Source organism: Cottoperca gobio, chromosome 12, assembly GCF_900634415.1.
Source record: "Cottoperca gobio chromosome 12, fCotGob3.1, whole genome shotgun sequence".
Classification (NCBI taxonomy): domain Eukaryota; kingdom Metazoa; phylum Chordata; class Actinopteri; order Perciformes; family Bovichtidae; genus Cottoperca; species Cottoperca gobio.
The window spans coordinates 9,143,525-9,287,703 of NC_041366.1; the positions used below are offsets into that span (position 1 = coordinate 9,143,525).

At 39.5% G+C, this 144,179-nt stretch overlaps 6 protein-coding genes across 23 annotated transcripts; 3 read left to right on the plus strand and 3 right to left on the minus strand.

Annotated features, from left to right (window-relative positions):
• Window positions 1-11,974: 11,974 nt before the first annotated feature.
• Window positions 11,975-26,745, plus strand: LOC115016399 (ras-GEF domain-containing family member 1B-B-like). Its single transcript, XM_029444110.1, is given in 15 exon segments — window positions 11,975-12,184; window positions 18,823-19,335; window positions 19,432-19,554; window positions 20,424-20,561; window positions 20,788-21,003; window positions 21,585-21,659; window positions 23,180-23,272; window positions 23,459-23,561; window positions 24,127-24,206; window positions 24,302-24,376; window positions 24,378-24,398; window positions 24,493-24,588; window positions 24,918-25,041; window positions 25,149-25,221; window positions 25,343-26,745. Coding segments are annotated over 14 exon segments (1,758 nt in total). The 5' UTR covers window positions 11,975-12,184; window positions 18,823-18,828; the 3' UTR covers window positions 25,377-26,745.
• Window positions 26,746-26,811: 66 nt separating this feature from the next.
• Window positions 26,812-45,570, minus strand: antxr2b (ANTXR cell adhesion molecule 2b). Of its 5 annotated transcripts, XM_029444114.1 has the most exons (19): window positions 45,423-45,570; window positions 44,995-45,160; window positions 44,769-44,892; window positions 38,115-38,186; window positions 37,346-37,417; window positions 37,072-37,153; window positions 36,364-36,468; window positions 35,509-35,577; window positions 33,778-33,858; window positions 33,626-33,686; window positions 32,247-32,342; window positions 31,462-31,531; window positions 30,151-30,229; window positions 29,367-29,462; window positions 29,154-29,204; window positions 28,093-28,188; window positions 27,763-27,936; window positions 27,557-27,637; window positions 26,812-26,968 (listed from the first exon to the last, which is right to left on the minus strand). In XM_029444114.1, exons 5-19 carry the CDS (start codon window positions 37,408-37,410, stop codon window positions 26,930-26,932), a joined length of 1,245 nt encoding a protein of 414 aa, XP_029299974.1. In that variant the 5' UTR covers window positions 37,411-37,417; window positions 38,115-38,186; window positions 44,769-44,892; window positions 44,995-45,160; window positions 45,423-45,570; the 3' UTR covers window positions 26,812-26,929. The 5 variants fall into 5 exon arrangements, with proteins under 5 accessions (XP_029299974.1, XP_029299975.1, XP_029299973.1 ...); XM_029444115.1 differs by lacking the exons at window positions 44,769-44,892; window positions 44,995-45,160; window positions 45,423-45,570 and adding an exon at window positions 41,727-41,830; XM_029444113.1 differs by lacking the exons at window positions 44,769-44,892; window positions 44,995-45,160; window positions 45,423-45,570 and adding an exon at window positions 41,151-41,313.
• Window positions 41,204-48,288, plus strand: LOC115016401 (progestin and adipoQ receptor family member 3-like). 4 transcript variants are annotated; one of them, XM_029444116.1, is made up of 7 exons: window positions 41,204-41,341; window positions 41,782-42,027; window positions 42,507-42,669; window positions 44,739-44,894; window positions 44,977-45,174; window positions 45,393-45,483; window positions 46,098-48,288. In XM_029444116.1, exons 2-7 carry the CDS (start codon window positions 41,831-41,833, stop codon window positions 46,238-46,240), a joined length of 948 nt encoding a protein of 315 aa, XP_029299976.1. In that variant the 5' UTR covers window positions 41,204-41,341; window positions 41,782-41,830; the 3' UTR covers window positions 46,241-48,288. The 4 variants fall into 4 exon arrangements, with proteins under 4 accessions (XP_029299976.1, XP_029299979.1, XP_029299978.1 ...); XM_029444119.1 differs by having other exon boundaries at window positions 41,220-41,341; window positions 41,817-42,027; XM_029444118.1 differs by having other exon boundaries at window positions 41,252-41,391.
• Window positions 48,289-51,605: 3,317 nt separating this feature from the next.
• On the minus strand, window positions 51,606-62,319 carry slc26a1 (solute carrier family 26 member 1). The gene is given in 10 exon segments (XM_029444045.1): window positions 51,606-52,747; window positions 52,865-52,981; window positions 52,983-53,153; window positions 53,361-53,544; window positions 53,864-54,095; window positions 54,304-54,550; window positions 54,680-54,886; window positions 55,247-55,677; window positions 55,680-55,706; window positions 62,277-62,319. Coding segments are annotated over 10 exon segments (2,241 nt in total). The 3' UTR covers window positions 51,606-52,165.
• A 6,990-nt stretch (window positions 62,320-69,309) lies between these two features.
• On the minus strand, window positions 69,310-110,816 carry si:dkey-247m21.3 (5-hydroxytryptamine receptor 4). Of its 11 annotated transcripts, none has more exons than XM_029445489.1 (9): window positions 98,837-98,883; window positions 97,973-98,258; window positions 94,957-95,086; window positions 94,542-94,623; window positions 94,213-94,383; window positions 93,232-93,432; window positions 92,569-92,722; window positions 90,323-90,987; window positions 69,310-70,267 (listed from the first exon to the last, which is right to left on the minus strand). In XM_029445489.1, exons 4-9 carry the CDS (start codon window positions 94,562-94,564, stop codon window positions 70,174-70,176), a joined length of 1,308 nt encoding a protein of 435 aa, XP_029301349.1. In that variant the 5' UTR covers window positions 94,565-94,623; window positions 94,957-95,086; window positions 97,973-98,258; window positions 98,837-98,883; the 3' UTR covers window positions 69,310-70,173. The 11 variants fall into 11 exon arrangements, with proteins under 11 accessions (XP_029301349.1, XP_029301348.1, XP_029301346.1 ...); XM_029445488.1 differs by having other exon boundaries at window positions 98,809-98,876; XM_029445486.1 differs by lacking the exon at window positions 97,973-98,258 and having other exon boundaries at window positions 98,837-98,893.
• A 2,420-nt stretch (window positions 110,817-113,236) lies between these two features.
• Window positions 113,237-134,722, plus strand: LOC115016338 (putative cytochrome P450 120). Its single transcript, XM_029444006.1, has 12 exons — window positions 113,237-113,665; window positions 117,002-117,079; window positions 117,424-117,508; window positions 117,875-117,910; window positions 117,977-117,982; window positions 118,522-118,655; window positions 119,003-119,126; window positions 119,556-119,700; window positions 119,971-120,075; window positions 123,864-123,991; window positions 128,645-128,732; window positions 133,402-134,722. Exons 1-12 carry the CDS (start codon window positions 113,476-113,478, stop codon window positions 133,561-133,563), a joined length of 1,281 nt encoding a protein of 426 aa, XP_029299866.1. The 5' UTR covers window positions 113,237-113,475; the 3' UTR covers window positions 133,564-134,722.
• Window positions 134,723-144,179: the final 9,457 nt, after the last annotated feature.

Below are 144,179 nucleotides of genomic sequence, written 5' to 3' on the forward strand. Positions count from 1 at the left end.
TCCTGTCACAATTACTTTGGCCGCTAAAGGGCTTAACGTAAACATATGCCGTTATAGGGAAACCTGCTGACGCACTGATCTGAGGAGGACAATCTCCTCATTTCTTGCATTTTAAACCATCGGATTTAGCTAAATAATAATAATTATTATTAATGTCGTATTAACTGTCAGGGACTACTATAGCTAGTAATATCAAATACTGCTCTTCTGGAAACTACCGTTTATTTAGTTATCCCTGGTTTCATTGCTCTCCCTCTTTCTCTCTCTCTACAGGAATGAATCACTCCCATGAGAGGAGCTGGAGTGGCACTTCACTCTCAAAACAAGCAAACTCTTCCCTCCCTTCTGGCGCTGATGTTTACAGAGGAATTCAGGCCACAAATCGTTGTTGATATATGAAAACCGTATGTCCCTTATTGCTGATATTCATGTGAAAATCATTCAATCCATCTGAAGGATTACATGCTCTAAGAACTGAAGCCATCGTCAATCTTATGAAACAACTTTTGAATGAAGTTGGATAAACCCAAATAAAGGATTGGCAGTCTGAATGGAATTAAGGCTGATTTATTTTGCTTTGTTTTGTTTTTATTCATGCAAACTTGATATTTGCTGCAATGTCTCCCCAAGACATGGACAATAAATAACTATTATAAAATAACCACTTCTTTTTTTTACAGTCAAACTGCATTGTCTCTTCAGAGGATTACACAAATGAAATTCTAAAGGATCCTATTATACCAGGTATCAGCTACAGCAACACAAACAAATGAGTGCGTGAGTCAGTCAGAAAGTCCAAACTGTTTGGAGACAAAATTAGAGCATAACACACAGATGACCCCTCCCAAAACAAATTGTCTGTCCCAAAACACACTTCTCAAGTCTGGGACGAAGTGGCGGGAATTAGTTGACAACACGCAAACGCAGACAGGCAGGAATGTTTGCCGGGACTCGTTAGTGACGCACTATTTGTTGCTGCGCCACGCTGCAGTGCACTTATTGTTGAGGAGGGACACTTCACACTTGTTGGGGGAGGAGGAGGAGGGGGAGAGTGGGGAGGGGACAGTGAGAGGGGTTTTGTAGTAAGAATGAAAAGTCGAGGGTGTTCTCCATTCGTTTCCTTTTTTCCCTGAAAGCCCCCCCTCCACTCCCTCCCTCCCTCGGTCTGTCTCCCTCCCACTCCCCCAACACTCATGTTGTTTCTAATGTCTTTCCTGTACAGGGGTAGGACCTGTTCCCACACTGTGTACATCCCTCAGACACACACACACGCACACACACACACACACACACACGCACACACACACACACACGCGCGCACACACACACACACACACACACACACACACACACACACACACACACACACACACACACACACATACATAAGGAAAACACTTCCAGCTTCCCGTACATGCAGTCCCACATAAATCTAGCAGTCTGGCGAGAGACTTCAGGTACAAAATAAACTTAAATAAAGTATATTGTAAACATTTTAGCACAAGCTCTATCATCATTCATTCATCAATCATTGAAAAATAAATATAGATTATGTTTTGGCAATGACATTAAATAGTTTCTTCAGAGTAGGTTTAACTTTGTGCCGAGCAAAGAAATAAACGGCAGTTTTTGCGTTTCTGATTATTTTGGTAATTTTTTAGGGGACGTTTTGAACTAAGAACTGCTTTTGAAGCTTTGTAGCTCTGAGGATGGTTATAACTTCTTGTTCTTAGCTGGAAAGGTTTTTAGGCTACTGTTATCCACTAGTTTACATTGGCTGGCATTTCCGTACTACTGCCGGCTATGTGGTGCTAACATATTTAATACTTCAGGCTCAGTGTTTGCTTGTTTCACATTAAAAAGAGAGTCTGACAAAGAGGACAGTTGTCCATATATGACCAGAAACAATTGTGAACATGCTAAAAAGGGACTTATTTTGCCATCACTTCTTTGACTTAAAGACGCATTTCCTGAACTTCCAATGGCACATTGCCCAGACCTCCCATTAAAACCGATTCAGATCTGTCTTCAGACGTCTGTGAAGATAAAAATATGATCACTGAGCAATTTAAAAATGTTTCAGAATGATAGAGGTGAATTTAGTAGGTTAATATCTTTCAACAGTGTCTGTTATGTAAGCTCCTGGCAAAGCATATTGTGTTGAATAAGCCGACAAAAGAGATTGCACAAGGCCAGAGTTTGGAATAAACCTTGTGTGCACCACTGAGCAGGAGGGAACACAAAGCTTGTTTCCTGTTTGTGTCACATTCAAACCCCTCCCCTCCATTTCCTTCCCTTGGGTTCGATTGTGCACCTGCGCCCAAAGGCCAGCACAAACACTTCCAGCTGCTCGGCCCTCCACTGGGTGCTGCATTAATCAGCAGCACAACAACACATGTGGAGAAACAATACAGCTCCTGGGTGAAAACAAGTTTGTTTTTCTGTGATCCTTGACTATATGAATAGAAAGTCAAGGATGCCCTCAGATTCCTTTGCATTCTTCTTGTTGGGAGTTGATTGTTTACATTTGGTAATTGGGATGAATATAGATGTTACATCCATCGTATTATGTAGAGGAATGAATGGAATGTGACCAGCTGCTCTCCTCTTTGTTAAAACCAAAGGATTGTGGGTCAGCGACACAACAAAAGGGACGAACAATATCGTTTTCTATGGTCATCATAATGTCAACTTGCAGGATAAACACATCGCAAAAGACTGTGATATTGCACTCAGGGATTTTTTGAGTTAGTTGAAAGAGTATTTCTTTCTTCAATAAGCATATTGTTGTATGTCAGTATACTTAAAGCAGCAGAAGGGCAGAACTGAGTACACTGTAATATCTATTTATTATTGTATTTATCGCAAGGAATGTTGTTATTGTGATTTGCAATGTTATCGCATATCTTCCTCATATCGGGCAGACGTGATATGAGTGCAGCAAGTTTTCCAACTATTTAGGAACTTTATTGTTACAGAGTGGAAAATTGTCTTTGGTTTCACCACACAGCGTGAAAATCATTACATCACATTACATTTAGCGGACGCTTTTGTCCAAAGCGACTTAGCTTAAGCGCAAACAACCATGAGGATACAACTCCGAACAACAAGAATCATGCAAGTACATTAGCTTCAAATAGGTGAAATTATTTTAAGCGCAGTACAATAGCTTCAAATAAGCCAAACCAATTTAAGTGCAATTTACAGGAATAAGAAACTATGTTTGTTTTTTCATTAGTTTTTGTTTTTATTGGCCAGGGTGCTGTCGAAACAGACGGGAAAATCAACAAAAGACAACTCTGCCCACTTCTGAATCCATTACATGAAATAATCCACAACAGGTTATGAGGTTAGAGAAACATAATGCAAGAACAACAAGGAAAACTACACAGGTTTAGAGGTCAAATTCCACTATTTTGGAAAATAATGAGGTCATAGAAGTGTTAATGTTTGCATGAGCTTTATGATACGAGCATTAAACTGTTGACTATGTTTGAAATGTAGTCTGGATTAGCAATGATCATGAACACCGCACGTAAACCAATAATATCTCCCACGGCCCCCGTACAACAAAACATTATTATTATATTATTATACGTTAAGTCACTGCACTTTTACAAATAGACCATCTGTATTGTAAAATGTACTTTGACTGCGCCTGAAATCAAAGTTTACATGACCAGGTATGCTCTTAAAAAACACTGTAACTTGTGGCAAGTTCTTCTGATTAAACAAAAGCTGTTTCACTGACCTACATTTAACCAGTTGGACGTGATGACTTCTTCAGATACTTCTTTCCTAGTATAGAATTTTGATGATTTTTCCCCTCTTGTACTTTAAATCATAGATGAGTGTGAGTTCCTATTTTAGAGCCTTATGCACCGCCACTGCTAATTACTCAAAGATAGAAAACATGTCTTTCTTCTGTTTCCTTGCATCAGGCTTTGTTGCACTCTGAGAATTCTCTAAACCAACAGGATTGATCAGTCATTGTATGTCTGCAGGATGTCTTCAGATTATAGTGTTTACACCACTAATGAGTGCATAGTTTTAGTCATTGTGAAGGATTGAAAGAGGAAAAACAAGTTTTGCTGCATTTTGAATTGTCTCGTATCATCCGGAGTGATTGATCAACCTTTGTAAAGAGTAGAAGTCAGTGTGCTTTGAAAACACCAACAGAATTCCTTAGAAAGAATCCAATTTGGTTTGGACGTGTAGCAAAACATAAATTCCCTCCCACTAAATCCAGTGCCACATCTGCAGACAGTGTAGGAGTGGTTTACAGTAAAAACCACCGGAGCTTCAGTGGAATTACAGAAGTAAATCAAAACACTCACAGACTGCGCTCGCTTCCAGATGTATCTTTACTTTTGTTTTTAGTGCGTGGGCAGCTCACATCCCACCTCAGACATCTCTTGGGTTTAACGCTTTAATGGGCGGATTGGGAAGCAGCAGAGTGGGCACATCATACAGATATAGAGCTGAAAGAAAGACAAGAGTTCCTACACTGTGTCTTTAAAAAACAGTAACATGAATATGAATATGTGTTTCACTGACTCCTTTTAAATATTTACTTTTCATGGGTTGTCAGCTTTAATGAGACAGTAAATAGTGTCATTAGAGGACGGATAAATGAGACCTAGAGAGGCAAGGAGACGGAGGAGTGATACTGGATATGATATGTGGTTATGAATATCTTTAAAAACAAAAAAGCTTTTCCTGATATTACAAAAATTCTGTCCATGCAGGGACTGTTTTGTAAATTTCACCTGCACATGACGGTTCAAGTTTCCAAAGAAGTGCAAGTCAGAGCTGTGAACAAAACAACAAACAGAACAAACAACTGAATTTTCCGTTGAAAGTTTTGAAATTAGTAATTTTAGTGTCACTTACTGGCTGTGATCACCCAACATCCCATAACTAGGAAAGATTCTTTGATCACCACCTTTTAATAATTTCATCCAGTGTTTAAGTCCAAGTGGACGTTTGTGCAAAATCTTCTCAAGACGTTCCTGAGACAAGGACATCGGACAGACAGACGGCCACGGCGCAGAGCCATAATAAGTCACCAAAGATGAACAAATTGTCTTTCTTCAAAAGAGAGACCCGACACAGTATGACTGAGGTGAACTCTGGAATGTTCTGTGTTGTGATTCATATGCTTTTCATGGGTTAGTTGGAAACCAGTGTGTAGTTTTTGGCAGAGGATTTAGCCTTTGGGTGAAATGGTTGACCTGCACCTACATTTCACACGTACTTATCATGTTATATGTTCACTGTACTGTAATATGACTTCAAATATTGCAAATGGATGCACAGAGGTGTCAGGCTCTTAAAAAAGGTGTGTGACATAGAAATTAAAAAGAAAAATACATTTTAAATATTTTTTAAAAAGCGTTGTCTCTTGTCTTTAATGTAAAGCAGATGTAGGTCAGTATAATGTATGTAAGGGTATATATACAAAGGGAATGTAAAGGGTAGTGGGTGTGAATGTGGGTCATGTATGTGCATGTGTGTGTGTGTGTGTGTGTGTGTGTGTGTGTGTGTGTGTGTGTGTGTGTGTGTGTGTGTGTGTGTGTGTGTATACCTCCCATCCTCAGAGGATATCTGTGTGTGTGACATGGAAGTTAAGGGCACATCCAGGAAACAGGCCCTCTGTCCAACGATCATCCATCAACCAGACACTATCACTGCGGTCCCACGAAGAGGTGGAGGGGTCAAAACTGCAGAAGGATGAGGAAGAAGAGGATGAGGAACGGGAGTTTGCGTGTTTACGGTTTCACCCAGAGTGCAGCCAAGACCAATTTTTTTCCTTCAATTTTGCAATCTACTTCGACACATATGTTTTAGTTCAAGTAACTTGAGCCAAGTGGAAAGTTGATTCTCATTAAGTGTGCGATTGCATGAATTGAATTATGTGTCCTCTTTTAGTTTTATGGGAATATATCCAGGAGACAACAATAGTCTTTCCAAAGTACTTTGATTTGATGCCTTTTCTTGTGTTTGCTTCTGTTCTTAACAGCAGGAGAAAAGCACACACAGATGACGGTTGACGTTCAAACCTTAGTCATCAATTACGTAATCAAACACAAGCATTCACCCTGTTAGAATACACAGCAAAAAAGAAAGGAATGTTTTCAAATACTATAAAAGTTGGCATACTCCACACAGATCAGCTGTCTGCCAAACCTGACTCAGTCATAATGGAGCATTTGATAAGCAGTTCCTGTCATTACATGGCTGCTGTTGCCGTGGGTGAAAGTGACAACCTTTCTCTCGTCTTAATGTCGCTATAGCAACACAAATCACAGGGAACGAGGTTTAACAGAAAGATGCATCAAAGAAACTGCCGAGCAGTTTGAGTGACTGAATGAAACAACAAGCACACACATGAATGGGGAATAGTGTGAAAGAAGTGATGAGGAAGGATCAAAGCATCCTTAACTGAAGCCTGTTGCCTCGGCTGAAAGAAGTGTCACATCTGTCTGAGGTTGTCGTCCCCCAGTGACACTGTGCCTTATTCATTATCTATAAAACACATCTTCACCCTTAACCCAAAAAAAGTGAAAGTAGTGACAGCTGTATAGCATACATATTCCCTTGCTTAGTTTCCATATTGAATTACCTATAAAATAAAATGGACTGATTATTAGGCACTTGTTGTCTCCAGGCAGGGTCAGGGGGCTTCCAGTAGCTGAGTCAGACCTCTTACTGGAAGCCTGTGAGTCACCCGTTGCCCCCCCCCCCCCCCCCCCCCTCATCCCTCATCCCCCTCCTGATATCTCATGCATGTCTCTCGCTTCAGGTCCTCCACGCATGTTTAAATGTAAAAGGACACCAAGAGCATTTGATTTGTTGTTATGCAGCTGGATTCTTTTTTCTCTTTAACTTTTACAATATGCAAGTGTATGCATTCCTCAGAGAATAGATTGTCACCACAAAAGCCTCCCACCCCTCTGCCCCAACGCCATTATACCCAAACCCCTCCCCTCCCCCGATTCTTGGGTACTCCCCCCTTCTTATCCCCCCTTTCCCGAACTGTAATGCTGTCACTGTGTAATCCCACCCACACTCACTACAGCACTATACGTCTGTTTCTGCTGCTGCTGGCGGCGGCTGACATCATTTGTTTTTCGTCACCATTTCCTGGAAATCCAAAACACGCTGCCAGTCAGAAGCTTTTGAACAATGTTTTTTGCCATCGTGGTTAACTTTAAGTAACGTACTTATTGTGAATGCTCTGAAGTCACAGCTTTGTGACCTTTTTATTTTATACAGTAGAGTTGGAAGTAAAGAGAATGATATTGTGCAACTGGGGTTCAAAGATTCAACATGCAAACTGAACTACATAAATGCAACAAAATATTAGAAACATTCAATGTACGGCAGTTTAAGACAACGCCACTTATGAATCCTCTTTCACATCATCTCAACTAAACCTGCTCCACTAGCTAGTTGCTAACTTTATATATCTGATCAGGTAGCGTTAGAGCTTAGCATTTATAGGTTTTTCGCTAATAACAGCTGCCTGTTGCGGCCAAAGATTATGCTTTGAGAGCAGTGAGAGTGAACCAAAGCGCTAAAGTTGCAGACCAGAAAACCAAAACAATTAGCTGAAAGAAGCTCTGTATCCTTGGGGGTCTTGAAAGGCGCCTCCAAATAAAATGTATTATTATTATTATTATTATTATTATTATTATATTATTATTATTATTATTATTATTATTATTATTATTATTATTATGTAATTTTGACGTACTCGTACTTTAATTGAGTTTTTCCATTTAATGCTACTGTATACTATACTATATTTATAAAGGAAATAATGTATTTTTTTTCCACTACATTTATTTTACAGTTTTAGTTACTTTTCAGATTAAGATTTTGCATTAAAAAACATGTGATAAAGATTTAAAATAATGCATCTCTACAGATTAAAGCAGTGGAATAACTGTATGACGTACAAAAAAGTACAATTATCCAATATATTACAAAAGGTTAAGAACATTAATAATGTTATTAGCACTTTGCCACAGTAAATTGCTACTTGATACAACAATATTAACAATCTAATAATGTCCAATAGTTAATAATATTATGGAGGCCATTTGTCTTTGAAATGTGTACTTTAAATTGAATGTAGGACTTTTACTTGTAATGGAATATTTTGAGCTTAATGTTTTGGTACTTTTACTCAAGTAAAGGATCTGAATACTTCTTCCACCACTGTAACAGTCTTTCATTGCTCAGTTCCTCCCATGATGACTATTGAGTGTCATACTAAATGTACTACTATCTGCTGAATTTATTGCCAAGCACTTAAATCTGCTTATGAAGACAAGGCAGGGCACCATCACCAATATAATTAAAGTCACAAACATGTCTCATTTAAACTACGCCCGTTCCTTACTTGTTTTCTAATTTTAGGTTATTCACAGTGAATTTACAATTGCATTGCATCAGATTTGACCAGGAAACCTTTGCCTGACAGTGTATGCTGGCATGGCAACTAAAAATCAAGGGCAAGACTCCTACTTTCTTTGTTTCCTGATGATGCTTTCAGTATCTGTTTGAGTAGTTTGAATAAATAGTGTGGAAATCAGAAACATCGGCATTATCTTGTATGTGAGGCGCGTAGGCAAGATGATGAGTCGTTCTCTGGTGCAGTTTCCGTAAGTACAGAAGTCTTAAACAAAGTGACCTTTATACTAAACGCCTGTGCCTCAGCTCTGTCCATTAACACAGCAACACAGATGAGTTATTTGTGAGTTCTTCTAGCTGGACAATGTGGGCAGACAAGAATCAGAAACCTAAACTCAATTAAACCACCTTTTCATTTAACCAATTAAGCCTCTGGAACCAAGCGTCCTATGTTTAAATCCTGCAGGACACTACTTATCTCTTGTTTTAAGACAATTAAGTCATTACAGTCTCTCTTTAGTTATGTTTGGGAACCATTTTAAGCCCGAGAAAATGTGATGTCCCTCTACTATACAATGATAAATGCTTACCAACAGTCTTAAGGGACACTTCTTGAACATGTTGGCTTCATTTAAGAGAAAGAGACATATAGGGCGGTGAACGGCTGCCAACTGTACTGAGGAAGTAACTGTATGTCGAACACATCCATTAAAAGAATATTTTGGTAATGGTGGTGGTGTTAACGTCATGGTGACAGTTGAGGCTAATCTTATTTACACTGACATCCTCGATCTCTGACGGGAAGTCTTCCTCAACAGCGCTCTGGTGGTCGTGGGCGTTAAGCAGCCAATCGAAGAGCCAAATCTCATGGGGGTCCTCACTGAGCCTCGCCACGGTCAAGTATCACCAGAAGGAGATGCGTGTGGTCGGCGTGCGTGTGTGTATCCGTGCATGGGCGTACTACGCAGCCGGAAGCTGTGCGCTTGGGTGCCGGTTGTAGGAGTTGGGTTTTTGAAATGAGAAAACCCTGCAGCCTGTAAGACACAGAGATCAGCTATTCTTGCCTGAACAGTGATGTGTCAGAATGTAAGAGGCGTCAGTGATCAAAAAATGAGTGCCGCCCACAACGTCAGGGCCCAGCCTTGCTGTAAATCAAACGTTGTGATTATGTAAATTGATGATTATGCAATGAAAAGGATTGGACTGTGTTGAGATGGATGGCAGCGGTGCAGTGGCAGCTGAGGGGGTGGGTATGGTGAGCACACACCTCTCTTTAATTACCATATTTTAGAGAAAATTAGACTGTTGGAGGGAGCATAGTTTATATATTTAGAGTATACTCTAAACATTTAGAGAAAGAGATGAAGTATGTTTATATACCCAAACATGGTGAAAATGAATTTTGCTCCTACACCTGTTTTAACCCTGCCGATGCCTAAAAAGACCCAAATAGGACGGAAAGACTGTACGCAAGTCGAACAGGAGTCACTGTACATATTCCTGTTGTTACATGAAAACCTAATTAAGAAAATCTTCTTGTTTTCACTTCAATTTAAGGATAACTTTGTGTTATGGGTGGAGTAATTTATCCAACATTTAGTTAAATCCTTTCTGAACCCCATCGGATATCAAGAAAATCCCTGTCATCAACACTATTTTTCTTTCTTTTTCTTGAAAAAAATTAAGTTAATGGAACAACATGCAATTAATGCAGTTTCTGTAAATAAAAGAACATCCTGTAAATTACCACTTTGTTCTTCTTGCTCCCTGTGTCGAATACAGAAACTACAGCTGATAGTCAATAACTGTGTTTACAGATTTACTCAAGGTACAATTTAATGGTTTACCATTAGATCTAGGTCTTGCGAGAATGGTTATCACCAGGTATAATTACCTGTGAGCAACAGTCTGGTAGGAATGACCAAAATTGAGTTTGAGAGTGTGTTCACTACCTTTACACACAAACATTTGTATGTAAAAGTGGTATGAGTCATAGTATGATATGGGAACTGAAATCTTGGATGTTGGAGCTTCTACCAAAACACACACAACTAACAACACATGGTGTACCCTATAATTACTGTATAACACAGCTTTAACAAAAATAAATAAAGCTGAACTTACCAAAATATTGTATATTAACAATCATCCAAATAACTGCATTATATGAAAGGGGCCGATTTAAGTGTGACACCCACACAAAATGATCACCCAGTTTTTCTCAGTTATATTCTATGGAGCATTGTAGTGACTTTCAGCTCATTATTTTGGTTCTCCAGCCCGCAGACTCTGCTCTCTCACCAATATCCTTTTCTATGGCAACAGATAGTTGTTTTCAGCCATAAAGCTCTGATAAGCCTGAATGCTACTTTACCACAATCAGATAACATAAAGACAAAGTTAGCGACTGGCTGGTGAACACAGCAAAGCATTTAGCAGCTAAAAACTTAGATATTTTTCTTGGAAACCAAAAGAGCTGAAAAACAAATCATATAAAATATTTAAATATAGTCAGGTGACCAGAAATATGACTCAAAATGAACGCACATTTTGCTCCGTGTCTGCTGGATGTGTGAACAGACACTTGTTTGCTAACATGTTCGTCATAACAACTGAGACAATAATTTGTCAGATGCGCTTTTAATTTGTTCAGCTGCCCCCTAGTGGCCAAATAAATACATGAATGAATGCAGCTTCTTTTGTCTTTTAAATGACCTATATCACGGCTGTTTGAAGACGCCAACTGCAATCTGATTTTATTACAGTGCTGAAATGAATAAAGGAAAAAACTAAAATTGTTAGCAGTAATGATTTGTATCAAATTACCTTTTTAATAGCAAATATTTTTACTTGTTATAGGAGAAAAAGCATTGGTGAAACTGATGACACTGCCAATATGCACAACACATTCCCCTAAATGGAATTACGCTATCATTAAAGTTACACCTGTGCTTTTCCTATGACATAAGCCTATCAAAATGTCTGAAAGGTCTATGCAAAACAAGGCTACAATATGCAATGCTATGCTTCCAAGACTACGCTTGAACACTGTTTAATTCACAACTATAATCTTTCTAACAATACAATAGCTAATACATAAACTTGCTAATTCTCTTATTCTAGTAAAAAAAATCTAAAATCTAGTAAATCTCACTGACAGTGTTTAATGACATTATTTGCCAGATAAAACGTTATAAAAAAAAGCTACGAAACTTATACTGTTACAAACTTTTGATCTTTAAGTAACTGAGACCAATTTACAACCACACAGGCTACACACACATTCTTGAGGAAACCTTACACCTTCCATATTTCAGCTCTCCTACAAAAACATTCGCGGCCCCTGGCTGCTGTTGAAAAGAAAGAACTCGACGGACAGGCGAGTCAGCCAATCAGAATCACCGGAGATTTCGATTTTTCGGCTCCTCCTCCTCTATTGGCCCGCGCCGCCCCTAGAGGTACCCGCCCCCGTGCAGCGATTGGTCGATTTTCCCGGCTCTATGCAAGTCATTTGAATACGCCTCGCTTTGAGGCTCATTACGGCGCTGCTGGTTCAAAATTCACTCAAGTATCAAGAGCGGAGACACAATGGAGGAGAGCACGGTGCAGACACACTGCTGAAAGACTTATCTGTGTGTTACACACCGTGCAGGTTTATCCCAAACAGCGGAGTTTACGAACAGTTTGGATAGTCTTCTTCTTCGCTTTTTAACTGTTTCTGCCGGTGAAAGAGATTGCATTCGGACATTGAGCTGCAACAGAGGTAAGTTGTTTGGGATGTGGATGATGGGGTTATTTATACAACCTATACACTTTAGTTTTTGTTGGAATTAAGCTTCATGGTCGAATTTTCTTTTTGCTACTGAATGCAATCGGGTATGTAACTCCTGAAAGCGTTTAATAGGGACATAGCAAGACATTTTACTTTACAAAATAAACGTTTATAGTCACAACATTATTTTTACAAGCTTTTATTTAATTACATTCATGCGTTTAGCATCACTAAATCCCCCCAGATTATGAATATTAACGGTTTATGTCGTGGCTTTAACAAACTTAATTTCCTAAAATAAAACTTTATAGTCAGAAAATCATGTTAACTCAAAAGTGTTTTGTTCAGTCTTGTGATATTTGAAAAACCAATACCAACACCCCCCCACACATACCCTCATTTCTATTTTCCTCCTCCTAGCTACACTTGTTGTTGTTATTGTTTACCACCCATGTGAGTTTATAATTAGGCTGGCTGTCAGACACACACAAACGTTACTCACCAGCACCTGTGATGGGATTGTGGTTACACAGCATGGCTTTTTCACAGTCAGCTTTTACTTTTACTGTGTTATGACTCAGTCAGAAACCCATAATGTAGACCAGGCATGGTTGCCTGGTGTATGTGTGTTTGTGTGTGTGTGTGTGTGTGTGTGTGTGTGTGTGTGTGTGTGTGTAGTAGAGAGAGAGATGAGAGAGAGAGAGAGAGAGAGAGAGAGAGAGAGAGAGAGAGAGAGAGAGAGAGAGAGAGAGAGAGAGAGAATAACAGATTGTGTATGCGTCTGTAGGGAAAAGAATGAGAGAAAGCGTGTGTACTTGTGGCCAAACCGACTTTAAACAGCCTCATTCCCTCTGCACACTTCTATATAAACCAATGGTCCCCTAACCTGCTGAAATGGATGCCTCAATGTTCCCTTACATTGCAAGTTTACTGCTTAAATAAACCTCAAATTAAATAGTTTAACTTATTTAATGAGGAACACAAGCAACATTTTGTGCTTCTGATCTAAAATCAGTTGTTTTACCTCCTTGAAGTTACCCTTTCCAACTTTAATCCTAATGTGAAATGTGTGTGCTGTGAGGCAGTAATGTGTGAGATATGTAGGTTTATAAACAATAGAAAATGTGTGTGTGTGTGTGTGTGTGTGTGTGTGTGTGTGTGTGTGTGTGTGTGTGTGTGAGAGAGAGAGAGAGAAAACCCTTTTCACAAGCTTAGGGTTATTATATCCCAGCAGCAGATGAGATAATGGGTCTTTATCCTTTCTGACACTAGGTTAATACTGTACTAGCCTACCAGATCATACGAGGGACAGGTGTGTGCGTGCTTGTGTGGGACTCGTAACCCTGTGGGTGTGTGTGGAGCCTACACACGAGGAAATGCGTGCTTGAATCCCATGTGTGGGGGAATAAAAGATAAAAACAGGGCCAGCAGTGGGTGAATTGTATTTCATCTATCTCTCCAGCCAATCTGAGATCAGATTTAGTTGCAGCTGCAAGTGGTCAGTGTGCTCACCTGACCCGTACGACTACTCCAGTGTGGGTTGAGCGGTTTGTTTGAGTTCTGCGCAGTTTGGTCTGGTGATGATGATGCTTAAAGTCTCAGACCTCAAAAATGATAACTGTGATACAGATTGTTTATATTACATTCTTAGGTCTTACAGAGTGAAGGACAACAACCCCAAAACACAGGGGATTGTGGGTACACAGAGACGAATGCAGGTTCTATGTTTGGACAGCCAACTAGCACAAAATAACATCTCGGCCGATGCTTTTATTCAGCTGTTTTTGCATGTGTTATTAAATACAGAAGAAGAGATGGACAAGTGCATTTATTGTGTCGACAATTATTTTTATTATTTATTAATCTGGAAATCTCTTTTATATATGGATTGATCGTTTGGTCTAAAAATGTCAGAAAACCAACAGCCCAGAATCCCAAATATTCAATTACTAGTCACATAAGACAAAGAAAAGCTTCATATTTAGTAATGTTGGTATTTTTGCTTGAAAAATGCATTTTCTGTGGATCAATTCATTGTTTCAGATCTAGATTTAAGTCAGAGTTGCTTGTTTCTGCCCCTGTGAGACCCCCAAACTCAAAGTATCCAGTGTTAGAATGCCCTCGTGGTAGAAAGAAAAAGGATTTATAATCATAGATTTATTTTTAGATCCCTGCTTTGCCCCTGATTTTGTATTGCAGCATATTCAGGAGTTTTCCTGCACAGGAAATCACTAAGGTTCCTATGCCACATTCATCCTGAAAATTTGTACAATAATACAAAGAGGGTTACATCAAATTCACCACTGCCAAGTGCCAACTGTACTTTCAACAGCAGAATCTGTGCAATGTGGTGCTAGGTGAAAGGTAACATTGTGGGATACACTAGCTACTTGTATTAGCATGATTCAAAGATACCGACAAGATGTGGCGAATTAGTCAGGTCTGATGCATAGTATTCAAAGGTTTCAGAGGTACTTCTTCACAAAAAGAAGATAAGACTACTAATTGAGGCATCATAGATGTATCTTATTTGTCCTTTTACAGGAAGTAACAAATTAAAGTTTGAGAGTGAAATCCATTAAACGACAGCAGGCGAGCCCTTCTTCCAGAGAAAGACTTTCTTTGCTTTTCTATGGTACTGCTGTTTACAGGGTTAACTCTTGGACATGTGCAGCTTTGACAAAGCCACGAGTAAGTGATACGAGCAATGTCGAGGACTTTAACCTCTTTTATTGTTGCAAATAAGGCTGACTGTGAAGGGTTTCCCCTCAGCGCTTGTCTTGCTCACACACGCCTTACCTGCTGTAACTTATTAGTGTCAAAGTACATAAGGTACAAAGTAGAGCAAAGATAGCGTTGCATTGCTTTGGCCTTTCACCCCTCTCATAAATTGTTTTAAAGGTCCTCTTATCAGGTGCTTTTCTCTCACGCCATGTGTCCACATTGTGTTAGCCTATGTTACGTGCATGCTGAACTCTGTTGAATGTGTTTTCTAGCTCCAAGCTCTGCTTAAAGGTATCACATTTGATTAGAGTCTTTGCAAACAAATCTTCTCTTTCAGCTCCTGTTGTGGTTAAGCATCAGGGGGTTTCAGCACGGGCTGATATTAGGTCAGTGAGTACATACAGTCAGTTAGCTTTGAATAAGGACAATTTAGACTAATTAAGTTAGCTGCAGAGTGCTCACATACTATGATGCATGATTATACTGCTATCTTTACCGCGTGTGTATTCCATGTATTCGGCATTAACCATGGCATGTGGCCACAAAGAGTTTCTCTGTGGTTCCACTAATTATCCCCTGGAGGTGGCCCCAAATTGACACCAACTCCGCATGTCTCAATGAGATTACCCGTCTAAATAAAGGTTGAGTTGGAAAGAAATCCCCATACTGCGATCAATGCAACGTTACAGTTCCACAAACATCCGGATTTATTCGTACTTCTTAGTTCAACATTTTTCAGAGACGTCATTCTACGAAAACATTAATTGTTACCGGCTAGCTACCGATATTTTGGGGCTACTGAAGCATGGGTTTACTAAGCCTACTCAAACTGCTAGCACAATCCTTACACAAGAACCAGAAACTAAAAAAACTAAAACTAAACGGCAGCGAAAATGTTGAGTTTAAGAAGCGGGAGTTTAAGTGGCTAGAATATGACGCATCTAATATCGCGTTCAGTGTTTCAGTGCTATTGTTTAAAAATAAATGTATATTTGTGCCACCAAAAATGTACTTTGGCCACCAAAGTTAGGGGCTTGGTGCTTAAAAATATTAGCATCTATCCCTGTATTCCCCTTTGCTCTAAATGAGAGCTGCTTAAGGTCCTTGAGCCTCGTGCAGTTATATCTGCTTATGTCCATACGTGAGTTTCGATATGCTCCTTTACCAAAGTCACAAAGATAGATAATTGTACCATTATTGCACTTGGCAAATAGAAGCGCGGATATATGGCACATGACCTTACAGCAGATGATGTCTGTCGGGATATAATAATAAAAATAACAGTTCACACCTTACAGAAGAATGAGGAAAGCTGCTTTATAGCGGTTTGACTGATGTGAAAATGATCCCAGCCCAGGCGTCATACGGCCTGACGATGGCAAGCAGAGTGTGTGAAAGCTGCTGTGTGCGTCTGATCTGCTGTGATCTGCTGTGATCTCTTCCTGGGGGTCTTTGTGCGGTTGTTAATGCCATGACAGGAGAGATAATACCTCCATTGTTGAAGACCTCCCCCCCTAGGCTCGTTCTCCCCTTCCTGTTATAACTGGCCTCAGCATAGCTGGGTGTACCTTTCTTTATAAAACCACATTGTGTGTGTCTGAGTTAGGTTGAAATATTTTGGTTGTTTTTTGGAACCCATTGGAGTAAAGTTAGTCTCAAGAGGGAGTCCAGCTGCAAAACAAATGCACTTCCTTCAAATCAATTATTTCAGTGAAGGGTAAAAAAAATAAAATGCTTTCAAACATACATTAAAAACCCGACAAAGGAAGCCTCACATACAGTCCAATATTCACATTCATTCGGCCCCCCAAATGATGTCTTTTTGAAGCGGTTTGGACACATTTCTTTGGTTTAAATCCATTAGCAGATGATATTTGCCTGCAGCTCCATCAAACATTCAATTAGTTTTAACCTTTTGATGAACCAGGTTATGACATTTCAGGCACCAGACACGACAGTCTGTAGTGTGTCAAGACAGGAGATATTCTCTGTTGTGTCACATTACGGAACAGATGCCAGTTAAAGGGAAAATGCACTATAAAGCAAGCAATGCTATATTTTAAAAAGTTCAGTACAGAACTGCGTCTTTGAAGTTTTGTCAGTACAATGTACATGTTCCTGTATTTCTATTACTACATTAAATCTCTTTTGCAAGGCTGCAATTTTTCTGAAGTTTACAAACAACAGAATTTAAACAATGCTTTCAATATGAAATTATGCTCCCAACACCATCATTAAGGAGCCCATACAGAGTCCAACCTATGATTTAGAGAGAGTACAATTTCAGTGCTGCAGCACGGAAGCCACAAACTATCCAAAGGGTCAACTTTTCAGGAAGTCAGTCTGGAAAAACCCAAGATTGGTTTCAAATTTTTAGTTTTCCCAGTTGTGTAAGGTCACCTTTCAGTGCAAACAGAAGCTTGAAAGGAAGAAAAACTGCATCCAGATGGAGTAAAGATTACTCACTAGATGCCTTATCAACTTGACCACCGGAGCTTTTCCAGATAATACTATATTGTAGCTTCAGGAAGGTAAAGCCAGTGTAATCTTTTAACTGAGTTAGAAGGAAAACAGAAGGCAGAGATCACAGAGTTCAGAAGACAGGCTGGCACGGGACTGGCTTACACTGGCATGGTGCCAGGCGCTATGGTACACAAGAGTGTGTGTGTGTGTGTCGCTCAAGCCATCATTTGTTTATGTGTGACATGTGTGTATGTTTGGATTATACCGACGTGGGGCTAGGCGCCACGGTGGACATGGGTGTGTAAGATGTTGGCCCAGGCAGACACTCCTCTGTCGGCGCTGCGATGAACAAACAAAAGTCTGCCGGATTCCTGCAGGGTTTTGTTTTCTGGCACAGTGTACACGCAACTGTGTGGGACATTTGTGTGTGCGTGCGGCTCGATTTACGCTGGCATGTGGTTCCTAGACAGACGACAGTAGCAGGATAAAGATGGCTCCAGAGTTAAAGCACGCCTTGGTGGTGATCTGGGATCAGCTTACCTTCCTCAAATCCAATTATCTACACCATTAAGGCAAAAATCATTGCTGTCTGGAGATCATCCATCTGTTGGCCTATTTTTTTCCCCTTCTGCCGCCCTGATGGTGAAAAGCTCCAAGAATGTGATAACAATAAAGCAGGAGCCAGTGGGGGGAAAGTGTGTTTGAAAGCCTATTTGTAAAATAAAACTTTACCGACCAATAACTTTTGTGGAAAGTGGATTTCACAAGGAGGTATCTTTCAACAGTTCAGCGCCAAAACGGTAAACAGAGGAGGGGTAAAATTATGTGATTTAGTGTAATTACTTTCACAGACAGGCTTCTAAATCTCTGCTTTGTGTGATCGAGTTGCTCAAACATATATTTTCACAACATGTGGAGTGACGCGGCTCAAACATCAACCACATTCCCAGGGAGCGAGGGGGGTTGTTTCATAGTGTAAACCACAGGAGACATATGTAGTCAGGAAAGTAGAGTGTTGACTGAAAGATGGTCACAAACAGCAGTGAATATTAATGTTTGAATACTTAATGTAGAGAAAAAGCCTCATGCTTAACCATAAGACGTGCTAATGGTTTGGTTTTTGCTCTTTTAAAAAAACAATAATGAATTATAAATCAGTCTGAATTCATTCAGGGAACGTTCCTACTACTTTCACGCCTTAGGGGTGAGCGATGTGATGAAAGGTAAATGTGCTACTGTAGGGCTGCTACCCCTTTAATTCCTCTGGTATTAGTGGTTCCCAGAGGTAAATCTGAGGCCTCATGAAATGACCTTTCTATAGAATTTGATATGTTCATGTGAAATACTCGATTGATTGATATCGTGATCGATTTCAATCCTAAAATGAAATACTTTTATCCACATTGTCCCGTTCTAACGTCCTCCTCGTGTCTTTGCTACAGGTCGCCATGCCTCCCACAACCCCGTATGCTGGAAAGTTCAGCTCCTGCGCAGCTTACGGCAACAACAACAACAACCACCCTCAGCCTCACAGCCCGTACCGCAACGGCACCGCCCCGAAGCCCGCGAATGAAAACGTCTACAACGGCGCCTACTCCTCCACAGAGAACCCCTACGACATACCGCAGCCTCACAGTTCCTACCGCAGCTCCTCCGTCTCCTCTGTCACCGCCAAGGAGCAACGTTTCAACAGCAGCTGCGCGGTTTCAGAGAACCCGTACACCTCGCCGCAGCACAGCACTTCCTGTCCAGGACGCGCCTACCGTCACACCAGCAGCAGCAGCGGCAGCGAGCAGTCTTCTCGTAACAACTCGGTCGCGGCAAAAGGCCGACGGTTCGGACACGGCGTCACCGCCAGCTATGGGGAGATGTGTTACCATGACAACAGTTTGGTTTCAGCATCCCTTGATGCGTTGATCCAGCACCTGGTGCCCACAGTTGACTACTACCCTGATGTAAGTGCCAGTAGATTGCTCTGAATACTGTTCTTTGTGAACAGACTATCTGTGTTTCTCGTCCTGAGAGCTGTTTTGTTTCTTCACCATCATCAGAGGTCGTATGTGTTCACCTTCCTGCTGAGTTCACGCCTCTTCCTGCACCCGTACGAGCTCATGACGAGGGTTTGTCACCTGTGTGTGGAGCAGCAGCGGTCCGGAGACGCCCTGCTGGATAAGGTGGGCAGACCTACACACACACACACGCACACACACACACACACACACACACACACACACACACACACACACACACACACACACACACACACACACACACACACACACACACACACAGCTATTATTTCTCTTCATTTCTCTCTTTCTCTCCCACATAAACTCGCACCCACCATATCATCGTCACACTCTCACCCACACACACAAATCTCTGTAATTCTATTTCTGGAGAAATATTTATCTACTATTTCATAAGCAAAGAAATTCCAGACAGATAGAGAGGACTCACAGTGACATAAGGGAAATAAAAATGACAGGGAACACATTTTATGGGAGCAATAGTGTAAACAAACAAATAATAGCAGCACATTGTGTGCGACAGACAAACTACAGTGGCTGCTTTGTGCCGTTTAAAGAGTTTTGCCTCAAGACAGATTATATCCAATTTTATAATGTCTACATCAGCGACACTTAAAGTAACAATAGACAACATTTCAACTTTTCTCCCTTCTAGCGTTTGCAGGTGTTGTTATTGTTGGTGCCACTGTCACAAACAGGATCGCATCATATTCTTCTGCCGGCAGTTTCGGGTCTCTCACACGAGCATATGATGTCATCATGGCAACCTTTGGAGCTAAGCTAGTGTTAGCTACTTTTATCGGAAAATGGTTTCCCATCACAAACTTTGGTTTTCCACGGCTTTGTGCACGTAAACGGAGCCTTTGTGTTCCCAGGAGATCGTACCCAGGATGCAATCTAAATGGCGATTCCACTGCCATCACATTGTGCGAACAACACTTACTTTATAATGATAGTTTAAAGCAAAAAGCGCTCCTATTCCCACTTTAACACGCCATGCGATGTGTTTTTAGATCCGTTTCCGCGAGGTGGCGCCCAAACTGGTGCAGCTGCTGACCGAGTGGACGGAGACGTTTCCCTACGACTTCAGGGACGAGAGGATGATGCGCTGCCTCAAGGACATGACGCAGCACGTGGCCCGAGGGGACGAGGTCAGTGTCTAATCTGCTGTAGTTTTTGGAACAATTTTTAAACAAAGAGCCAATGGGCAGAAACGCAGAGAGGGATCTGTGTAACTCCAGCAGCCTGGTTTCCAGACTTCATGAAGTAATCTGCAAAGATCTTGTCATGTGTCATGTCGTAGTGATTCCCGTGTTTGTCCAAGTTTCCTGTTTTGAGTATTATATCTAATAATATATCATTGTGTCTTACTTCCAGTACTCCTGGCGAGCCATGCAGCAGATGACCCAGCGGCTCATCAAACGCCTCTCTGCCCTCGGCCAGTACGAGGAGGCCGTCGCCGCGCTCAACGCCGTGGCGACGGAGCGGCCCGCTTCCCTGAAAAGCAAACAGGCCTCGGGTCAGCGGAGCGACGTAATGACCGTGTGTGACGACCCCTTCATCATTGCACAGCAGCTCACACACATTGAACTGGTAAGAAGAGGTTTGGAGTAATATGTCTCCGTGTAACCATCTGTTGTGAGCTTCGGAGGCAAATGTGTTTTTGACTTTACAGTAACTCATTTAAATTTAGTGCATTTATTATTTTGGTGGTAAAAACAATGATTAAGAACACATATTTATAGACTTCTTTTCTTTATGTGTCCCGCTCATGTGTTGACTTATTGAATTTTCGTTTTACGATCATTATTTCTTTATTGTTTCCCCATCAGCCCCTTTGTGGGGTCTGTTGCATATAGAGCGTTTAATAATAGTGTCATTTTATACGAAGATAAATTGCTTTCAGTCATGTGTTAAACCACTTTTTAGGGCACATTTTGAAGAAGTAGTTTTTTGTATTGAGCCTTTATTAAAGTTATAGCTGTACTTACAGCACACAAATGTAATATTTTCATCATCATCCCCTGGTTTAGTTGTCAGTGTCTCTTTTTTCTTATTTATATATATAAAAAAAGAAGAATTCTCATTCATCTCCCTTTCTCCTTGATCATGTTCCTCTTATATATTGCTTTTATTATTCTCCTGACAGTTTTCTCCCCGTTTTCTGCCTTCAGGACAGACTGAGTTTTATCGGCCCCGAGGAGTTCATCCAGACATTCGCCATGAAGGATCCTCTGGAGAACCATAAGGTACCATTTTTACTTTCGGTTTTGCATTATCCCGATCACGACGCAGAAAATGAAACATTAAGCATAACACTGACCTCTCCACTCTTTTAACTCTATTATTACTATCTATTTCCATCTAGTATTTAATGTCACTGATTCAAAGGATTTGTGAAATTATTAAAGGTGTCTTTGTACTTGGAGATTCAATGGATGACTTCACAAAAACATGCATTATAAACTAACTCTTTCCAGATAGATGGATCTAACAGCTTCAGCTCTCTGTGTAAAGATATCTTAAGAAAACTGCAACATGACTTTATAATTATCAACATCAAAGAAGTGATATAGAAATCACCAGATTGTAGTCATTTTAGGTCTTCCTGTATTATTTTCATAATGCACATCAAGTGTCTTCGTTTTGGGTGTCTTTGAGTGTATTTTGTGGTCTGTTTCAGTTCAAGTTAATTTGCTTTAGAAGCCACATGAAAGATCCTGCTGGCAGATTTTGGGATTTAATTATAAAAGAAATGACATAGCTCTTGAACATGCATCAAACACAGTATGAAAGAGCCATTCTGCGTACGTCTAAGTGTATCTGAAGGGCTCTTTCTCTGCCGAGTGGTCCTGTGAGTCAGCTGAAGGGTCACTCTCAATCAGTGCTGCAGGGAACAAGCTTTCAGCCGCTGTTTGTGACCAAGCTGCATCTCACTGCTCACCGGCGCTGCGTTAGTTACATAAGACCCACTTTGTATAAAAGAGCCGTTTGAGTCAGCGTAAGGGGTCCTGAAGTATAAAGGGGAAGTTTGGAGTGGAGTGGGCTGCCGGTTGTTGTGTAAGTATTTAATAGAGGCATAAATGTGCGGGATTACATCATCACGATCAAGTCAAGTTTATTTATACGCCGCCTTTCTAATGTTTATTTATATAAAAAGTGCCCCGGGCAAAAATGTTCTCCACCGTGTGTCTCTCAGAAAAGCATAAAGGCCCAAACGCAGATGAAAATGAGATGAAAACAAAAGCAGGAACGTCACAGAGTGCAGGGCGGCTGTCAGCAGTCTGCTCCATAATATTATTTATTGGATAATGTTGAGGAAATTATGATGCAGAATACCATAATCAGAATTTGTTATGGAATTTACAACATGCTCAAAATGCCAAAAAAACATAACCTTAGCTCAAGGTCTACTTACTAGCTTTTGCCAAAGCTTTCATCTGCATCTTCTTGGTCTTCCTCGGCGGATAGAGTTAGCTCAGTAAATGCATTTGTATGTGTATTAAAACCAGAGAGAGGTAAAAGCTCCAGAGTAAGAGTACCATGAGTAATGTTTTTTTCTTCATTTATTACCCAGATGAATTAATTCAAAGTAAAAAACAAGACTTGAGTGGAATTTCATTCATGGCGTTGAATTTGGTCCTAACGAACAGGATCACAGTTCCTTGTCCTTAGAAATAATGAAACCCTGACAGAAGCGTGGTACAAAACAAATGATCCTTTCCATGCTTGTGTTTTCACCATGTCCTCTCCCTCCGTTTCTTTAAAGGGTTTCTTCCGGAAGCGCAAAACAAGCAACCTGGAGGCCTACATCAACTGGTTCAACAGGCTGAGTTTCCTGGTGGCCACGGAGATCTGTATGGTACGTTGTTCTTAAAGGAACCGTTCAGAAATCTCTAGGTCTCTCCCTGTTGTACAAACACTAAAGCTGTTGTCGTTCATTGGCGGGTTTCACTTTTCACGAAACGCGCAGCTCCAGTCGGCCATTTGGGCCGGTGATATGGAGGCGTCTTTGATTCACGTTCTCTTGTGTTCTCTGTCATTACAGCCAGTGAAGAAGAAACACCGAGCACGGATCATAGAGTTCTTCATTGATGTGGCTCAGGAGTGTTTCAACATCGGCAACTTCAACTCTCTCATGGCCATCATAAGTGAGTATATGACAGTAAACGTACAGAAGCTCACTTTTCACCAACAGATAATTAAAAGCAGCCAACATAGCTTAGAAAATATGGAAAAAAGTCCATCCCAGTTTCTCAAAGTCCAAAACCCAAAGATATTCAGTTTAATGTGATATAAAACAGAGAAAAGCAGGAAATCTCCAAATTTGAGACTGAAAACAGCATTTTCTGAAATATTTGCCTGACAAAATGAAATCAACTAATCGATTAGTTGACTAATGGTCGCAGCTCTGCAGGTGCTAGATATTTATGAACGAGCTGTAAATTACTTCTACTTAAATCAGTAATCGGCATTATTCTTGATTTCACAAACCACTTTGTCACAGCTTGTTTTTGAAACTGCAGTTAAATTGTAGTTCCCACCAGTTCCTTGTCGAACAGCGAACTACAAATTCAATAACGTCAACAAATATAGTGCCAGCTGGAGTTTAGGCTAGGCTGAAGTAGAAACTGAGTTAGTGGAGGCCTAAGGCAGTCCAGTCTGCTTATTATCTTTGGTCTGTCTCTGTATACTCATACTTTCTCTGTCTTTCAGCCGGGATGAACATGAGTCCTGTTGCCAGACTGAGGAAAACCTGGAGTAAAGTCAACACCGACAAGTTTGAAATCCTGGAGGTAAGAAAAAAAGAGGATCCACAGCTCTAAGTGTGCAAACGTTGTGCCTGCATGCATGTGTTTGATCAATGTTTTCTCCGTGTGACATCACTCAGCACCAGATGGATCCCTCCAGTAACTTCAGCAACTACCGCACTGCGCTCCGCGGCGCCACCCAGAGGTCCGAGACCTGCAAACAGCAGCCAGGAGAAGGTGAGAGAGCACACAGGAAAACACAACAAAAATTAACTAGTGTCCCAAAGTGTAGAAAGTTCGATATAAACTTGCGGTCGTCTCTTTCCTCCAGATCGTGATTCCTTTCTTCAGTCTCCTCATTAAAGACATCTACTTCCTGAACGAAGGCTGTGCCAGCAGGCTGACCAACGGGCACATCAACTTTGAGGTCAGTCCACAATTTAGGAGATTTGTTTTAAAATGACAGTATTTTATTCAATCTGGTTGATCTGTGCTTCGATTGTTAATATTTAAAACACAGTAAGATTTGATAATTCACTGTGAAATAATGTAACTGCCACACAGTCATAATAAAGGTTTTCACGTGGTGTAATAGCACCCCCTTGTGGCTAAGAATAACAATACATCTTGCCTCTCTGAGATGTTCTTTTTGTTGTGCATTATGATCTCAAGGTTTTGCTTTTTGTATTTTGCAACCGGATGTATTTGGTTGAATTCGGTGTCAGTGTCAATAAAGTTTCTGTTGTGTCTCAACAGAAACTTTGGGAGCTTGCAAAGCAGGTGAGCGAGTTCCTGGTTTGGCGTCAGGTGATCTGTCCGTTCGACAGAGACCGCCGGATCCTCCAGTACCTCGTCACCACGCCTGTCTTCAGCGAAGACGGTCAGTATGCGATCTTGTCCGCATTCATCCAATCGCGTATATAAATCTGTTATGTGCAGTTACACAGTGGGAGAACAAATCTAACTGGTCTCATTTCTTGGCTGCAGAGCTGCACCTGGCCTCGTACGAGAGTGAAGGACCCGAGAACCACATGGAGAAAGACAGTCGTAGGTCTCTCAGGTGGGTGTCCACAAACACAAACACACACACACACACACACACACACACACACACACTTCAACAATAACATATCAAATGAAGGAACATAATAACGGAGCATAATCTGTGTTCTCTTTTACAGATCTTCCCTTCTGCATCGAGAGAATCGCTCCTAAGAGAACGACAATCTGCAGACTGTAAATGAACGAGGTATTTTAAAGCTACAGGTTCCTCCAAATCATCTTACGGACACATTCTTTACATTCCCTTGGACAACAAACGCAGCTGGGCCCACAAGGAGCATAAAGGATTCAGACATCAGATACTGTACTCCTTGATGAATTAGGTGCCAAAGGACCTCAATGCTGCACTTTTGAACCTAGGACAGCTCGGAGGACCGATCTGGATCATCAGCTGTGCCTCTTCTTCGACATCAGCTCTGTCCAAGGCACTTAGACGGATTTGCAGAAGCAGTGAAACGTGTGGATTTTGTTTATCTCCAGTGGACATCCATCCTGGTGACAACACATTGTGGAAGGGCTCATACTATGGACGCTTAAAGGGGCCGTTTCTGTCTCCGAATGAGACGGATGTATGGACCCCAGTTGGTTACATTATTGCAACATGAGCACTGCTTCTCTGCGGACATCCCGGCTGAGTTCAGTCAGAGCGGAGAGAGATGCACTCTGAAAGGAAGATCATCGATTTGTATTATAAGTAAGAGACTAACAACTGCTTTTTAGAAGTGCTGTTGTCTTGTTGAGTGCTCGATTGTAACGGCAACATCACGAGCAGCACCACATCCAATACATTTCCTCTCAGTTTGCACACAGCATCAATTTCCGGGTCATTCAAGCCGTTTGATCTCATTTCAACACATAATGCAGTACATCAGCTACATATTCCCAAACACATTTTACAGACGCTGCATTTATCAATCATGCTATCCGGCTCTGAACATGTTGTGATGTGTGCACTTTGGTGATGCAAAAACCGTGCGAGTGATTGTGCTAATCATGCAAGTTAAATCAAATGCACTTCAATGGGTTCATGTGTATTGTATTACATTATAGGATTTGGTGACTCCTATTTCTATACAGTATTAATTTGTATTTTGTAACAAATGTTATTTTTTCGGTATGTACTTACTCTGAAGTTTCATCGTGAGCTTGTTGCTGGTTGGCTGGCTCTCTGTTGGTAAGCTATTTCAGTTAATACGACACCAGTTCATGTATGACAAAGAAGTGTTTTGGGTCTGAATGAGGCACAAGCTGATGTGTGTATGTGCAGCTTAGATACGGACAGGACGCTCGTCCTCCTTTTTATCTCATCTTGCGATGAAGTGATCCTTAAAGATCTGCGTGAGTGTACGTGATGCTATTGTTACTGGTGTTTTTGTTTTTTTGTAAAAAGCTCATTTTAAGTTTCATTTTATAAGTGTTTTCTCATGTATGATGTTTCTGTGTGTTGTTTGTGTTACCGGTCAGGGTACTGAAGGTGAAAAGAGAATTATATTTTTTCTTTCAAATAAACAGAATAACTGAATAATGTGTCCTTTGGTTTGGTTTTAACTACCGGTAAACAAAAACAAGCAATCAAACTACAGAATATTATATATAATAAAGACATTTATTTACAATACACGTTGAATCCAAGCAATCATCTCTGAGTGTACATCTCAGCCAAAAACTGGGATAAAGTGAAAAGTGTCGATGGTCATGTTTGAACGTCAGTGACTCTGAACTCTGGTGAAGTTAATGCAGCGGCCCTGCAGACAACAGAAGTACACAGAACACACACTACAGTCAGATGACTTTATCACATTAAGTGGCAGATTAAGAGTTTTTAAACAGAATATGATATAAAACAACCTAAGCAAACCAGATACATGTGAAGAAACCTTTTCCATTTTAAACATGCCTGCATCAAAGGGACCAGAGGGACACAATATGAAGATAAATCATCCAAAACAGTAAATGTCAGAAGAAAACAAACAAGTCTGTAGCCTAATCGAGCGGTTCTTGACGCCACGTTGTGGAAGCGTTAACATTTCTGTTATTTCTAAGTTGATGCAGTAAGCTGTTAATCGTCTGTTGGGTGGATAATTATAGGGGGAAGATAGGGCTGTATTATTTTCTGTTATCTAATTTAATCACTGTGCAATACGGCGCATCCATTTTCTAATCAAATTAACGAGTGATACGGCAAAAACAGAATTATTTTGTGGTGTCTGCAGAAAGTCCCGCAGGAAGAAGTGATGATCAAAGTATTCTAAATTGATACGCAGCACTGTTTCCTTTCATCCGACGGGTTTTAATTGTTTTGTTTAATTGGAAATACTGCAGATGTTTGTTACCTTGTCCTGAGTTGTCGGCCTCATGATCGCCACTCTGTCGTACTGTCTCCTTAATAATGCCCGCAATGCATCAAAGCGCCCCTAAAAGTCAAGTTAAATCAATTAAGGTAAAATGCAGATAAAGAATGCCATACAACATGCACATCCCAACGTGTGTGTGTGTGTGTGTGTGTGTGTGTGTGTGGTTAATGAGGTTATTGTCTCACCTTGATGGGAGTGTACCATTTGGACTGTGATGGGGGGTTGTAGATAGGAGGAAGTCGTGGCGGGGGTCGGGACATAATGGGCTCCTCCTCTCCCTCCGGCATAGTGACCACAGCGTTTTTGGTTTTCTCTAGACGTGACCCTTCCTCTGTGGAGCCCATCTGCCCCCAACGCACCTACAGACAGACAGACATCACAGACAATGAACACACACAGACTCCCCAATAAACAATGTGTGTGTTTCGTCAACACTTTGCCAAATTGTTGAAGTTTTTCTAAATGAATGTTGGTAAAAACATAAAAAAAAAAAAAGGTTCAATATTTCTATTCACCTCCATGCGTTTGATTCCTCCAGGACCTCGGCCTCCATAGTATGAAGCGTCCACTGTAGGCCACCTGTGTTTGGGTGAAAGATCTTCTTCTGGCTCCTTGAAAACAACAGAAGTCAATTGAAACAACTTTACAGTGAGTTCCAGAGGGGGAAATGTGCCCAAACCAAGCCTGTGTATTGTGCACTTTAAAATGAGAACACTGAACTTTAGACTGTTCATTTTCAAAATGTAAACGAGGATCAATACTTTAGAGCCAAGTTTAGGGATGCTTTCTTGATTAAACAATTAATCGTTCAAAATAGTGAAACATGTTCATCCCTTTCTCAAAGCCCAAGGTGATGTCTTTAAATGTTTTGTCATTACAAATCCCAAAGTATTCACTTTAATAGGATATAAAACAGAGTAAAGCAGGAAATATCTATATTTTAAAGTATGTTAATTGCATTTTCTGCCCTTTATGTAAGAAAAATGTTTCTGTCTATCAACTAATTGATTAGTTGGCTAATCGTTGCTGCTCCTGCCAAGTCCTTCAGTCCTATCTATCTATACTTAATGTGATTATATAATGCCATGACTAACATCTTCAAATGAGTCAACACCAAACAATCCACCCTGGCTGAAAGCTGAAGCGGATAAGTGATGCAGTATCACTAACAGCCAGTAGAAGCTGCAGTAGAGATCTATTCAGCTTCTTCTATCTTTTAATCAGCATCCTTTCCTCTGCATTATGGTCCAAGTTGCTAATTTCACTCCTTCTTTTAAGTGTGGCAACTAAAAATATCTTGTTTTACTAAAAACAGTAGGTATGTTTAGTTCTGCTGGTTAGATTCTTCTTCTTACGAAGTTGCAATATGTTCCTAATAACCTTATGTATAAGAAAAGGTGGTAAATAGGAAGCGTAGAAAACCCAGATGATGACTCTGACGTGTTGGTCGGACTATAAAGTGTTCAGAGTTTGGACCTCTTCGGATTGTTTTCCTTCTCAATGCATCTCAGAAGTGGGTGAAGTTGTGCCAGACCTACTAAACTGTCAAATAACAGGTGAAAATATGTTTACTCACAATGACAGGAGGTGGCGGAGGAGGGCGTGAGGGGGGTGGGTCTCTGATCACCTGAAAGAATCAATATGAAAAAGTAATACACTTAAAATTGTCAGGAAACACAGGAACCCTCGGCCAAACCTCCATGAATAACAATAGCACTTAACTATGGTTTGTGCGTCCACGCGGCCTGAATTGGAAATATTCATGCACATTCATAGACTGTAAACTCACCACAGTGCAGCACAGAGGCCAGAACCACCAGAATAAAGCCAGAGCCAGTAACAGCAACAGAGCCAGCAGCAACCAGAGCACCCAGATCCCATCTGACTGCATTAAACACACTCATCAGCTCCACTCATTATACCAAGCTCCTGGAGAGGTCTTTATGTATCTTGTATTATCATTACACTGGCACCAATAGCACTGAGGCATGTGTAGGTCCTCACTGACATACTTGTTTACCCATTTTTAAAAAGGCAGGCTAATGATGGGTAAAGCTGGCTGTTTTGCTCTATAAAGTAAACTGCATAATTGTTTTTCTTGAAAGTTTTTCATTGTATTATTTTTGTTTCTCGAAAGGCACTTTCTAAATACAACGTACTTATTTACTTACTTGATACTGTAGTGCTACTATTGGAACTAGAGAAGACAATTTCTGAAGAAATTGCGGTGTGAAGGGTGGATGTTGAAAAGCTAACGCTGAGCTGCATGTACATGTATACAAGTACAAGAAGAAGGTGAAGTGTTATGAATAGTTGGGAAATATTTCTGAAATGATGAAAGCTGTGATAAAAATAGTAGAGCTCGTGTCCTAAGAGAGCTAAACGTTCCAAGGTTTGAATTTAGGTTCTACGTTAAATAATGTGGAACTAGTTAAGTGCCGAGAATAATAACATGAAATTAAATTAAAAATAAAGTTTTGGTGTAGAATAATATGCTTCCAGCATTCACACCCAATTATTGGCAACCTCACAAGAAAGGTGTTTGTTTTTGTTACTAGATGATTGGTACTCACACATCTCGTAGCGTAGATAGTGATGGGACTGGAGATGTAGGATTGTCCATTGTTCAGGCTGACCAGCACTTCGATTGATCTGCAATTATTAGACAGAATGACACCAGAAGAACTATTAACAGCTACATGTGATGTTCAGTAAGCCGTCAGTGTGCGGGGAAATACAGAGGACCATGGTGAGAGGGCGCGTGTGTGTTTATGGCGGTCAAAAATAAGGTTTATTGACAAAGTTGACAAAGTTTCTTGGCAACCGTTTCCCAGTTGACTTCCCAACACCATCAGTGACAAGAACATTGACCCACTGAAAAAGTTGCCATTCATATTCTTATCATTTTTTCACCAGATTTCCTTATTTGTCAATATAGTTTGCAGTTATTGGATATTGTTTCAGCTTTGTCCCTGGGAAATTATAAGACTATGCATGAGTGTTTGTAGTGGGGGAGTGTTAGAGAGTGGGGTGAGACATGATGGAAAGTGAGAGGCGACTGGGGACAGATTGGGGGAGGGGGGGGGGGGGGGGGTATTGTTTGAAGTGGGCCAAGTTAAATCAACTTTGGCTCGCTCTCTAAATGCCACAGAGATATTCTGGTCAGACTGGATTCAGTTCCTCCAGCACTTCGAGCTGCTGATAGTTCTACTGTAAACATGGCTCTTGTTTCTGTCTCCATCACACACACACACAACAGGTTTGATTCTAACCTGCTGCATTAGCACAGGACTAGTGGTGTTTCTGATGGATTGAAGCCGACACATTATTGCAAAGGAGGCTTTTTTATTATCCATCAGCTTTGAGAAGTGTTCCCAAACATTAGTGTTGAGCAAATGAGGAACTTCCTTTAAAAGCCTGGGTCGAGCCTGTATTTGTCAGAAAAATACCACAGTAGTGATGTCATAAAATGAAGTCATGCCAAAAGACTCTCCATAACTGGACTTTTCTTTCTGAACTGCAGCAAAACAAAGTATTCAGAGAAAAACGAGGACAGAAGGACAACAAGCTGACCATGTGACGATGCGTAATGAATGCTTCAGTCACTATTTTCGGTTTTCAAACACAAGCGTGGATTCTCAGCTGTGGATTAGGAAATTCTTGTGGCGGTTTATTTTGTGGGTAACTGCAACGATACACCCTTAACTTTGAATCACAACGACCAGAATTCTATATTGTGACTAAACAATTCCATGATTGTGATTACATTTGTAATTACAGTTTGAGTTGTTTTGCCTTTAAGAAGAAACCATGTGCTTGTATCAAGCTCAGTTGCTTTTAACTTGCAGCTTGTTTACGGTTTCACAGTTTGTGTCTTGACTTACTGTCCGACCTCTTGCAGGACAGGAGCTGGACACAGTAGATAGCCGTCTCTCACTACATTTGGCTTCTGGTCTGAGAAGAGGAAGAGACCGAAAACTGTGAGAAGTTGTACTGCCTATAAAGAAAGGATGTTCTTGCAAAAACATTACAAAACAAATGTAAAATACTCAAAAAAGTACTATGACTTTACTGAAATGAAAACACATCACTCTGGCTTGCAAAACAAAAGAGTCTCTTCGTGCAATCTGACCGGCCAATAGAAATGCTGCTTATGGTGTTTTTTATAAGTAATATGACACAGCCAGAAGAAAGATTCAAAGCAACAGATATTTAAAAAAAGAATGAAAGAAATTCCAGCAGAACAGATACAAACAAAGGAAGACAAGATACAGTCATGTCCTCTCTGTGACATTAAGAGGACATCGATCTGTTAATAGTCTAATGAGACAGAGCATGCTCTCCCTCCCTCGGCTCAGCCTCATAATGTGTCCTCTGTTCTCCGGCTGAAGTCAATAAAAAGCAGCCACTGTTTGTTTCTGGACGTCGTGACTCTGACTTTCCACTGCAGCACAGACATCTGCACGTCGTATCACATTTCCCTTCATACATGATGTTACCACAAAGTGTATTGCAGGATATGGGGATGAGTAGCACACTTGATAAATCGCTTCATACCACCAGGGTTACAATAGGTGCATCTTTAGCATTAGCATCCATATGACAAGTGTGTATCAGCTGACCTCTGAAGCACAGCTGTGTAAATCATGAGTGTGTTGCGTTTACTGACCGTATGTCTTTTGATTGACAGTGAGGGAGCAGAGTATGTTGTCTGTCCTCCTGGATCCGCTGAAGCCACTGCCCCTCAGCACCACACTGAAAGACTCTGAGAAATATTGGACATATAAATAAATAAATAAATAAATAAATAAATATATATATATATATATATATATATATATATATATATATATATATATATATATATATATATATATATATATATATATATATATATATATGGTGATTTAGCAAAGGAAAGTCTACAAGACAAAGAGTCTACAGCCGTGCTTGTGGCTCAGGGTCAGATGCTCCCCAGCTCTGTATATGCTTAATATGGCGTGGGCTATTGTGGAAATTAGTCAAAGAGGTTTTTTGTGTTCCCATGCACTGCCGTATTACAGGCCTCCACTTGAGGAAATCAAAAAACACTTGAAAAACAATTACCCAATATAGTGTTTTACCTTATAACTATCCATTTATAACCACATAATCTACATTTAGTTTTTTATTGTGTGGTCCAAAGGCCACATTTTTTTAATAGTACGGCATGCAGCAATAAAACATGCTGGGTTTGTGGATGAACCCGACTCAAACAAGAGATTGAGTCAAGTTTGAGTAAAGTTGTATCCACAGATCCAGCCATATTGTATGTGACCCGGATCACCACGGATGTAACAATTGTTTTTGGAAAACCATCAAAATCAAATCAAATAATAACCATTGGATTTGTTGTGATTATAAAAAAGGTGTTTTGAAGCCTTGATACATAAAACAATACAATTTAAGAAACATGTTAACTTGAGTGTTTCGCATGTTTAACGTTCTTCGTTAATCCTAGTTTAGCTAACATTAACTAATTAGTAATTAACACAAATTCCAGCTGCAGCTGATAGGAAAGTTAGTTTTGCAGGTAATTAGTCGTAAACCAAATAATTGGACAAATCTTTACTTGATGATGGTGCTATATCGAAAGTTAAGGGATCACCAAAGTTATTACAATTCACATTAAGGGAAACATGAATGCCTAATTTTACAGCAATCCATCCAACAGTTGTTGAGACATTACACAACAGATATGACTGATGCTAAAAGGAAGTCGGCAGACCACTACAGTCATTAGGCTTCATCCTCTGGGGACCATGAGAGTCTGTACAAAAGGCAATTTATGGTAATCTGACAAAGATAATTGAGATATTTCAGTCTGGTGGTAGACCAACGGACAGACCAACGGACAGACCAACGGACAGACCAACGGACAGACCAACACTCCCATCACTAGAGTCATGCTGCTTGTGCGGTTCAAAAATGCATTTTTACATAATAATGTCATTTATTTACACCATATTTTTGCAGCATTATGGAACAAAGTCGTCACCATTAACTTACCATTCACACAAACACTCGACGGCTCTATTGTGAATACATCTGCGCATGTCTGCTTCAGGATCTGTGTAGAGATACAGCAACAGCTCAGGTTGTTAAGTCTGATGTCGCTCTCACATTGTGTGTCACTGAATGCTTTTGTCATGTGACCTCACCGAGTTGACGATGTCTTTGAGGGCATGAAACCCGGAGAGCACTGGGAAGACTTGTTCCGTGCTGTCTGCTATTTCAGCAAGCTGAGACAAAAAATAAAAGTTTACCCACCTCTGAATTCATGCCATTTTAAGATCTCATATGAAGAACTTTACATTTCAGTGTTCATCGGTTGCTGCCTCTCTGGGAGGTCTTCTGCTCGTTTGGGTTCAGTGCTTCAGCATTGTTTAGGGAGGAAAAGTCTGTCTCTAGGAGATGAAAGCTCTGGACAGCTGGCTGAAGCTTTCATCTCATCTCATTAATGATCGCAGAACAGGAAGCTTTCCTGGCATTATTTAATTAGAGACCGATCTAATTACTTCCTCCTCAGACCGGGCAGGGAAACTCTTGCACCCGTTGACTGCTGAATATGTCATGAGTTATGTTATTTCAGAGCCATTCAGATATGCTTATTAATACTTATTACACACAATAATACTGTCACTCTAATGTGATTAGGCTGCTGCAAATGCAAAGCAAACAACACTAATGCAGGAATGATCCAGGGGCTGTGCTACGATGGAGGCCACTTTAAAGGAAACATAGTAGTATCATATTTCTTAACAAATTTAATTACAGTTTTTTTCTTTACACTGTAAATGTTATTTTGGATAACTTATGACCTGGTGGTAAGTGTAGGAAAGATCACATGTTACAGCAAGGCTACAAACACTGAACAATGTTTCGTCAGATCTTTTGATGTGGGGTTTTATGAGGTTCTCATCCATAGTCAGTGTGTTACCTGCATTAGATGGCGGACGGCACATCGCCAGTTTGGAGAAACAAACAGGAGCAGCACTGATGTAAAGCAATATACTGCTGAGGGACGGGGGCAGCTGCAAAACGTGTTAACGCAACCTAAAATGATCTATAGCCCTCTAAGTGTATGCTATTTTTAGATTTATTTCCACAGCTTTACCTTAATGTCAAACAGCCTTTTTGCACAGGCAACTGAAGATGTTATCTATGTTCTCTTCAAAGCCACCAGACTCTATTAACAAAAAGAGTCATTTTACCTCGCAGAACACAGAAGTTGCTGGTTTACTGCAGCCTCGATCGGTTAGTTAGTCAGTGTTACTGCGTGAATCCAAACTAACCCTTTAAAACACAACACAAGTCACAGAGAAGTACCTCATTCAAACCCACTTAGATAATCCAAACTAACTCCTTTGTACTTCTTACAGTCAACACAGTCAGCAGACGGCATTTGGGCTCATTGTTATTCAGCATGAAAAACTACCTTGAGGACACATCGAGGTTTCATCCTTACTTCTTTGTTCTGAGCTCCCTTTCAATAACTTAATACCTGCACAGGAAGAAATCAACGCGTCTCCAAGGATATGACAACTCAGAACATGCTGCCTTAAGGCTTTTACAAACATTATTCCATATTTATACATAAACCAAATGCAGCATAAACCACACACTATAAATCCCTGCCGGCTGCTTGCTGTTCTGTCCTGGAGGTTCCAGTTGAATCAAACAGACTAAGCAACAAGGTGAAGGTATGTTAATAAATCTAGGGCCAAAAACAGCAGTCTATTGAAGATCTGACCTCAGCCTGACCTAACACACGCTCACACACAGAAAGACAAATAAACGCTCAGTGTTTGAACAACCAGCAGTATCAGTAACAGAGAGAAGTGTTCTTTCTCACAGCTGCTGAATGGCCAAACGAGTGCAAGTCCTCCTACCTGTTTTTGGTCAAAGTCCATGACCCCGACACAGTACACTCTGGCTCCAAACCCTCTGGCTTTGTCAGCCTGGGAAGCAAAACACAAAGAGTGAAGTCCTGAGTCAAATCCTGCTTCTCCTGACATAAATCCATGTTTGTTATCAGAAAATAAATCATTGATACAAGATCACGAGTGGTTTAGCTTGTTAGGAGTTCAATTATGTCAAACCCTGTATATTCAACCCCAAAATGATTAATTGTATATTAATTACTCATGGCGTGTTAGTTTGAATTGTTGAAGAAAACTTTGTTTTTCACACATGTCTCCGTGGTGAACGACGAATCACAAGATGGAGAAAAGTCTTGATGATGGGGGCCGAGTTTAACAACAGCAAAACAATATCAAAACATCCCTTTACAACTCAGTGTAATCCAAGTCACCTTTATTCAGTCGTGTTTGGGAAGTAGTCCCAAACACATGCGTTTTGGTGAAAACAAATAATTAAATAGTAAGGTTTTAGCAAGCATGTTGTAAGAGTTTGTAAACTTGTGTTTTTATATAGTTCTGCTGTTGTTAAATCCGGCCGCCATTAAGTTTTTTGATTCTTCGTTCACCGTCGAGGCATGCGAGAAAATCTTCTTCACAAATTCAAGGTAAAACGGGATGACTAATAAATATACAAATGGCATGACACACATATCCTTGAAACTGTTATTAGCGTGTTGTAAAACAACAGAGTGTTTGAGATGTATGTGTATGTACAGTACAAGCTCAATTTTGATGGAAACACAAGAACAAGAAACAACAAAGAGAACACAAAGCACATGAAAACATAAGCCATTAGAACTATCTTCTGTAAAGTGTGTGTAATACCTCCAGTACAGCCAGTTCAAAGGGGAAGACCTCCAGCTTCCCATCGGTCAGAGCGATGATGATGCTGGACGACGGCGACGTTTGTGTCCTCATCTGCTCCGACACCTGAAGAGTGAAAGTTGACACAAACTCAGTGCAGCTCACACACACGTCCTGAGCACACGTGTTGCTCTGAAATGATAATTGGAGCTGTTTGACGTATCTGATAACATATCATCTACTTTATTGTTTTAGATATAATGACGTGACAGTGAACAGTATGACAGAATGGACCAAAATATACAAAGTACACCAGTTGTTTTGGTTGTTTAAAGGAGACATATCATGCTCATTTTCAGTCTCTTTACTCTTTACTGTCTCTTTAAGAATCCCTTCCAAAAAAGCCCAGTCTACTCTGATTGGTCAGTGTTTCCCGGTCTTCTGCATCTGTGCTCTTAGCATCTCTTCGCCGAAATTGGGAATGATTATAACAGCACTGTAGCAGCACTTTCTACCTATATATGTATAGTTGTGACATCACAACCCTACAGAAGTCCCGACGGCTCGTTTAAATGCACAGTTTCAGTATACTGGGCTGTGTGCATTTCTCCGTTACTTGAGCGTTTTGATACTTCCTCAGTATCTATATAGCACCAAGACCTGCTTTATAATCGAAAAAACACAGAACAGGTCAATAACAGTAATACGGTATTAGATGAGCCTACCTACCGCTTTCATGCCTTCGTGCATGTAGGTTTCACCAGCAGGTTTGATTTGGCTCAGCTTTTCCAAACCCTCATCTATCTTAGACCTGATCACAAAACATGGACAAACACAGTTTAAATAAAGACTGCTCAGTTTCTGTGTGATCTGCTTATCTGTGCTATGGTCTTTTTTCAGTGAGGAGGAGGAGGAAGTGGAGGAAGATGGGCTAGAGAGTGAGGTAGAGAAGGAGAGAAATAGAGAAATAGAAGCAGGAAGTTTTAAAAATGTAATCTGGTACCTGTCTCCAGTTAGCGGCAGTATTACAACTGCTTTGGCTGAAAAGACGATGTAGGAAACCCTCATCCTGGGACTGAAACACGCACACATACAGGAAGCTTGTGAATCTTATCAGCAGTACAGAAACATACAATCTGAAACTAGGTTTTGTATATTTTAAGGACAAAAATTATAAGTGGGTTCGGTCCTTTCTCGATACATACTTTTGCTATTATTTTTGTTGTACAGGAACTTATTGTGTGCAATAACAATAAAGTTGAATCTAACCTCATAACATTACACAACGGGACAAACCCTAGTACGCCACAATAATACATGACACAACACAAGATTATTTATATTAGTGGTAGACCTATCATTTGGGTCGATTAATGCCAGGGAATTGAACCCCTAGCCTTGCCACTTCCTTGCTCTACCCTTCGGGCTGTGAAGGGGCACAGGACTGCCTGTTGTGGTCAGCACCAACTTCCACATCTGGACAGATGTTTTGCTCTCATATTTAGCAACCAGTTATTAAACCTAAAAGTATCACACACACACACACACCCTCGGGACTGTTAACCAGAGGAGTTTAGGAGCAGTTGGCTTGTATGATGTCTGCTGCCCAGAATAAACATGGTCTACTTTCTACTCACTGTTTGCACAATAAGACCTATGACGACTGTAAAGCACTTTTTCACTTGGTTTTGAACTGTGCTATATAAAGTGCTGCACTATTCCAAAAAGGTGCAGGAGAGAGAGGAAAGGGATACAACAGTCACTTTACTTACCTGACAAACCTGTTGGTGAGCTGCTCCACAAATCCATAGATCTCATCCCAGTGTCCAAACACACTGCCTGACCTGCAGAAACAGGCAGCACCAGAGCGATAAATCAAACCCACCCAAACATTAAGTGTCAAATATGTCCAACACAAGATTTAACACCAAACCTTGAAAACAACAGGGGGAGGTCTATCAATACATTAAACTCACTTTAATTTGTATAGCTTATATCTTCTGTATAAAACGCATAAATTGACTTTTGCTGCAACAGAATGGGTCAATTTATTCTAAGGGTTTAGTTTGTTCATACTTAACAATGTCATAATACACTGAGAGGAACTCTGGAGGCAGTAAAAAGAAACTCTCTCCAAGTATACACTTCAAACACTGATAGTCAGAACAGAGCCATACACGGAGCGGACTTAGTCAGACTGTTATATATACACTGTGATATTGGTGTTTCCCTATTGGCTCCTCTATTCCTCCAAACATACACTTGTATGCAGACAGATATTATAATCTGTATTTACTCACCTGTCTAAAACAAAATAAATATCAAACGCTCCATCACAAGATGTGTCCTCGCCAACATGCAACGATGAATTCACACAAACACTTAGAAAAAGTAGGATTTGGCAACGTATCCATATCAGATCCATAATCCATGCATTTCATGTCAGCAGTATGTTTGTTAAAAAATATTAATAATCCCTAAATCAGCAGGTATGAGTCTTCCGTCATAATCACAGCATCAACCCGGCGGTTCACATGCTGAATCACTGCTGAGTGGAAGTACATGTGGGTTCTCTGACAGCACGCTGATAATGAAATAAACTGGGCAGGGCACACAGCCGCTGCACACCACCATCAAACCGGCAGCAATACAAACAGAGCAGGACTTCTCGCGGGATTCTTCAAATTAAACTGGAGAAATCAACTACTCTACTACTATAGTAATACTAGAAAATATATTTAATACATTATTATTCCTGTTATTGTTTGATTCGATGCTAGCTTTGATGCTATATGTATTTCAATGTAATTATTGATTTATTAAACAAGGAAATTGCACAATCCAGTGCTGTAAATGTCCCAGAATAAGCCAAAAGTCTGTTTTTCTAATATAGACCCTGTACATATGACATATAAGTGACCCTAAAAAAAACTATTGTAAACGAAATAATTTGTGAAATAAATATTAATACCAATTGTATTCTTATATACTATATCTTACTCCATGATGCTTTTATTTTGAAGGCCAAATCATTGATGTTCCTGTGTTGTAGATACCATCTAGAACTTGACTTTTGGTTGCCAGAGCAGCTGGCATAAATAGAGATACAAATATAAAGATTGACAGGCTGACTTTTCGGATCACTTAAAAAATATTTGACCTATAAAGACTCCTGAATTTTAAAACAGAAATTAAGGGAGCCATATCCCCCTCCTATAAACCAACGAATACCTTCTTGTTAGTATTTGAAGGGTTTTAATTAGGGTGCCATGTTTTAAAATGTAATACAAATCTGCGCCTCAGTCAAAAAACAATTTAGAAGTGGCATATTATATGAAAAAATCCTAATAATGATGTCTTTAATCTTCTAAGCACAAACAAGTGCATCATGCTCCTGTAAATCTATTGCAGATGTAAAACAGAATTGAATAACTAACACAATGCCAACAAGAAGAACGCCCTTGGTGTGTCACAGGGATTTGCTGCCTTGCATGATCCTGATCCAAAATGAGACTCCCAACAGGAAATTAAATCTACAGTTTTGTCTCACGAGCAAAGACTGGACTTATTTATTTCTTCCAAGCATGTCTCTTCAACACAACCATGTCCTCAAAGGCACAGTTTATCATGTTTACAGACACACGCATCATATAAAGCAAAATTCCTTCTCACAAACCTTTACATGCATGTCAACAATTTACATCATTTTGTTATTGTGTGGTGCAGTGATGTAATTATATATGTCATTGTGTTTGCAGGGATGCAATGCACCGACTGACTGCGGCTTCCCACTGCGTTCAATTGTAACGTTTAAAGAGGATGACGTCATAACAGTAAACAACTCAAATAATGACTTACCAAAGTCATTGTGTCAGCAAGTTGATCTATTGTGTTTAATCTTGTGCCAGCCAGGGATCCCCCTTGGATATTTATTTCATGTAAGGCCGTTATGGATAATGTGATCTGTGCTTTATTTTTAAGGAAGATACTGACTGGAAGACTGTGTGCAGAATGACTAAAATATAGCCGTAAGATGTAGTCATACCAAAACTATTTAACCCTCTCCTGCCTGAGGCCTTGGGACAAGTTGAGAAAGAATATGATAATGTCAGACAATGTGAAATAAAACTTGAACTTACTTCAAACAACTTGAAGCTACTTAAAGTGGAAATAAAAGGAAAAGGGATGATAAGGCCTACATTTAAAATGAGAAAAGTTACAGAGGAATGTATTCATGAGTTGAAACCAAACCTACAGTGAACCATGTTTGACGGGGATAGGATTATGGGATGGGAGAAAATTGTTTAGTTTCAGATCATTCACTTAGTTATTTTTCCATGTATATTTCTACGTATATACAGTATGCATGTGTGTATGTTTACAGCATATGTGTATTTTGTATATATTTATACACACTGGTAAAAAGACTGATGGCTCTTCATTAATACCACTGCTGGTTACGTTTATGACCAGTCAATCCCTCCATCAAAGCCATAACAAATGACATTTTTAGGGTGTAGCCACAAGTCTGGTCTATTAAATTAAAAACATTCATACAGTCAGTAAACAGTTTGCATTGTAATTAAACAGTTTTCATGTCAGCTGTGGTGGGGATAGTTATCAGCTCAAACAACTGCAATAAAAGATACCTACTGCAGGACATGCTGAAGGACTTCATTCTAAACCTTTGACACATTAATTCAATATAGGATTTTAAATATATTTTTTTGCAGAAAAACTCAAGAGACTATTTTTATTTTATTTTTTAAATTGAATAAATGGCTCCGGGTACAATCCGCCACACTTACCAGATGATGGCAGTAATGTAGCCCAGCGTTTAGTCGTTTCCTCTCAAAAAGAAGAAGAAAGGTTAGCTGGTGTTATGTTAGCTGAGGATAGCTAAAGATGTATTTCTTTTAAGGGAATGCTACATTAATAGTCATCCGGATATGACTGAATTGCCTGAACAAGGGCGCCGAAGGTCGGGCTGCGACTAATGGTGAGCTTTGTAGCCCTGTAATCAGTGCAGCTGGAATCTTGCCTGTCAAGGTTAGCATCGACGTTAGCTAGCCGGGTATGTAGCCTGCTTACATGGCTTGACACTAACACACCGGTCTGACATACAGTTTGAAGATGTCAGTATGTCTGCTTTGCTGCTTTAAAACGCTTTATTTCAAAGTGAAATAGATTTTAAAAAACGCAGTGTTACAGTGCGGTAAACATGAACACCAACTAGCTTGAGCTAATTTAACATTCACGTGTAGCTAAACACGTTTTTCAAATGGGATTAATCAACACTGGAAATGGTACCACACACACACTAGATGTTAGCACTGTTTTCTGCTCTTGAACCTCAATCCTGTCACTTGAAAAAACAGTTTTACCTGAACTACAGGGAGCTGTCTCTTACTAACGTGATGTTCATGTCTTCAAACTCAGCCTTAACCTCCCCGGCTTGCCTTGTACCTGAGCAGCTTCTGAGGTCAAGATGCTGCTGAAGATGCCCCAGAAGCTGCTGAAGACTGCTCACTACATAGAGCTGGGCAGCTACCGGCACTGGCCGGTGATGATACCCCAGAGGATAAGACTGTACACCTACGAACAAATCCCCCTCTTTCTCAAAGAAAACCCCTACATCACAGACGGCTACAGGGCACACCTGCCGTCCAAACTCTGCCTGAGGAGGTGGGAGTCATGTTGAAATATATATATACTTCTAATATCAGAGTTTAAGACGTATTCACTTAATACTGTTCAATGGAGTATGTCTTTTTGGATTATTTGGAATTTTCTGATTATGCAACTATCCTGATCCTCATATACTGCTGCTATTGTTCCGACGGGTCAAAGCCTTGAACTAGAAAATAGACCTGGGCCAGTGCTTGAAGTTATGTATCCTGTGCAAAAATAGAAATTGGAAGTTCTTTTAATATTTATTTTTGTGAGCTTCTGTAAAGACTGCTAGTTCTCATTATAAAAATGATCCGTGTTGTAACCATGATCTGTGTCTCAAACTATGCCGTGTTGGGTTCTTGAATGTGAGGGAATTGGGCCTGGAAAGTCCTTGAAAAGTCCTTGAATTTGATGTCTAAGAAGGGGTGGGAACCCTGTGGTGGGTGCGTTGTTAACACTTGCACATCTTTGTTTCTTCTTCTCTGTTGCAGTATTTTCATGTTGTCCAATGAGACTGTGAATATTTGGACCCACCTTTTGGGTTTCCTGCTCTTTTTCTCTCTGGGGGTCAACGACCTCTCCACAGTACTGCCAGCCTCTGGAGCGAACAGAGAGGACTACGTCATCTACGCTATAGGGCTGTTCTGCTTCCAGGTAAAACTGTTGACTGTTGATTGGCTGACTAGAGAGTGACAAAAGCTGGGATTTTCTAGAGAAGTTGACCATATCAGAGAAAGTCTCGTTGCTTACTGTGTTTAGACATGAAACTTAAAGATGTTGTGATAAAGTGTGTTTCGTGCTGAATATAATACGTTTTTCTTAGTCCTCCCAGCACAAAGAGTGTGTCTGAAATGTCACCGCTTTGACAGTCAGCCTTTTATTTATATTTTACAGCAGGTCTTAGTTTATTATAAACATCTTTATTAGCCGAGTATTTGTAATATAAATGAAGTGTGTATAACTGATTCATGTAGGTTCACGTTTCCTGCCACAGGTGCAATCAGTTCACCTCAACCCACCCAGGTGTGTAAGCTGTGTGTAGGTGTAATTGTTGTAAATGTGGGCCGCAGTGTATTGTATTATGAAGAGCAGTAGGAACAATAGGAATAGTAGTGTAGTTCAGAGGTCCGTTGTATCTGTGTTAGCTGTGTACGGTTTGTGTTGTAGGTTGTGTAGCTGATAATGGGATTGGAAAGTTGTCATAAATTACAAGTCTGTGTGATTCCCATTTACAGTAAGTATATAGTGTAGTATATGTTAACCGCCCACCTTCCTTTTTAAACCCTTTATTTGTCCCTATAAGTGCGAGTTGTGAGTATCTAGATCAGGGGCGGGGCACCTCCGGCCTCCGGGCCGTATACGTCCCACGAGACCATTTGATCCGGCCCCCGAGGTAATTCATAAACACGCAAAAAAATCCACTAGAAAAGAAAACCGTGTCATCACGTGGTCATGTCAAAAAACTTCAATATTAAACGAGACGGTCGTTGACATCAGTGAACGCAGCATGGCGAGTGTAAACAAGAGAAATGTGGATGCAGAATGTCGCACTTTCCAGGAGAAATGGACAAACGATTATTTCTTTGTGGAAGTAAAAGGCCAGTGTGTCTAGTTTGTGTGGACGTACTTGCGGTGATGAAAAATAATCTCTACCGTCATTACACCACGAGACATGCCAATCTGCACAAGCTGAAAGGACGAGTGAGTTTGGATAAAGTTAACGCTCTTCGGCGGAGTTTGGCCCAACAAGCAGCTCTCTCCAGAGCGTAACATAAACACATAGAAAGATAGAGAGGTAGACCACCACACCAAGAACAGACTGTTCCACCACTGCTGTGCAATTATCACTGCCATGTGCAATACTCACTTTATTTTCTATCAACCACTTGGTACTTATATATTTTTTATTCTATTTAATTATTGTTTACTGCCTTTTTACTTCATATGTTCTTTTGCTGTGACAAGATACATTTCCCCGTTGTGGGACTAATAAAGGATTTCTGTTTTCTGATAAAACAGAAAGATACATGGAGAAAAAAGTTGCTTTTTTGCACAGCATAAAAGAAGGATGAAATGAATGGCTGTCTTTAAAAGATTTGCAGAGGTTATGAGTTCAATAATTAGTATGGCCCTCGAAGGATGTTGTAAAAAATAAAATGGCCCTTGATAGGAAAAAGGTTCCCCACCCCTGATCTAGATTGTCCATAAAAATCATTATTTATTTATTTATTTGTATTGTAGTCGCAGAAAGATTTTGTGAAATTCCAAAATAGAAGATTTACTTTTATAAAAAAAAATAAGAAAACATAAAAAGGGCAGCCAAATAACATTTCATTATCAATTAATCTGCCGATTATTCTTCTAGATATTTTTCTAGTTTGTTCTATAAAATGAAAAATATCAAAGTCCATTGTGATGTCTTTTAAATGTCTTGTTTTGTCAGTCCAAAGTTTTCACTTTAATATGATATAAAATAGATTAAAGCAGGAAATCTCCAAAAGTTTGAGACTGAAAACAGCATTTTCTGACATTTTTGCTTGAAAAATGTCTTATTTCTTTTGATTAATCGATTATCAAAATAGTTGCCGATTGTTTTTGTAGTCGATCAACTAATCGTTGCAGCTCTAAACATAAATACATTTGTGTTGGATGTTGTGCGTGCATAAAGATGACAGTCTCACTATCTTCCAGTTTGTAAATGGTACTGCATGTTTTCATCACAGGTGTGCATGTTGTGTTCTGTGGGGTATCACCTGTTCTCGTGCCACCGATCAGAGAAGACTTGCCGTCGCTGGCTTTCCTTGGACTACGCAGGAATCTCTGTCGGCATCCTGGGCTGTTATGTACCTGGGATCTTCTACGCTTTCTACTGTAACGCTGTAAGTGTAACAGTCAAACTTTAATCAAGATATTATACTGATAAAGAAACGGATGCTCATATTTATTTCTCCTATCTTGCAGTTTTGGCGGCAGGTCTACCTGCTGACAGTGCTGTCCCTGATCCTGGCAGTCTTCTGCGCTCAGGTCCACCCTCGTTACCTCAGCAACGACTGGCGACGGATACGCATGACGATCTTCTGCTGTGTGGCCGGCATCAGTGTGATTCCTTCGTGCCACTGGGTCTGGCTCAATGGAGGATTCGCCACTGATGTTGTTCAGGTGAGGAAACGGTGTAATATTAGAAAACGAGCAAAGTGAGAGCTTATGTGAGCTCACATAACCTCTGTATACAGCTGTACAGTTTTACAGCTTGATGAAGAGAAGTGTCCCTCTCGTGGTCATGTGACACGTCTCACTCATGAATATCAGCACTTTCTTCCCCTGACTTTATAATGTCCAGTCATACAAACTTGAGTTTTTTTGTTGTGTGTGTGCAGCTGTTCCTGCCTCGAATCCTAGTGATGTACCTGATAGCTGGATCTGCCTTCCTGTTCTACGTCACCAAGATCCCTGAACGATGTTTCCCTGGTGAGTCCTTCCCCTCCGTCTCTGTGTAGGGTCAAGCTGTAGTGTTAAACCAAGTGAGACATTCAGACATCCGTAATCGATGTTACTATAACGAAGAAGATGTTGCTCTGCCATTAGCTTAGCTGCAGCTGCAGTTTGTTTCTTTTATGTGAAACTCTTCTTGCTCTTCTTTTATTTTTGTGATAGAGAGTAGTGCAAGTGGACAAGAAAAGATTGAACACACTGTATTGTTTCTGTCGTGTTTGGTAAATTATTTTTCACCTGACCTGGAAAATCGGAACAGCTGAAAACGATTGCTTTAATTACACTTAACGAGGGACCGCACAGTTTAAGCCCTTTTCACAGACATGACTTTTTCAAAGCAGGAAAATCACAGGTGTTACTAATAACACTAACGATGGCACCGTAGTATTCAAGTGTCCCAGTAGACCATGACGGTGTAACAGTGAGCTGTGTAATAGGATGTAATAAGGATAGGCTGAACATATTTAGGGCTGTTGAATTTCCTCCTGAAATATATTTTCTACATTGTGAAGAAAGAAGAAAAAACCCCAGTATGTACAGTATTCAGAGCATTTCTCTCCCCCCCCCCCTCCCCCCTCTTCCTCTTTTAGGCCAGCTGAACTACCTGGGCGCCAGCCACCAGGTGTGGCACGTACTGGTGGTGTTGATGTTTTACTGGTGGCATCAGACAGCTGTACACATCATGCAGTTCAGGCACAGCCGGTCCTGCCCGACCCGGAACTTCAAAGTTTAACTGATGAATTAATGTTATAGAAAGGCAATCAGTTGCAGGCTGATAGCTGTAATTGTTAATAGGTTAACTCACTATGTTAATATTCATCAAACACTTCTTACCAGTTAGCTGCTGGATAAAAGTTGCTGCCTAAAGGTTTTTCAAACCACTAACTAACAGAAGCTCTTGACAATTAGCTGCTACGGTGTAAAACTGAGTCTGATGGTAGCTAGTAGCTTTCCACTGAGACGTTGGTTACTGTTTAACAGCTATTAAAACCAGTATATTTAGCCTACTGTTTCAAACAGTAGATGTCAACTAAGAGTGGCTTGACGCTACTTTAAATCTTAAATTCCACCATAACCATAAAGATCAATGCATGAAGCAGGAATTTAGATAGAAGCAGACTAAGGTTTGGTGTTTTTAATTGGTGCTCATGTTATATCATGGTTGGTTTAGATTGTGATTATTATTCTTTTTTTGTGCAGAAGTATTGAAAAAAATATCCATACCGATTTCTTTGAATTTGTGTGAACAATGACCTTTTGTTTGCGTTTTAATTTAGTTTTATCTATCAGCACCTACAAGATAAGATTGTGTGAAATGTCTTGATGAAAGGTGGAAAGAGGAGAACAAAAATCATGACAACTGGAAATTGAACTTATTGACACTGTGAACTGCCCGTCTCTGGGAGAAACGTCTCGAACACCTTAAGTATTGAATCTTTTGCCAAATAGTTAAATGTCAATCAACGATCAATCGATATATAAGAACAAACGTAGGAACCGTATTTGGGCTACGATGCTTTGTTTTCTTAGCCATGCTTGATTTGTGGAAGTTTATTTATTTTATTTTATTTTCCATGTGTACTGTTTTATATGTAAAACAAATAAGGTGGCAGTTATGGAAATTAAAAAATATTTATAGCGGCCTATGCTGTGTTTATATAGTTGTAGCTCAACAAACATATGTATCTCTTACTCTCACTTGAATACACATAGTTCTGTTGTTATGTTCTCGGGGCTATATGCCACTTCAATATAATAGAGGTGAATGGGAGTTTTGTTTAGGAGCTCACAGCATTAAAACGATGACATTTAAAAAAAAATTCAAAAGTGGCTCGTAAACCTGAGCCAATCAAACCATCTGCATGGCTGGAATTAGAAAAATGTTTGAGTTGGACAATAAAGACAACAAAATAAAATTTTGCTGACAATCTAGTGAGTAGTAGCACTTCAGCTCTCACTGTGGCTGATAAGGCAGGTGGATATCAGCCGCAGTGGTTATCAGACGTCACCTCTGCAGCCGTTTCATCTTAAAGCCTATCATAAAGGCTGAGTGTGTGAAAAATCCAGTGTAAAGTGTTACAAGTACCTTAAACATTTCTTTTCCACAGTACACTTTGGAACATATTTTAATGTTAAGTGTTATGTTAAGTGTTTATTTTTCACATAATTCAAATCATGTTTGTGCTTTTATTTGCCTTATTATCTTTGAATAATATTACTGTATACACACTTACTGTTACAATCTGTTTTGGTTCAAGAAGCAAACCTAAACCAGAACTAAAAACGATAAACTCTTGACAAATATCATCGTTGCGGTTACACCACAAGGCCAGTATGGTTTGTTCTTTTTACATAGTACAAATTATGAATGACTTTCTGCTGCAGATCTGGAAGACAGGTGCTGAAAGAAGTGACTTTATTTTGCCTTTGTGACTTCATATTATCATAACCTGCATGATCTTATTTTTGAATGATCTCATGGTTTTATCCTGTGTTTGTGTTTCCCTTGAATATCATTTGTATGGCAAAGCACTGGCGCTGACAAAATGTGTTATATTTATTTCAGTGCCTATGTGAAATTTATATTTTTAAACATTTTGAATGAATAAAGAATGCTGGGAAACAAATTGTTGAGTCTTTTACTTTAATTGATTTTAATGTATTTACCTCAATCTGTAATAATCCCAGTGTCATTGCAGAAAAACTGCACGGCTCTTACCTTTTTAATTCAGATATATTGTACATATTTATTATTTCATTTAGATGTACCGGTATTGTACATATTTATAGTATTTTTATGGTTTTATTGTAAGGTTCTTCTTTACAGCTCTTTCATTTTAATGCAGATATATTGTACATATAGTATGCATATATTTATAATGTTTTCATATATTTATTATAATTTTCTTAACTTTCTTTATTTTCTTTACTTGTTTATTTATATTTTATGTGTTTTGCACCAAAACAAAATTCCTTATACGGAAAACTACCTGGCAATAAACCGTATTCTAATTCAGATTCGTAATGTGCTTGTTTCTGTACACATCATTAAACAATAGAGGGCAGCATTAATACAAAAGTTGCACATTTACAAGCAAGAGTTCAAAGAAAACATGTGTGCACATTGAACATGATACGCTTGTTAAACACTGGGATCTTCTGATGATTCAGCAGGTCCGAGGTCAAATGACATTCTCATAGTGTTGGTCCCTGAAATATATCCTCCTCTCTTTATCCTTATTGTGCACAAGGGCGGGCTCAGTTGCTTCATTCAGATGTATTTAAAAAAACAATCATTTTGTGATTTAATTCTTGCCTAGTGGCAATGTCGTCATCCAGAATGACTGCTATGTTTCCCCAGTGGCTTTGTTTAGTATGATAGTTATGTTAGAAAATGATACGCCATCACTAAATCACCTCATGCAGTAATGAATATTTGTGCAAATGGTGTCTGACACAATGATGAAAAATCTTCCCAAAAATGCATTTGTCTTATAATTGATTTTCACTGGGTTTACAAGGACTTTGTTAAAGGAATAGTTTGAAAATATCATGAGAAATAAGCTTATTCACTTTTTCTTCCAACCCCAACTTTCAACCAGAAAGCGGATGAGCATCTTCACCAAAAAAAGGTTTCCTTTAAGGATACTTTCTTTTTAAATCAACAGTATTATTATTGAGAGGTTTAGTACTGCCTATAGTGAAGGAAAGTCCTTCTTGTGACACAGGTCTTTGTGCTTTAGAGTTTGTACTATGAAACTTTCTTAGAATGTATGAGAAGAATTTCATCATTACTAGTTTCAGTAAAGCAAAGTTTCTTTCAGTTTTGCTGCAGTAGTGAAATTTGTAGATTATATGGTAGCTGTGACACATGCATGACCTTACATTTTCATATAGTTTAACTTATTTAAACATTGACTTCTTGGTGCAGACAAACCGCTGACTCTTAGTAAGTTCAAGGTTAATAAATAAAGTATATACCTGAATGTGTAACTGTGCTATAGATAATTAATTGCATGAACTATATGTATGTCTTTCTGTTTTCAAGAGGGACAGCCACATTAAATGCTGTGATAGTGCCACACAGTCATTCAGAATGACTTCAAACCATAACAAGACATACAATTTCTTTAGTAAATAATACCCATTAGTATATTACCTCATGGACTAATGGATGGTTGTGTGGATCCTGACACAGCAATACTGTGTTAACTGGTAAAGCTGCTCAGCTGTCAGCACTTATCATCATTGTTAGAAACAACTTTCCTTTGGAGGATATTTAATTCTCTTGGTTAGTGACAAAAAGTAAAACTTTGAATTAACGTCTTACATTTTTGCATTTTACGGCATAATTATTGTTGTCAAGTTGTTTTTAACTGTTTTGTGTGTCACTGTCACTAAATTCGATTAAAAACTGTTTACATCGAGGTCTGCAGATTATCTATAGTAACCACAACACTATTTCTGAAAAGACAGATGGCGGCTACATTTTTCAGATGTCATTTAAAAATATCACATTAAAGACGCTAGATGCCAAAACACTGCTTAGAGCTGAAGGGAAACTACAAATTGAGTGATGATTTTATGTTGGGACCTCTTTCATATTACCATGATTCAATGCTAATATAAAAATATTGATTAGTGAAGCTTTAATGTTCCTTCCTTTAGCAAAATAAGATAATTAACATTTGTAATTAATAGATACTCCCTTGATATACAATATGTCTGTTTTCGAAATAATTCAGTCACAGACACATCGTTACTAAAGACTTTGTCAGTTTAATTCAAGTATCGAACATTGAGGCAGTGTTTGTATGTGGGTGTTGATTGTCAACACTGTCAATAACGAAAGTCAGACTTCTCCTAAAACATGATTTAATCTCTATCATGATTCAAGTTAAATTAATGCATGTAAAAAAGTTTGATGACAAAATAAGTGTATGAAAATACAAAATGATTATCTTCTAAATTTACAAACAAGAATGTCAACATTTCATTACAATGGCAGTTCATCAACACTTCTCTTTGATATGGAAATGTTCATGTGAAATTAAAAAACATAATTTTTAAGTATTACATACATAAATTAGGGTTATTTCAAGGCATTATTATTGTTTTAACAGGATAAAAGACTTAGAAAAAACAGTGATAACAACACAGAGACGAAATCTGCTCTTATTTTGAAAGTCACAAAACATTTGATTAAGCATATATCAAATATATGGCTTCACCTGCTGCCATCACTTGAAATATAGACTTCCGAAGCATCAAATGAAGATTTGCTCACATCCAGCACGTGAGAAGGGACCGCAGATGTGTGTAACTCCTTTATTTTTACGAGAGCAGAACATATAGCTGTCATTGTTGAGTGACCAGGGAACAGGGCAGAGTACCAGTGTGTTGTAATGAGCAATGAAGAAAAAGCCCTCATTCCTCCTGATTCACATAAAGCTTCTATTCCTGCCACAAATGAGTGTTTCTTCTTCAAGTCAGGAAGAGTTTAACTGACCTTTTAGACATGATTTTGAGGTCCAATGTTACAGTTGGCACCCCAGGAAATACCACTGATAATGGCTGAATCTCCATGTTTGAACTCTGGACTCCTGGATTAGAGCCATTATGGACTCTAGCCAAAGGCTTGAAGTGATATAAAAGGTTTAAACTGCTTTCATTATTGAATGTTGCTTTTGCTAAAATGATACAAATGTGTTATATGACAGACTCAGCTATTAATCAAAAACGTAATTAGGTTAGTTATTCTAGTTATTCTTTGACTACATCCGACTTTGTACCATGTACCATTTGTGTCCCCTCTATTGAAAAAACAAAAATCTGCTGGTTGACACAAAGCCTGGGAGGCAGATGTCTGGCTCTACTTCATTGTTTTTTGTAAGGCTGCCGCTGAGGAAGGTTAGGAGGGAGCGTCACTAAGCTAGCAAAACGGTTTGTCCACCATATTGTTTTCTTGCTAGAAGAACTGATACTAAAGTACCACTGTATTATATATATATATATATATATATATATATATATATATATATATATATATATATATATATATATATATATATATATATATATATATATATAGAGGAGAATATATAGTTTAATGATATAATATCGGAATCAGATATTCAGGGTTTCTTATACAGCACAAGCTCAGTGGAGTTAGGAAACATATGGAGGAGGAAGATGTCTCTGTGTTCATAAAGTAGTGGCCTGAGAAGGGCCTTGGAAGGCACTTTAGGCAATGGATCCTGGTTGTTGTAGGATTTTCCCCTTTATAGCAATAGGGAATTTAACACCCTTTTTTTCCTCAGTTTTCTTCAATCATAGGGCAAAAATAATTGCACCTTTCGTCTACAATAGATAGCCAAGTTTTATGTAAACGCACTCTTTCCAGCAGTGGAACTGCATTTTAATTCATAATCATCTGAACTGATGCAAATGATTTAAATAATGCATTTATGTGATCTGTTTATTCATGGGTGAAACGTATCAATCATACTTGTTAGAATGCTAATCCTAATTGGATCCTCTTGGTACCTCCATGTTTTCTTTGACAAAATTAGCTAAAAGGCTATGTCAAAGCTACCTAATGCAGAATTGTCATAGGTGGCAAGATAGCATACCTAATTTCCCTCTCCTTCTAGCTGCTCTACACCACAGAGTCTTCTGACCTGCTTTCTGCTGCTGCATATGAACTGTTTGCATGAAGAACTGCAGTGTGAACTGTAAAAAACAGCCGGCTGCTCATGTCTTTGTCATTTTCCCCAAAGAATTGTCCCTTCTGCAGGATATCGATGACTGAGGTGTTACAGTTGGCGAGGAGCACGTTCACCCTTATCTCTTTATATTCCTTGACCAGCCCTTCAAATGTGGCCATGCCTGTCGAGTCTATGAACGGGATGGCAGAGCAGTCTAAAACTATTGTGTGGAAATCCAGTTCTCTTTGGACGAGTCCAATGACGACCTCTCCATTGCTTTTATCTCCATTCGCCTTGGCCTGCTTCGAGGACATCTCTTTGGCCTTCTTCTCTGCCTTTCTCCTCTTAGTCAGCTCCAAGAAAGGTTCAACCCCGACAGCTTTGTAGAGTGATCTGAGGAATGAGTCCTTGTTGGCGTAGTAGAGGGGAGCCTGGAAGCGGAAGACCTGAACCCTTGGTGGCGGCATAAGGTTCTGGTACTCGTCCACGTCCTCATAAAGATCGGTATCATTGGCCCGGCCCAGGAGAGAGACCTGACATCAGATATCAGAAGAGATGAGATTAAGGCTGAAAGTTGTCTTTTTACATGCTGAAATTGTCATTTGTATTAGCTTTCAAAAACCATTATCAGCATCAAGTCCATTACTAACCTTAGGGTTCTGGGACTTAAAGATGACGCATATCATGGAAAATACTATCCCAACCAGGAGGCCAACCTCCACACTGATCAGAGCCGTGGCTGACATGGTGACCAGCCAAACAATGCCAGTCATTCCGGCTGGCACGGCACTTAGCTGGGACGTCCTTGAACTTCCTCAGTGCCCCCCGAAGGCTTACAATGATGATACAGGCAAGAACGCACTTCTGGAGAGCGTAGAAGAAAGGTGCAAAGAAGAGGAGAACAAGAAGGACGACCAGCGCGCTGATCAGACTGGATACCTGATGGAGGAGCAGAGAAATTGAGAGAAATGGAAAAAGGAAGAGAGAGATTTCATAGTGACCATCTTCCACAGAGTTAACATGAACAAATAAAATACGGTATGTTTTTTTCTCCAAATTTCACTGTTCGGTGAAACCATTTCCTCATGCAAGGAAAGCAATAACTTGCCAAGAATTTCAAGCCCTTTTTAAAAGTATGAAATGTACCTGTGTATGGCAGCCTGTTGAGTCCTTCACCATGGTTTTTGCCAATGCTGCACTTGTGGTGAAACAGTGGAAGAAGGAGGGGATGATGTTGCAACAGCCGATAGCCAGCATCTCTTGGTTGGGACGAACTGTATAGCCGTTTTTCTTAGCAAACATCTCAGACAGTGACACCGTAAAGGCAAAGCTAAAAGAGTAAATTAAAATGTGTTAACCAATTAAGGGTAGAATTAATTGTTGGCCTCAAAAGCATGTGAAGACCGTTTTAGACCTGATGTCAACATGCATTTAGGCCATCCAACAGAAGTGTAGACAATTATTATTTATTATTTCCTTCCATTTTATTAGGACTCAATTGTTGTCTTGCAAGACGTAATGAAATGTCAATTGACGAGTCAGTATCCCTGCCAGAAGATAATCTAGATACTAAATTGCATTTGTAACAACCCAGATAAGAAACACATGTTGATGCCAAGAAAACAATTGTAGAATGTGTTGTACATTACCTAATGATTGCCAGAGGAATGGCATCAAGTGCTAACTGTGACATCAGACTAAAGCTGGGCACCTGGGGAGGAATGAACCCTGTGGGGATGTGACCGGAAACACTGGAGCCATATTGACTGTTCAGCTCCCCAAAATGACTGGCCAGCGTAGCTCCTGCAACTATTATCAGCTCAGTAGGCAGAGGGATCTTTAGACGATCCTTGTAGCGCTCCTGGATCTCCTTCCCTGCCACTAAAGTAAAAAATTCATAGTGTTATTCTATCCTAAAGAAAACTAAGAATTTGTTTTTATAGGCTGTTGAATATGTATGTGCAGTACTTGGATACCTTGTCCCCTGACATTCTTGGAAGTGTAGTATATCATTAATTAACAGCACATGAGGCAGTTTATAACCGTGACTGGGAATCTGATGGGAAATATATAAAGTAGAGGTCTTTACCTAATACAGAAATACAGATGGCGCTAGTGATGAGGTCACAAAGGTTGGTGGTATGAATGTTGGCAAAGATGTTGATCCAGGTGACGACAACTGTGCCGTAGCCCTGGTGACGGGGGATCTTTAGACCCAACAGGTATTTAGCCTGCACGGTGAGGATGGTGAAAGAGGCTCCCGTGGCAAAACCATCAAGCATAGGAGCCGAAAGGTATACAGAGACAAAGCCTAGCCGAAATATAGCCATCAGGACCTGGTGAGAAGAGGAAGAAGAAGGGAAAGATAAAACATGGATGGGAATGAAAACGTGAGTCACTTATCAAATTAAATATGTCAACATTTAAATGACAGATTGGTCAGAAATTGCACCTGCATCCTTTACCTGATAGACCCCAACCAAGAAGGTAAGGGCAGCAGCGATGCTGATGGAGTAACACTCTTTCCCACACTGCACACCCATTAACTCTACACTGTGTAGTGTACCAGTTGTGAGATTAGTGGCAAGTGTGGCATTAAACACACCAGGGCCAGATACTGTGGAGTCATCATTGAGGTCAAATCCTGCCAGGAACATCTCCTTATCCACCACCTGCAGGCAAGTAGAACTCCTAATTAATCAATTAAATTAAACCTAAGAAATAGAACTGTAAAAATGACAATCCTCAGTGGTTTAAGTGATCAATGATCTCAATTGACCTCTGACAATAATTGGAAACAATGTAAATACTTCATCCTTTTGATTAACTTAAATCATTTGTGTAAGCACCCTATGATTAGTATCCGCTCTAAAATATAATGGGGTTCTTCCTTGGCCTATGCTACACCCTTCCACCAAATTTCATCCAGTAGGTTTTTTCTAACCCTACTGACAAACAGATAACCTCCTTGGTTGAGATAATAAAACATTTCAATCAACATTTCATTAAAGACCCAAATTGTGATCCATTACCTGTCCAACCATGAGGCTCATGAGGCTGAAGATCCCCACAGAGACATGTCTGGACGTCCCCATGAGGAAGTAAATGATATTGGCGTAAAATGAGGTGTATAAACCATAGATGGGCTCCACTCCTGCCAGCAAGCAGTAGGCAATGGCCTGCGGTACCAAGATGATACCAATAATCACCCCGGACATCACATCACCCCAGACGTACTCTCGGAGCTTGTATTTAGGCAGCCACCGCACAATGGGGAAGAACCCGGTCAGCGTGGACCGTACTCTGGGTACGGAGCAGGTCACACCCTGCTTCAGCTTGGATTTGAAGACTGAAACTGTGGGCTGTCGCTGGCGAGCCCGACGTTCCAGGACGGGTGGCGGGACCTTGGTGACCTCCTCCATGGTCTTGGGTAGGAAGAGGGGGCAGCAAGGCGAGAGGGAAGGGAGCTGGATAATATGGTCAGCTGTGCTCCTGGAAGATCGATGAAGAATGAGGGAGGGAGATATACAGGACAGACAGGGAAATAGAAACAGTGAATATCAGTGGAGATTACTTAATCAAGTTAGGTCACTTTTGCATGTTTGTTGTGGTATACTGTATTTACTTTACTCTGTAGGAACAGTGCTACCTGTAGTTTTTGGGGGTCAGTACATCATCCTTTAAACTTCTCAATCAGGATTACGAATTCAGTGTTTTACAATGAATGACTTTCCTAATTCCAAAACAACCTGATGCACAAATCAAACTGTTTACCCAAGACAACTGTCCTGTTAAACATCAATGAATAGCAACATTGCAGAGTCAGACTGTATCTTTAATGATAAGGGTAATGGACTAACAGTGTTAATGAGCTTCCTTTCCCAGAGCATAGGTTATTAAGTAACAAACAAGTGTTGTTGTGAGCCAGTCATAGGAAAAAAGTACTCTTTCGTCATCTGCACTGTAAATATATAATTATTTGTGAACATGTAGTGTTGGGCTATTCTGTCCACTTTACTTCCCATCTATGCCAGTTTCACCTGAACTGCTTCTATGTTTTGACATTTTTACTATTCACTATACTGATACCAATGCAGCACTCCTTGTTGGCTATCTATACCCTTGTGCTGTAGTAAACTGGTCTGATATGTGGGTTGAGGTTGAGTGAAGACAGTATTACTATAGAAGTATGGGCGATGGGAGAGCTAAGAAACTGTCTGTATGGACAGCACTAAAGCCCATGAATCATCAATCTTGGTGTTGCTAATGGAAAATAGAAATTCCCATTGCCATGAAATGTGGTACAGACATGCATGGTCCCCAGAGGATGGATTCTAATGAATTTGGTGATCCCTGACCTCTCATTTAGTACCAAATATCTATTAAATGGATTGACATGAAATTTGGTACAGATAACCTTGGTGCCCAGCAGATGAATCCTAATAACTTTGGATATCCCCTAAGGTTTTCTCTAGCACCACCAGCAGGTCAAAGTTTTCACTTAACTAGAGAAATATCTCAGCATCTACGGGATTGGCACACAATTTTGTACAAACAACAGAACTGCCATGCTCAAATCTAATTTCTGCTGTATTATGTTTTTAATGAGTATAATGGGTGCTGACACAAAAATCACATAACTAACTAATTAAGTCGTCAGCACTTCCAAATAAGTATGTGACACTTTAATGATGCATATGAGTACAAAAAATAAATAGATGTTTTTCTGCCTGAAACAATTATGTACAAACGTCATTGTGGTCAGACAACACGTCATACAAACTAGTTATTTCCTAGCATAACTCGTCCCTTAGTCCTGTTACTCTACAAGTACAGTAAGTGGCCATTGTGCTCTGCTATTAAGTACTTACAATCTTACAATACTGAGATACAAACACAAATACCTTTATGTCATTGTACATGTACAACAAGGTTCAGTGTGCTGTACCAAGCTACATAGATGTCAGCATTCATTTAAGTAAAATCCTATAACTTACAGATTTCTTTCTTTTCAGTGAATTCAATTTCAAGGCAGCAGTGTATCCTACAGTTGTAATAGATTTCCAACGTTACATGATTGTCTAAGTCCTGTTTCAGTGGGTTTCCACAGAAAATTATACCATGAAACTGGTCAATTGGTTTTAAAAACCCATAACTGACACCACCTATGTAACTTACACTTCATCAAATATAAGCAAATGTTCAACACATTCATGACACTCATGAATTAAGGCAGTGATCAATGAGTTGCAGGAGGTCTTTCTCGCAAGGTTAGCTGTTTTCAGTAGCAGCTGCGTCTCGGCAGAGATTGCCATGTCCTAGAAACCATAAACCATTCTAAATGATGGGTTATCAGCCTCGGTCATCACAACACTAGTATGCACTGTGACTTCCTGTGGCAGCGCTGGCTCACAGACTGATACGACAGGGTGATAAAGATTTGAGGAATGTTTTTCTTCATGAGTGCTTACATCAGATTTGTTGTTTTACAGTTAGTTTAATCAGATTTAAGTTTCATCATGTGTCTATCTTTTCTTCTTTTTCTGCTCACTGTTTCTATGTAGCTTTTCTTTGCAGGACAATGATAGTTCATTTTGCATGGAAACTACTTTTTGAACAAACCAGTACAGAGGCTAGTCTGTGTTCATATGGGTCTTATAAATCCAATCTGACTTTTTGAACAGATTAAAGAGACGGGAGATAAATAATGACCCTGTGTAGCTTTGAGGTACAACAAATAAAGTAAAAGAACATATTCCAAAAAAAGACTAAGAGCACAAGAACTATCTCGCAGTTATTTTGAACAAGGTTTTCTTTCAAGTAAAGAAACACAGACACTTGATTAGCTGCTGAGCATGACGGGAGTCACACTGAGGACTCTTTGGAGCCAAATTTACTTCAGCGTCAACCTTAAACACTGCTGGAAACATTCTATTTAAGCTGTTAACTGTTTCTAATCATTGTTCTGCGCCTTTAATCATATGACAAAAGCATCGCTGCTTAGAAATGACCTGAAAGCTTCCTTCCTTTGCCTTTTATGTGTAGTTCAAATTTTTTTTATCCAGTCATGTTACTAAAGGGGCGAAAACAACTGCATACTGACTTCACAGCTCTAAAGGTTCCCTGTAACAGAAAGCACACATATAATTCCTTTAAATTGTTGTCATTTATTTCCACCAATTTACATTGAGTCATATAAGATCTTCGATAGCATCTTTTTTCAATCTGCTGCAGTAGAAAACCAAATTTAATGAATGATTATTTATTAGAGGCATACAAAAGCATTAAAGTATTATTTTATTGACCAACAGTATAAAGATACCCTAATTTTAAGACACATATCATGATTTTTTAAAACCTTTATTGTCAGTCTGACCCTGAGTTGCTGAGTCTTCAAAAACAGTGCTGAACTACTGAAGCCAGGAGCACTATTGTCCCTAGAGACTTTCAATTGTAAAACACAACAATAAAGATACAACATGACGTAACCATGAAAGCAGGTAGTTTCACCACTTGACAACCAGAGAGAAGTCTATTCAATTCGCACAGGAATCAACAAGAACCCAATACTCTTCCGATGTCCAACAAATCAAACATCAGTCATGATGTTGATTTAGACAACAGGTTTTGAAACAGTGTAAATCATAATCCAAAACGGTTCAAGTTTAACTGTATTTACAAAGCCAAGAGGCAGTTTTCAATAGATTGGACATTAAATAAAGCCCTTTAATAAACTACATATAAGATGACTTATGTTGAAAATGACAAATAAAAATACAACTTGCTACTCTGAAGGCTAGAAAAAAAAGCCAACCAACATTTAGTCAATTTGGTAATACTCTCCATAAATGCAAACTCTCTCAAAGCTGAAATCAAGTCAAACTGAAATGGTAAATTCTCCTGATTGGAGCCCCACAGCAGACCTGTAGGATACCCTGTAATCCGTACCTCTCCAGAAGTAGTTAATGCAGTACTGTTAATGTCACTCCAGGTTTATTATTATCAAAATGACGTGTGAATCAATGTTTAACCTGTATGTGCCGTAGACATATTTAACCAGCAGATCAATGAAACTGTGCTCACAACAACAACTTTATCTGCTCTCCAGTCATATTATAACTGCTCTTCAGACGCTTTCCAGGAGGAATAAAAAACAGCTTTGAAAGCACCAGTGGTCATTTCTTGGACACACAATTCCAGTCAGCATAACACTCACCTGCAGAGTGACACAGGGACAAACCTCAAGTCTCTGATGTGCTGTATTTAAACCAGCTCTGTGTTGATTTCCTTAACTTCTTCTCATTATCTCTCTCTCTCTCTTCCACTCTTCATATGTCTCTCTGTCTCTGATGTCAGAAAGCAGTAGATGTGATCTCTGCTGGATAAATAGCGAGATAAGAGTGGCCCTTTGCTCACCCTCACTCGGTTCCCTATTGGCTTGGTCACCAAGAGTGGGTGGAGCAACATTTGGACTAAACCGAAAAGCATTTGTGTGTGTGTGTGTGTGTGTGTTTGTGTAGAGGAGTCAACTCTGGGCAAGACTGTGGGTAATACTTTACTGGATCACACATTTATGTGCCCCTGCAGGATGCCCTAGCAAATTAGCAAAATGAAAATGAGCACTGAGTCGTTGGTCAGTATGTCATACTGTTTAAATACATCCTGTAGACCAGGGGTGTCAAACATGCGGCTCGCGGGCCAAAACCTGCCGGCCAGAGGGTCCAATCCGCGGGATGACTTTGCAAAGTATAAAAATGTGTTGTTTTGATCATAAAGTAAAATACTGTTCCAGATACCTGTGACAAAATGTTGTGTGCCTTTGTGGATGCACTGTGATCTGTAAGTTGTAACACATATGTGCAAATAATACACTGAGGCATAATATTGTTGAAATTGCACCTTTTTTTCTTAAGAAATTTCAGGTTGTTCATAAGGTTTTGTAAAAAGATAGCTCATTAAATGTGAACGTTTTCAGAATGTACTTTATTGCACTAAAACGTAGGGAAACATTTGGAGTTATTTATAGGTTATTATGCTGTGATTTTACTGATCCGGCCCACTTGAGATCAAATTGACCTTTATGTGGCCCCTGAACTAAAATGAGTTTGACACCCCTACTGTAGACAGAATGGATTACATAGCAAACAGAAGATAAACTGTGCCTGAGGGGCTTCAAGCCAATAAGTGACCCTGTTATCTTCGTGAACTGCGCCAGAAACAACCCATATATACGTCCTCCAGCAAATACACAGATTAGGCATCAGTGTTGTGTTAAAAGTGTAACTAACAATGATTTGTACATGCCAGGTTTAATCAAAACCAACACACTGTAATGTGATGATCCTGAACTGTGTATGATATATTGTTTCTTATTAATCATACACGTTTCTAAAAATGAAATCTGAGCGCGTTGATTCTGTACAGTAAGGTACAGTAATTAATTAAATATAACAGTCATAAAATCTATAATCTCCATGATTTAAAAAGTGGTTTGATATTCTTGCTCAATGCGTTATAGTCAACCAACCAGAGCAAAACTTAACACACTGCTCCTTTTGTCATTCAGCTAAATGTTGCTACTGTGAATCACACTTAATTCCTACTTTAAGATTGAAAAAGTGTGCTTCTGAATGACCAAATGTTGGACATTGCACAATTTGATTAAAAAAGATACCATCCTAGTTACTGGGAAATGTACTATATTCTACTTTTTTATATACATTTATGTCTGTACATACAATATGTACATGTTATGTCTATTTCTGTGCAAGTACTTTGAGAGTAGCTATAAACCAGAGTAAATTACTTATATGTGCCCACACTTAGTTGACCCATAAAGCTGATTCTGAATCTGATTATAACATTACTTCTAACCATTTTGCAATGATTTGAATGTTTGTTTTTTTCCAGGCAGCTGCAGGTTTCTGTTTATTTCATTATAGTATGAAAATATCCTGGCATAGACTTGCTTGAGAAAGGTAAGAGAACATCTTGTCTGTACATGTACAGTAGCGGTCAAAGGTCTGTTATTTATGTGAGACAGTGCACCTGTAAATTTAGATTTGTGTAAAAAGTATTTCAATCTTTCCTTCTGTAAAAAGAAGCTTTCATATAATTAATTACAACAAAAGAACAACTGTGACCAAAAACAAAAAGGAAAACAATGGCTCTTTGGTACAGCAATACAACTTCAACAATCCAAAATGCTATCAACTCATTCATTCTGCAAGGTTTGTAGTAAATAGAATACATGGACACTGGTACAGTCTGTCTGGTACTTGCAGTACAAAGTCTGAAGCTTTTGCTTTGAGAATGGATCGTTAACATCGAATCTTCAAGCTGACCTGATCCAATCATTCGTTTTTAGCTGTGGAGCTCAATGACTGAGTTCAGCAGTGATTATTTTCAGGTCAAAAGCTGACTGAATGTTTATCACTAATAAGAAAGAAGACTCTGAGATTAAGGCTGACCTTCTGATTTTCTTTATCATCAGGGTATAAGACAAAAGTGGATCTGTGTGTGGGTGTGTCCATTATATGCTAGACTGAATGGCATCATTGTCAGCGTGAACACATCACAGTTGAGTTCTTCTAACACAGTCAGTCACAGTTAAGATTTGAATTACATTTGTAACAGTACTGAAATATGAAGGGAGAGGGGGGCTGCATTTGTGTGTGTGTGTGTGTGTGTGTGTGTGTGTGTGTGTGTGTGTGTGTGTGTGTGTGTGTGTGTGTGTGTGTGTGTGTGTGTGTGTGTGTGTGTGTGGTTAACATGACCATATCCATGCAAAGTAAGACTGGAATATCACTTTCCATAGACAAAAGGGAGACAAAACCAAACAATCGGAACATGTTAGGAGTGTCTTGCCACCTTTGTTGACCCCTCACTGTAAAGCAAAAACCACCCAATCTGAAAGGACTACTGCACTGCCCCTTTAAATTCACCGGCAGCATCATCTGTCTGCTCCAGAGTCTACAAGCTTTATCACCCATCCAGCATGATTTTTGGACACTGTGTGTTTGTTTTGTTCCTGTCAAAGGAGTCAAATGAGTGAGAACTCACCCAGAGAGGAGCAGAGGAGCAAACAGGAGGCAACATCGGCCATACCTCCCTGACTGGTGCCATCCACCATCAGTCTGTTTCCCTCTGTACAGCCGTCCACTCTGCTGTCTTCTTCCTGCTTCCTTCCGCAAAGCATGATGGGAGCAGCACCCCCGCCTCCCCCCCCGTCTGCGGATTGGAGCCGAGCAGAGGGGGAGGGGTGAGAGGAGAAGAGAAGGAGGGAGGGAAGAGGGACTGTTGCCAGTGGATGATGGTCACCATGGTGACTAAAATCCTGCTGTGTGTGTGTGTGTGTGTGTGTGTGTGTGTGTATTCAGATTGCTGCTGCCACAGTTGATGATGCCTTCAAACTCTTTTAAAGGGTAAGTCTGATGATATTCTTTATTGTTCTAATCATCAACAAATCTCATGAAATTACAACACGTATTGTATTTGAATCCAAAGTTTGATGTAGCATATACAGAGCTCATCAGCTCATTAGCCCCGCTGTTACACTGGGGGACATGTTTTTGATACTTTTAAATAAAGGCCATGTTGTATATTTTGAGTCAATCCCACATAAATACTCAGACCAAATGTGTATAAATCCGCCAAAAGAAATCATCCCTAATAAATGCTCTGTTTCCTCCTGTTTGAGTAATGGTTGCCAAAAAGTACAGTTCCAAGCTGTTTCAGGAAATGATTTAGCTTATTTGAAATTAAACTTTAAATTCCTGACTCGTTTTTAAAGATGTATGTCTTTAGAAGGAATCAATGTGCTCGAGGCTGAGACACGGAGACGGAGATGTGAATTGGTTCATTTCGAAAGTGTTCCACTCGACCACATCTGTTTCTTTTGCCTCTCCATAAACACAAAGGTCACATCGGTTCCAGCCTGTCGGTAATGTGTGACCCTGTGAAACCACAGTAGCAACTAATTCTACATTAATACTACTTGTATTAGTCATAGCCTATATAAGTGGTATTTGAATACCTACTTAAATCTGCTCCAACCAATTTTATATCAACAATTAATCAAATGACTTCGTGTAACATGAAAGGCGTCACTCATAGTGACAAATCAGATCATTCAGCTCTGCATTTTCCCTCAGTTAAACTGTTTTATTGTCTTTCAGCTCTTTGTTTTGATTTTTGGGGCCAAAATTTAACAGTTTTAGTTGACTCTCACGGCTCTCGTCAGTTATGTTTCCAGATCCCGACCCTAGTGCCATGTTAGTTCAGATTCGGTAGAGTAGTATAGTTATGGCTAATTAAACCTGCATGAGCACAACATTAGCATTCATTTGGAGTCGTCTTCCTGGACACCTGGTCATTGTACGCATATTTATATTAGTTCACTACTCTCCTTTCCTCTGCTCTGTCTCTGACTGTATGTGTATGTGTCAGGACTGAAGTCCCGCCCTTCGCGAAACACAGCGGAGGGGATGTGAATGCGCAAAGCAAAAAAAAGATGTAGCCCCCCAAAAAAAAAAATATATATTTAAAAGAAAATTGTTTCATCTACAAACAATTTTGCGACCCCCCCCTGCAGTACCTCAACAAGATAAATTACCTGCTCAGCCCCAAATGCAGACAAAGGCCCAGACTTTTGATCCTGAATATAATGTTAGCTTAAAGTTGTTAACGCCTGTATGTCAATATTAAATGTCTATCTTAGTTTGAACAGTTTACGAGTAACTGTTTGTACGGGTAGTTGCACAGAACTTACATTTGTAAGTATGACCGACAATTGGTGAGTAAGGTCAGCTGGTTAACTCAGCATCGATATAGCCTCGCTGTGTGGGATGGACACTTGATATGGCAGACCCTTCACTTTCACATTTCATAGAGGACACATATCAAGTATCAGCCGGTGTGAAAACCTGAAAGCTGATTTTGTCAAACCTTCTCCAAACACAGATTTCCAGGTTCTTTGAAACACAGAGTTACTTCCTGATAACCCCATGACATACCGCCACTCAACCTTCACCCCCAAAATTCTCAAGGGCTAAAAGGGTCCTACAGCAAACACTGAGCACAATAGTTTATTCATGTTACTTATTATTAATCCCTTGAGTTACGTGTCTTTTAGGAATGTCAATGTTTAAGGAAGATTAGCTGTAACACAGGAGAAGTCACGCACACAAACTGCCTGCTGTCGAGTCGTTGCTTACTTTGATTTAAGAGATTGAGTGAGGTTAGGAACAAACTATAAAAGCTATCCTGTTGACGGAACAAATCAGTGAAGTTTCTCACAATCACAGGCTCTTCAAAATGTACCTGCAAAATGTCTTAGAACAAGCCTTGAATTTAATGATGAGTGTGCAAAGGTTTACATTGATGGCCACACATCCTGCGTTCAGTGTTCCAATAGTTATCTTTTAGTTAAAAAGTTACCAGCAGCATGAGAACAAATGCTAATGTTTGGTGAACTACAAGGTACAAATCAACTTAAGGTAAATCTTTCTTTCTGTCTTTTCTTTCTTTCTTCTTTCTTTCTTTCTTTCTTCTTTCTTTCTTTCTATTTTAACAAGCAGCAGCAGCTGTTCCTCTTTCTAGTCAGCTGACTTGATTGCTGTCAGGTATATTAAAGCGGCAGATGAACATCTAAGGACTGTAATGTTTGCCACGGATATGTCTAAATAGATGCAAATAAAAAAAAGTGTTTAACGTTTTATTGCACAATGCAATGAAACATTTTCCTTGCAGACTCTTTTTTTTAAATGCTGTTTGCCATCTAATTTTTTAACAGTAAAATGATTCAGTGTGGAAAACCCAGAGTATAAAATCAGCTATAAAACCTGCAGAAATTATAAAACAATGCTAAAATAAAAGCAATACAATAAATGACAGTTTAGGTTTTGTACTTGACATTTTGTCTTGCACAGGTGTTGCTAATAACATTATAGATAGCTCTGTTGTGTTCAAGTGTCCCAGTAAACAGTGAGCCAGTATGCACAAAACAAAGCACATAAATGGAATTAAGCCACAATTCATTTATTCGTTTTTTCCCTACTGTGATATGTCAAACTATGTACTGTTAAAAAAAAGCCTTCTGCTGAAACTGTCTCCACAATATGAAGTCACAGTCAACCTGAACTCACCTGTGGAGGAGTTGAAAGACTATTTCTGTAGTATTGTAGCTACATCTAGTGGTGGATGTAGATAACTGCAGTCTAACACAACTGAACACACACACATAGTTTACACTGCATTTGCAAGCACAGTGTGGGTCTCGGTGCTCATTCCATATGGATTACTGTGTTGGCTTTGTTGTGTTTTATTTATTAAATCAATGAAAACAACATCAAGTATTTTCTTTTATCTACAAGTTGCCATGTAGGTAGCTTGTAAGTTTTGGTATTCTCATTGAAACACCTATCAACTTTCAAAACTCTGAAAGCATCTTCCACTGGGCATCTGTTGGGAGTGATGAAGCTACCTGGTCGACAGCTTATAGAGCAGGTAAAATAAATACCTGAATACGTTTTGTTGTTCCTTCTATGGTCCTTCAGGTAGGACCCTGTGTTGCTGTAAATGCTTTTGATCAGGTCACTGAAAACAAACCAACCACTTATTCTTCCATCCCTGAGGTTTTTTCCCTTTTAACACAGAAAAATATAGTTTATTCTTCATTTATCTGCAAAAGCTTGTTGAGAAACTTACTAGAAAACTTACTTGGACAAGCGTCACAAAGGTCAGCTTTATGCTTTACCAGAAAAGCTTTAAAACAACATTTTTCAGTTTTTGAAAGAAAAGACTATAAGATAATTTACCTCCATATGGAAAGATAATATATCCATATGGATAAGTAATACATCCCCTGGAAGACCTTATTTAGAAAAAGAAAATCACATTTTAAATCCTGGCGCAGATAGTTTGTCTGTCTGTTAGAAAAGCAGATTAGGTTGTATTTACACAGGAACAAAAACTAACATAGTCATTTGTAGCGGCCCATAGAAGGATAAAATACTGGATGTGTGTTAAAATAATTTTGTGTCCTGGTGTTAACATCTTTGATCCAGAATGCTTTTGGAAAAGCCAGGTCCAGCTCTGGCACTGCTGCACTTTGAGATAAAGCCTTAATATTTTCATGCTTTTAGACCAGAGGTGGAGAACCTTTTTCCTATCAAGGGCTATTTCAATTTTTACAACATCCTTCGAGGGCCGTACTAATTATTGAACTCATAACCTCTGTAAAGATGTTTAAAGACACAGCCCATTCATTCAAGCTACTTTTTTTTATCCATGTATCTTTCTGTTTTATCAGAAATCAGAAATCCTTTATTAGTCCCACAACGGGGAAATGTACCTTGTTACAGCAAAATAACATAATGGAGTAAAAAGGCAGTACACAATAATTAAATAGAATAAAAAATAATATAAGTACCAGGTGGTTGATAGGAAATTGTAAAGTGAGTATTGTAAATGGCAGTGATAATTGCACAGCAGTGGTGGAATAGTCTGTTCTTGGTGTGGTGGTCTACCTCTCTATCTCTCCATGTTTTCATGCCCCTCCAGGTGAGCGCACAGTGGATTTTAGGGGTCATGATATCATAGAGAAGTAGGAAAGGACTGCTTTCTCTGTTCAAATTTAAATTTAAGTAATGTTTTTGGCAGTACAAAGTCACCAGCACTGATCCAGATGTGTGCATTTAGTGAGCTTTTGGATAGAGCGTGCGCTCTGACTATCTCCTGCAGAGGGAAGACGCTGTTCAGAAATAAGTATTGTAACTGTCATTGTATCTGGAGAAAGATGCTCCACTGTATACAAGTAAAATGCAACTGATATCTGCTCAGCCGTTTACAAAACTAATTTTCTTTGATAAAACATTTGTTTTATTAAATGTATTTAGCAGGGACCATGTACAAACAATATACAACTAATCTAATTAAGTTAATTATTGTTTGGTTTTAGTTGCAACAGATGGTTTGAACTTTAAACCATAGGTCTTCAACAGGGGGTACTGCCGGGGGGGGTCGTAAAATAGTTTGTAGATGAAACAATTTTCTTTTAAATTATTTATTTATTTTTGGGCCGATACATCTTTTTTTTGCTTTGCGCATTCACATCCCCTCCGCTGTGTTTCACGAAGGGCGGGACTTCGGTCCTGACACACACACACGTACAGTCAGAGACAGAGCAGAGGAAAGGAGAGTAGTGAACTAAAATAAATATGCGTACAATGACCAGGTGTCCATGCAGGTTTAATTAGCCATAACTATACTACTCTACCGAATCTGAACTAACATGGCACTAAAGTCGGCATCTGGAGAAATGTGCATGCTCAATAGACACATTTTATAGGGCTGATATGAATCATTTTACACCAAATCATTGTCAAATTCTCTGTTTATTCATCATCTTCATCGCACTCAACAAAGATGAAATACAGGGCACAGTGGACTATTAAAAGTTGTCACATTGTAACAAGACATTCATTTAGCTCGTCATATTTAAAGCTCTGAGGTTGTGCATTGAAAATAAAAAGAAAGATGGTAGTGAACTGTTGTTTTCTGAGGCAGAGATGCATAAAGAACTTGAAATGAAAATGTGATGACAGAGTGTAGGCGGCTGAGACAGTATCACACCTCTGTGCGAACATCTCCTGAACATGTTGTGATAGACAGACAGAGAGAGAGAGAGACAGACGGAGTTCAGATATGTAAACTGAGCATCAGGCATCGGAGGCGAGTTAAACCTGCGTTACAGAGGCATTCTTTAATCAACTTGTGAATAAATGGCTCTGAGTAATGTGACCGTCTCACCAATGCTGCCAAACACACTGAACTTTCTATTCATTATTTCGGGGGTTTTCTCCAAACCCTGGCTCCCACAGGCCCTCATGTACTGTAGAAACTATCTCTAACATGCTGAGAATATTCTACATGCCCAACACAAAACAGCAGGGAGCCAAAACAATGGCCTGGTAAAATCAGAGCTAAAATGAGAGTATGTATTGACCTGTAGTGGTCAAATATCACCTAATGCAGCTTAAAAACACAGTCCAACTATCAGCCCACTGAAAGACGCAGCCAAGTCTCTTGTTCTTCGTTTGAGTGACATCAGACCTTAATATTCACCTCGACATGAATAAGTGCCATCATGTCTATAATGAGGAAAATCACATTTTTTTTGTATCCCAAACATATAATCTGCATTTATATTTTTTAAAAAGAGTGTAAATAACATTTAAATTAAAACTATATATATACATACATGTGTATATATATATATATATATATATATATATATATATATATACTGTATATATATTTATTTGTATATATATATATATATATATATATATATATATACACATGTATATACACATGTATGTATATATATATATATATATATACATATATACAAATGAATATATATATACAGTATATATATATAAATAAATATACATGTATGTGTATATAAATACATACAGACAGCATTTAAGTTTGTTGTTTGTTGTTTAATAGGGTGAGAAATCCATGTGATGAGTCTTCTTTGTATGATTCATTCTTGGTTGGATTTTATGCATAATCAACATAATCTGCATTAAAAGAAATCTATTTTCCAAAGCATTTAATTTGACCAGGCATTTTATTTTTCAGATTCCTGAAATGTTTGAATGTTGCAGTATTGCAGTATTTTTGATACGCTGTATGTACTTTCAGTGCTTTGAAACTATGTCTTAATAATTGACAAAAAAGTAAACAGGTACATTTTTACATTGTGGGTAGTGTAGCTCAGGGGTGTCAAACATTCGGCCCGGGGGCTAAAACACAGAATGACTTTACAAAGTGTAAAAATGAGTTGTTTTGATCATAAATATACTGTTCTAGATACCCGTGACAAAATGTTTTGTGCCTTTGTAGACACACTGTGATCTGTAAGTTGTAACACACATGTGTAAATGATAAACTGAGGCACAATATTGTTGAAATTGCACCTTATTTTTCTTAAGGAATTTCATAATGTTTTTTAATTAAAAAGATAGTTCATTAAATTTGAACATTTTCAGAATGTACTTGTATTTCTTGCACTAAAACGAAGGGAAACATTGTCGTTATTTATAGGTTATTATGCTCTGATGTTACTGGTCCGGCCCACTTAAGATCAAATTGTGCTGTATGTGGCCCCTGAACTAAAATGAGTTTGACACCCCTGCTAGATTTTAATACTGGCAATCAAGCTTTCAACTCGCTGCAGTGATGTACAGCCGCACTAACAAACCGACACCACGTCACTGTTGGGTTTAGACAGAGATGCAACACATTTTAAACTTTCAACCCACAGAGGTAAGTGCAACAATATTTAGGCAGGTATTTCACCATAATGGTCAATAATGATACAACTGTTTTCATGATGCAGTATTTCATCACAAACTACTGTGAAGTCATCCATTTCTGTTTTAACATCCTCGGCCTTTGGTGTTTTGCTTACAGCTATTTCAAAATGGTATATGAAACGAAAGTTATGAACAAAAATGTCAACTTTTGACATTCATTAGTTTCAGAGTGCCGTCCATGCTGGTAAAAGACAATACAAACTGCAGCACAATAAAGTTGACTTTAACCTAATGACACCTACAATCAACCTGTATAGCCAGCTGGCAGTTAACGCTGTTGAAACTCTAATGGGATGTCATCATAGAGGTTAAGAAGCCATCATCTTAGCCAAAGTTTGTCTTGTAGTCTGCTGTAGTTTTCTGGTCCGCTGACTCAATCTTCACACCCTGTGATTCAGAGGTTCGACTGAGAAGAACAGTTCTTCTGGGTTTTAGAACGACAACCTGGAAACATATTGGGACTGTGTTTTGGACCATGGATACCAGTACTATTCAACTAGTACTTTAGTTCTGCACCCATATGTTTCATTGTTTCACTGAGAGGCAGATCTGATGAGGTCCCAGCTCTGTCCTCAGAGAGTTCCAAGAGAGTCCTGGGACTCCTGCTCGTTGGCCAGTATCGTGCGCCCGTTGTCGCTGTTGCTCCGGTTGGGCAGGAAGGACAATCTGAAAAACAGACAACGACTTCTTAAATAAACTTCTATACAGCCTAATCGTAATAACGTTCTATTCCTTAAGATTTTCAAGAAATCCAACTCTATTTTGTTATTTTATTTATTTTTCAAAGTCCAAAAAATAGTCACCACCTGGATTTAACCAAACAAATCATTAAGAGCCTTCCATTGGATAATTACTGCAGTGATTAATATGTTTCTGCTGCCAACAAGCTATTTAACCCGAGCTGATGAGGTGAGTCGCTTCTCATTTCTTAAACAACCATGTCGGAAGACATATCCTGTGGTCAGGGACAGGATGTGAATGGGAAGGGAACTCAGCGGATTGGGACTAAACAGCTGTGTAACCGTAAGAAAACCACCAATCAGAGGCTAATAGGAAAAAAAGGCTTTAATTAGCTAGGGAGCATAAATATTGGACTCTGGGGCAATGGAAGAAGGTCATGTGAACTGATGAATCCAGATTGACCCTGTTCCAGAGTGATGGGCGCATCAGGGTGAGAGGCGGATGAAGTGATGCACCCATCATGCCTGGTGCCTCTCTCCCATCATCAATACAAGATCTTGGTGGAAAATGAATGCAACACTGGACGGAAATAAATGTTGTGACATTGCAGAAGCTTATGTGATTGTGTGCCGTACTCAAAGTTAAAGGCGGTCCAACGAAATATTAGAGTGTGCAACTTTGTTTTTGGACGGGCTGAGTATTTACACTCTTAATATATTAGAGGTTGGGACGCACTAGAAGTCTTTTCTTTTCTTTTTTCTAATTTGTATTATTAAACTGGAGTAAGGGGAACTAGTATGATGACAATAGTACCTTTTCTCTATTAAATGTTTAATCATCTGCCTTTTAATTTGTTCAGATTTAATGTCTTTTAACATCATTTTTTGCCCTTTAATTTGAATAATAACAAAAATAAGTATTTTAAAACATGTTGATTTATGCATTGATTTTGCTGATGTTTTTAATCTCAGTCACACAACAACCAGGCCATGCTATATGTTTCTACAGCTATCATCACTGGCACAATAAGAATACAACTAATTCAATAAAAGATAATAAATATGTTTGTTTCAAATAATACAATTAAAAACATAATTATTATAAAAAATTAGGAGGAAAAATGAAGGTCAAGGCATAGACAGCTGAATAAAGCCAGTGGGAATAGAACAGGAAGGAGGCATGGGAAATGAGTAAAGAGAGACTGGGAACTACTATACACATTCTTCTCAAAGTAGGCAGCAAAGAATGAGGAAGAGGAGGGAGACAGGGAGAAAAATACATTTTCTGATGCTTACAAGCAGATAGTGACCATTTAAATGTCAAATAAATATAAAAAGACTTAATAAGAAAAATATTTAGTGATTTATTGTGTTCTGTATGTTTTCATTGGTCTTGTATTTGCTTATAATCAGAATAGATGTCCATGATGTTCTGGTGGTTTTATAGCTTTGACAGTGTTTCCAAGACTGCAGGTATATTGTGACACAAATACAGTAATTACATATATCTTGATGCTGTAGAAACTTCATTTAGACATATATCAGGCTTTACCTTTACTAAAGAAAAGTGGTTTGCTGTTTGTCAGCAAGCTACAGAAGTATGTTGTCAGTTAGTTCAACACACACACACACACACACACACACACACACACACACACACACACACACACACACAGTGGAGTGATGTCAAGAGTGAGTAGGCGAGGAGGGAAATATAAACAGAAGTATTGTGTGTGTTTTCTGTGTGTTTACAGTCTAAACACACTGTCTGTCTGTATGTCTGTCATAACAGGCACCAGGGAAAGTATCAGTAGTATTATATAATACTGAGGAGGAAATACGGGGAAACAAATAGACGAATGAGAGTGCGAGAACAAAAACCTACCCACAAAAATGTGACCCTGTCCCCTACATATTACATTTATACACAACTGATTTACATTGGCAGTAAATGTGATTGCAGCAACATTTTGTTCCAAAGCAGAACGTGTTGCTTGGGTGTAAAAAGCACAAGACTATGTCGTCAGAGACCACGGTTAGCGTCTGGAGTGAAAGAGTCAACATGATTCAAGCTTCAAGTTTGAGTTAATTTAAGAGGACTTTAAAACTGAACCAAGACCATTATCTTCCCTTGACCTTTACTGAGTGCTTTGAGCTGCCAGGACTGAATCTTGTGGGGAGAACAAATTGAAGATGCCAAATATGAACATTTTACACATGCGTTCAATAAAATGTTTTATTCTTGTGTCGAAAAACAAAGTTACCCCTGACAGCACTACGTTTTCTGCAAAAACATACAGTAGTAGCCAGCGCGTATTAGTTGTTTCTAAATGTCATTAAGAGGGTTGAAAAATCACATGATTGCAAAGGAATGAAGATGAATAATGAATGAACTGTTGCTTGACATTTGATCAATTAGAACTTCATTACCCAGAAATCCTTCCAGCTTGTCAGTAAACTGCACACACTGTGTCGAACCAGCCTGGAGGATTTTGATATTTTATACCAAAAAAAGTGCCAAAACCCAATCAGAGATATTTACAGTTTGGAAGTCACTCTCTGGTTTTAATCACACCTGAAGCATAATCTTTCATTTCACTTTTGTTTTATCCGTTTGCCCAATCAAAGGTCATTAACCCGGATATATGCATGTCCTGGTTTATCAGATCTGCTACAGCAACGTATTCATTATTTATTGGGTTGTTTAACAAGGACAGAGCACATCATTGTAAGTGGGCGAGAGTTAACCTAAAGGCTGCTTTTCATCTTCGGACAGATGTAATGCAGGCACAATGTGAGCATGAGAACCATAGGTCTCCATCAGGGGTGTAACGCAAAGCTACTATCTGTATCTGTTTATGTCCCAAAACCATCTGTATTTGTGTCACGCTTCAGTGTCTCATCATGAAGTTAAAATAACATCTGTGCAACATCAGTGACGCTTTATTCTAACTGCACAACTAATCTTGTAAAAACTGATGAAAAGATGTAAATACCTTCAATACCTCCAAGTTGTTACATGTTGGCACATCTGCATCATGAAAAGTCATGCAGCTTTGCTCCAGTCACCTGGATCCTGAAGAAAAAGTCTAAATTTGACAACTATCAGCCCAGATCTGAAGTTATAATTAGGCCGTCTGTGCAGAGATCCTGACATCACTGTAGAAAGTGAATTCAAGCCAACAACAAACGTCTGCCAACAACAGCTGCCCCTACTGCCTTGAGGAAGAATAGATGTTTATTGAGTTTATTTGAATCTTAATTTTTCATTTTATGAGGCAAAACAAAACCCTGTTTATCCCAGAGATCCGGCATAATGTGAAAACTACATGCAACGTCTTTGTAGGGATGAAGATCAAAACCCACATTGCTTACATTTAGCCTCATTAAATGAATGCTCTTAACATCTGGGGGGCATTTTGGATTCAGTTTCATCCTGCAGTTTAAGATTGACTTTGACCAACACACTAATATATGGCTTTTAGAGCAAAGATTTTGTTTATTCTTCTTATCACGACAAATTAATTTTACATCCAGTTGGGAAGTCGCTTGCTGATCTGCAGATGATATATGAAACTTAATCCCATTAATAAATGAGTCCTATACACGGCACGTTCAGTGCAGCAGCTTTTAACCACTAGCATTTAAGAATTCAAACAGCAATTTTCCCCCCATTACAGAACATTCCCAGAGTAAAAAAACAAAACAGGGAAAGTGTTTTGGAATTTTCCCACATATTAGATTAAATCTTATAACATCAGTTTCATGAAGAAACCGCTGAGGCTTTGTCCATTGATATTTTAGTGGTTAACTCCCCCCAGAGCTTCCCTCATGTGTCTCCTCTAATCAGTCTCACTTTCTGCTTTTTCACTGTACAAATGTTGGGGGGGGAGAAAAAGGTGAGAAAGATTTCTCTTGCAAGACAACTTTGGTCATTTTCCATCATTGTCTTTAGTTTGAGGGCAGTTAAACTTTCAGCCATCAATTATGATACAAATAAAAGCGTGTCGGGGACGGCGAAGCTTCCTGCCTCATCAGGAGAGAGAAGAGAAATGACTTGTGGATTTTGTTAACTTCTTTCATGGGAATCTTAAAAATGACATATCATACAGTATATGTTACAGAATGTTTCACTATACACATATACATGTATAGTGAGGACAGGAGAACTGTTTTAAACTCTTGTTTGTATGACATGAAACCCCATTATGATTTTTTCAGCAAGACCCATTGAATGTATTTGCATTCAGTAACATCCTCTTCAAATACTAATCTGGCTTTGCTCCCCTCCTCATCCAAACAGCACAGCAACAACAGCTTGACGTTTGCTTGAATCCATTTGTTTTTGTGAAGCAGCCACGATAAACGCAGCGTATTTAACTCTGGGTTAGCATTAACTGTGACCAATCATTGAAAATGTGTTCACAAAACAATTGGTAATTTTTGACAGTGTATCATTTGAAACTATTGTTGGGAGTGATGCAGTGATGGGAGTGACAACACAGTGAGCTCCTCAGCAAAATAACCAGCTCCACTGTCTGCTGTTGTTTGGAAAATGACTCACGCCATGAAATCAGATCTCAGTTTCACTCATTATTGACTGACTTCCTTATTAAAACAATGTGAGTTTGTTGGCTGTGCCAGATGCCCCAGCTCTGTTGCACTTTTGACAAAAACTGAAAAAAACAACGACTGTGACTGGATCAACACAAATCTCCAGTGATGCTTTTAAGGTGTTCATTTATTTAAATGTCTTCAATCTACAAACTTGAGATCTTTTACTGGAGTCATGGCTGAGTTGAGCAGCAGCTCTCAGAAAAATGAAGTTAATAACATCCCTGTGCACGTCATGTTTTTAACTTACCGTTCACAACTGCCTCTGGCGCCTAAATGTTGCCAGACTGGCTGTTATCCGTCAGTAAGTTTGATCTGTGGCTGACTTCCAGTCTAACAAATTGAACCAGTAGATCCAAACACACATCAAAAAGCTTCATGCTTAGGGAAAGGATTGAGAGAAAAGAGGAAATTTGGATTCTTCGGTCTGATTTGGGGAAAATGGGGATTTTAACTGACAGCAGGCATTTCAGATGAGGATTTTGAAACTGTATTTATAGTTTTTAGTTATTATTTAAGCAGTCATTTGTGTATTTTGGCCGTTTCCTCTTGGCTGTGTGTTGTCAACAGTCTGTTTTCTGAAGGGAAACTGCCTGAACTGTGTAAACGCACTGGTTTGGTACAATATGTGGATGTTTGACAAACAAATAACATTTTGATTTTTTTAAATAAATAAAAGAACTGAAGAAATATGCTTAATAGCCTTTTAATTATTAAAGGCAAGTCCTTCACTTATATTGGTACACACATTTTATAAACCTTTAAGGATGCTTTGACCCTAAAAGGTCACTGTATGTCCATTATAAGGTAGACACTGCAATCAAGATCCAGATATTGTTTTTTTATTGAGAACCGCATTTTTTGTAATCGAGTCAAAGCTGAATTCAGAACCTTTCCTTGTTTAGGACTCATTTATGCTTCAAGTATAGAAGCTGGTCATGCAAAGAAATAAGCAACTTAATCTAATAAATGTACCTATTGGACTGTAATTATAATAACTCAGGTACATTCCTGTGGTTGCTGCCAAAACCAGTGAAAGTTGGGCCTTCATGTTTCCACTTGTTACACCACTAAAGCTGAAATTCCCTGTCTCCTTCCAAGTCACAAGAACATCGCTGTCCTGTCATCTGATCTGTAGCGTGACCTTAAGACGGATCGACATGAGATACAGGAGAGGTTTGTGTTCCTTTAATTTAGAGCTAATATCATTGGGGGACATTAAATAATCAGATTTCACTCTTATCTCCTCGCTTTGGGAGCTAAAGTAACGAGAAGGGAGCGCTGATGGGGAAAGAAGATAAGCTGTGTTTCCCACAGGAACACTGAGGATGTTACTAGAGGAGCTAGTTCTGCTCTTTCTAAGCAAATTGCTCATTTCCACCTAAGAGGCCACACTGCAGGTTTCACATGTTTTAGCACAATAATTACAAACTGTGTATGTTTTACAAACACAGAGCATTTTCCACAGTAAAAAGGAATATTTTACTTTGGGAACTTCAGTCTCTCAACACATGGGGTCAAAGACAAACTGATAAGGCAAAAATCATCTTTCTTTATCATGCACTTGTCAATTTTGCACCAAAGTCAACGAGTTTTGTTTTCAGACTAGTTGAAAGAAAACACCTAAAATAAATATTTAGGCGTTTATTTTAGTGACTTTGTTGATTTGCGTCCTAAATTGACCAAAACTTAGTATTAAATAATGCCTAAAAAGAATGTGCAATTTGCATATTTACACATAACATTTCAGAGAACTTATTGTTACATTATTGTCTTAATGTAAGTAATTAACTGGGGGAGTTTCATGGTGATATCTAGTAGTTAGAATTGTTACACTGTTCACCTGATGTACGGAGTTTTACAATAAAAAGAATAATAAATAATGAGATAATACCTCATTTGCATATTGAAAAATAAATAAATAAAATACAGTATCAAGACTTTTACTTCTCTCTTTATACACACTTAGTTACACATAGATAGAACGACAAGTACAGACTGAAGCATTGCTTGGACAGCTCTGGCTCGAGGGAAATTCATCGGCTAATTGAATTCATAAAGACGCTTTGAAATCTGGGCCAGTAAGGACTTTAGCGTTTCCGGTACAATAAATATGTGGGGGCAGGTCAACTGGGAGTCCAAGGACTCCACGTATGATGGAACTACTTTGTATAACCCAAAAAGGCATTTTACAAGTTATCACTCTGTTATATGTTTGATTTTTGTTTTGACATGTTAGCTTGTGGACACTCGGCCGTATTAATTATACATCACAGGCTTTTAGAGACCCAGATTTTTACTTCTACATCTTTTATACTGCAAACAATGTCCCTTCCTCTCTCTACACTGTAATTATTTTTGCTCCCGGTGGTAAATGCATAAGATATTTGTTGCTCTCGTCCAGGCCCAAATTGAGTCTTTACGAATTGAAGATACTCTTCCTGAGACCAAACCAAATGAAAACATGAAGGAGCACAACAGACAGTCAGCTCATAAATATACAGTGCACTAAGGAAACAACTCTGGATATAATAAGCATCCACACAGTACACAAACATACAAAAAAATCCAAACACTAACCGTGGTAAAACAGCCCAGAGCCAAATTCATTCCTCCTCTAACATCTCTGCGCTGAGAAACCTGAGACGCTCCAATGGAGTGTCTTTGCTTCTCAAAAAATTAACAATACTGACCACACAGTGACAAATGTACACACATAAGTTGGAATCTGTGCTTTAGGATCACGACAACTGCATTCAAATCGCCCCAAAAAAAAGCCTTAAAAATTGAAGTTGAAGCACAAACAGCCCTTTGAAAACAAACTTTCACTCTGACTGACCGAACCACAAACTGCATACTTTAGTATCATTCCACACTGGTGTCCTGCAGCCACTTCATGAGCGTGGTCTAGGTTTCTAGGACAGAACATATTCTGCCTTTCATGTTTGTGCTCTTTTGCTGTGGATGATACAGTAAAGCAGCCATTCTGAACTAATAAATATTTTCATGTAATGGTCTCACACGATCTACGGAAGCCCCGAGAGGAGAGTGAGGGAAAACAATTCATTCTGGAGATCTATTTTCTAAGTCCTGATCTTAATTGTTTTTTTCTCCCATGTTTATGACTTAAGAATAGGTGAAATATGGGTTTGTCAGGATAATATTTAAAAGTTCTTTCAAAAAAAGTTTCATCTGTTAAACAGGTTGGAAGAATTTCTTTTTGTGTGTGTTTATTGTTGTAATACTCATTTTAGCCACAAGAGGGCGAAGTGCATGACTACCACATGTTCTAAATAGGACTAATAACATAAACTGTCTAATCGGTGAAAACAGGTGTGAAAAAAATCAAGTGTTTTTTGTTGTAACACTCATTTCGGCCACAAGAGGCATCAGTGTACTCCTACCACATGTTCGAAATAGGGCGAAAAGCATTCACAATTTCTTCCAGGTTATTCCTCCATGCACTCTAAACACAAGGTACACCTATATTATGTGTTAGCAAGTTATGTAATCAAGTTATCTATGTGTCAAGAGAAAGAATGATTCATTGAAATAAAATGACTCTGAGGTCTTCCGTATGTAAAAGTGATATGAACAGAAACCATTGGCTGTCAGTCAGCTTTAGAAATCCTATCGCTATATCTATCTGAATCCAAATTTGTTTTTATTAAATAAAAACTCAATAAATAAAATAAAGAGATCGACATGCAGCTTACCCTGCACTCTGGCTGAAGCAGAAATGTTGGACCAAGCCCTATGGACTGCAGAACTACTGGTCCGTCACTACTGTGCAAGTCCCACCTATCTTTCTGTCAATCAAACACACACAATCTCACTCACAGGCAAACACACAGCCACTCACTAAAACTTAAGTAAGAAAAATATGACTGTTCAGATTCAATCTTTTGGCAAAACTTGAAACAGTTAGAAGCTGTCTGCAGCCAAAACCAGAGAGCAGCAGAAGAAGAACATCAGCGCTGATGGATTGTGTCAGATCTGAGGCGCCGCACTTCAAGCTGCCCGTCATCTTCTATCGTCCCATTTTGTGATGCATCCAAATCTATCCAAGTTTCTACCAGTCAATGTTTCTGAAGCCCTGTTTTTAGGTGGCAAAATTCTTTTGACCGCAGATGTTAAAGAGCTTATCACGTGAATTTTGTTTTTTGATTCCTCTGACAGCTCATCTTCCTGCACATAAGGAATCGAAAGTGGAGGAAAGTTCACTTTCATTTGTGTAATTTGAGATGAGCTTTTACTTTTACCTCCATTTCCTAAAATAAATTTGTTTGTTATTTTTTGATTATTTTAACTTTCCCTTTTTTTTTTTTTTTTACTAATTTTGCCATTTATTTTCTTGGAGCATGCACCACAGATTTTCCAGATGGACTTTTCATCTCACGATGCATTTTAATTGTGTCCCCAATTCCTAAAACTTTTCTACAGGTGGGAAAAAAAGGCATTTGGAATGTTCTGCAAGACGCCAGGTAACATAACACTAACATTATACATTTACAGATGCTGTGAATTAGACTTAAAGTCTTCAAATCTGTTAAATCTAAATTGTAGCGAGTCGCCAAACTAGAGTTGGTGAATACTTTCTCCAGAGGCATAACTGAACAAGTGAGGTTTTATTATGCTAGTAACCATATCGAAGCCGTCTATTTAGGAGGGAAGAAATACTCATTGAATGATGAATATCATTAAAGCAAGTAGCTTTAAGACATATCACTTCTTAGATGCCAGATGCACAGTAATTCTGTTTTATCTGTACATTAAAGTGAAATCGGTCCATGACCCATTTTGATGAAAAACTGCGTTGTGTTACTAAGGCAACAAAAGGTAGAAAAAACACTTAAGGCAAAACAATTATTATTATTTTTTACATAAATGTCTGGTTCATCAGAGGGCTAACGGCACACAGAACATCGCAGGGGAGAATCTGGAGGATGAAAGTAAACATAAGAAATGCTCTTTCTCTCTCCACAGGTTACACCTGATGTGCTTTTAGCAAAGCGCGTGACCACAGAGTGGAGCAGCTCGGCAGAGGGCCGAGGCTAAACTCAGCTGTGTGAATATGTGTGACGTGTGTTAAAAAATAAAGAAAATCTGGCTGTGGATATAATACATGCAATCAATAAATAAATACTGTACACACACAAAAACTAGAGCATATTAGCAACGCAGTGTGCTGAGAAGAGTGCGTGCTGATGTTGAGGTCGAGTAATGGAGGAAGTCCGACACGTTAGTCAGATTGTGAGGTGACCTACTTTAATCTCAGCTGCAGTCTGACTACAATAACACCTTCATGATTTTGAGTCTACTGTCAGCCTGATGGTTACATAAAAACAACGGTGGCTTTTATCAAAATCAATACAGAATGGTAGCATGAGATATGGCTGGTCATCTAAACAAATATTCAAATACATTTCTATGATCAATAAGCAATCAAGAGGTGGAGCGTCAAGTTGAAATGTTTGCGACAGACTGTCCTTCTTTTCCATTGCATACAGTGATAACCTCAGGTGAGCAATATACAGTAGGGCTGCACGATACGGGGGAAATATTTCAAATGTGATAACAACAATATCACCATATCGATAATACTTGCGATAAATGAACAGATATTAAAGTGTACTCAGTTTTGCCTTTCTGCTGCTTTCAGTATACTGCCGAAATACAACACATTGCTTGTTCAATTTTTAAAAAGATGAAAGGAAATTATTTCCAACACTCTTTTATTGAACTGAACACATAATAATATTAATAAAAAATATAGTTATATTTTAAAGTGCAGACCTGTCTTTCGACAAACTCAAAGAATCCCCCAGTGCAACATCGCTTAGATTGTTTTATCACTCTCTCACAACAATTACTTTGCCACTTTTTTTTTTTTTTTTTAATTTAATAAACATAATCACAAAAAAAAGACTGATATTGCACCCAGGGCCTAGTTCATCAAGTGACGAAAGTCCTATTTTTTAATGTTTTGCATGCAGGGAGAGATTGCTGGAGCTCTAACTGGGATCACAACAATCTCCTGAAAAACAATTTAACCGAACTGAATTGGAATTAATTACACCATCAATGCTCCTTTGGGGGAAATTTGCTCTACAGACAGACTTTAAAGTAAAAACACATGATAAAAACAAATGAACGAAACAAATCCGAAGAAAGCCCGAACCTCATGTCCAAATCCAATATCGGCCGTGCACAACACACTGCTGGTGTGTATGACTGTTGTATTACACACAAGTCACCTGATTCACCTGAAGCTAAAACAAAGTCAGCAGGTGAAGATTGACAGAGACTTCTAGCATTGCAACATAACTGAAACTCAAATGTTATGTTGTTAAGTTGATAATATTTATGTATGATGACATATGGGAGGCCTTCTATACACACACACATAAACACACACACACACACTATATCTTTGGAACTCTTTGATTATCAGATATACTGTTTCCAGCAGCTTTCTGACCCCGAGGTTCACAAAATATAAAAGCGGCAACAACATCAACATATAAAGAGACCATGTTGCCGCAAATGGCCGCTTCCCAACTTCCTACCGCCTACGTCCGGCGCCCTTGCTCGGACAACATCCATCTTCTAACTCACCCTTCATTTTGATCTCAACTACACACCTGTAACGTTTTGTGACTACACCTTGAACGGTTGCGATGCTATTGTGGTCGCAAAATCCCCACACACACGCACACGCACACGCACACACACGCTAGCTGTGTCTCACTTCAGGAGAGGCTGCAGCCCCTGAATTGAGACTACAGAAAACAATACCAGCGCCACTATCTCGGTTGGTAATAACAGGAAAGAACATGTGATTCACAAAGGATTATGGGTAGCAGAAGATTGATGATCAACGTGTGATTAGCAGCAGGTCCTCATGCCTGGCAAGTGAAGCCGAAATAAAATCAATCACCAGATCGATTTCAGCTCATTTGTTGCCTAAATGTCAAACCTGGCAGTGCGACCAGTTATCCCCGGTAAAGAAAACTGCTTGTTAGTGTTCATTTCATCAGCTTTTTTCTTAGTCTTAGTACTGTGTCAACTGTCCTTGTTAGTTTTTATTATATTTACTCAACATCATCTACGTTAACTAAAAGTCTGGGCATTAAGTCTTATTTTAGTGAAAAATAAAAATAAAAATAGTATAATACAAATAATTTTAATCTTTTTAAATCAACAGATTATATTGAACATTTCGGGCAATGTAGTCCAGACAAAATATCATCAGGTTTCTTTCTCCTAAACCCTGTTGTCATTATTAACTCAGTTAATGACTGTGTTCATTATTCTGAACACGAAACTGGTCAATGAAAATAAAGAGCAATTTGGTAAAGTTTTTGTTTTTAAATCTACATTTCAGTCTTGTCTCAGCTTTATAGAACATTCGAGTTTATTTGAGCTCATTGTTTGGTTTTCAACATAGACCGGTTTGTAAGAAGTGGACGTAAACCCATTGGATTATTGACTGATTTGTAGCCTCCATAGAGCATTTTGTTTAAAAACTGACTGAAAGAGGAGCTGAGTCTGAGTCACAGAGAAGGTCTTAAAAATCATTTTTAAAGAAATAATAACAAAGCAAGTCTTTTGTCCCTCATAGAAAAAAAGATTGCCTAATTAAATCTTCAGAGCTTATTTCACAAGGTGGGTCCATTCTACTGTCCAATGTGTCACCAAGGAAATGTTTCTAATACCGAGGAGAGCAGAGCCTGAGGGGAAGGATGAGTTTCATTTAGAGTTCAGAACATCCAAACTGAGGAGGAAGAGACATGACAGCAGCTGATGTCCTCAACTCAACGTGGAACAGGACGCAATCAGCACAACAGTCATATGGGTTTCGGTACTTTCATTATGTTGCTTATTTTTTATTATTGAGATGTGAGTTTTTCATGTTTTACTCCTACATTTTATTTCCTTTCTTTATCTTTATGTTCTTGTAATAATACATGACAATCAACAGTAATCCTGTTTTTTAGAGCTAGAGATGAGTGGCCAGTGAAGACTTTAATAGCACATAATCTCTCTGTTTTTCTTCCCATGTTTTCTCTCACTCTTTACTCTCACTTTAGGGTGGACAATCTTCTTTTCGTTTGAAGAAATCCTAAAAATCAACTTGGTAAAGAGTAAGAGAAAAAGAATGAAGGCAAGAAGTGGGCTAAAAATAAAGAGAAGATTTGATTGATTATAGAAACAAGACAAACATTTCACACCAATGTTCAACAAAGAAGAAGTAAAGAAAGAAAAGATAAAAATCTTCTGCGTTAGAAAGAAGAGAGAGAGAGAGAGAACAGTGAGATGCAGAGAGGGGCAGCTGCAGGATTTGGGGTTTCAATCAAACAATAATAAATCATATAAGCCACATAATAAATCCCAGACTGGAGTGTTTACACTTCTCCGACCTGTCTGTCTAAACTTAGCGTCAGTGGTTGATAAAAACATGCTCAAAACATGCGTTACAGCCTGTACAATCACCATCTGGGAAGGATGCGTTATAATAATCAAGGTTAAAGTGTTGTTGTTTTTTTAATATTTTGACATTGCATGGCTCTGGAATCTCGGGACAAGCAAGGTCGCACTCCCCTGCCATATTCGCACCAAATCTTCACAGTCCCAAAGGATGAAACTATGCGAGATGGACTAATCTAATTTGGGACACTATTTTTTCCAAGATGAGAAGTGGCTTTATCTTTAGTTCGGATTTTCTTTCCACAAATTTCCTACCAGAGCTGAAGCTTTAAGACTTTGAATAAAGTCAAAAAAGAAAAGAAAGACAGATATGACCTTTAGTCCATAGTACGGGTCAAGCTCCACCTAAACCCTGGATCCTACATTTCCACTGGTACGTGGTCTACCGTTCTGAAGCCTAGAGTTTGGCAATTTGGACATCGCCATCTTGGTTTTTTGGAACCAGCAGTTATACAAGAGGGTGGAGCCATGTATAACAGACCGCTAAAAAAACATTTTCTGGCGACTAAAACGTTACAATTAACTTTCATGAAAAAAACATTGTGAAAGGGTTAGGGTTCTAAGATAAAAAAAAAAACACCCATAGCATATTTTAATAAATGGGGTTAGGGTTTAAAACTAGTGATTGAGACCAGGAACTTATTAACTTTGTTATTGAGGTAATAAATCAAATGAGAAGTCGAATCATTTTCTCATAGACTTCTATACAATCAGACTTTTTCTTTTTGCAACCTGCTGGACATCATAAATAACGCAGGTATATGGCACTTCCGCATTGACTTCACTTTTCAGGACCGGAAGTTGCCGTCTGGTAAACGCCAACATCTTCTAAACTCCACAACACAGGTTTAGAAATACAGGTTTGTTAAATTTTAAAGCCCAATCTGACCAACCCCAGTGATGATATCACTATGACATCATCACTGGGGTTGTATTCCCCAACAATCATTTACATTGTGTCTCATACCGTACTGGTTTCAGTATTTTAGTGTTTGAAGTACTATTTTTTGGAGCCTATTTTCACCTTTCCCTATATATAATTTGTTGAGTCAATGTTGGTACATATGCTGAGAGGAAGGTGCACATTAACATTTATACGAGCCGTGAACTTGTGATGTTAGAGAAATGCTTGTTCACTTGTATTTAGTCTTTCTGCTCAAGCAGGTTTTCTGTAGGGGGTCTTAAATTTCCTGACCTGACAGACCCTTTAAGGAATGCATTTCTTCTTTAAAATGCCTTTGTGGGTACTTTTAGTCAGTTCCAAAGAATGGAATGTTGTCTTGTTTGTGCCTCTTCAGGAGGTACATTTTATTCATATTTTTACAGTTACAATTGAGAACCATTTAGCTCCAAATGAGGGGAGATTGATTCCACCGGAGTCAAAGTGGCACTAATTCCAGAGATCCTCCCTGGTTTGCCACAGACAGCAGCTAACAGGGTACAAAAGGTTTTGAAAGACAGCAAACTGGTTGGTCTTTTTCTTTTTCTTTTTTATCTGCAAAATCAACACCTCCATCCTCAAGTAGAACTCCGAGCTCATTTGTCTTCTGGCGTGTTGAATGTTGAATCCTGCTGCATAATTTCCCTATATCGATATGTTTTATCTTATCTTAACAATCAAAACACGGCAACATTCAGGATGGGAAAACAGCATTTATTGAGCATGACGACAGGGTCGAGACCCCAAAAAAAGAGTCTACGATCTTACTCTCACTTCCAAATAAACCTTAATTCCACAGACATTTCAAATTATGTTGTTTACAAATCGCTAAATGTCTGCGCTTTGCTCTGGCGTCGATTGGGAGATAGTTGAATCACATAACAATCGCACTGATTGTACACGGCTGATAACAGTGGTCGCTGCTCGGCGGTATTTATTGGATTCAACAGTCTTGTGATCTCCAGGCAGCGCTGAAGGTATAACTCAGGATGGATCACACTAAAGCTGATTAACTGTTTCAGGAGAAGTTGGACATTCTGAGTTGTGGCTTGTTATTTTTCTCACCAGACACATGAAGTTTTTATAATAGCCCTTCCTGCTTCCCTAAACTGTTTAACGATATGCTACTTTCTTATGTTCCTGTTTACCTGTAAAGGTTTGCCTGAAAAAAGGCAGCTCATTTTTAACGTTATCTATATTCGATTTGTGCACATTAAGGCTGTATCAAGCCATTATATTACACCTTTCACTCTTGTTTGAATCACTCCCATGCTTTTATTTGTGTGTTGAAGCTCACACATTCAGCCCACACTGCTTTAGGTACTGAAGTCAGCTGCTCTGAAGGAGGTAAGATGACAGAGCTGAGGGAGTCACAGAGAAACTACAGAGGAGAAGTTAAACTAAACTGTGAAAACATGACTGACCATAAGATCTTCAACATGTCCAACAACAATACGTTTCCTTTGAGGAGGACTCTCCAAAGGATTTCCCAACTGACAGTGTGTAATGGTGGGGAGAGCCCTGTGTTTACAGGGGATGAAAGTAACACATATTTTAAAACTGTGTTGACCTGGATAACAAGAGTGTGGTTCGAAGCTGAGGTAGGCAGTATATTTTTGCCGTTATTGGACTGAAATTCCATAGTAACCTTTCAGCGTATTGTAATTCAAGTGGTCTGAGAGAAATCTAGACTTCTGCACCTCTTGGCTCCATTTTCAGGATGCAAAAAATATCAACTAAAGAATCAATTAAAGCTAAACATTAATACGAAGGTAACCAAACTTCTCTGTTATTTGGTTCACAGTGTCAGGGTCATATCAGCAATATGAGAGAAGTGAAGTTGTACAGTATCTTCTGGAGCAACACAAGGACCCAAAGGATGATGCGACTGTATTTACTCAACAGCTTTAACCTGTTTCAGGTGGTCGAGATGCCTTTTCTACTTTCTTATCTACTGAGCACAACACAACGTCTTTGTTATGACTCTAATCAGAAACAAGTGTCTACTATCCACTGCTGGAGCTGGAGCTGGAGCTTGTGTGTGTGTGTGTGTGTGTGTGTGTGTGTGTGTGTGTGTGTGTGTGTGTGTGTGTGTGTGTGTGTGTGTGTGTGGTTAGAACCACTCAGGAAAACTATGATGTTTCTTCCATGAAAACATTTGTGTTAGCAGAGCAGGAATGTAGCGTGATTCATGAGCCAAAACTCACAATGATTTTTTTTTTTTTTTAAAGATTCAAAAATTTTACAGCTACAAATTAAAACTGGCCTAAAACTGGATGAACTTGAGAGGAGCAGCTTTGTATTCCTTTTCATCTGACATGACCATACTGGTGGTTCAGCATGATTCTCCCCATTGATTCCAATTCGTCATTACTGCTGACTATTTTCCAAAGTATTCTGAGGTTTTGTGTTGATTTCCTTCCTTGCAGAAAGTAACTATTTGTTTTCAGTAAAATCAACTTGCAAAAACAAGAAACTTGCAAAAAAACACGAGCACTGCTACAATATTATTATCTATTTTAAACTAAAAAATAGTATTAGTTGATACACTGCCACAATACTGGCTGAAAAAGTCCAATAAGAAAATGTTATTTATCTGTAGCCAGGCTTCAGTAGAAACTGGAAGACTATTGCTGACCACAGAAGGAACGTTTTATAACGGGCAGCAAGCTGAAAAACATTGTTTTCTTAAAAGAAAAAATGGGCCTTTTATTGGGTCCAAACGATTTTTGGCAGGTGTGCTCACAAGGACACACAGGAATAAATAAAATACACTTTTTTTATGATTCTAAAAACTACATGACAGAGAAACACGAACACATATGCCACCCGCCCAGACTGCGCTTAAACGCCCTAGAGCTCACAGACAAAATAACTTGTCAGGATTCCTCCAGTAATTTCAGTTTCCAGTATCCTGGCGGCTGTAATCTGATTGTCTGAGTCTGTTTTCTGTCCAAGACAGATTTTAAGAGAGGACATCAGATTGGAGTTAACACTGTTTGCCTTTCTGTTTCCTATGCACACAAAGACAGAACGTCTAAAAGTGCAAAGAGACACCCCGGAAACACACACACATACATGCAGACTATACACACATTTTACACATTTTAACAAAAACTGCGACTAGAGCAGAGGCATAAATTCATCATGCTTCCTTTCTACAGGCACACACATGCACATTGCACCGTAAGTGTGTATTTTTACACGTACGACTTTTAGACAATAGCGGAAGGTCTCTCTCACATACATAATTTGTATGAATTAAATTGTCAACTGTGTGTGCGTAAGTGCGTATGCGATTGCCTATGTTTCTCTCCAGCGGTGAAGTACTTGTGTTAAAGTTAAACAGTGCAGACGCAAGCAGGTCACCTCCTCCATCATCCCCACTCGAAGGAGAGCACAAACACAGACGTCAACTAAATCACCACCATTAATGTCAACAGAAAACCGTCTGTAAAAAAAAAGAAAAGAGAAAGACTGTAGGACATTATCATTCAAATAATCTGTAAAAAAGGACCAAAGTTCAACACCTCACATTACTCTAAAATAAAAAAATAAAATGTAAAAAATTATTCTACGGCTCCATGGACAAACAACTTAAGATGACTCATATATTTTACAGCAATATGAGGTTTACTTTCAAGCCAGCAAGCATTTTATAAGAGTAGGTGTCCGTTTTTTACTGACTGCTCTATAAAGGCAATAAATACAAAGGCAATAAAGTCAAGGGTAATACTTGTAGTACCTGAGATCCTTATATTGTAACAATAACACTACAGAGAATTACAGTTAAATAAACTCCAGTTAATCTGTGTTTTTGCATTCAGTTATTTAAACAGAGTTTGTGTCAAATGTAATATTGCATTTTCAAATAACTATTTTAAACAATAAGAATTATTTAGCCAATAACAACATCACTATCTGTCACACAGGACTAGTATTACCAGGGGGCACATGTAATTCATAAATGACTCTTATGATATGAGGTTAACGCTCTACACCAGCTTAAATTGAAAATACCTAATATCCTATTTATATTCAACATTATAAATATTATATAAGTTGACGGGGTAATGTTAACTATGTTCACCATGTCAGCTTAGGGTGTTAGCATGCTAACATTTTTGCAAATGATAAATTATTGAAAAAAAAATTAAGTTGACCTCAGTGTTTTCCTCTACCATTGTCTTGGAGGGGCGCTGCGCCCCGCCAACGGAGCCCCGCGCCCCGTCTGATATTCAAGGTGTTTTTTTTTATTTCTCAAATATTTATTTTTTTATTCACAACTCACTTTTCACATTGACAGGTGCTCTTTTATTAAATAAACTAAATGCTTATGTTATTGATCTAATGTATTTACACGTTTCAGTTTGTATTGTCTACTTTGCGTTACATTCTCTCCTTCGCTCCGTTTTGCGAGGGGCGGGGCTTCGCAGCTGACACACACACACACCTACAGAGCGGAAGAAAGGGGAGGGGAGAGCTAAATAGAATCCGCGCCACGCACCGCCACGCACCGCCACGCACCGCCACGCACCGCCACGCACCGCCACGCACCGCCACGCACCGCCACGCACCGCCACGCACCGCCACGCACCGCCACGCACCGCCACGCACCGTCGTACAGTGAGCACCCCTCCAAAGCAGTAAACCTAGGGGAAACACTGGACCTGATGATGGCGTTACAAAAAGTCAGGGGATCACAAATCATATTTATGATTCAAATTTCCTGGCAGTCCATTAACTTGGCTAGGGTTACAACAAGATGACATCATTAAAAGAGCGCCAGTCAAACCTCTAACGGTGAAAAACAATGTAGAACACATCACTAGAGCCACACATCTGGACTGGCATTTCTTTCTGAATAATGCATACTGCAATCTAAATGTGCATTTCAACAATTATCAGCTCTCAAGTGAGCACGTAATGTTGCTGGTGATGGTTTGTGACTCCAGCCTGCTACATGCTGTCTGTGCTGGCTTAGTTCTCATCCACCTCCCCAGCTTCAACTGTTCCATTTACTTATTGCTGTACTTCTATTAGTACAGCAATATATATGTGTGCCAAAATCTAGACTAAGGCCGGAATTGTTATCTTGAAAGGGTAGATTAAATCATATTTTCTAATGGGACATTAAAGCATACGACACAGCTCATGAGCAGACCTCATGTCTACAAATAAAAGTGCACAATATGCTAAAACTAGTTGATTCAACTTCTAAATTGATTTTAAACAAGTCTGAATCGAGGACACTTTTTTTTTTCTGGCCAGAAATGGTTTCATCTGCAGAACGCCACAGCTGCTTTGACCATGGAAATGTATTTCTGAAGAAGGCACAGCATGTTCATATCTATTATTTACACATTAGGGTGCAATACATGGCCTAAATAAGAAGTAATGACTTAATATGATGGTTGCACTAAGCTGTGATATTTTGTCTCACTGCCGGTTTTGATGTACCACCAATCTATGATCTATAATATATAGCGATGACTGAAACTAAATCTTAAACATATTTAATATTCAAAATGTCTAAAAGAGGCAGCAATCTAATGTAACCTAATCCATGTAACCAATCAGTAACTTGTACCTTGCACTGATAAATGTAGTGTCTGTGTTACGTTCATAAGACTTAAGGTAAGGTACAATGCTGCAGCAGATTTGGGCCGACTGGCTTAACTTCTGAAATCGGTGCAACTGAACAAAATGTTGCTAATATCAGGTTGTGGTGTGAAATACACAGACAGAGCAACAAATAACAGTCCAATCTGTCATTCTCTTTTCAATTTTACAGTAAAGTGCATCCAATACTTTCCAACATGCCATTGTCGACAGTTAAGTGATGCACATCTGTCTGTCTTTGTAAGAAGAGACAATGCCTGAGGCCTTGATTTTATCTTTGATAACCTTTAACACAGAGGATAGCAGGACAACACACACATATACACTCAAATATTCACATAAAATTGTGCAAATGTGCCTTTACCGTGTGTTTACCTCAGTGCCATAGACGTCCCATTAACCGACGCAGCCGAGCACGCTCTGTGGACGTGTACATAAGAGCAGCTCCCCTGCCGTGTGTAACGCTCATCCCCACAGCACAGGATCACCAGAAACGCCCTCCGAAACGCTCGGTTCAGAAAGGCGTACAGGAAGGGGTTCAACCCTGAATTAATGTACCCGAGCCACAGCCAGGCAGTCCACAACTGCCAGGGCACTGAGTAATGGATGAAGGGGTCCACCACGTTGGTTATGAAAAACGGCGCCCAGCATAGGCAGAAACAACCCATTATAACCGCCAGCGTCTTTGCTGCCTTAGTTTCAACGCGCATGCGGCTATTTGCTATGGGCGCCTGCTCTGGGGCAGAGGGGCCCCTTGTTGTCCTTAGACGGTAGTGCTCTGATGGATCTGAGGAAGTGGAGGACCTCACGGTAATCACCGGAGCCGGCCCGCTGACGGGAGCGGAGCCCGCTCGCTGTAGTGTCTCAATCTGCCGCACATGGGTCATGGCGGTGACGTAGATCCGCTGGTAGGCCAGGACCATGAGGGCCAACGGGACGTAGAAGGCCACCGCAGAGCAGATCAGGGCGTACGGCCGGTTGACCAGAAACACACAGCTTGTATCGTTGGAGCCTCCTGCTAAAACGTGCCTTTCCTCAATCTGGAAAAGGGAGGAGACAGGCACAAAAATAACGAATCACCATCAAAAATACACCGAAATCGGAATTAGACGTTTTCAATGCAACTTGAATGCAATCGAATTGCATCACCAAGAATCACAACCTGAATTTAAGAATTGATATTGTTCGTTTTCTGTCCCAGAGTCAGTCCTGCCTGTTCGGTAAGTGTGGAGGCTGCGATTAGCATAGCTTAGCATAAAGACTGGAAGCAAGGGGAAACAGCTAGCCCAGATCTAAAAGTTCAATAATGATTTTAACTTTGTCTGTGTATGTTAATTAGTGAGTGTTTTGTTTTACTATGAGGAGGCTAGCTGCTAAGCTAGGCTAAAGAAAGAGTTAATTAGTTAAATACTGTATAATATGTATATAAAAGTGCTTTGTAGATTTATTTTTTACAAAAAACGAGGTTTAGCCTATCTGGCCAGCTGTCCTTATCGTTGTCCTTAATGGAAAATATGAGCAAGTCAGATTAAAGTCAAGGTAGAAAAGCACCTAAAGCGGAAAAGTGAATTTGATCCCCTTGTGTAGTAGTTGGGCTTGTTTACTGATGAACTATCTTCTAAGATCTGCATGGTCATAAATCGCTCATTTGTGTAATGTGGCTGTAAAATCCTATCCTACAAGCATTTAGATATCTTTCACACAATACACTCGTGAGTAATTCTGGTTTCAAGACTAAGAGAGAGCCAATACTCCTCAGTTTCATACCACCATGCCACCAGATATGCTTTCTTTTGTGGAAATGGAGCAAACACAGTTCACACCAAGCAGACATACTGTACCGTATCATTTAACTTGTGTCACAAATATTAAATCACTTCTTGAGGCTTTCTGACAGCTGGAGCAAAAAAAAAAGGTTTCAATTTCAAACAACTCCTTTTTTGGGCAGAACAAGAGTGTAATGGAAATTTTCAGAATTCTTTGAGAGAAAGACAAGCAAGCGAAGACAAAATAAAAGTACATATAAAACAAATCACTATACCTGGCATAAATACGCAGACATAAGTCATATCTATTCCTGTGCAATTTTGTCTGTGGCTTCAATACATCCAGCCAGCTTATAAAAACAAAAGATTGTTGTTTGGATGCTGCCTGACTGAAAGACAGAGAAAGGGGCCGTGTATTTCATTAACTCTGGCTGAATAAATTCATCTATCCTCGTCTGCCTCTGGGAGTCCTGCAGCTCATTTCAAATCGGCTCTGAAATAACCTCACGCCAAAACATATCCAAACCAGCAGGAAATGCTTGTTGAAGTGCTGTCTTTGCTCGCAGCAAGAGAGCCTCCACAGGGATTGGAATTTTTTGTGATCACTGCATTACTGTGTCATTGTTCAAGGGATTGGAAAATGTTATTAGAAACGGAGAATATTAGGGTGGAAAGGTTTATGCTGCATTTTCCCGCACAGAAAGAACATATACAGTATCTAGTGTTTGAGGCAGGTATATGAACCTTTAAATGTGATACTTAAAAATAACTGTTAAAATATACAGTATATTTTGTTGTTGCAGGATCATAATACAATTTATAATAATACAATAATTTCTGGTCTCAGTTGCTCACAATGTCCTCGATGCCAATGGCATTCCAGCTTTGCATGATGGGTAGAAAGGAGATGAATATGGGGATGAGCCAACAGCCGCTGAGCATCACTGTCACTCTGACTGGGGTCATCTTGTGTCTGTAGACCAGCGGCTGGCAGCAGATAGCGTAATACCTGGAATAATACACACAAACAGTGTACAACAGTGTTTTAGGTGAAGTGACTGTAAACACAAAGCTACGGAAACTCTGTGATGCAAGTGAGAAACAATTATTCTGATGATCCATTTTCTAAGTCTGATGTAAATAGTTTGTTCTCCTTTGTTTATGACTTGAGAACAGGTGAAAAAAAAGTGCTCGCAGGATCATTTCTCTACTTTACATTATTAAAAACGGGTAAAAAAAAAGTTGGCAGGTGATTTCTTTTTTAAATGTTCAGTGCTTGTTGTTGTAATACTAATGTTGGCCACAAGAGGCTGAAGTGCACCACTACCCCATGTTCTAAATAGGACTAAAAGCATTTGCCCCTCAGGGCTTCCGTACAACCAAACACCAATTTTATGTATTTTACTTGACTTTTTACTGCATTTATTTGGAGGAGTCTGAGAAGTGCTTCTACTTTCATTACTGGTTCTCAAACCCACCCCTAACATCTCTCTCACACACGCACAAACACTCACAAACCTGTCCAGTGCAATGCAGCAGAGGTGCAGGATAGACGCTGTAGTCAACAATACGTCCAGAGACGTTCGGACCAGGCAGAAGATCTCTCCGTATCGCCACTGGCCGGTGGTCAGCTCGATCGCAGCGAATGGCATCACCAGCAACGCAACCAGCAAGTCAGCAAACGCCAGCGACACAATGAAGTAGTTTGTCTTCTTCTTTCTGAGAGGAAAGTAGGGGGAGACAAGAAACAAGTCAGCATCATAGACTTATCCACAAAAGTTTGAAGTACGTCGTACTGTACCATCATCTCTAACCTGTAATGGTGCTGCCGCTCAATTTGCCAGCTGTCAGTGTGATTTTACAGGAATATCGAAGTGACTGGCATGTGTCCTGCTTATTTCATTCATAAAAGAAAACTGTCTGATATCTAATGGTTTGTAGGATTTGAAGGAAACAATGTATTGAATGCCTTTACAAAACATTGGGATGTATTGATCAAAATGTTCACTTGAAATGCAGAGTTTTTTGTAGGTTGACTTGGATTTTAGGCAAGTCATGAAATGTCACAGATACCAGTCTACCTGTCTAGACAGCAATGGTGTTTCAGGACAGGATTTCTGTAATGTGAGTGCTTTGACATTTGATGAGTTTTCTCCAAAGCATGTGGAATTTTTGAACACCACTTCCCAGAGTAAAGTATAAGTTAACAGTACAAATAGCAGGAATCAAATGCCCTGGCTTTGTCTCGTTGTCTTTGTCACATCTGACTTTGACTTCATTGACAGTTTGACATCTTTTTCGATCAATTCTTTATCTCACAGCTATTGAAAGACATGAAATGTGCATGAGGTAGGTATTCCATGGCATAGACACCTTTATTATTTGTATTCATGTTGCAGGGGAAACTTTGAAGATGGGTGTGTTTTCTGCAGATAGACCCTTTTAGTTTCAATGGGACCACTGATGCTGGTCCAGCATTGAAGAAAAAAACAGGCTCACCGTAGATGTCTGTCCTTGCAGAGTGCCACCATGACTAGCAGGTTGCCAAACACTGTCATTATGATAATAATGGAGAGAAAGATGGTGAGAATAATCGTCTCCAGTGAGCTCAGGAATTCCTGCTGCTGTTCCTGCTGCTGTTGTCCTGTGTTTATTAGGTCATCCAACAAACTGCACAAATACAAAAACAAACAAACAAAGGTATCATTTTGAGAGAGATTGGGGGGGTGACATGCAAGGGATGTCACTGTATGTTTAGACTGAAATTCTTTCGTTTGTTATTTTTATTTTTATGAATGTAACAGAATTTATTTGAATTTATGACTTACTATCGAGGTGATGCTGTGTCCATCACTGGTCATCTGCATTGAGGTCAGCAGAGGACAGTCCTCATCACCCCATGCTAAGGGCCTGTTGACACACAGACACACACACACACACACACACACACACACACACACACACTCATGATGTAATAGTCCTGGCTCTCGCAGTATGTCTGCATTTTTCTGAAAATAGTAGCCAGCTTGCGTGTACAGACAGGCTGCTGGATTTAGTTTTGTTTGTCTATCTTGTCAAAAATGTCAAAAAACGCAAATAAGAATCTGTAAGTGTGTAATATAAGACAAACAGGCAGCAGCAGTCTCTGCCAGATACCATTAGCATACTAGTTTGTCTTTGTAAGGCAGCAGTAATACCATGCATTAGTGAGCACCACAAGGGAAATGTTCCTGTATTACTCCCCTGTCCAGGGAGGTCAAAGGTCAGATATCAGCTCCTGAACAGCACCTCTGAGGCTAGTAAGGATTCATCAGCAGATCCTGGTTCTCCCTGTGGAAGGACAGCCTGCCTGACCCTGCTGCCCTTATTTAACCTGGTAAATAAAATAAACATATTGTAATGACCAACGACAGCCTGAGGTAATGAGATGACAATTACTTTACAAACACTTGAGGGAGGTTTAGGCATTGACTCTGCGTTGACCCTGTTTAATTTTATTTTTAATGTCAGATCAATAACTTCTGATTCAGATCAGTATACGGCTTGCTATGTTTTGGCAATTTACAGCTCTCTAATTAAGTCCAAGGACATCAGTCGACGCTCCGGAAATCAACCCTAAAGGAACAATGATGTCTTTTTCAAGCAAAATATGAACTTAAAGTGCCCTTGTCGATCTTTTTTCCTGTGTGGACTGACTGCTTTTTTTCCCTATTTACACAATAAAGATGCAGTGCAAGCGGCTCTGTAAGGATAGACTTAGGCACGGCGTTGCAGGTATATAGTTTACTAACATATTTTAGAGTATTAGCACTCACTAATTAGCACTAAACTTCTGAATCTTGGAGGATCTTCTACCACACTGTGAGAATATTGTTTCACTGAGTGAGTTTTCACTAAGTTAAAGTGTGTAGCTTTTTAATAGGTTGTCTGCTAAAGTGTACTTTGTTTTGAAGTCTTGACTGCTGAATCAGTTTCATTGTAAGCAATCAGTGGACTGATTACAGTGGGTGTGGCTAACACAGCTGTAGCCACCTAGGTAATTAAGTCTTAATTTAAGAAGAGACAGTTGTTGGCGCGGCAGCCTCATTGGACGAAGACTTGGAGGACAAAGACAAAGGAGTCTTTCGCAGGAGGATAAGTATCTCTGTTTGCTTGCTCTTCCCTCCTTATTCAAATGTGTATATTTTCCATTCCCGTTCATGTCTCTTCTTGTAGATATTACAGGCCTCGCACATGTTCGCAACACCACCGCAACCTCTCTGCTTTTGTATATCCCACCCGCTCCTCTCAGACCCCCTCTCCCAAACTAACCAACCTATCTCTCCGAAAACTGTACCCCTCCGCCGTAACCTCTGCTCCCTCTCTCCCTCTTCTCTTGCCTCAGCTGTCCTCTCGGCCCTTCCTTCTCCTGACTCCTTCTCACTCATGCTTGCCAACTCTGCCACAGACACTCTCCTCTCTACTCTGGAATCCCTCTGTCCTCTCACTCTGCAGCAGGTTCACCAGACCCTCCAGCTCCCTGGTTGGCGTACTAACAGAGCCATCCTACGGGGAGCTGAAAGAAAATGGCTGAAATCAAAACACCCTCACAACCTACTTACCTTTAAAACTCTTCTCTCCTCTTTCTCTTCTATTTCAGAAGCGAAAAGCACTTTCTTCCAACAAAAAATTCAATCCTCTTTCTCCAATCCCAAAAAACTTTTCTCTATCTTCTTCACCCTCCTTGACCCTCCCAGTCCCCCACCTCCTTCTTCCCTCCTACCGTCCCACTTTGTCAACTACTTTGTAAAAAAGATAGATGACATACGCTCTTTATTTTCCGACTTGCCGACCAACATCATTTGTTCACCATCCACATCACTTCCCCCCACTCTAACTTCTTTCTCCACTCTCTCTTCGAATAAGTTCTATCTCTCATTATCTCTGCCCGTCCTACCACCTGCCCTCTGGACCCTATCCCCTCTTACCTTCTCCAGTCTATTGCTCCTAACCTCCTTCCTTTTATCACCCATCATCAACACCTCCTTAACATCTGGTTGCTTTCCTAACAATCTTAAGGAGGCAAGAGTGAGCCCTCTCTTAAAGAAACCCTCACTCGATCTTTCTGAAGTCAACAACTACAGACCTGTCTCTCTTCTTTCTTTTCTTTCCAAAACACTTGAGCGTGCAGTCTTTAATCAACTCTCGTCTTACCTTCACCAGAACAACCTTCTTGATCCGCACCAATCTGGTTTCAAGGCGGGCCACTCAACTGAGACTGCCCTCCTCGCTGTCACTGAGGAACTCCACGCTGCTAGAGCATTCTCCCTCTCATCTGTTGTCATCCTTCTGGACCTTTCTGCTGCGTTTGACACAGTGAACCACCAGATCCTCCTCCACACCCTCCAAGAACTGGGAGTCTCAGGCTCTGCTCTCTCCCTGCTCGCATCCTACCTAAAGGATCGCACATACAGGGTAACTTGGAGAGGGCCTCTGTCGGACCCCAGTCAACTCACCACCGGGGTACCTCAGGGATCTGTCCTGGGGCCTCTACTCTTTTCACTGTACACCAACTCAATAGGCTCTGTCATTCACTCTCACGGTTTCTCCTACCACAGCTACGCAGATGACACTTAGATGAAACTGATTCTGTCTTTTCCCAGATCTGAAACCCAGGTGGAGGCACGGATCTCGGCTTGTCTGGCTGATATCTCTCGGTGGATGGCCGCACATCACTTGAAACTCAACCTTGACAAGACCAAGCTCCTTTTCCTTCCAGGTAAGGGCTCTCCCATCCAAGACTGGTCTTCAATCTCACTTATACGATTGTACCTATTTGAAGTTATTGTACTTACAAGATTCTTGCTGTTCGGAGTTGTATCTCCATGATTGTTTGCACTTTTTGTACGTCGCTTTGGACCAATTCGTCAGCTAAATGAACTGTAATGTAATGTAAACACAAACTACAGCTGAGGCTGATGGGAATGTCAGTGTTCGTTTACAGGTATTTCATCCTTAACCAAAGTATTGGACAAATACAAACGTTGACCCAATAATGGTGCTAGATGACAAATTAGGGGATCAAAGCTTATAAAGCTACTCCTCTGGGGACCATGAATGTATGTACCAAATTCCACGGAAATCTATTTACGATATCTATCGACTAGTTGTTGAGATATTCTTGTCTGCACCAAAGTGGTGGACCGACTGACAGACATAGATTTATCATAAAATATACAAAATGTTTTACACCAATGCAAGACATACAGTATATACATACCGTATCTCTCAATGTTTACAATAACTGGGAGGAGTTTGTTCAAGTGTGAGGTTGAAAATAGCTGGAGTCATGCTCTGAGCCATTTCATAGCACGTATCTGCTCTTGAGGAACAGCAGACACCTGTCATCGGTACAGCTGTAGATGCCTTATCAGCTTTAAGCACCTATTACAACATCTGCTGCGTCTCTGCCTTTTTATGATGGCCGTCAAGTCTTATCGCGCTCGAGGGTCAATATCATCTGACAGACGGGGACAGCCAGCAATCCTGTCAACAACTCCGACTTCCTGCAGGAAGATCACTGATTACAGTTGGTCACGTCTGCCTATCGTTTAGTCCAGTAATTCTCAATTCTCTCACTCGGAGTGCGCAGAACTCCACCACCATCATGCAATGTTAACAAAACTAACGCTGGTAGTGGACGCTGGCAGTAGACTATATTAATTTATAGTCATAACCCGTAAACTACAACCAACAACCTGCCGATTGCACAGGACAAAGTTGTAAAACATGAACACCACATGCTGCTGTTAAAAGTTTGTGAGCAAGCAGAGAAGTTGAAATAGAAAGTTTAAAGTTCAGCACTTCAAGAGACAGCAGCACAAATGCAACCCGACAAAATGTATCAAAAGAAATAAACTAAACACATCCCTAAATATCTACAATTCCATGATGTCTAGTATTGAAGGATTTTGTAACGCTATGCAGTAACTATCATTAATAGTGCTAAACAACATTCACTTTATGGAAATCTGTCACGACCTTCGACAAAAGGAAGGAAGAATCAAACGCACGATGCCAGAAACAAATGTAAAGTGCAAAAAAACAATACTTTACTTCAAAAATTGGATAATCAAACGCAAACCTCTTAGACAAATAATAATTATTGATACACAGGGTACTTGCACATGATATAACCAGACAAACTGGCGCAAGTCAAGGGGAGACAGGACAATTTATACAAGAGGTCAAGGGGAGACAGGACAATTTATACAAGAGGTCAGTGGGAACAGGTGGAAGCAATCAGGGGCGGGGCAGATGCTGACGATGGTGGGAAACCACACAAAGACAGGAAGTAAAGTGATCTGGATTGAGAAACAAGAGGTAGGTACAAAATAAAACAGGAAGTGACTGACAATACAACAAGAAAACCTCAACAAATTTGACGAGACATGAGAAAATCCATTCAAATAAACACATTTATTTGACTTGTGAGGGATTCCTCCTCGTGAAATGTCTTGTAATATGTGACCCCCCCTGTTGATGATCATGTAATGTGAAACAACTTCAAGATATCCCATTATAAGACAGACAGTCGTGTAATGTGATCAGTACAGCAATCTAAAGACTTCAAGAGTCGTATAGTGTGCAGGTGTCATAACATGAAGCACACTGAGGCCTTTCGGGGCCCTGACCCCTTCTGCACCTGGCCCCTGAACCTGCATCCATGAATAGGACTCAAAAAACAGAGTAAATATAATTAAATGTCAAGTTGCTGCAGGAATAATTTGCCTCAACAATGTTGCACAGATTGGATGTTGTTCAGCTTTGCATTAGAACAACACAATGACTGATTACTGTTTGCATCTCAAATGGTCCGTAGAGGAAACTGTAATAAGCATTATCCTCTCGCACACACTCACACAGAAACCATTACAAGACAACCAAACTAACACTGCCCACCCTCGTACTCGTTGCTCACTCCGTTACTCACACATCAGAATCTAAGGAATGAGAAAATATTTGCTAAATGTGAATTTCAACGATAGGAAGAAAAGAAGAGAGAGAGTGAGAGTGAGTAAGAAGGGCGAGGAGCCGTATTTCTGACAGGTTGCTGCAGTTCTCCTGTGTGATGTGCGTCCAGGGAGGCGTGTTTTCACAGCTCACCGTGTCTATTTCACATCAGACTGACACAGAGTTGAACAGAACAGAATGAAATTTGCAGAGCAGGGAGCAAGAAGAGACTGGGTTTTGTTTTAATGTCTTGTATATCCCACAGTTGTTATCATTGTCAGTATTACTAATCAAAAGTTTCTCACCATAAAACCACAAATCTGAAACTTGGTGGCACTGAAGGAAAAGTCAGCAAATCATCAAAACCATTCCTCTGGGCACCATGGATGTTTTTGCAAAATGTAGAACTGATCCCTCAAATTGGTGTTGAAATATTTCACTGAATAAATGAAAACTTTGACCTGCTGTTGACCAAAGTGGTGAACCAACCAACTGACAGGCCGTTTCTCACAGGTAGAGCTGCTGCCGGGGCATCTGCCTTCACTTTTAAAAAACGTCATGCAACAGATCAGCAATATAAACATTATCAAGTCAAGATTAACGAAGGCTCAGACCTCTGTGAAGGCTGTTTCCGTAACAGAAAAATAATTTCTGTATCCGCTCCGTGATTTGGATCCGATTCAAAATGTAATGGGTTCTTCCTTGGGCCCTTCCACAAAGGGTGTGTGGAAATCAGGTCAGTATTTGTTACCGTAATCCTGCTGACAAACAGACAAACCAACAAACCTGACATAAAACATAACCTCCCTGGTGGAGGTAATAATAACAAAGGAGATCAGTTCAAGTCCAGGTCAAGGCATTAATCTTCATTTATTTATAACATATAGTTGAAAAGCAATACTAAGTAAGATGGAGGGATGGATGTGGACTGAGATTGACTAACAAAAACAAGCAGGCAGACAGATGATGTAGGAGGACTGACTGACTCATCTGATGTGAGCTGTAATAAGATGCTCACTCTCCGTCTGGGAAACTTTCTGATCTGCTGGGCTGCACAAACTGCCCACCTGATGCACGTCTGAAAACATGACTCTACTTGACGGAGGGCAAAGTTTATATTCATGTCACACACATCCCTGGGAAGATGTATTGTTCTCCAGGTGCTAACACATCATAATCACATTAGCCTCGCCTCCAACAGCTACCATGTGACCCAATGTCGGTGACAACAGGTCAGGACTGTTTTATCAACCTCCGACTCTCAAGAGGTGTACTATGAGGTCAGTGAGATGTCCTTAAGATACTCAAATACATGTATTTCTTTACTACCACTTGGATACTTAAACTTGGACCCATCCTTTGCTATTTTTACTTTTCCATCAGGATTTCAGCTTGAGATAACCTTTTGACTGATTTGACCCATTTAAATCCTCTTCTGTAACTTTTTTCAATCCCTTTCTGTCATTGCATTTAGGACTCTGTGAGAAATGTGACTTACAAAAGAAATGGTTATTGCACTTTATGCAACACACAAATCACAAGCGCAATTTCACACTACATAACAATGATTTTCCAGCAGGTGTTCAGAAATCTAAACAAGATGTGCTGGCTGCCTGACAATGTGCCCACAAGCGTGTGCGCATAAAATTAGCTATGTATCAAAAGTCTAAAACTTGCCAATCTCCTTAATTTGATTAATCAGTGTGTTGTGACCATTGTATCACTGATAACCCAACAAATTCAGCAAATGAAAAGCTCTTTAACTCTCCAGTCACTTGTTTTCGTGTCAGGTGGGAAGTAAATACTTCTCACATAATCTCACACCTCAGATTGTGAGAGGGCTAAACCGTGTGTGTGTGTGTGTGTGTGTGTGTGTGTGTGTGTGTGTGTGTGTGTGTGTGTGTGTGTGTGTGTGTGCTCACATTATTTTTGTTTGTATGTGGAGGAGGAGTCTCTGGTCCTGTTACCAAGGAGACTGAGAGGTATCATGCTCTGCAGACTCTCCTTCTGTAATTTTAAATGTTTGATTAAGGAAGGTTGGCTATTGAACAAACTGCTGCTGGGGCAAATGCTCTCACCTGAGGCGGTGCTATAAAGTGTGTGTAGCGTCTGTTAAGTAGCTGCTGATCAGTGTTGACCAAAGAAGTGAATTGATCCTACTCGCCTGTGAAGCCACGGCTTATTCCTCTGTGCCACAGATTTTGGATGTGGTCAAAAAACGTATTTAAAACACCTCAATGAGCCAGACTGTTGCACTGCGTGACATGTTCCTTCATTACCATGGACATGGGCACTGTCATTTATTTTGAGTCAATCCGAAATTCACCGTCTCGGTGTCGTAAATACTCAGTAGAGCACCAAATGTGTTCTGTATTAATCCAACAGTGAAAATAGTCCCCAACAATTTTAAGAGATTTAGATTCATGACAGGTTTTTAAATATTCGTCAGTAGGAACCAATGGACTTTGGGTCGAGTGCCGGAGGATAGGGAAGTTGGTAAGTATTAAGAAACAAACTAACACAGTGTTGGTTTTGGTCTTTTTAATGGGATTAATTGATAATAACACATTTAATAATCAGTTTCCATTATGACTAAATTCACAAGGATTATTATGTTTTCTACTTCTTTGTCTACTTTCCCAGAATCTGTACACTTCCGGTTCATTTGGTGATTTTCACATGTGTAGTACATGCATGCAGTTTGTGCAGGCAAGACACTGTGAGTGTATAAAGTGGTCTCTTCTACAGAGAATATCACACTTAATGATGCCACTCTTTTCAGTCAGAAAATCAGTCATCAATATGTTTCTTTAAACATTTAAGGAGGACTTTAACTTTAAAATTGAATATCACCAGTCTTCTACAATTCAGTGAAAACAGAATCTGATTTTAAAACTTCAGAAACTTTTAAGATGACAAATATATTTTGCCACTATGTTTTACAGCTGCATAACTTAAAGAGTGCAAAACAGAAAGCAGAACCCCTGTCAATGATCAGCCAAAAGCAAAAAACATCATCCGGTCTTCAACGCACACACGCACACACACACACACACGCACACGCACACACATAAACACACACGCACTGAGCTAAGGAGTTTTGATTCTACAATATTAAATGTTAAGGAAACAGCAGGAAACAGAGGAACTGGAGAAAAAACAAACAAGTAAAGTTTGCTCAAGAACCAATTGGTTTGGGACACCATTCAAAACCATGAAATAACTCCCAACCACCATCAACAGCAGCCACCACACCAACACAGAAACACTTTTCTCTGGTCGGGTTGGAAAGGCCTCTTCGATAAAACCATGTAACACTAAACTCTCGACTGCAACCAATACACATTACATTCTTAAATCTGTGGTGGAAAGAGCATTTAGAGGCCACTGAACATCACTAAAACTCTCTGTGGAAAAACAATTTTAAGTGGTAATCTCTCAGATCCTTGGGGGGTTTTGTCTCCATCTTTGTTGCTCAGCACTTGTTCATGTTGCTGTACTTTATTCACTGCAATGCCTAGGGGTCACCTGTCAATCCAATGAATGTTTTCTGTTTTTGGTTTCTCTGATGATACAGTTCTATAGATGATGTTTTTTTCTCTATCTGTGTAGGCCATAGACTAGAAGTAGATGTAGTCACAGTGGCCCATTGGTTTGTGGACTACATTTTGGCCGTCGACATCTTGGTTTTTGAACATCATGTTGTATTGAAGAAGACGTGAAACTAGCGATTGAGAACATAAACTTGTCAGAAAAATGTTTTCTGAGGTAAAAAATCAAGTTAGAAGTAGAAGATATAATAATACTTTAAGCTACTTGCTACTAAAAAATGACTTGCATTACTGCGACGTGTGACAAAGTAATGCCTTACTATACGCCGTAGTTCAGAAAAGAGATACCAGAGCAAATGTATCTATAAGTGGAGGAGAAGAGGACGTTTCAGCCATGACAGCAGCGTACCTTGAACTCACAACCTTCTGGGCCATCAGCCTGGAATAGTTGCTGTAATGACAGATCCTGTTGGACAAAGTCTGCTGAGAATAAACTCATTATCTCAAACCAAGTTCTAATGTAGGGGAAAAAAGGATTGGAGACAAAATACATGACAACTTCTGCTCCACTTGCTGGCTTTTTGTTCAGTCCACATAAACTCTGTAGATGTGGTATGTGATGTGCAAACAGGACGGTTAATCTGGTGGGGGTTCTCTTTTTTTTATAAACTACTAGTCTCCAACATCTGGAGGCATTTTTTTCCAGTTTAAAAACCATATTTGGCAGCTAAAATAAATTGACATAATCTTTGGAACATCCATTAAAAAGTCAAAGTCAGAAGAAGCACTTGTGAGACAATTCCTGCTTCTTAAAGACTAATATCACTAATAGGACTGAGGATATTAATACTAATGATAAGCTTTTGTTGATTCTTTATAAAATTGTTTACCGTTTTAAGCACTGGAACAAAATTGTTCTAAATTTTGAAATCATCTGCAATCCTTTTCTGCGTGTTAACATGACTGCATCTGATTGTAGGCCTACTGTACATAATTGGCTTAATATGGAGCACAGGAAGAGTAGTTGTTGCCATGGTAACAACTAAAGGGGATCCAAACAAACAACAAAAAGCAACGACTCAACATTTTGTCTGTGCAGCAAAATGACTCACACGACCTCAAATCAATGTCACCTGCAATTACTGAATATTCACGAACCCTTCATTTGTCCTCATTTCGAAGAGGTGCTGACTTTTCCATGCGCTCACAGGGATGCACTAAATCCCACACTAGCCTGCTGCACGCATGGCTGGAGTAAGATGCAACTGTGAGCGGGTGGAGCGTGTGCTCTGAATAAAGCTGTGTGGGTGAGGGTAATGGGCTGTGAGTGGGTAATTGAGCACGCCGGGCGAGTCACAATAAGGGTGCTAGCTCCCTGGATGAAGGGGGTAAACGCAGAATGACTGCGTAATAAAGTGAATAACACACAAACATCTGCACAAACGCGAAAGATAGGCAGGCTGTGGAAATAAAACCTCTACCCGTGGCCGTCGCCCACTGTGTGCCTCCCTATGGGTTTAGTTAGGACTGATCAGTTTTCCACTTTCTCATAGCACCACTGTCCACATCAATATCTTTCTATATACGTGCTGCCGGGAAATAATGCTTAGAATACGTTCAAGGAAGCAATTACATGCCCAGAAAGATTTAACGGCAAATCAAACAATATGATTAATAAAAGCAACAACTGTTAAAAATGTTGTCAGTCCCTCTTCATTCATCTTTTTCAGATGTATCATGACTAACTCGAAGATTTGCACGGCAAACTTTCTAACATACACAGTTCCGATTATTCAAGAAAACTCCTACGAGCACATAAAATGCTACTCTTGATTGAAGTTGTGTCCAGTAAAGAGATGGACGTGCAACAAACTCACAGTAAAACGATCTCATTCAAGCCAAAGAGAAGAAATATCTTCCTTGTTCCACTAGAAAAGAATCATTTCCCTGTCTTTCTTTTATCTGCTTCCTTCATTAAGTAACTTGCAGCAGAAAACAATGATTCAGGAACTTCCAGCGCAGCCTGGAATGTAATTCTAGCAGATAAACATACTGACAGCTACACCACTGTGTGAGGCTGGCAGCCGAAGTGTAGGCTTCACTTCTGCCCACAAAAACAGCTGATTATTATCTGCGTTAGATAACTGCAACTGATCTTTGTCTTTGTTCATTGTTATGTGTGATGCTTTTGGCATGTATAGACCACTGGGTAACCCAGTCTATGCTCATCCACGGGGAAACAACTGGAGAATGACAGATGACCGTCAGTAGACAAGCAAGTTGCTTGCAGATTTCCTGGGGTTCAGTGAAGCACAATTTCAGAAGGTCGGCAGAATGCCTGACGCTTATTGACCATTAGGCAGTTGTTCACCTTATGAATTTTCACTTCTTGACGACTCACTGTTTTTTATTAGTCCAGTGGGAAACCCCTGTTCACTAAGCTGGTACAATACATGCATTTTTCCGAATCAATTAGTCAACAGCAGGGGCACTCGGAGAGCGCAGACCTCCGGCAAGGAGCAGAAATGTAATGGTTTCTTCCTTAGTCCATGCTACACGCTTCCACCAAACTGGAGCAGTTGTTGTTTTCTGACAAACAGGAACCAAACCAAAAACATAACCTCCTTGACAGAGATCATTTATACTGTCAGCATTACCTTGTATCACTTTTTTAAGCGTAAAAGTGACTGCATGTATTTTGCCAGGCTATTAAACAACATTACGTTTCGCAAGAAAAGTTATAACAATCCCACATTCCTCTACACCAGGGCAGAGCAGTAGCCCACTTGTTGAGCTCTCTTAGTGCTTGTTCAGGTGAAGGTGTAGTGTGTGTGTTGCAGTGGGTGGAGTTAAGAGTCAGTCATCAGTTGGTTTTTCATACTATACAAAGATAAATAAATAAAGGCTCCAATGTAAAGAAAGATCTGGCTAATTATCCCTTAAGAAAAAGTATTTCCATACTGTAGGACCAAAACAAAGAGCTTACATCAATGTTGACAACTCTGTGTTGAATGTACTGCTGCGATAACTTATCTCTGATAACCGAGAGGCAAAAGGTATAGACGGATATGTTGCTTTGGGTGAGGTGACATTGATAATGAATAAGGCTCTCTAGGCCTGGGAATCAGGCTAATGAGTTGGCGTTGGTACAGACGGCCTAAAATTAGCCTGAAGGCAGTGGCTGCCTCCTTAATGTCTACAGGGAGTGGCTAATAAGGACAGGCGCTAGCAGGGACAAGAAGTTAACTCATTCTGGTCAACGCAAAGACCAGGGCTGATCCCCCCCAAAATCACTGTTTCCTGTGACTAATATACTGTTTTACCTTCATCTGCTGGGGGCAGGTTACTTGAGTACATTCACTGTCTCTCAACACCAGTTTGTTTCACCTGCCTGATTCATTAACAGATGCTCATACCTGGGAAGAGGCCAGGGCTATCAGTGTGCTTATGGCTGCCGGCCAGTGTTGGAATTGTGTCTTCTTGCTTAGGAGTGCATATTTTCTCCTATTATAATCAAAATCAGATTTACATTTTTATCCAGGCTCAACTTTGTATGCATTAAATGGTCTAATAATGGCTGGTCACCATGTCTTTTCACAATGTGCCTTTGATTTATTGTCCCTTTCCCAGAAGTTACACAATAAAGGATTTATAAGCAGTTATTCTCAATGCTGAAGTGTGTTTGAAGGATTACACGATGTGGACTCCATGCGATATGTTTTGGACATGTGGACAAGCCATAAAATGTTGGCAAGCTAATTCTGGTTTGGACAAGATTCACAGAAAATAGGAGACATGTCAAGGGAAAGCAATGATGGTGATTTATTACACGGGAGCGGATTTTTAACAATAACCCAGGGAATTGGTATTGCCTGACACCACTACATCAGCCTTGTTTCTAAAACACCACAACCAGCAAAGACACATTTTGTTATGTGTGGTTATCTAACATGTTGATGCTGTGCTCTCAGAGTAAAGAAGGTGTACCTCACTGAGACTGACAAACACAACTTTTGAGTAAATTAGTGTTAGGCAGTCTTAGCGTAGGTTACTTGTGGTAGAGGTTCTCATGAGATGTTTCCTTCACTTGCCACCGGACTTCTACACTAGAATACTACAATATTCGACTCTCAATCTACTCCCTGGGTAGCAAAGGAGAGTAAACCCGTTGAAAGGCCACAGGGGCCCATTGTTGATCTCATGCTTTCAAAATATGGCCCTGACAGTTTAAAATATTTACAAGAATGGTGTGATGAATGTGATTTCCCGGCAGGAGGGTCGTTAAGTACGGCACAGATCGGGAAACTAGGCATGATTTCCAATGTTATTTTATACTATTTTAATTCGGCTATTTTTTATAATGCTACTTCAGACTCATTTACATCAACACTGTGATTATTGTACTGTAAACGCTCTTATTCTGTCTAATTTTTATGTTTTTGCTGTGAAGCACTTTGGGCTGCAATTCTTGTATGAAAGGTGCTATACAAATAAAGCTTATTATTATTATTATTATTATTATTATTATTATTATTATTATTATTATTATTATTACTCCTACTTATGCTCTTTTCACAACTTTTCTCAGAATTAAAAATCGCTTCCTCCCTTTGTTGATCCCTCTCTTTATCTCTTTCTGTCGCGCACAAACAAACACTTGCTTGTGCAGTGTAAACAGTGCAATCTACAGTATCAGTAGCAGTTATCATAATGTTATTGCAGTGCTATTATGCAATGTTTACAGTCAATTAAAAGCCTAATCAACTCAAAAGCTGCCAAATATACACAAGCAGCAGCCGCATATGCATTTGCATTAATAGATGCCGTGTGTGTGTGTGTGTGTGTGTGTGTGTGTGTGTGTGTGTGTGTGTGTGTGTGTGTGTGTGTGTGTGTGTGTGTGTGTGTGTGTGGATACAGTAATGAGTGTGTGTGGTAATAAACTATACTGTAATAAAGTAACAAGGGTGTAGAAATTGCAGCACATCAGCGCTGAAATGTCAGCAATCAGTTGACCTGTGTTCGGTATAATTGAACAACAGCAGACCTTTTCAGGAGTCCAGACAGCCGGCAAACATTATTTGAGCAGTTGACGTGAAACAAACTCTTACTGATCTTTCCATGGAAGTCTCAGCAGGACAACAGACCCAGCAATGATGCCCCTGGTCTTTTTGTATCCATGGCTGACGCAAGAGACCCTAATTCACGCCTTTGTATCATCCAGACTATTCAGTATGCTGCAGCTAGAATCTTAACTAGAACATTTCATCACATTACACCGGTTTTAGCTTCCTTTCATTGGCTCCCTGTACAGGTCATGCCAGGTGCTTTTGATGACCTACACATTTCTACATGGGCATGCATCTATAGGGCTGGGTGTCACGGTACTTGAAACCCTTATGGTATCGACCGAATTAACCCATACCAAGAAGAATCGAAACTTCTCCTTTTTATACCAAGATCTAGAACAAAAAGACTCTTTGTATTGTCTTGCTCACCGCAAATCACTGCAAGCGATCTTCCATTTATTGCGACGGGTGATTGTCCCACTTCCACGGCAGCTACAACCCATACAGTGCGCGTAATCTTTTTTCAACACTTGTAATGAGAGTGGTGGCATTTTCGGTCTAAGCCTCAATGTTCTGCCGATGAGTATATTGTACACTTCTGAGAGCCACTGCATCTCAGAAACCTCTCTCTCTTTTATCTCTGGCTTCTCAGTGCTGGACCATCGGCCTCTCTCTCTCTCTCTCTCTCTCTCTCTCTCTCTGTCTGTGCTTGTTTCATTCTCTTATCTGTGTGAATGACGTGCTTCAGTTTTGCTTCTTGTGTGTTTTTGCAGACTGATCTCTTTCCTGGTTACAAGGCGGAAGGGGAGCTCGTGGGGTTTAGGTTATATTTGTTTGCCGACACTTGGAAGCTGCTTGATATACTCCAAGACTTTTGTCATTTGTCTAAACTGTAATTTTATTATGCTGTTCAACTGACGTTTATTGCACATTCTTCGTCCTGGATGAAGGAAACCCCTCCTCAGTTGGTTTTCCTGAGGTTTCTTTTTTTGTCCCCCATTAAAAGGTGTTTTTTCGGGGGGAGATTTTCCGTATCGGTGCCGTATGCTGTACAGATTGTAAAGCATTTTAAGGCAAATTTTTGATGTGTGATATTGGGCTGTATAAACAAAATTTCCTCTTCTTGAACCCGATTTTCTCACCAATTACATTACATCTACTGTATGTTTACCCATCCATATTCTCAGATGGACACACCTCTCATAAAACAAGTGATAAGACCTGAAGTTCAACTTAAGTTCAGAGGTGGACAAAGTACTCAGACCTTTTACTTATGTAGAAGTAGTAATACCCTAGTGTACAAATACTACTGTACAAGTAAAAGTCCTGCATTCAAATCTTTATTTAAGTAAAAGTACAAAAGTATTTGCATGCAAAGATATATATTATATTAGCTGGTGAATTTCTGCGATCAATAAAGTTTTATCTTAACCTATAATAATACATATGAAAAACTTTCAAATTTCAAGAACACAATATGTCTTTATGCAAAGTTCTCTGCTTGTAGCCCAATTATTTCTGCTCCTGTACATCAATTAACGTTCTCTCCCTTAAAGCTATAGCCTCAATGTATTTACGCCTTTAACATTTCAAGAATATTCACTATATATCTGTCTGTTTAAAAGTCTTGGCGCTTAAAGAAAATAACAAATATTAGCACTACAAGTGGTGAAATCAGGGACATCACTTCATTTTGAAAGATAAATTCATACTAATCATATAAAACTAATGTGCAGGTAGTGTCCTCTTTGAGGGAAAAACCTATCAAATCAAATGTAGCTCATATATATAAATGACAATACATTAAACTTTATGACAAATAGTATAGTAATTATCTATGAATTGAATCAAACAGTAAATTAAGTGTATTACATGCATTATCAAATAACCTGCTGCCACATCATGATATCATAGCAATTTATATGTGTTAGTTTGTTGGTTTGCTTGTAAACATGTAACATGATGTATATCATGTATGTTATAGTACAACATGTTAAGAGATGTATGTCTTGCATTTCTGTAGTTTAAGATTAATTGGCTCGGCTGATGTTTACACATGTGTTCTTATTAAATGTGTTTTTAATTTGATGTCTGGTCTTGATGTAGTACTTTTCCTTTCTCCAAGACAAGTTTCTCCCGTGGGAGACAATAAAGTAACCTTGATAAATACATGTGACAATGCCGACGCACCGAACTCTCTTACAAGCAAGTAATCCGATGCAAACAGTCAATTTAAATGTTCTGTGAATTCTTATTATCTGGACAGTAGTGCTGTATTCCTCGACACAGCAAAACACGACTCGATAACATCCTACACATTTGAACCCCTCGTATAAACTTTGCTTCTAACTTTTTTTTCAAACCATTAATTGAACCTGCTCACCTGCGCCGGGCTCCTCGCCTCCCTGACTCCGGTCCAGGAGCTCCAGTGCGTGCTGGTGGCTCTCTTATTCCCACAGAGAAGAGGGAAACAAACCAAAACTGTCGCGTACCCAGAGAGTCCGATCTGCACGAGCAGCAGATGAGTGACACAGGGCGACAGACCGCCTCGTGCCATTGAGACGGAGAGAGAGAGGAAGAGGAAGAGGGAGAGAGAGAGAGAGAGAGAGAGAGAGAGAGAGAGAGGAGATGAGATGTATGAGAGAGAGATAGAGAGAGAGAGAGAGATATAGAATGAGCGAGAGAGGCAGCAGCGCGGAGCGCGAGGGGATTTCTCGAGCTCGCGATCCACTCGCTCTGCATCGGGTCTCTCTAGTTCCACCCGCTTTGTTCGTGCTCGCGCGCTGCGGGGCGCTCGAGCTAAGCATAACCACATGGGCGATTAACGAAGAGAGGTGGGGGGTCGATGCCGCCATCGTGTGGCCCTTATAATGCAATGAGACAGACGAGTTGTTAATGAACCTGTTAATTGGTCAATATATACGCCTCACTTATTGACACTGATCTTTTAGTTCTGTCAGTGAAGACTCTTGTCGTGTCCTGCTTGATGAAGAAGAAGAAAGGAACACAATCCTGCTTGATGTGGCCTATTTAGAAAATAATAAATTTAGAACAAATTTACAAACAACAAGGCAAGTTGAACACAGAATAAAAATCCTTATATGTCTGAGTAGTCTGAGTAGTTAAAAAGAAGAAGAATGTCTCAAATAAAATCTTAAATAAAACATACCAAAAATAAATAAATAAAGTGCATATAAATGTTATGAACGAAAATAAACAATATAGTAAGTAAGTATAAAAGGTCTTCTATTTAATTTGGCAAGAAAATCCCAACAGGTACAATAAAAATCACAAAAATATGTACGTCATGTCCACAGCACAGCACAGTGAGTGAGATTTAGACTCTGCGTTTAACCCATTGTGGTATCAGGAGCAGTGGGCAACTGCTATACAGCGCCCGGGGAGCAGTGTGGGGGTGAGTGCCAATACTGCTGTTGTTTGATTGAGCCCATTTTTGTGAGGCTCTGTGGGATTCATAATGGCTCCAAAAACTCAACACCTACAATTTGCAGTGGTACAAAAAACACGTCAAGAAGCAGGATCTTGCATTTGTATTGTAAGGGTCTCAGCATTTTTCTCTTCCACATGCTTCAGTCTCTGCTGCCACTCAACCAGCAGTTGAGTTTCCCTCTGTTACAGAGTCATCAGAATGAGTTCCCCACAGGAGATGGAAACATTTAAATGGAACTTTTTATTTCTGCGTTTCATTTCAAGTCAGTATTGCTCAGTGATCTGTTTTGGACCAGCAGCAGTGTTAGAAGTAGTAGCAGCACAAGCAGCCGTAACATCAGTACAGTCTTCATTATTTAGCCTCTAAAGAAGCATTCTTTTACAATTTATTGTTTTAAATTAAAATCCTTCTACATATTCTTTGTCGTGTTACATCATTTTATGTATTTTTTGGGGATCCCATGAGCAGACTTATATTGGTTATTTCACAAATGAATTGCTTTATATTCTGTCTATTGATTCATGTGCTTATTTATTTGATAATGTAACCTATTATTTAGGCCTATTTAATATTGAAATTGTAGCACTGGACAGAAATTGCTGTAAATGGTTTGGGTAAATAATGATTTAAGCAGCTGAAAATTTACACACAATGCACATATTCATTTGCACACTGAACAAAACGTAGTAAACGATTAAAATAAGTCTTAATTGGTGAACTGCTGTTTGGTGCATAAGTGTGGGTCCCCGGGTTCGACCGGAGCTTTACATGTTGAGGAAACAAAAAAAAATTCTGAAAAAATTCTGGAGTGACAGTAGAATGTGGTCAGCCACCCTACAACCAAACTGTCCGTCTCACTCTTTTAGCCTTGAAGATATGTTTTGTTACTATCATAATCCAGATGATGGCGCTCTTGACTATCTGATTAATTGAATTCTTCTATATGCACATTTTTGTATACACTAACAGAATTTTTCTAAATCATTACCTATGTTTTGTTATTTTCTCCTAGAATTGAATTCTCTAAAATCACTTAGATTATTAAACAACAAAAAAGTAATAAGCTTTTGGAAAATTATGGAACTTTTCCCCCTGAAACCTCTGACTGAATGTTTATCTTTGTGTATATATGTACGCCTGTTTTTATATGAAGGCTAATTGTCTTTTTAATATTCTCTTTGAATGCTGTTCATATGTAATATCAATAATATCTGTTCTGTATGTGCTGCTCATGTTTACCCAAATTATTTTGTATATTATTATTTTGTCAATAAATAAAAACCTGTCCGGGCTCTTTAAGATTAGCCTACCCAAAAGACCTTGGGGGCAGTGATAGTATCACATACTGATAAGAGTAGCAGCAGAAGTAATACTGCAATAGTAATGACGAAGAACTATCAGTAACGCATCAGTAACAGGTAATCCTAAATTACGGACATCACCTGAACGCCTCACTCGTTCGGTTAAAGGCCGGTTACCTCAGATAAAAAAAAATCAACAATGAGATTGCAGTAATTTGACACACAGGTAGAGTCGCGCGGATTACAATGATTAACAGGCGATGACAGCTGCATTTAACAGCTGCATTTATTCTGAACCTGTCACTGTCGTTTGAGAAAATAGTCGTTAACAACCTCATTGAATCCACCTTTCAACGTAATTGCTTTGTATAGCGAAAGTGCGTTTTCAACGTCGTCCCTGAATGTCTAAACTACCAGGAAATGCCGGCGTGTCGGTACTCGGGGACAAGTCGCTGGAGTTCTACCGGGACCCGGTGAGCTTCTGCCAGCAGAGGATCGAAAAGCACCGAAGCAGAGTGTTTCAGTGCCGCGTGCTGAACAGACCGACTGCCTTCATCTGCTCCGTGCAGGGAATGAGAGAGATTCTGTGTGGTATGTGGTGTATGTGGTGTCTGTGCATGTATGTGTATGTGTATGTGTGTACGTCACAGGTGAGCACCAGCATCTTCAGAGTTCAACTGAAATTAGCTCAATAATACTCTAACTGTAATTTATAGTTACGGGAATTATTGGTAATTGTATTACATGTGATATCCTTTTGGTTTATTATACACAGGTATATTACAGAGTGTATCTAGTTTCTAGTGAGCTCATATATAGTGACCTTGTGTCCTTTGCCTCAGAGTAATGAGTCAGAATTTGCTCTCAGGCAAAGGTGTGCCTAGAGAGAGAGAAGGGGAGAAGGCGGGATGTGGTTCTGTGGTTCTGTGGTAAAAGGCCCAACAAATAGGTGCACCCCTACCGGAGGTATAACAAGCTGGGAATGGTGTCATTTTAACCATCTGGATCTCTAGTTTTTAAAAAGTGATGTTGTAGTTGCAGCAACTCTGTACAAGATGGTCTATTAACCCTTTGCTTGCTGACACATAAGAACAACGATTATTTCAACTATTGCCTAATTAGATGAATCAGCTCTGTTTATGTTTTAGCACTGTTGGTTATAACTATGTATTTCATTGAAATAGACATGTAGCACATATTGTATGGGGGTTTAAGATGGTAGGGGATTAAATGGGACACACACGGTAGAACTGTGCTCATAGCAGTGTCTATATGTCCACCTCTATTTCTTCATCTTCTTCGTGTTTGTTATTCTGATTTTCACAGTTTGTACAAGAACAAGAATCTATGCACTCTAGTCCAGCAAGCAGGCAAGGACACTTCCTCCCATTTAAACAGTCTTTATCAGTGCAGTACAGATGAGTCAGGTCTCGAACCTCAACTGGAGCAGGTGCCTGAGTGAACAATGTCTGAGTGATGCCTCCATCATCGCAAGCAGGCCAGCCATGGCCTACTGGTTCAATCTCTACTTGGTTTGGGATGTTACTCTGACACCAAATCCGTGTTTGGTATTTGGCTCGAAGGACATGTTGTTTGAAGGAATCCTCCGTAAGGGGAAGCATTGATGCGGACTTGTCTGTCGTCATTGCAATGATGTAGCGCAACTCATCAAGGGTATCAGCGTTCTTTATCTTCTTCCCGTACAATAGTAGGGCATAGGCGCGAGCTACAGTCACACTGTCGTCCACGTTATCCTCATGGAAGGTCTTTAACTGTGATAGAATGTCTGCATTGTTCACCAGTTTAGAATAGGCAGTCTTCTCGCCTATTCTGTTCAACGAACATGTTGTGTCGCATCCTGTCAGGGCATGGGCAGCAGGGAGACACTCACAAACTGTCGGGCCAAGTTCGTTTGCAATCAGATGTACTGGAATGTAGCGCTCCTTTCCGGAATGCCCAGCATACATATACACATGTTCAGCTAATGGTCCTCTGCTGAAGTAGTAGACTAGTAAGACTAAGACATCGGTATCATCGCAACAAATTATGATCCTATTATGGTCATCTGACAGGCTGCAAGCATGCAGGATCATCCTAGTGTCTGCTTCCTCCTGGGTACTATAAAGACTTTGAAGGGATGACACACCAGATGGGTTAACGGTTTAGTGTTGCAACTTTCTTCAGAGCGTCACCGATGCTCAACTCACTGGAACAAACTAGATCGGACTTGCCAGCCTGGGCTATAAATAACAGTTTATCATCAAAGCGTTTCTTCAGCTTCTCCTTAAGCTTCCATGAGGGATAGTAACTTGGATCAATGTTTGTACTAGAAGGTCTACCTTCATTGAGTATCTCAATATATCGTTCATGTAGGGAGGACAATGTTACAAGCTTTCTGGTTTTTGAGAGTATGGTGTTCTCGATTTCCTTACTCCTAGCACAAAACTGCTTTATCGTAATCATTCAGAGACTTCTGTGTTTCAGCCTTGGTCAAGTCACAAGCCGTGCTCCCTGTTGAACTAGGGCCAGCCTCATGTCGTACATACTTTACTTGATGACGTATACCAAGCTCTGCATTTCATGTGGTATCTAACTGTAACATTTTGATTTAGAATGTCATCTTTGATATCAGAAAGCCTATCATGTACATCATCTTGATGGATTTCCGCAGCATAAATGACCACTTTGATTCTCTCCAGTGTTGGGTTTTTTACAAATGGAGAGTCTGCATTGAAGGGGTGACGGCATATCAAACAGTTGTCACTGCTGCTTGCCCGTCTCCTTTTCTCGGGTGGTTCTTGGATGAGGTCCATATTAGTTCCTGAATAGATAAGAGAAATTAATATCCTTATAGATTATCATAACACAGAAATAGTATAATGTGTCCGAAGATGAAAAGAGGCTCTATTTAATGAGATACACTACCGGAGGTATAACAAGCCGAGACTGGTCTATTTAAATCATCTGTATTGTTGCTCACAAGTTGTTTAATTTTGGTCGAAATGAACACATTTTGGGTATAATATTTGGCCCAATAATCCCCTACCAGCTTAAAACCCCATAACATATATTGCTACATGTATATTTCAATGAAATACATAGTTATAACCAACAGTACTAAAAATAAACAGCTGATTCATCTAATTAGGCAATAATTGAAATTATCGTTTTTTTCTTATGTGTCAGCAAGCAAAGGGTTAATAGACCATCTTGTACAGAGTTGCTGCAACTACAACATCACTTTTCAAAAAACTAGAGATCCAGACGGTTAATAAAATGACACCATTCCCAGCTTGTTCTACCTCCGGTAGGGGTATCTCCTTAAATAGAGCCCCTTTTCAGGTTCAGCCACAGCACTAATGTTACTGAGATGAAGTTCTATTGAAGTCTGCTACCCTTTAAAACAATCTAAACAAGAGTACCACTATATAAGTAATACAAACACCAATGTTTAATAGATTAACAATAAAAGTGAGATACATTTAGTACAATTAAGTTATTTAAAATAGAAAAATATTGGGCATGACAGTTCAATAAAGGTGCTATAAACTCACCTTAAAGTACAATATAACTTATAGAAGGTCCTATGTGTTTTATAAGGACATTAGAAACAGCCTTTAAAGAAGGATGTTACTTTTTTTTAAATGTAGAGGAGTCTATGTGTGAACAGACACTGCAATAATATATCAAATATTTCCCAACATGACTTTTTTGAAGTGATGTGTTATTTGCATTATTGAATTCTGGTGTGTTGTTACATTGGAACTGGATAACTGTTACACTTCCACCTCTCCTTTTTTTTTTCTTTTTTTTTACGCGCACACCATCTGCAGGCAGAGTCAAGCCCTCACATGGACATTGTGTGTTTGATTGTGTACTGAGTCATGTGTGTGTTCTTTAAAAAAAAGTTTACGTTGTGTGTTTCAGAGAAGTCCAACATGTTTCTGAAGGATCCAACTGACTTGATGACCAACATGTACGGTGACACTGTTGTCACCACAAATGGTAAACACATGCACACACGAATAATGCAAAACAGAGCTTCGAATGCAACAGAATTTTATGCTCGAGGAACTTTGACTGAGTAAGCTGTTAGACCAAGAAACAAAAATACAGAAGGTGTGACGAACATAAGAACAAATATTCTAAAGCAAACAATACTTTCCAAGATGCAGCCACTGATGATTTCTATACTGAAAAAGAAAACACTTTTGCCATTCACAACAATATGTCTACTTTACTCTTGTGCGATATAAGATCAGAAGAACATATATAAATGTGTACTATACAAATGTGCTTAAATTGAGCTCTGCAAATAAATAGGAGTAACTTGTATTTGTGTGTTTTAGGTGAGGAGGCATGTCTTCTCCGTCTGTCTCTCTCCAGCCTGTTCACAGGAAGTTGTTTGAAATCATCAAACGATTATATCACCAGGTAGGCAAAGAAATGTTATTAAGATATAGTCTTGTAGCATTCATTCACATGATATGCTGTTGATATAGATGCTTTTGTGTTTATATGTGTTTTTTGACCTTGAATGTCATTAAATTCATATTCTTTATTCCAAAACCTTTGTGCCGCAACAATAATGTGTCTCCAGATCTCAGTTCTATGGCGCGACAAATCCCTAAAATAATTAAGCTGTGTTTAGTATAAGGATTCAAACGCTGGAATAACTTGATAATGTTGCTTATGTTATTGTTACAATGTACAGAATCTAGAAAAATGCACTGCCAGGGCTTATTTTCTCATCTTGTTTGAGAAGTGCCAAGAGTTTCTTCTACATCTTTCTCTCCACAGTGTGTGTGAGCGCTGTCTGAAGGACCTCTCTCTCAGGTAACGCTTCACATAAACCAGCACTCAAAGCATTTGCGTTCATTCTTTTGATACTTTCATCCAAAGCGGCGGGTTGAAAATGTATTCACAAGCTGCAAATATGAAATATAAAAGACATTTGGATGAAAAATAATAGCAGTGATGTAAAACCAAGGGTGTGTGTGTGTGTGTGTGTGTGTGTGTGTGTGTGTGTGTATATGTGTGTGTGTGTGTGTGTGTGTGTTGTAAAACCAAGGTCGTGTGTGTGATGTAAAACCAAGGTCGGAGGTGTGTGTGTGTGTGTGTGTGTGTGTGTGTAACATATAGTATGTATAGTTGGAAACGAGCTGGAGAAATAATAAGAGATTGGCTCCCATGCTTCCTCATATTCCTGTTGGGTTTGGCTTTCGTATTTTTATTTGTCTTTGTGCAAATTTTCAACTTCCCCTTCCTCATTAATGTACATACAGTTTCATGATGTGTAGTTGATATGTACTATTCTCATTCCATTATGGGATTGTTGGCAGAAGGTCATTAAGGTCACGTTTTATTTACATTACAGACATATTGTTCTGGGACAGTAAAGGTATCAAATCGTTCTGTGTCTGTGTCTGTGTGTGTGTAGTGGCCAGTCCGCAGTGTGCGTACTCTGCCTTCAAGCGCCTGGGGACAGAGTTGGTGTTGGGCCTTTTTCTGAACGTGCGAGCGGAGGAGCAGCCTGAACTTTTCCAGGAAATCATGCAGCTCTGCACCCAGCACTGGCATGGTAGGGCAGGCTGATATGCTGTATATACACACACACACACACTGAAACCTTGACTCATGCCCTTATTTTAATTGTTTATCTTTTACAATTACACAGCCAAGCATGGATGCACAAGTGTAGAGCTGCCCCTCACCTTCCTAAGCAGCCCCCTTTTCTTTCTTTAACTATCAGTTTGAAACGGCTCTAAAGATAGTATTTTAATGCAACACTGGTATTGTCACAATACACAAAATCTTTCTTTCTCTTGCAGACGTATTTAGTAAGTCAGCTTTGTTGTTTTGCAATACAGTATTGCAAAATATTCCACTTCCCCTTTTTGTGACAAACTCCTCTTCTGCCCCCTGCAGGTCTGATCTCTGCTCCGGTCAACGTTAAGGTTCCTCTGTGGTCGTCGGGTTTTTCCACCGCTCTGGACGCCAGAGACAAACTGATGGACATCATCAAAGACAAACTGGAGAATGACACGCAGGGGTGAGACTGCATATGTCTCTCTCACACACACACACACACACACACACACACACACACACACACACACACACACACACACACACACACACACACACACACACACAGAGACAGAGAGAGAAGCAGGAACACATCTGGGTTCTTACACACCCAGCATAGACAAAAACCTTCCCTTACAGAGTTATTACGGGTACATATAATTGTACCTAATGACAGATCTTTCGCCTTCTTCTGCTACTCTCTCAAATCCTGTTCAGTCAGGTCCGATGTTTTGAAATACAGCATTCTTATGCATAAAGCTTTCTCCCGCTGTGCCATAAATCATAGTCTGTCGCTCTCTGGTTACCATGATATTAATTGCTAATGATTTGTTGATTTAGCATCTTAATCTCAATGTTTCTCTCTCCTCTCTGCCTCGCCGGCTGTTTACAGTTTTGTCGGCTCCCTTGGTTCTTTGCCGCTGCCCGACTCCAGTTCTGCCTCGCAGCATCTCCTGCTGTTCATCTCAGCTCTGATCCCCAAAGCTCTGGCATCGCTGCTCACCTCCTTCACACTGGCACTCAGTGGAAACCAACAGGTTTGCAAACACCGTGCATGCACGTGGGACAAAACGACAACAAGACGTTACTGAAAGAAACATTCTGAAACAGTTAAATGTTCACAGGTGGCACATTTTAGTGTGATTCAAGACGCTCTACATGGAAAGTGACAATTATTAACACTATTTATTTTCCTCCTGAGCAAAAATTAAGCCTCTGAAATAACCATGTGTGTGCCATAACTTAACTTGCCCCAGTTCTTTCCCCTATTAAATAAAATGGAAAAATGTTTCTCCTTCCATGAGAAGACCCGTCAACGAGCGATGGAAGAGCCTGATTACCTGCGCTTAGTACTGCTGGAGGTTCAGAGGCTGTGGCCTCCTTTCATTGGTGGACGCAGAATAGCTGATAAGGTAGGACTGCTATATATAGTTCTGAATGAGCTTTGAGTATTTTCTATCCTGTGTTCTGAGCGTGAGAGATCCAGTGTCACGCTTCTCTAAAATCACATATTTGGTCATGACGACTAATTTTCAACATCACGGGGAGTCTGCTCTGGTCTGCAGACCTTATCTTGAAGTGTGGGAGATACAAGTTTTGCATGGGATGCTGACTTGTTTTCACCAATCAGGATTTGAAAAGTCTTAAGTGTTTCCAGCATATAGAAACCACTGAGCTGTGAAACACAAATGAAATGGGACTCCAACCATTTTAGGCACATAGTAGATACAGTTTTCCTGAACAGTAGAATTAGCTTCAGATCCCTGGCTTGTTAAAGTAAACAATATAGTAAGCAGAAATAAGAGCAACCCAAAGTTAGTACAACCCAACTAATATAGTATGTCATCTGGTTATTTTACTGTATGAGTACTACAATAAGAAATATCAAGAAAACATCATATCTTTTATTACATTTTTATTTTCGTTTATAGCTCCATAAATTATAAAGGTGGAAACACATACAAAACCAACTTTAATCAAATTTTCAAGCTACAAAAGTGAACTATAAGAATTTCAAATCAATTGGATTATTACGAACCAACTATTTATTAACTTGAATGCTTAAAATGTTGTGATCTAGTTGATCTTAAAACTGCATAATGTACAAAGCACAAACTCCTTCACTGCTTTCCTCTAGATGGCGACATATTACTGTAGATCTCTTCTATTGTCCTCTCTCTTGTGTGGACAGTACAGTACCAAGAGTGAAACACAAACACCTCATGCTGCATTGTATTAGCCCTGAACTAAATACCAGTTTAGTCAATCTTATAATGTTCAGTTTTTGTTCAGCTCTTTATTGTTTAAGACAGGGGTGTCAAACTCCTTTAGTTCAGGGGCCACATGCAGCACAATTTGATCCCAAGTGGGCCGGACCAGTATCATCACAGCATAACAACCTATAAATAACGACCACTCCAAATGTTTCCCTTCGTTTTAGTGCAAAGAAGTACACGTACATTCTGAAACTGTTCAAATTTAATGAACTATCTTTTTACAAAATATTATGAACCTGAAATTTCTTAAGAAAAATAAGTGCAATTTCAACAACAGTATGCCTCAGTTTATCATTTACACATGTGTGTTACAACTTACAGATCAGTGTGTCTACAAAGGCACAAAACATTTCGTCACAGGTATCTAGAACAGTATTTTACTTAATGATCAAAACAACTAATTTTTACACTTTGCAAAGTCATCCCGCGGGCCGGACTGGACCCTCTGGCGGGCCGGTTTTGGCCCCCGGGCCGCATGTTTGACACCCCTGATTTAAGACTTTTCCTTTTCTACCATGAAAGATTTTTGCAGTGTAGCGGCTGAGACAGAAAGTACAGTAAAGCTGCTACACAAGTGAGTCCCATTATATTGATAACGACCAGCATTGCGTGTCGCTTTAACAGAGGTCTGACAGTATTTGAGCAGCATATTGTGTTTTCATGGCAACATAATGCGTGAAACGTCATAGGACCAATAACCGAGGCAACTGGAATTCATCGAAACTGGTATTAACTGCAGGGATGTATTATTAAATGTTTCTGTTATTTTGTACACTCCTTGTTTATTCTAAATCCACGCAGTCTTCGTTTCCACATGCTTCGTTTACTGACTTAATATTGTTGAAAGTTTATAATATTCTCGTCTATGCTGTGGAAATCTGCCTGCTATACACATAAATCTGATATTCTGTCTCTTGATTGACCGACTGCTTACTCCGAGGGCCGCCTCCGCCCGCACCGGCTGTGTTTTGATCATTATGACCTCATCAAACAGCCTTATGTAACGGCCCAATCAGAGGCATCGATCCGTCTTTGCGATTGATTGGCTCCGCTCCCCCGGAAGGATAGGGAGTGGGGTGGTCGGGGTTTAGCGATGGGATTGATGTGTGTTGCTAGTGACACTGTGTAGCCGACTGGAAAGTCATTTGTCCCTTCTGGGAAACACACCAGTACACTCTGATTCCTGACGGCCTCAGTGGGATGCGGGGTCGTGACGTGTGGGGTGAACTTTAGAGAAGGAAGAACTCCCAAGAATCCACAAGGGTCCACGATATAAAAAATAAAATAAAAAATGCAGGTTGGATTAGTTATTATCGAGGGAGGAAGGATTACTAGAATATCTTTGCTGACACAAGTAGACAAGATGGTTTGTGTTGACAAGTAGACATGGTACAAAAGTAGCTCTGAAGACGCCGTGCAGTTAATTTGTGACAACTGGCCACTGAACGAGTGCAAATACAAGACTCCAATGTTTCACTTCTATAATATATAGACTTTTTAAGTTGCGATGTATAATGAATTCCATATTGAAATGTATGGCTCGTGCTCACGTGGTCCTATGCTTTACTGAAGAATGTATCAAATGATGACACCGCAGTAGGGACGGGACGGGACGATGTAGGTTTTAGCTGAATTTCCATCATCGGGATAATCTGTAAAAGATGTTTAGCTCGCTATCATGGTAGAGATGTTAGAAAAAATGCAGGAATTATCATGTAAGAAAGCAAAGACTCAGACAGTTTTGCTATTTGTTTATTCAGCTTATGATTACCTTATTTAAGATTGTTTGTTTTTCACTAAAAATGATGTTCACTATAACAAAGATAGGTGTCCTATCTGTGATGCAATCAAATGTTTCTTAAGAAAAATGTAAAGTAAAGCTATTCCAGTAGCAAATGTGTTAGTGGCATTTTAAGAGTTTAAGCATATTTTGATGATTATCGGGATAATATTGTGAATCGCAATTATTTTGTCCAGGAGAATCGTGACATGAGATTTCCAATCGTCCCATGCCTGCACCGCAGGGATGTTTTTAATATGTAATAATTACCGAGCAACACAACCAGAGAGAGCAAAACCTTTTGTAAAACCTCAAACGCACTAATAATACAAAGAAAAGGAAGTGTAAAGAGTTGATGAGATGTTTATGTGTGCAGGGAGAGATTATTAGTATTCACAATCAGGTGGAAAAAGTAGAAGCTCCATCCAGGTGGAACTAAGATATGCGATAGTGTTAGCAACTGTGCGTGAGTGTGTGTTTGTGTGTGTCTGAGATCAAGAGGGGGAGAGAAATGAACTCAGCGAGGCCAGAGACATCTCTCAGTGAGAACCGGGAGAAACAAAGAGATTTGTAAAATATTTTCCACTCCAGCAGAGAGAGACGGAGAGAACACTGAGAAAGAGGGGGGGTAGAGGAAATAGAAACAGCGATGCTGTTCTGTGGCAGTCCATTAGTGCTGCTACTAATGGATGTAGTGCAGAAGTGAATTAAAAGGCCAACAAATGGGTAAGTGGTCTTTCTGCCCCAAGGTGGCTCCTTTCGCTAAAAATCAACTCGGGGAAATTTTGTTTCAAATGGAACTGCAGTTTTCATTGGAGCCAAACATCAGTGTAGTCTCCCGTTCATTTTGGTTCAAAGGGCATGTTCTTAAAGTTGCATCATTGCAGTGTTCCCAGCTCACATTGCTTTCTTATTGGGTGCAATGTCAATACTTACAATCTGCTTTTAAATCCTGGAGTCTTTCAAATACATACGTGTTGTAGATGTGAAGCAGGATTCAGCATTTGCATGATTGAACCGAGCAATGAGCAGTATGTTTGTGACTCTTGTGAGGAACAGCCTACTCTCAGTGCAATGTCAGTTAATTACATTACGATTAAGATATATAATAATGTGATTTCTCCTTCTGTGTGTGTGTGTGTAGGACTCCACGCTCGCAGGGTTTCATGTCCCAAAGGATTACGGTGCAATCTACATCAGCCACTCCGTCCACCGAGATCCAGAGGTGTTCCAGCAGCCGGACGACTTCCTGCCGGAGAGATGGAGCGGAAGGTGAGGATCTGAGAGTTGTCTTTAAGTCTTTCCGTTTGTTAAGCTTAGACCTCGTTGCGGATATGCATCTAGACTTAAATGTCCTAGGCGTGTCCTCCTTACAGTAAAGATCTTCAGAGTTTATTTAAGAAGAAAATGAATATGAAGCAGACCATACACACGTTGTAATTTAGAAGTTAGGGTTCCTCCAAAAAGCCCCAAAGACGACAAGAGCAAAACAATTAAAGAGAAACAAATCAGGCTTAAATTTAAAAGAACAATGAATGAAGAAAAGTGTATTTATGTCTGTGTGTTCTGAATATTGTGCGTTTTTATGTCATTTGTTTTCACTTAATAACTCAATGGAAATTACATCGATTATATATTCGTTTTGTCAAAATAATCCTTCCATGCACAGCAGACTAGTAATCTTGTTTTGTCTACGCGTCTAGACTGCAGCTCGTCTTCTGATTCTGTATTTAAAAATCACGCTAATTAGCGCCTCATATACATATGCCCACATTGTTGCCGTAGCAACCGATGCAGATAGATTAACACAAATCTGATTTGATCACTTGATCACACGGAACAGGCAGCCATGACGATCATTTTTGAGGAAAACAAACCAAAACCATGAACGCAATAGAGATACACAAAGAAACAGTTAAAGGTGGCCCCCTCCCTCGCTCCCCGTCTGCTACCTGATGTTCTGAAATGAAAGCTGATCTGGCTCTTTTACCAATTCACTCTCTCAGTCAACCGTTTTTCTATTCATCCACTTCCTCCATTCACCTGTTTATTCTCATTCATGTGCTTGTTCATTCAGGCATCAGAGCGGGGGGGTGGGGGGAATCTATGAATGTATGTATGTCGGTAGCTGCTGCCATGGAAACTAGTCACCTGACACCATTTTTACCAATTGGGATTCCCCCCCGTGTGTGTGTGTGTGTGTGTGTGTGTGTGTGTGTGTGTGTGTGTGTGTGTGTGTGTGTGTGTGTGTGTGTGTGTGTGTGTGTGTGTGTGTGTGTGTGTGTGTGTGTGTGTGTGTGTGTGTGTGTGTGTGTGTGTGTGTGGTGGGGGAGAATGATGCCCTGTCGAGTCTGATGGTGTACAGAGAGATGAGTCAGAGATGATGCTATCCTGCAGAAGAGGATTCCTATAAAATGAAATGTCCTCTTTTAATCCGGGGCTTCCCTGTTATCAGTGAAACCCACCGTTATAAGAACACGTTTTAGTGTTAATGACATGTCAATCACACAGACACAGAAGTACACATGTTTAACAGCATCAGTTTAATCATTCTCTATTTCTTTAGCTGCTGAAAGCATGATCACAAAGCAGTGACTATCTTGTAGGGTTGTTCAAGGTCAAGAAATAATTCAGTTTTAAAAACACGTTTCTGTATATTTTGTCTGGATGTGACGATTAAACTGTGTTTACCAGTTTATTATTATATTGTAATTTTATATTTCTTACAACATAAACCTTCACTGGGTGGATTTATCAAAGGTAAAGGTATATATATATATATATATATATATATATATATATATATATATATATATATATATATATATATATATATATATATATATATATATATATATATATATATATATATATATATATATATATATATATATATATATATATATATATATATACCGCATACTTTTAAGGAAATCTTTAATAATTCACCAAAAGGAAACATTATTGTAAATGACTGAAGGAAGGACAAAAGGAATTAAAATCAATTCTTAGAGTTAAAATGAAATGACACTTAAAAAATATTATTTATGAATGATATTTGTGATGATCTAATTAGCATTACTCAATATAAACTTAGTAATGAGTGTTAGTGAAGTGTACGTAAAAGCAACAGAACACTATGACAAAAATCTATGAATGAATAGACGGATAGCTGCTGCCATGGTAACTGTCCGTGCGTGCGTGCGTGCGTGCGTACATCCTGGGATGGGGTTATGGAATGAATCAGAGGACATTTACCATGAGACAATATGATGTAAAACCTTTGCAAGAATATCAAATAAATATGGCAGAAAATGTGAAATGTACATGCCTGAAGTTTGGCCATAGCGAGGTCAAGGTCAGACACATTCAGACTTTAAGCATATGAGCATTTTAATCCTTAAAGGATACGTCTTGTATTATATTTTTCTTACAGTGAACAAATCCCATTAAAGACTAAAACCAATAAATAATTGATCCAGCTGACGAGTATTGTCTGTATAGCCAACCCTGATATACAGAATTGAATCTGTGCAGTAGATCTCCATTGTTGTCAAAAAACTATTAAAAATAAGCCGCACCATTGGGTGACATGATCCTTTATTACAATGAACATATGTGCTGCCTTTTATTTTGGTTTGATCCCACATACAGTGTGCTGCAGTAAATACTCACTATTGAACAAAGTGACTTGTAGAATCAGCAACATCTTTTAAATCACTCATCAAAATAATCATAAATCCAATTTATGATTTAAAATATATATTTTTTTAATGTTATTGCCTTCTATCTTTTATATTACTCTTAAAGTTTAATTCCATTTGAACTGTAGTATATTTGTCCTGTTTCAACCACATTACTGTATCAATAAAGTTATTATTACAATAATAATAATGTGTGTGTGTGTGTGTGTGTGTGTGTACTAGTATATGTCTCAATTGCTGCTCAAACTAGTGAAGTTCCCTCAGGACGTTACGGTTTTTCTTTCCGTCTGTCCGTCCGTGTGTTTGCTGTATTTACTCTTCCAACCCTCTAATTATCTTCCGGTCTGCTTCTCTCTCCTCCTACCTGCTTCTCTCTCTGCTTCTCCATCTGTCAGTCTTCCTGGAGACTCTTTTCCTGTCTGCCTTGATAGTTGCCGGGCTCCTTCCCTTGCCACCTGGCTGTTTAATTTAATGGCCGCAGTCCTGTTACATAACAAGCCCAACCTACAACAACTACAGTTTAACCACATCATCCGTGTGTGTTCCTGTGCGATAATTGCATATATTGTGGTCTGTGTGTGTCCCAGTATATACTGTTTTGTCAGCCTGTGGTTTGTGTGCTTTTCCAGTTGGAGGCAAATAGTAGAGCTGGCAAGTTAACAACCTATCAGCCAAACGCCCACACAGGCTCCGGACGTAGATAAATTAATCGGAAACGCTACAAAACACAGATTAAAAAAATCCAAGCTACTGCAGCGGGTTGTGTTGCTAGTTTTGTATAAATGTGAGAACATGAACTTTCCTTTTTGTCACATTGGATATGAAAATATGTTTTCTTTTGAAAATGTTCATCAATGTAGCAGGTTAGCTATGTGAGAAGATGATGTCCCCATTTTGAATCCCGCCTAATAAACTCTGATTGGTCAACTGTTTGGCTGACTGGGAGCGAAGGCCGTCCATGGGCACATCGGCTCTAGATTTGGGCTTTTTCGGGTGTTCAAGTTGTCTTGAAGAGGTGCTTCTGACTGACACACAATCACACATCTGGCATTAACCGTTAATGTTTTAGATCACTGAAACATTTCCTACTATCAATCTCCACTGATGTGATAAATGTCAATGTGATACATCCATATTCAGATATATAGTTATGTATACTAAACCAGAGCATGCAGCCAGAAGTCAAATATGTTTTAGATTGTTAACCTCTGTCAGAGCTGTTTTTCATCTTTCACAAAACTAATACTTAACAGGATGAATTAAATGTCATGGCGTTTTACACTGCTCTCTCATTACACTTTATAGTGGAAAAATGTATTACAATGTAATGTAATGATACTTCCCACCCGTTGAGCATATTTGTTATAGACTCATGCTGGACTGCTTGGGAAGACTTCCTCTTCTCTCCCTGTCTCAGTATTACAGGACTGCATTGTACGCTACATATCCTACTGTTTCAGGATGAACCTAATAGTGCATTAAACCATTAGACAGATGCTGCAGAGAACACTAATATTCTCCCTTCTCTCTCTGTCTCTATCTCACAAACACAAAGCCTCTCACACACACTGGACCCAGACTATAAACACCGCTAATGCTTCCTGTTTGCCTTTAATCAGAGCTCAGGTTTCAGGAAGACAGGATGCATTAGTGGTGAGAGGGAAGAGATGGCCTGCATTAGCTGGCTGTTGACAAACCTGTCGTCTGGAAACAACCAGTATCTCCTTGTTTTTAGGTATATGTTTAGAGGAGAAATTGGAAAGTTACAGCAGGTATGGCAAAAGGGAGTCAGACAGTCAGCATGTGTCAAGATGTGACAATGATTCAGGCCCACGTCGTGTTGTCGCGCACCGTCAGACAGTTCATTTCTGTCCACAAGATTGTCTCTTGATGCCCAAAACAGAAATGATGAACACATTCAATTCTAAAATACATATGATCAAGTTTTACTTATATGAGCACTGGCCAACATTCAGGCCCTGTCATTGGTTGAGAGTCTGCCTATCGTCATCTGATCCTCATATGATGTCACATCTGGTGATCAGCCTATGGATAACAGCTCCTTCTTTGACATTTTATTAGATGCATGCAACAGAGGCCAACAGTGGTCATTATTCTGCTAAGGGAACAACTATGAATGGAATTCACATCCAGTCCTGTTGAACAATACAGTTTTGTGTTTCTTCAACTATTTATGTGTAACTATGTCTTGTATTTGCAGGAACGCAGGCCAGGAGCACTTCCTGTGTTCCTTTGGCAACGGGGCAAGAGGCTGCATTGGAACTAAACTTAATGATGTCTTCCTTAAGGTGACTCCATTTCTTTGCTCATAACTCTGCCACACACACACACACACACACACACATACACATACAATTACACACACACACAGTCATTAGTGCCACGGTCTGTGAAATTGACTTCTTCTTGCTTCTTGCTGACTTTCGGTTGAACTTGATGAATGTTCTTTAACCAGAGAAACGGACACAAAGAATAAGTTAAAATGTGTTTGTCTGTGTTTGTCCACAGGGGCAACCTCCGGCTCTGAAAAGTGAAGCCAAAAAGCCACATGTGAATGAGTTTATGGTCACTATCACTAGTTTCTTTTTTTCTTCAATACAGTATGATGTTGATTTTGTAAATGATTGTCCCATTGAGAGTAAAATAGACAGTAAAGCAGGGTATGCTTTAGGGCGTGGTTACCTTGTGGTTGACAAGTCGCTACCACGGCGTTGTATAAAAGACGCTCTAAGGAGTCGGCTGTTATTTCTTTCAGGTTAGTACAATATATATATATACAATTATGATCCCAGCTCCACCCTCTCGTCCAAATATGGTCCCTTCTGCCTCCAAAAAGCCGAGTTGGCGAAGTTCAAAATGTTCAAATTGTAGTCCACAAACCAATGGCTGGCGTCACGGTGGCTATGTCCACTTCTTTTATACAGTCTATTGTTTACCCTCTTCAGAGAGTGAGGAGAGGATGTAACAGAGTTGATGTTGAATATGTTCTAAATGTATAGAAATAGTACTGTAACGCTAACAAGATCATTGGTGTGAGATAGAGGTTAGGTCGTCCTTATTTGTCTACAGTAGTTCAACCTATTTAACTAAACTGAACTAAAAAACTAAAAAAACATACTTCACTTAAAAGTCTTTAAAATAGATTTAAATTAGATTTTCAGATCACGGTTATGGATGTTGAATTTCATGAGCCCTATTTTCTGCATGTGGTGTAAACAAAAACTTTACAAAAGCTGTATTTTCATCATTTAATTTATATTATTAAGTATTATGTTTGAAAATAGATATATATACATTCTGTAGCCCCAAACTGGAGCGCTAAGAAATATAATTGGTTTTGCAACCAAACAAAAATGCAATGTATTTATAAATGAAGACCGTCAATGTCTTATTAACAGAACTGCGTCCACTTTTTGCATTTGTGCCCTTGTCAGAGTACATCTGGTCATTTGCAGTAGTCATACATAAACAAACTTCACAGAAATAATACTCCTTTAACAATATGATGAGGTCTTGCTGTTGGTCTCTCCTCAATCATTTACTGCCAAGAGGACAGGGAAATGGGAATTTCCAACCAAGAGGGAAGTGAAGATTGGGAAGCTTTTTGGGAAAAACCTTTTTGTCCGTTATGGAGGGCCTGCACAAAGAGAAACAAAGCTTGAACCACGAGCACTGCTCAAATGAAAGATTTAATAGCACTAACACGGAGAATCAGGTACAGAATGTCCTGTTTGAAACGCGTGCCAGTCCCCACGGCACTCACCTTAGTCACCATTGCCTATATACTCAGGAGACGCATAGACACTCACACATACACACAACAGGTGTGTTACAGGTGTGATAACAGGAAGGAGAGAGATTTATTTCCCATGTGAGGATGTTCCCTCTGAAAACAGGTGTGTCTATGCATGTGCTGTGAGCCTCGACACTGGGGAGTGGAGGTGACAGCAGCCTGAAAACAACCACAGTGATTCCCAAGGTTTTAATTAGAAACCTGCTGAACTGGATGGAACTGGATTCCCAAACCTTGTGTGGTTTTTAAATTTCTGATAAAATTATCATTCATTATTTAGTTACAACCAATTCAGTGGAACCTAATGGACTCTGTCGCAAGCTTTATGTACATTCGGGGCTGAGCCAGGTCCTGTTGGGGCATACAAGAGATAAACAAGCTCTCCTGATCTATTTTTGATGGGTTTTTTATGCAATCTAGCATCTTTTTTACATTAAAAGTCAAATATATTTTCATTGTGAATTAGAAAATGGTCGTCGGGCCACCCACGGGTCGTAAGTTGAGCATCGCTGTTTTAACCGCATGCGGTGCCCAGTTGCTAAGAGATGATTGGACAGTCAGTGTTTGTAGGCTGATCTCTGCAGTTCACATGTGGTTAGTCGTAATGTTGGCTAACACACTTAAAGGTTGGGTAGGTAACATTGGAGAAACCAGCAAGAGTAAGCTTTAAAAAGTTATTCCAAGTGAAATAGCCAGCCCAGTGTTGGGACTTTGTCCAATGAAAGTAGTTTGGAGCACGAGCGAAATATAGCGAGAAAGTCGCCAAATTGGCCAAACTGAGAGCCCGTCCTTTCAATCCTCCCTACAAAGCCGCTCCCCAAATATATCTTTATAAACATAAACATATCATACTGAATGTAAACAACAAACGTGCTTTTGTTAGTACTCACAGCTGTCAAGCTCGCAGTTTGTAGAAGAATCCGGTGCATGGGCAGAGTGTGTGCAGGTAGGCAGGCAAGTGGGTTTATTACAGTCCTGCGACTAGTCACAGATGTAAAGAGAACTACAAGAAATGTTTCAAAAACATATTACCCACCCTATCTTTGAAGGTTATTTAACCATAGATGGTAGACTACAGTCTCTAAAACAGAATCTATTTGTTAGTCTTCTCTGATTTATTGATGAGCAACTCATGCATACAAACATAACATGGATGGAGGTGTTACTGCAAGCTGTCGTTGTGAGGGATGACTCAATCCTACACACAAACACACACTCATGAGTCATTGTAAATGTTGGGCTTGATAGAATAGAGCTGCGGTGAAATGTCAAAGCGGTTTAATGATCTGTTCTCTCCTCGTTGTTCAGCAGGACAATCATATCTCATTATTTAACACTGGATTACTTATTCTAGATAACCAGAGGCTCCTTGTTTTTTATTGCTTTAGCAAGTGGCATGAATGGGATGAAGTAGGCAGTACATTGCTGTCATACTATTGCTCTCCAAATGGACAATGGGTAACCATCTATATATATATATCGATATATATAGATAGATATATAGATAGATAATATCTATATATTATATTTTATATATATATATTAAATAGATATTAAAACGTTTTATTTTTTATTAATGTTAATGTATAGTTCATTTTCATATATTGATGAATATTTTATTTCACATTCACTGACACAGGCTTGTCAACTAGCTTGTCGACCAATCACTGCAGACTAAATTAATCCAGAAACATGATGTCATCCATAGCAATGGGGTCAACCCTGCTCTCTCTCTCTCTTAGATTAGGAGTTCTCTCAGTCCCTTCAGTAAACGTTGCTCTCAACAACATTGAGCAGCATGAGCCAACCCTGCTATATGATAATGTCAAAGCAATATAATCACACATATACATGTTGAGGTTTATTTTGCACTATTGATGCTCACGTTGAACATCATCCGTCACTGTATCCTGCTCTGTTAGTGCTAAAAAAAGTGTGTCTGATTGGCTTACGGCAGACTGACCACTTGCGCACACACACACACGCACACATGCACACACACACAGGAGGGTGTGAACAGAGTAAAAAGTAGACCACAGGGATCTAGGTCAGAGATGTGACTCATCGCCTCCTTCCTTCATCCTTCCCCTTCCCTCCTTCCTCCCACCCCCACCATCACCATCCTTCCCCAAATCCCTTGCTTCTTTCCTCCATCCCCGTTCAATCATCGTGCTCCTCCCCCTCTATCAGGAAAATCTTCTTTCACAAAGTGGAGGAAGGCGGGTGAATGCGATTGCTCTGTGACAATAGGGAATGCTGGCTTATGGTATCACCAGCCATGAAGCTCTGAGTGCACTTGTTATGGTGTACCATAGTTCAACTTTTACACCAAATCTTTCGTGAAAAATAATAATAATAATCAGGATAGCATAGCTAAAATTAATGAATCATTGAATTAAAAAAAAATGACAGGACATTTCTTAAATAAAAAAAATGGAATAATGTAAGACAGCATAAATCAAAGTAAATGATCAATTTAAAAAAAGATGAAACAAAGAATCAAGTAAAATGTTTTTTTCCCTCCCAGCCTTTTGTCACTGAAACATTGCCCCTATCCTCAGCTTTGTGTAATACTTCAGACATAACTTCATTTTTCATAAAATGAATGAAGGGTTCCCAAATCAAATCAAATGCCTCCCTTTTCCCTTTTAAGGATATAACTGATATTCTCCAATGAGAAGCTGGAAGACGTCTCCCTGAGCCACTGGCCAAATCCAGCCTCTTTATATTTATAGAGAAAGCTCTTATTGAGCTCTGCTTGTTGGTCAAATGAGCACAGATATCAAGAACGTGCTTATCATTTGAGTCAAACAACCAAGTCCCATGAACAAAATGTTCTGTTTCAGCTTGGCTGCTAAAAGGTGTTGCGTTGCGTTCCTACTTTCAAAGCTGCAAAGCAACATACAAACAAACAAAGTGTTGAAGAGGCTGTAGCTTTAACACTTGGAGACTTATTCAGCGTTGGCGTAGGCTCTCGCTCTGCCAACTGCCTTCTGGTTTAACATTTTGTTTTTGCACTGTTATAAAATTAGGAAATTGTCACTGCCACCCCCACTGCTTTTTATCTCACAATATCATTCAGTTCCATTTAGGTCAGTGCAGCAAAGATACTGAAGCTACAACACATTCAGAAAAACGTGTTCTTCTCTTGTTTTGCTGCTCAGGAAGCGTGCATGTACCTGTTAAAGCACTACGACTGGTGTTTGGATCCTCCATCGCAGGACCTCGAGTACAAATGGCTGCCTGTGTCTCGCCCGGCCAACCCCCCCACCATTGCCTTTACCCAACTGGATTTGAAGACATCTGACAGTAGCGACAACGGCTAGGGATGCACAGTATGTTCAGTGATGTACCTGCTGATAAGTAAAAACATAAAAAACAAAAAAAAAGATATAAGCATTAGAAACTGTAGCTAGAGGCCAAATATGCCTGTCTAGAATGTGCAGAACAAGCTGTAAAATATGTGAACACACGCAGAGGCGAAGCCGGCAAACTGTGAGGCTTTCCCCTGCTGCGTATAATACAGTAATCGTCCTGGGGAAAGCCGAGGAGTGTTCCGGTTTCACTCTGTGTTCCTCTGCCAGATATTTTGCAGCTTCCCTTGATGAATCTGCAACACAAGACAAACTAAATGACTCATAATCATCCTTCCATTGCTGAATCTGACACTGCGAGACAGCATTTTTTTGTCTGTTTTTTAATGAGTAAATTGCTTCTGGGTGAAATCAGAAACACTTTCCTTTTTCCTGCTGAAGTTTGCTGTGAACAGAACTTACGTCCAAAACGGCAGCTATCTTTGTGGTAGAACTCATACGTTCTATCCTCGCACTAGTAGTAATATTTAAATCAAATAAATCCAAGGGAACACACACACGTGCACACACACATGCAGAGGTAAGCCCTCAGATACCTAACTGCAAACCTGTCTCCCCTCCCCCTTCCACCACCTAGCAACCACCGCTGCTTAGCAACAGTTCGTCATACTGACACTGACTTTAGTATGCAAGTCTCACACACACACACACACACACACACACACACACACTCACACACTCTAACTCTTTTTAAAGCAGTTGGCAGTGATACACACCATCTGAATCACATGTAAATGATGCCAGAAGGCGTTTGAGAGTGCACGCCTACGTTTTAAATAACCTTTGTAACCTGAAGGATTTTTATTAGCACATGAATCATAAACTGTGTCTGCTCCAGTGATTTTAAAAAATAATAATGTTTTAATTTCCTATTTATTAATATTCAAGTGTGGTATACATTTGTTTGTTGTATTATATTACATATTGTTTGCATTTGTCTTTAAGTGCTGTAATTGTTCAATTTCCTTTTTTATGTTGTCTTGTGGTTTGAATTATGAGACGTTTTCTAACTTCATGTAATGTTAGTTAGTACAACATCTCAACTATCATGCTACTTTGTTCTTTTATCAGCCTGTGTTTTGTAGTAAAAAACAAAACAATATTTGGCGTATTTCACTGAAGTTGCTTCCTTTTCTGTATCCTGTCCATTTTTACAGGGGAAATATTCTGTCATTTGGAAGCTAGTGGTTCCCAACTTTGGAGTCGGGGCTTCCCAATATAGATCTCAGGGGTCATTGGCTGATTCAAGTAATGAGAAAACAAGCTCTTATGCAAAATGTAGGGGGGGGTTTTCTATAGTATTTGACACTTTTGCTTCTTCGGGTCTATAAAATCTTCAGAATCTCAGAAAGAAAAAAACCCTCTGTGGTTGAACTGCTCACAACTTATGTGCATAACCTGTGATGAGGAGTCACAAGTAGACTTAGATTCTTCTTCAGGTGTCACTAACGTAAAACAATAACATGTTCTATAAATACTTTCAATTCGGTTTCAGGACAGTTAAAGTTAAGATGCCCCAATTATAGAAATATACAGGCAGCAACAATGATGCTGTATTTCATATAGTCTTCAACACATCCCAGCAGCAAGAATATGTTCAATCTGAACTGGAACATGTTCAGTGTGAATGAAGCCTGGAGTGTGTAACTTGTATGAAATGTGATCTATGCTGCCTGCGGTCTCTGTAATCAGCTATAGGCATGTGTCTTAGAAAGATGCTTTTGTCCTGCAGAGAGCTGCTCAACAAACCTACTGTGTTCTCTTTGCTGCTCCCTCTCTCCCACACACAGCTATACTCCCTCCTATACACAATGAATTATGCTGCAGACGTGCATATTTCTTACTTGTCTCACTCGGCCATTGTCTCTGTTTCTCCCTCAAATGGGGTTCTGGTGAGCAGGGTGGTGTGACTCACTGCTCTCCCTGCACTTGTCTGCCGGTCCTACTCACAACAATGTACGACAGGCGAGCAACTTATTGTCAGAAGTGATGTGATAGGATGATGTGTTATAGTAGTGTGATTATGTTAGATATTATTGTCTCCGCTAGAGAGGTTATGTTTTCTGTTTGTCTGTTTGTCCAAAAGATTACGGAGAAACTACTGGCCTAATTTTCATGAAACCTATTGGAAGGGTGCATCATGGGCCAAGGAAGAACCCACTGAATGTACTGTATTTGCTTTCAGATCAGAACTACTCCCATATCTTTTAGTTAAAGATCAAGTTACAGCCAGCAGCTTGTTAGCTTAGCATAAATACTAGAAACAGTGGGAAACAGCTAGCCTGGTTCTGTCCAAAGGTAACTAAATCTGCCTAGCGGCACCTTTTAAAGTTCACTTATTAGCGTTTTATATCTCAGGCAGTAACTTCAGAGTCTCCGCTGGTCACCTGGTTACAACTGTCAAAAAAGACAGTCCTGCTCATAATTACCGTGAAACTAGGAAGCGACTATCTGTGTGCCTCCTCGTGGTCCACCACTACACATTTAAAAAGATTAAATAAATGCAAAACTGACCACGCACCCACAATGGCCTAGTGATTTTGCTCTTGTGGATATAATGCTAATGAATGTCAAGAGTGTGATTAGCAGTGGTGCCATATGTTCTCTTTATGTGTGTAGATTACAACAAAATGCAGCTCATTTAGAAAGTGTTACAGAATCTTGTTAAGTGTTACAAGGTTCGTTTATTGTCATTCTGTCGAGCAACGAAATGCGAGTTGTAGTCCATTTATTTATTTAACCTTTATTTAATCAGGAGAGTCCTATTGAGATCAAGAATCTCTTTTCATGGGAGACCTGACCAAGACAGGCAAAAAAAAAACGATAGTCACAGACATATAACATTTAAAAAGGAGACAAAAAACTTAATTGAGTCATTCTGCGACATAGTCCATGCTGAGGGAGCAGAATACACAAATGTCCATTTTCCAATTTCTGTACAAGCATTTGGGACATAAACCATAAAGAAGTCCTGAGAACGCAAAGAGTATTGTGGTGAGTCACAGCTTTACATTTGGTAAAGAACCTCGGGGACGCATGGTAAGCTGTGTCATCATGAAGACACTGAACGCACTGTATGCCAATATAAAAGATCACCATAGTCCAACAAATGTGACTGAAACAAGTCGCTTTTTTTAAGAAGAAAAACTATTTATTTAAAAAATAAAAACCCAGTTTTATCTGCTACACAAGGCTCTGCACTTCCCCTCACAGGATCCTTCATTCAAAACTGTTTGCAATGTTTGCAATGCACATGTTCTGTGAAGGGACAGATATCTAGATAGAGATGGTGGGGTCATTTCCCATCCAGGATTGTGAGGAAAAAGGAAATCATGTTGGTTATACACACACACACACACACACACACACACACACACGTCTAACAGGAGGTATGACGGTGTGTCCAGATGGCAGAACAAAGCCTAAGGTCAGTTTTAATGAGCAGAGCTAATTACCACATGAGTGTCCTATCTGTCTGCTACCAGTGGACTGTTAGCCTTTAATAGGGTATACAACAGGAAGTAAAGGCAGGAAAACCCCATCACCTACCCTTGCCACATCCACACAAAAAGTAGTCACTGTAAACAATGTGTGTTAGGCTACATGCATCCAGCACATTGTTATACACACAGTAGACTTACAGTCGACTCGTTGAGTTTACAGAGCTATAAACACGCACATCCTACATTAGCTAACATGCTAACTTTTGCTTTGTTGACTTTTTCTAACGTAAGTGGCCTTGGAACTAACATTATGTTAGCATTACCACTGTAGCTTATAAACTAATCTGGCATGCTACCATTTGCAGCAAATGATGCATAGTTCCCTAGTTTTAGTATGATTTGTTATACAGATGTAAAACAAACATGTTGCAGACGTTCAGCATAGTATTTCAAAGGTAAGCAAAGGGTAAAAGGAAGAAAACTGCAGCCGTTTCACGTGGTAATCTCACTCTGATTGTTTTGATGTCTACTTAGTGTTTATCTGGCAGTTGAATTCCTACAACAAACCTCCAGCCCACGCACAGTGTAGACACACTCACATAAACACACAAGCATGTGTCCATCAATGAAGAACACACATACTCTGCTTACTGCTTACTACTGTGTTTGTCTGTGCTCAGACGAGCAGGAAGGGAAAGCCATTAGTCACCGAGGTGCCATCAAGCACTCTTTAATTGTGTCATTTATCTTCCCTGTGCTGCTAAACTCAGATTCACCAGGGGGCCCCAAGGAACACAGCAAATATAAGTATATAATCATGTGTTGCAGCAAGTGGGTGTATATCTCGATGCCAGTGTCTCTGACAGAAGTTGAGAAGTGGTGAGCTAGTTCCCGGTTATTCTGTAACATCAGTTGCGTTTCAGGTCGCCGGTAAAATATTAATGAACTTCCTGTGACTTGTTGAGAAAGTTGATGGATGTATGGACACGGCTTGCAATCTATAGTCATGACATGTCCTCATTCCACATCACTGACATCAGAGAGTGAACGCCTTCATGTTAGAATTTAGCTTTTTGAATTTGAAATTGAACTTCTATGATTGTGACATTGATTTTCACAGTCAGACAGTTTGGCCTACATTCATATTTTAAATAAGGGCTGAATCACATCACAACATCAGCATGATAACTTGCTCACACTGACAATGTTAACATGTTGATGTTTAGCAGGTACGATGTTTACCATATTTGCCATGTTAGTTTAGCATGCTAACATTAGCTAATGAGCACTAAACATAAAGAACAGCTGAATGAATGATGAAGCCATCGCCATCTTGGTTTTGGACGAGAGAGTGGAGCTGTGGAGGAGCGAGGCCCGGCCGAGCTAGGTACCGTAAGCAAAACAAACGCTACGCTGGCTGGCTTTGTCAGCAAGGTGCATATTATTATTGGGATGCTAACTTTGGCTAGCAAAAAAAACATGCTTAAGACTAAATGTAGGCTACTTACTAGAAAACATATAGGCCTACAGCTGACTCCTTAGAGCAGGGGTGTCAAACTCAATCACAGAGAGGGCCAAAATTAAAAACTAGGACTACGTCGATGGCCAAACAGGGTCAACATTTCTTGAACAGGATAGACGTATTGGATAATATTCATATTATCGCTGGCTGGATATAATTGCCTTGAGTTTGACATGTCTGCCTTAGAGTGTCTTTTAGTACAACCGAATACTGAACAGCGCTGTGGTAGAGACTTGTCAATCCCCTGCTGGCCATTCAAAAGAATGCAAGGTTTAAGGCATCTCTTCACAATCCTCTTAAAAAGTGAGTAGATTGTGAAGTTAAGCAAAAATCTCTATTGTTCTTGATCCATAGTACATTACTTTACTACTATAAATACTCAAATGCTTTAATTGCATACAATAAACCCACATAAATCATTCAGGTTAGATAAAACACATTTTTAGTCCTCTTAAATACATTTGCATAGACCTTATCTTGACCCGGATGTTATTTCAGACACTTCTTGTGACTCTATTATAATTTCAAAATTGCAACCAAGTGTTGTTCCGTGAAGTTGCAATTGTAAAGTGCAAAATGGAGGCCAGATGAGTGGTTGGGTGTACAGTTGAGTAAAAGCAAATGTCTCCAAACTCCCACCTCCCTCTCCAATTGAAATACTCTCACTGTCTTTTAAACACTTTCAACCACTCGTCCTCCTCTTCTGTCTCTCATATCGCTCCCCTCCATCTCCTTTCTTTGGGACTGTAGACATTAATTTCAACATCACGGAACAACACTTGACCTGTTTTTAGCTGCCGGGGTAATGGCCCTGTCTCCCGTAACGTCCGCTTGGGAGGAAGAAGAGGAGCGGAAAGGCGGAGGGATGGAAGGAATGAGATGAGATGAGAGGTCAGAGGAGAGGAAAGAAAGTGTGCAGGGGAATTTAATGAAAAGTCAGAACTTTTTATAGTTGTTTCTTTGGGCTGAAGTCACTAATAGCTATTAATCTGTGCTGCAGCCAAATGTCTTTAATTTCTTATTATATCATATATAAAATGTCTGTATAATATTTTTCTTATTGTTAACAAATCCCATCCTAAACCAACAACTGTGTAAAGCCTGATATAACTTATTCCTCTGTGCCTTAAAGCCTCATTGGGTCCAAAAGATATTCAAAACACATGAGACGAACACCATGGCAGCGGGGGACATGTTTATTCATTGCCATGAACATTGGCACAGTCGTTTATTCTGAGTCAATCCCACACTGTCTTGGTGGGCACAATCCCAGCCCACCTTACACGTATTAAGCCGCCTCTGAAAATAGTTCCCAACAAATTCACTAATTACTCTTGTTTGAGTAACGTTTGCTATAAACTACAGTGGCCAGCTGTTTTGTGAAATGATTTAGTCTTTTTTTTCAAAATAAAAGTATATATTCGTGACCTGTTTTTTAATTAAGATATGTCTTCAGTGGCATCCAAGTACATTTGCAAACTGTTCTCACCCTCAAGCTTTGCCGTTTTATGGTGTTACAGAGCTCTGTGAGAAGCATGTTTATCCTGTTAGGAAAGCTGGCTTCCCAACACGCTCGGATGTAGAGACAACAATAGCAGGCCTGTTTCTTCCACAGCTTTAGCCGTGCCCACACAGTTTGAATTAAGTTTATGTTTGGGCCAGTTTTCTAATAGTCCCCTTTTCACCCCTGACCGTGATTTACACATAGTGAATTTAGCTGTTCATTCAAGCAAGTAAACAAGCAAAATGTTGGTCAAGCTGAATATTTTCGGGTTACATACTATCACACACTATTTCAGATATAATGTTATCTAGTAGAATTGCAGAGTTTAGAAACGGGTGAGAGTCATGCATTCTTGAGTTTACTGCAATATTTGCCTTTAAGACTTTCCTTATTTCTGTCAGCCAACTCAAGTGTAATGGATAAATATATGAATGCAGAATATGAACAGGCAATATTTTTGCTATAGACTCTGACGACATCACTCCCCACAAGAGAACGACAAACTGAGCCCAGCAGAGTTTGGGGGAGTAATTATACAACTTTTCCCCCATTGGACTGGGGAGGTATTGCTTTTGACGGTATAGCAGTAGTGGTAGAGTTTTCAGATGAGCAGCTATTATGGCAGAGCGTAAGAATGATCACAGCATTGAATACTTAAATACATTGCCCCTGTAGATTGTATGATGTCTGAGTGTTGCAGGCAACGCGAGTCGCAGAATGTGTTTCATATTAATTCCACAAATACTTAACTTTATTTATATAACGTATGATACATTCATAACACAGTAGTTGCATCAGAAACAAAGCATGCTGGATTTTGTTCAAACTGTAGAACAGATGATTGAATCAAAGGCTCAGTTGATATATGCAAACTCAGCAGAGATGTGTGAGTATATGGGTGGGGGTGAGCAGTAGTATGGAGACATGGGATTATATAAATGCACTCTAATGATAACCAGAGCAGTATAAGTGGATACACTTAAGTAGATTAATTCTTAGGAGCATACACTGTTTTTAGTTATACCGAAAAATGCATTGTAATTTGTATATATCCTGCAAAATCAGTTCGTATGTGATGTACCTAATTGTGAACCAGGAAGTATAAAGAGCCCTCACACTTATATTGTAAGAGTGTTGTTTTAATTTGGTGCTCCAGCACGGTGTCCTCCATGCTCAGTTTTTGTTCCTCAGAACTTATCCCAGTGGGAGTGTAGGAGGAGATGTTTGTTTTTGCGCAATTACAGACAATGACAGCAGTTAGAACATGACGAGTTACAGTGAAACTCTCTCAAAGAGAAAAACACTTTTCCTTAGAAACTGAAGAATGGGCTTAGTGTTTGGCTGCTGCTGGTGGAATAAGTAGGAGTAAGTTGGACTGTGAGTTCCAGTGCTTTCCAGTGTTATGTCCTCCTGCTGGGGTTTGGATGGTTTTAGGATTTTTGAAGATGAAATCAAATATTAAAACACTGCCAACAATAGTGCCTCCCTGAATGTGATAAACAAGGTGAAATTCAAGTGCATCGAAGATGGGTGGTATTCCCAGCAGGAGACAACAAATGAGATACGAGGCCCAAAATATTATCAAGTGTTTCCTGGCAACCACAAGTTTCAGTGCCATTAAAACACAATGCTGAGGCGAGTGCGTGACAGGCTTAAGGCATCATTCATGGGAAACATTTTAAAGAAAGAGGCATTTCCCCTGCAGCTAGAATGGGAGCTGGTTAGTGGGACATATCTAATATGAAGAATGCAGTCCTCTTTAAAAAAGAAAAAGAGAATCACTCAAACTATCTTTGGTTCCCAGAATTTGGGCCGCCCACAATATTATGTAAGCTCCTTTATCTAACAGCCCGACTCTTCTGTGAATATTGTCCAAAAGTTGCTCTTTAAGTGTTTGCTATTTTTAGATAGAAAGGGCATCGGCAGTATTGCTTGCAGCATAATCAGACAACGGGTATCCATAGCAAAGTCAATGTGGATAATGCAGTGTACTTTAAAAGAGCAAAATATCATGTCATATCAGCCACAGCACAATGAGATTAGCTGAGAGGTCCAGTAAACCTGACCTGACCCTCACATCTGAAATATGATTATATTTAGTGGTCTGATTGGAAGTCGCTACAGCAGAAAAGAAGACAGTGTACAATTAGATTAAACAGAATGAGATCGTGATTTTCAGACAATGTGACGTTGCTGTAACCTGCGACAGCAGAGAGCAATTTGGCCTTTATGAAGTGAAGACTGTGTATAAAGAGTTGACTCGGCATGTACAGTATGCTCTTTCACAGGAAGTAGTTATTTATCCCTCTATATGTCCATATCTTATAAACCTAGCATACAATATGTTTTTATTTATTTATTTAATGTAACAATATTAAATTATATATCCACATACACAGAAACATGCACCTATATATACACACAGACACACACACACACACACACAGACACACACACACACAGACACACATACACACGTAAAAACACAGAAAAAAACAATATTTACACAAAGAAAGAGCAATGCTTTATTAAAAACAGTTTGATGACGTCATTTAGTTTCATCTTCCAATTAATACCACTGAAGTAAAATGCATTTTTTATATGATTGAAGATGAGTTTTATGGTTACCTATAAAGTCCTCCTCAGTCATCTCAGTTGATTTGTGTGTTTATTTTTTATCCTGAAGAAGGTGCTATGTGCTGTGATGTATGAAAATACTTGCATTAGAGTCATGACTGTCCAGCTCTCGCTTCCGTCTTCTTCTCAGTATTTTTATTGTTCCATTTATTTGAGCACGTAAGCTTCCAGCTCCAAGCCTGGTTCCCCACCCACCTTGTACGATTCACCATTGCACAATGTGTTATATAGAAACACAGCGATCTTAAGGAGCAGCACACATAGATACTCATTGTTCAAATTATAATAAATCATATTATCTATTTGGATAGGGTGTGTTGGTGATAAATGCTGTTTAGATTATTTTAATCATTTCCTGGAAATCAGGAGCCAAATGACCAAATAATGTAAGTGAACCAAAGGCTTTCCTGGAGTACATCTCCCTCTCTCTCATTCAAAGGTACAAACAAAAGGTGTATTAATGTTTAATACATTTGTTTTATCTTTAAACTATCTATTCTATGTTTATTGTATCAAATACTCACTGCCCAAAAGAACCAATTCCAAAACCTTCATAAAAACATCTCAAAGCATTTGCCGTATCAGCACACTAAAATACGCACATTCTTGCCAAAATATGGCTAAATGATGCTAGCTCAATTAGCTGTTTATGTTTGCACCTACATTTCCTTGAGTTTTCTTGATGCAGCATGTCCACCCACACTGGCTGTGGACAGCAGCTGGCAGGTTACTTCTGCTAGCAGGTTTTCCTTCAGGCAACATTACACAACAATGTGAGCAACATTTCCCTGTAATTTAGAAAATAAATCCATTAGAGAAGTTGTAATGCAGGTCTTCTGGTTTCTACTGGAATTTATTTATTTAAGCTCAATTGTTTTAAAGCTATTGTTCCAGTGCTGTTTCCCAACCAGTTCTGTTACTGGATTCAACTGGATTCATTTGTAGATGATAACAAAATTCCTTCATTACCATTTTATCAGCTTGCGTGTTCCTGTTTCATATGTGCGGATTGCCAGTTCTTCTAGAATTTAAAAACTTTAAGGCCAGCGTTGGTTTCTCGTGTGAAAGTCGTGTGAAAGTCCGTAACTTAAATATTGTAACAAACATACTTATTTTAAACCAAACCATAATCTTTTACTAAACATAACCAAGTAGTTTTGTTTGGTTTCAATACACAATGTTAACTTTGTGTTTAAAACTGCGACCAGCTTTTGATGAAAAGTGACGCAACATTCATCTTAGCAAAAGCATGTCAATAGTCGTTGATTCATGCTCTTCCATGAAGCTCCAAAAGGTTTAAGTGAAAAAGTTTGGTAGCAATCTACATTTTACATCTGCATCTTGACTTCTCTGCCACATATTCTTACAGCATGAGCGCAGGAAGCACGCAGGAAGAGAGCGCTTGTGAAATGTTACAACACACAGGACGTAATATGATTGAGTTGTTCTGTACTGTGGCAGA

Excerpts from the sequence above, each read along its gene's own strand:
- antxr2b (XM_029444111.1), bottom strand. The coding sequence starts at position 38,767 with ATGGATCTGATATGGATACGTTGCCAAATCCTACTTTTTCTAAGTGTT. Across the intron at positions 33,859-35,508 it reads TGGACTTTGACCAAAAACAG|CTTGCTGAAATAGCAGACAG; the intron begins GTAGGAGGACTT and ends TTTTTGTCTCAG. Across the intron at positions 33,687-33,777 it reads TCAAAGACATCGTCAACTCG|ATCCTGAAGCAGACATGCGC; the intron begins GTGAGGTCACAT and ends ATCTCTACACAG.
- LOC115016401 (XM_029444116.1), top strand. The coding sequence starts at position 41,831 with ATGCTGCTGAAGATGCCCCAGAAGCTGCTGAAGACTGCTCACTACATA. Across the intron at positions 42,028-42,506 it reads TCCAAACTCTGCCTGAGGAG|TATTTTCATGTTGTCCAATG; the intron begins GTGGGAGTCATG and ends TCTCTGTTGCAG. Across the intron at positions 45,175-45,392 it reads TCGCCACTGATGTTGTTCAG|CTGTTCCTGCCTCGAATCCT; the intron begins GTGAGGAAACGG and ends GTGTGTGTGCAG.
- si:dkey-247m21.3 (XM_029445495.1), bottom strand. The coding sequence starts at position 94,564 with ATGGACACAGCATCACCTCGATA. Across the intron at positions 92,723-93,231 it reads TGCTGCATTGCACTGGACAG|GTATTACGCTATCTGCTGCC; the intron begins GTTTGTGAGTGT and ends GTATTATTCCAG. Across the intron at positions 90,988-92,568 it reads CCATTGGCATCGAGGACATT|ATTGAGGAAAGGCACGTTTT; the intron begins GTGAGCAACTGA and ends TCCCTTTTCCAG.
- LOC115016338 (XM_029444006.1), top strand. The coding sequence starts at position 113,476 with ATGTCTAAACTACCAGGAAATGCCGGCGTGTCGGTACTCGGGGACAAG. Across the intron at positions 118,656-119,002 it reads CTGCACCCAGCACTGGCATG|GTCTGATCTCTGCTCCGGTC; the intron begins GTAGGGCAGGCT and ends TGCCCCCTGCAG. Across the intron at positions 128,733-133,401 it reads TTAATGATGTCTTCCTTAAG|GAAGCGTGCATGTACCTGTT; the intron begins GTGACTCCATTT and ends TTTGCTGCTCAG.